Source organism: Candoia aspera, chromosome 14, assembly GCF_035149785.1.
Source record: "Candoia aspera isolate rCanAsp1 chromosome 14, rCanAsp1.hap2, whole genome shotgun sequence".
Lineage (NCBI taxonomy): Eukaryota > Metazoa > Chordata > Lepidosauria > Squamata > Boidae > Candoia > Candoia aspera.
Window position 1 is genome coordinate 3,421,722 of NC_086166.1, and position 143,836 is coordinate 3,565,557.

At 45.3% G+C, this 143,836-nt stretch overlaps 3 protein-coding genes across 3 annotated transcripts; 1 reads left to right on the top strand and 2 right to left on the bottom strand.

The window, feature by feature from the left end:
- Positions 1-293: 293 nt before the first annotated feature.
- AMZ1 (archaelysin family metallopeptidase 1) lies at positions 294-7,183 on the top strand. Its single transcript, XM_063314740.1, has 6 exons — positions 294-713; positions 1,424-1,591; positions 2,498-2,626; positions 3,968-4,134; positions 5,339-5,515; positions 6,454-7,183. Exons 1-6 carry the CDS (start codon positions 410-412, stop codon positions 7,021-7,023), a joined length of 1,515 nt encoding a protein of 504 aa, XP_063170810.1. The 5' UTR covers positions 294-409; the 3' UTR covers positions 7,024-7,183.
- Positions 7,184-18,254: 11,071 nt separating this feature from the next.
- On the bottom strand, positions 18,255-34,217 carry GNA12 (G protein subunit alpha 12). Its single transcript, XM_063314580.1, has 4 exons — positions 33,773-34,217; positions 28,944-29,159; positions 20,824-20,874; positions 18,255-20,136 (listed from the first exon to the last, which is right to left on the bottom strand). Exons 1-4 carry the CDS (start codon positions 34,133-34,135, stop codon positions 19,567-19,569), a joined length of 1,200 nt encoding a protein of 399 aa, XP_063170650.1. The 5' UTR covers positions 34,136-34,217; the 3' UTR covers positions 18,255-19,566.
- A 19,253-nt stretch (positions 34,218-53,470) lies between these two features.
- CARD11 (caspase recruitment domain family member 11) lies at positions 53,471-101,790 on the bottom strand. The gene is made up of 24 exons (XM_063314804.1): positions 101,440-101,790; positions 90,795-91,009; positions 89,664-89,801; positions 88,567-88,892; positions 87,555-87,734; positions 84,043-84,195; positions 81,752-81,877; positions 80,618-80,812; positions 79,470-79,649; positions 78,842-78,893; positions 77,134-77,246; positions 74,190-74,290; positions 71,378-71,427; positions 70,086-70,197; positions 68,540-68,741; positions 67,566-67,692; positions 65,141-65,381; positions 64,489-64,576; positions 64,079-64,174; positions 63,521-63,653; positions 61,914-62,093; positions 58,807-58,931; positions 56,840-56,955; positions 53,471-53,724 (listed from the first exon to the last, which is right to left on the bottom strand). Exons 2-24 carry the CDS (start codon positions 90,991-90,993, stop codon positions 53,520-53,522), a joined length of 3,438 nt encoding a protein of 1,145 aa, XP_063170874.1. The 5' UTR covers positions 90,994-91,009; positions 101,440-101,790; the 3' UTR covers positions 53,471-53,519.
- Between the last annotated feature and the right edge of the window lie 42,046 nt (positions 101,791-143,836).

Consider the following 143,836-nt stretch of genomic DNA (forward strand, 5'->3'; position numbering starts at 1 on the left):
AGAAGCCTTTCAGTGAAAGAATCAAGCATGAGAAGTTCTTCCTTTTCTGATCTTTCATGGAGTGTGCATGAAATACAAAGCAGACATAACTCTCCTATAGCTCGTTTCATGACGTATCCATAATCCAGATATATGCATAGTTCTTGAACTATGAGGATAAGGAACACACGTTTGCCCCATCAACGGGCCCTTGGATCACACTTACATAAAAAAGGTTCAGGAGAAACTGTTTAATTATTTCTGAACCCTTGACCAGTCCCCTGAAAAGTGTGAGATTTCCAGGCAGGGTTTAACAGAGTGGAGAACCCCTTTACGACCTTTGCCAAGAGCAAAGTGTGGGTAATACGATTAACCACAGCTCCTCTCCTTGCAGAAGGCGACTCCTTCCAACCACGGTTGGTTGTCAGCAATGTTGCAGTGCAGACATGCTCAGGAATTCAGCTTTGGGCCCCGGGCACTGAAGGATGCTCTGATTTCAACAGATCCTGCCCTGCAGGAGCTCTATGCTACAGCCTTCTCTAGCACCGAGCAGCTCTTCCTGTCGGAAGCATACAACCCTCGCCGGACCCTTTTCTGCAGCCTGTTCATCAGGACGGCCTTTGACTGGCTCCTCAGCCACCCCGATGCCCCTGAGGACTTTGAAACCTTCTACTACGCTTTGCTGAAGAAAAAGCAACGATTCTGCCGCAAGCACATTTACTTGCAACCCATAGGTAACTTGTCTGTTGGATTTGGGGGTGGGTGGGTGGACTGTGTCACAGAGCAAGGAGGGTGCCTGCCTGCCTTCTCTTGCAACAGCACTTCCCTTAGGACAGCACTTAGCAAGGAGACTCAATTCCTGGCGTTCCCTAAGGGTCAGAGCCAACAGGATGCCCTCACCTGCTGTAAATCTCCACCAGAGCCAATAAAATCTCTGGTATTGGACAAGCAGCCCCATCCGTATCTTCCCACATCAATTTTCTCATATTGCTTAGACTGCTGCAGTGTTTCTCAACCCTGGCCACTTTAAGAGGTGTGGACTTCACTCCCAGAATTCCCCAGACAGCTGCGGAATCCTGGTAGTTGAAGTCCACACCTCTTAAAGTGGCCAAGGTTGAGAAACACTGGACTACTATGTAGTCAATGTCTGAGATGTCGCCGTACGGCTCTCTAAACCCAAGGAAATTGGCTTGTTTCATTGTGCAGGCGAATTCTTTTAATTATTGGAAAGCAGCTCTTAAAAAAACTATCCACTTCCCCCCACAGAAAAGTGAGGGGTTCCTGGATGAGATCAAGACTCCTTAAATGGCTACAATACTGTGTAGACCCACCAAATTTTCCCCACTTTCTTGTGCGTCTCCATCAACAGGAAAGCGTGACCCCCCCCCCCCCAAGTCAACATGTGAAAATCCATGAAAATGTCACTTGGTGCTTCTGTTCACAGACTTAAGTGAAGGCCCCGTTGGAATTTCTCTCCTGGATTCTCTCCGGAGCTGCGTTGAGTCTTTCTTCCTGGGCCTCCGAGTTAAGTGCCTCCCTTCGATCCCCATCTCTTCCATCCACTGCTGTTACCGTCACAACCAGGATTCAGACAGAGCGCAACTTCACACAGGCAAGGCGACGACCGGACAACCTGGGATGGTGGTGGTGGGGTCACTCGGAACTTGAATTCCTCCTTACGCTCAACTCCTTTCAGAAGGATACCCCTCTTTTCCACACACGAAGGGCAAAGGAGCGGGAGTGAAGCATCCTGCTCTGTAGAAGAGCACCGGCGGCCCAAAGATTGTATCAACAAGCAGATGAACAACTGCTCAATTTTTTTCCTTTTTGCACATTTTCATCTTTGAGTCATCACGAAAGGTGTTAAACTGGGCTGGGGACAAGGCAGGGGCACTCCCGACAGGCCTCCAAAAAGACAAAGGCTTTCTAGATGGGTCTTGAGATACGTATCCTGTCCAGGACGCAGGGAAAAATTGCAATGTATATCTGAACAGGAGCATTAAAGAGGCACAGCATGTAACAAGGGTAGCCACACCAGCTGGGGGATTGTACAGTGTACTGTGATCCCTCTCCACTCTTCTTCGGGTCCGTCGTGTTGGGTGGGGTCAACCTGTGAGTAACGTAGGATTACAGTTGGGACGCTTTAGCAGAAGGAGCGGTTCCAAGGTGTCTGAACTCGGCTTTGATGTTAGTTGGCTGTTGTTGGGGCTGGGAGAACGGGGATGGGTGTAAGCTACGGTCTGGTGCAACGGACGGACTCTTTTCGTGCCATGGTTGCTTGTGTTATGGAACTGAGCTGGGAGGCCTGCAACTTTCGTTTGCTAGAACGTCTGTTGATTCATTTTGAAGGAGCTGCCATTTGGATGAAGCCACCTTTTGTCTGAAGCATCTAAGAGCAGGGCGGGCTGTACTTCGTGTTGGGAAAAGAGCAAGCGCACGACATCCAATGCTACTCCAAGGCGGCCAGAGAGAAGCAGGTTTCAGGCGTAATTCCATTCTGCCCTTTTTGCTCCTTTAGATGGCATCCTGACCTTTCTGAAGAACAACAAGCCAATGGATGCTCTCTGTGTCCTGGGCCTCACCCTTGCTGACCTCTACCCACGTGAGACGTGGAGCTTCACCTTTGGCAAATTCTTGCCAGGCCAAGGTTTGCTTTACATCCTGTCTTCTACTGGGCGTGGGGATGGATTCTGTCTCCCAAAGTTTAGCCCACCTCGTACAAATTGCGCTGTTGGGAATGACGCTTCTGAGATACAGAGGAACACTCAGAAGTTACATTACCACCACGCCTGTTGATGAGATATAAAGAGCTTCAGAACATTGTTTTCTACCTCAGCTTTCACAGAATGTGGTCATTAGGACCTCATTAGGCACTGAAATTCCAAAGTGTTCTTAACATTACAAGTGCTGGGCTGGAGATCCCTGTAGAAAAGGTAGTATAGATTAGAGAATATGGCTGGTGGGCCATCTCAGTTCTCCACCTGAGACTTTGGAGGACCGGGGTCGGCCATAGCAAGTCTTTGGGCCACAGAAATCTGTTAAAGGAGACAAAACAGAAGGCCCGGACATCTTTCCAACAGTAGCACCAGCCACACTTTCATCCTGAAACAACCACTATTCCACCAATTCAAGAGCCTTCAAGTGGTCTCGCTTTCTTCTCTTCCAAACCTGTTTCCCCAGGAGCTCATTCATAATACATGCCATCCATTTTTGTTCTAAACCGCTAAAATAAAGGCCTTGTGACTCGATTGGCTTCCATTATCCTGTCACTTCTCTCCATCGTTCACTCTCTCACTGCCAAGGCTCCTTCTGCAGAGAATGTTAACTGAATGGTGAAGCCAGATCCAAAAAAAGAGTGGACAAATGAGTCCCTCTCCCCCAAATATTTTTTAATAGTATTATTCAAACCAACAATCAGTTCTAATCTTTGCATCCAGAAATCTTGGCAGTTCTTCTGCTACGGAGTAATTCTGTAATTTCCATTAACCTACAGTGTAGTAGGGATGCCACTGAGGCTTAACTAGACAGGCCCTATTCCACCCCCTTTTTTATATTGGGCATGGATTATGCTGGCAGAAACGAAAGACGAAAAATAAGAAAAATATACAATTTTAAATGTTTATCTAGCCTTAGTCAAGACTTGATTCTGCTTTTTTACATTGCCTGATCCTTCTTTGTTTCTACTTCGTATTTATTCCTTGACTGTAAGCGGAAACGTCCTTGAAGGGGCAAGCTGGAAATCTTATCAATGACACCAGTGTTAATCCACTGTGATAATCTTTAATTCTACTGTGCATGGAATTACCGTGTAGCTCATCTTATAAAACGTATCATACTGCTGGAAATGGATTTAAAAGTTCCAAGGACAAAATTTTAAAACCAACGATTCAACCTTGCCCAGGAAGACAACCTTGATCGTGTGTATAGGAGGTGGGACACCTGTGGAAATGGGACCAACCTTTCTCACCCTGGTTTCCTCTCTCCATAGAAGTGGGTGTGTGTAGCTTTGCCAGATTTTCCAGCGACTTCCCCCAGGTGGGTTGCACCACTTTAAATCCATCTCCACGGCGACAGGAAGCTCACGATGAAGAAGCGGAACTAGCCAGAAAGCAGACGTTGTTGTTCAACATGCTGGAAATGCTTCAGTGCTGCAAGGTGAGACGCACACGGTCCAGTGTCGGTACCGAGATGGTAAGAGACATGCTTTTTTGCACAATCCTCATGCTTCCAGTCGAATATATCTCAGGAATGGGACCTGCTGGAATAACTTTCTGAGGTTGGGAGCCATTTTTAGGCTAGGCAGCATGGGACAAAGGACTACTTTGAGAAGGTACCTCCAAGGCGGAGCAAGTGTACTTAGAAAGCCAGTGAACACACCGATCTTAAGGCTGCTCAGAATTAGTCAACAAGTCAATAGCTGTAGGAGGTTCTGCAGCCACTTCTCACCCTTTGATAATGTATTTGCACAACACTGAATTAAGGTTAATTATTTAGAAAGCTTATTTACAAGACACAGCACTGGCCTCTCGGACTAGTGCAAACAAAAGCAGCTGTTTGCAGAGGTAATATTAACCTAGGAATCTCTACAGGCAGAGCAAACAATGACCAATCCGTCTGAAATGAATTTCCCATTCAGCAGCCTGAATTTATCTGCCAAAGGCCTCCGGCTTGTGTCTTGCATAACCAGTTTTGTGAGGGCAATCTAGTTTCAGCTGAAACCTGTATGAAGGAAGTTCTTGCACGGCACCCCACATGCTCTCTGAGCATTTTGTATACCCAGGCCTCCCACTGCAATTTTAACTACTGTTAACTCTCACCCTGAGATGAGTTGCATTTATTTAGAAAAGGTACAGGACACCTACTTCCTTAGTGCAGTAACTCTTTTAAGCTTCAAGGGCATTTTGCAATGAAAGTTTGGGGAGCGAGGGGAACGGTACGGCCACATGGCACTTCCTGGACTGTATGGCAGTGGAATATTATTGTAGGAGTAATTTGTTTAAACACCGCCGCATGTTAAAAATAAAAGTTCGTGCAGGAAGGCAAGGTAACAATGACAGGAAGATTTTTGCATAGGCATGCTAATATTCCATACGTAGGCAATTTCTGAGTTTGGGATGGGCGAAACGTACAAAATCCATGACTGCCATTCCATGCTTTTCTGCACAGTGGGATCAGCTCATCAAAACACCCAAATGGGAGGATGTGAAGGTTCAGAAAAGTAAAGATATGGGATAGAACATTTTTTGTTTAACACAGCATCACCAGTGACAGGAAGACAGAACAAAACAAAGGAAAAATGGACCAGGTGGGAAAGAGTTGCAAGTTCAACTTTATTTATTCTTAGTTTTTCATATAAAAGGTCACATGCCACGAGATATGTCATCTGATTGGCCTGGGGAATTGCCGCTGGCTCCAGTGCATCATGCAAGGCGCCCTGAGCCTGGACGAGGTCCTGCTGCGCCCGCTCGAACCCTGCCCAATCTGTCTTCGGAAGCTGCAGTACGTTGTGGGCTTCAAGCTCATCGAGCGCTACAGGGTAAGCAGCTGGAGACGGTGCGGTCCTCCTCCTCTAGGCAAAGCCTGGCTCCTTGCTGAGGCACTCAAGAACCCTCACCAGAGGAGCTGAGACCCAAACAGCAGAAACAAGGGAACCCTGGGGTGTGTTACCAGGGGACAGGGATGCCTCATAATTCCCAACATTTTGTTACTAGGCCCAGCCTGTCCATCTGCAACACGTCTTCTGTTCCAACCAAATTGGGCACTCAATCGAGACTGGAAGAACTGACTTTTGGGTGGAGGGAAACGCCCAGAGCAACTAGCAAAAGTTCCTTGCCTCCTGCTTGCAGTCTACGACAGCAACGCAGGAGGGAAAAGGAATTCAGGGAGTGGAAGAAGGTGGGAAGAAAGCTAATCTATAGTTCAGCCAGCTGTGATCCAAACTGTTCAGGTAGCACCACAGGATGGACTTTGGCTATGTAACGTTCAGAGCAGTTCGTAGGATTACAGCCCTGTCTGCAGCTTGGCTTAGAGATTGTGCTGTTTGAGGTCTCAAGTCACCCACCGCTGCTGAATGTTTTCCTTTGGGCTTAGAACGGAAGTTTCTGGCTTGATTAGCAGTCTGGATTAAGTTACCAGCAAGCGGTACCTTCCAACTCCATACTTTGGTTGCTTCAAGTTGGAAATTCCTGCATTACGTAATGAATGCCTGGAACTTCCTACTCAACTATCTGACTTTTTTCAGGCTGTGAGAATTTAGCATGTCCACAGATGCTTTGAGAATTACCTTTATAGCTGTTCAGCCCAGAGAGTTTTTCAAAGGATAAAGGTGGTTAAATTGCTGACTTTTTCGGCCTCTCCAAAATTGGGCGTACGTTATGTAGAGGGTGCAGAGAACTTGATGATTAGCGCAATGCTGTGGAATGACAACAGAAAGATCCACCTTTGTTTGTTTGTTCGGGGGGGATTTGGGTACAGAAGCTCTACACCTGGATGCAAACTATTTCATCTACCTGGTTCAGCCAAGAGTGTACAGACCTCTCTGTGTCAGAGGACACTTGGCCACACAGTGCAGATTCTGGGATGGGTTGTGAGAATGATTCCGAGGCAGTGACCTCCCTCTCGGAGCCCTTGACCCCAGACACCTGCAGCCAAGGGGTGTCCGCGTTGCAGGATCTCAACCTTGACGAGCAGCCGACTTCTCTGGCCAGCGTTCCAGACCAAGAACAATTGGGCAGCACCCCCAAGCCCCTGGACATAGTCAAGGAGTACAAACTGTGGCTTGAGATGTGCATTGCAGCTCTTGAAAAGGAGGTGCCGGAAGAGGAAATCCAGCAACTGGACCGGACTGTGGATGCTCTGACACGATGGGAGATGTTCACAGGACGGCTGCCCAACACGCGGAAAGACTTACCTTTCACCAGTGACAGCCCTGGGCTGAGGAAAGTTCTCGGAGACAAATTCTCCTCTTTAAGAAGGAAACTTAGCTCCAGAAAACTGGCAAGAGCAGAATCCTCCCCTCATCGCTGGAGGTGGGAAGAAAGCTAGCTTCCTGAGACATTTGCCCGCTTTTAAAAAACGATGGATGAAGTGTGGGTTTTGTTAGTCTTGTTTCTCCTATTATGCCTCTTGTCTTTTCAACTGCAAATTCTTATTGTTTTGTCAGAGAAAATAACTTCCCAAGGGCAATAAAGTCACTTTCTTTGGATGAGGTCTGCCCCTATCCTTCCTCTGGTAGTTCCTGGAAAAAGAGCCCCTCTTTAATCTACAGGGGGAGGATATCTCTCGTAGAGATCTAGGTGTAGCCATGGGTCTAGTTTAAATTATTATGATTTGCAGGTCAGGATAAGATCCCTATCAAAAACGGTGAACAGCCACCGTGGAAGACACAAGTGCGAACAACGCTGCAGAAGACAGCTTTACATGTTTATGTAATCATCCTGCGAGTTATATAATACCTGATTTTTGAAAGCGTCCATTCAGGTGATGAACACACTCCATGTTGCATAGCATTCTCAGTCTGAGAAACAGGACAGTAGAGAAGCCCCTTTATTCTGCTCTCCTCTGCCAGTTTGCATCAGATTTTCTACCTGTGATCACTCCTCCTAACAAATACAAATTGTTACCGAGACCATGCCGCCCCCAGCCTGAACTTCTGTGGGATAGGAGAGAGATCTGGGAAAAGGTGGGACGTTATTAGGCGCATTCATCTAGCCTTTTGCTTAATCCTTGGGGGTCAAAGACCTGGTTTGAAAAGCAGACCTCCCTCTTCTCTCATGATGAAGCTTTTAATTTTATATATCAGTTTTAGGATTCCAGGTCTAAAAGGGACCTTCTCTCCCATCTCCCCACTTCGTAATAAGTGAGCCTGAAGTAGAGGATGCGAGCTTGAAACCGGTTCAGGCCCACCTGAGAAGAACACTGTTCTAAGGCCCCCGCTATGAAGTGCAGAATTGGAAACTTCTGTAGAGGGTGACGTAAAACAGTGATCTGGGGAAGCCAAGTTCCTCAATTTTGATTTTTCCACCTGAAGACTTCATGATTAAAACAGCCACGTACACGGCAGCTCTCACAGACTATGTAACAATCCATGAGACTTACACGGGCAAAGGGTGAAAATAAGGAATAAGCATAGCTTGAAAAAGGTGAACAGAATCAGTTATTGGCTGGAAACACCTGCGGCCTCCCTTCTCTCAACCCGGCGTACCCTTTGTGAAAAAGCAGGCAGTAAGACCGGCTTAGCCCTATAGCTGCTCCCAGCTGATTCAATATGGTTTTAATTCCTTTTGTGACAGACCATAAAACACACATTACGCATTCCTGTTTGCCGGTTAAAGAAAAACGGCAAGCCTGTGTACCATTTGGCGGCCACAGAGGATCAAGGCAGGCAGGAGAGAGAGGAGCATTTTAGAAATAAACACTTTGATTAGATTAAAACCACCACCACCACCACCACCACCAGCAACACAGAAGCCAACATTGAGCCTGCGTCTCCCCCGTCAGCTCGCAAAAGGGTCTGCAGCACAAGAGGTTGCTATAGCAACCGTTGTGCAAGGGAAGAGACTCTATCTGGCCCCTCTCTGAAAAACAGCTGCTGGGCCCGGGCTCCTGCTCACGCACAGGTACGCGCCCCATGCTCTCCCGTAGTTTAATTTGGCACGGGGCTGAAAACGCCTCTTGCGCAGGAGAAGCCAAATGCATCCGCTCTTCTCCGCGGCAAACGCCGGCTCTAGCAGGCGGCACAGCAAAAGCACGTAGGATATGCCTGGCCTGGCCCACAGGCTGAATGGGGCAGACGAGGTCAGGGCCAGGAGCCTCAATCCTTCTTCCCAGAGCTCATTATCCCACCAGGAAAGAACCAGCACCTTGCCGCCTGAGAGGCTAGCTTTTGGAGAGCGCTCCCAAGCGTACCAAGAGCGACACAGGCTCCCAGTCACCTCCAACGTCGACCATCAAAAGAGCCAGAAAGAATGACAACAAATATGCCCTCCCTATAATCAAAGCCAAAATATAAGCTTAGAGCCACCCCAGTCTCTTCATTTCTAAAACCTATGAAGTCTTCCAGCTTCTACGACCCAGTTCAACGAGGCTTCAGGTGGGCAGACAAATGCAACTTCGAAGCGTGCTTTTCTCTAGACACTCAACCCCAATCGTGAGGAACGACGCTACTAAAACAGTGCCGGGCCAAGTTTCAATGCAGTATCAGAGCCCTAAGAGAATATATAAGGGATTCCAGCAGCCGAGGTTAGAATTGCCGAGGAATCGAGCAGCCGCACTGTAGCCACCGAACTGAGACACAATTTGCCGATATTGATGAGATATCTGGGAGCAGATGGTAGGCTGAAACATAATAAAAATAAACACAGAAAAGTCCCAGGCAAATTACCTGTAGCCACAAGGGATCTCTAAAACAAAGGTAAGAGTTGTGATGGGAATTTATGTACCCGTGGGCCAGCAGAGAAAGGGGAGGGAAATCTAGTTGCCCCCCCCCATGCTTCGCTCTAACTCCAGATGAAGAAATAGACTTGGTTTGCAGAGCCATGGTTTAACCGAGTTATTGAATAAACCAATGTTGCTGAGATTACATAACTAATCAGGCATGAAACCAAACCAATCTGGGAACAGTTTGGTAGGAATGAAACACATAATTTTGTCAATATTCACTGTTTTTTATTGGGACATTTCTCAGCATGATGTCTTCCAGATATGTTGGTCTAGAACGCCACAGTCCAGCATACTCAATAAACCAGGGTTGATGGGAACAATACTCTGGTACATTTGGAATGCACCATACTGGGGCTTTGCTTCTTTCACTAACAAGCACAGCTGTTTCACCATCCACACCACTACAATTCACAGAGGTTGTCTGTTAAGGGGAATGCTTGTAAAGCTCTGAGCTACAGCGTATGAAAACTCTCAAAGACTAAAGAAGGGCTGCTGTTGGGAAGCGTTAGTGCTGTATTCTTGTTTATCTGAATGTTAAGAAAAAAAGCTCACAGCAATGCAGACTTCTAAGACAAACACAAATATTTCACAGCTGACTAGAATACAAAGGACCACCATAAATGCAGACCTGTGTAATACATTCTCAAACAGGATAAATGTGAAAGCAAGACGCCAGCCCTCCAAACACGGAATGGAATCAAAGGCGTACCCTGCCAGGGAATTACAGGTATAGAAATTACACCTGTATTACGATGGGTCTGTGTAAAGGAAGAACAGGACAATAACTAGAAAAAAAAGGAAGGCAATAGCAGGCATATCGATTATATTACAGCCTTCTGATTCTCAATGATTCGCCTTGCAAAGTCAGTCAGTTGGAAGGGAAGCAGAAGCAAACCAAAACTCGCAGAAATCCCATCTTTGCCGCTGTCGTGCACAATGAGGGTTTCCTGTTCTTTAAGAAACTGCTTCCACTTCAAGTTCACGAGTTGAACAAATAGCTGAGATATTTCAAGGAAGGACAACCAGGTTTAATCATATCAAACTCCAGGCTTCGTTATATGGGGGTGGAGGAACAGAGGAGCATTTGAATTCTCTCACCTGCCCTCTGCTTTGGAGAGAATAACAAACTGGGTGTACAGAAATCTTCATCGTTAACCAACAGAACAGGAAAGAGGGATTAGGCCTTTCAAACTAAGCTGGGACCTTTATTCAGAATCTATCCAGTTATCACAGCATTGCTCAGGCAGAGTTCACAAGCAATTTTATAAGTTGCTTCCAAGCAAGAATGGTTTGATTAGGAAGCTCTGGCATAAATCTGTTCGGGTGAAAGCTGACCAAAGAACACAGCAGCATCAAGCCCGACTCGGTTGGGTAGAAATCCCACTGGGATGTCAGGAAGTTGGCTATTTTTAAAGATTCTTAACCAAAGGAAAGAAGTACCTTGCGTTAATCCATCCGGGTCACCCAGCCTCGCCAGACTTTCGGACAGATATAGGAGGAATGTGAACGCTGACAGATTTTATCAAATCCGTATTTTACTTGTAGACAAGCAGCACACTGCAAGGTATAAGGCATCAAAAAATTTCAGTGACCATGGAAGCAGACAAGAGGTTGCCAAAACCAAGAACCCCGCTTTTTCAACAGTTGTAAGAAATAATCTCCTGCTGCTTTTATGTTACTCTTCTATTATGTATTGTTGTCTGACGTCTATTGCCTGTAGATTATTCTAATGCAGTGTTTCTCAACCTCCGCGAATTTAAGCTGGGCGGACTTCAACTCCCAGAATTTGGGAGCTGAAATCTGCCCAGCTTAAACTTGTGGAGGTTGAGAACCACTGTTCCAACACGTTGGCCTCTGGCTGCAAATAAAGGATTGCTCGCTTCTCTTGAAGCATTCCATCGAAAGAATAGCAAAAGGGAACAATGTGTGCTGGCTAGGGGATTCTGGGTGTTTAAGTCCACACATCTTAAAGTTGCCAAAGTTGAGAAACACTGCAGCAGACCAATGTTTCTCAACCTTGGCACATTCCAGGTGTGTGGACTTCAACATCCAGAATTCTCATCAGTGGCTCTGTGGCACTCTGGGATTTGAAGTCCACACATCTAGAAATTGCCCTGGTTGAGGAACACTGCACTAGATGGTGCTCATCCTTCACACAGCATTCTTGTTCTTTTATTACAACCACAATTAGGTAAGGGAAGAGAGAGGAGGCGGCCCTCCAGATTCACATCTCCCCCATCTGTTCAACCCATTAATATACAGATTTACACATTACACGGCATATGAAACTCATATTCATTCTGCAGACAGATGGCCGCGATGTGTTCAGGCAGGGAGACAGACTAAAAGAGCTGTTTTTGTTTCACCACGTGACTATCTCTATGCCTTTTTTTTTTTTTTTACACTGTTAATTGCTTTAGACGGAAAGGCAGAATAGAAATTATGCCCAGCCAATTTAGAATTGTTCTAAGTTTTCTTTCACAAAAGTTCCATCAGCACAGAAAGGAAGAGAGAGGCACAATCTGCCAGATACAGTGTTTGAGTCAAAGGCATGGCTAGTGTACAGAAAAGGGCTGGGGTGAGCGACCTGCGCTTTCCCATTTGCCGCCTTTAAAGTTGTCGAAAGCCTAGAAGAGAAAGACACTTCAGAAGGAAAGGGGCACAAATGGAGGTCACGCTGCGCATCCAATAATCGAAAATGACTTAACAGGTATCATCAGTGGAGTCCAGCTGTGGTCCTAAGTACTGAAGCATGAAATGCCTCCAATTTGAGAGGATTCTGGGCTGCAGCGTCAGCTACTGAAACGCTGGAAGACAGAGTTGGACAAGAGACAAGTTCTTCAATACCTCTGCTCTCTTTTTTGTAGATTTCTGGAACTGGCTAACATGAATATATTATTGCCATACATAATCTATCTTTAATCTTATTAGGCTATGGGCAACGGCATTTTCCTAATGTTTCATTTATTTTCATTGAAAATACAAACCACGCTCAAATCATTTTCCCGTTCAAGTCAATAAAAGCATAATTATAGTTACCATGGCTCAATTCTTCGGCAAAGGATCATTACCTTGTCATTGGGCTGCAGCTTGAGCACCTCAGTGACGCCATGAGCTAAACCGTGAAGGGCCACCCAAGACGGGAAGGTCATGACAGAGAGGTCAGACTAAATGCGATCCCTGGGGAAGGTAATAGCCACCCACCCCAGTATTCTTGCCGTGAAAACTACTCACTTGAGGGAATGATATTAAAGGCAAAACTGAAATACGTTGGCCACCTAATGAGAAGACAGAACACCCTGGAGAAGATGCTGATGCTGGGGAGAGTGGAAGGCAAAAGGAAGAGGGGCCGACCAAGGGCAAGGTGGATGGATGATATTCTAGAGGGGACGGACCCGTCCCTGGGGGAGCTGGGGGTGTTGACGACCGACAGGAAGCTCTGGCGTGGGCTGGTCCATGAAGTTACGAAGAGTCAGAAGCGACTGAATGAATAAACAACAAGAGACATCACACTGACAACAAAGATCCGCATAGTTAAAGCAATGGTGTTCCCCATAGTGACATATGGCTGTGAGAGCTGGACCGCAGGGAAGGCTGAGTGAAGGAAGGTAGATGCTCTGGAACTGTGGTGTTGGAGGAAAATTCTGAGAGTGCCTTGGACTGCAAGAAGATCAAACCAGTCCATACTCCAGGAAATAAAGCCAGACTGCCCACTGGAGGGAATGATATTAAAGGCAAAACTGAAATACTTTGGCCACATCATGAGAAGACAGGACACCCTGGAGAAGGTGCTGATGCTAGGGAGAGTGGAAGGCAAAAGGAAGAGGGGCCGACCAAGGGCAAGATGGATGGATGATATTCTAGAGGTGACGGACCCGTCCCTGGGGGAGCTGACGACCGACAGGAAGCTCTGGCGTGGGCTGGTCCACGAAGTCACAAAGAGTCAGAAGCGGCTGAACGAATAAACAACAGCAACAAAAACTGCTCAATTGCAAATGTTCACAGGGACCACTTAATCTGCAAAGGTAGACCACTTTTTCTTATTGAGTCTGTGCTAGTCCATCTTTCCTTAAAAATGATGGAGGTTGCATAACAGCTGTCTATCCTTAGGCAGCACCTCAAACCCACTCTGGATATGGTTCTCTTTTAAATGGCATCTTCTAAAATAAAATAGTATTTGATGAAAATAGAGGATTTTGTACAACAGATGTAATGATGGGTATATTAAATAAAATCTGCAGCACCTGTGCATTTTTAAGAGAGGCCACTCATTACTGCCCCACATGTCACAACTGCTGCTCCCCAACAGCATTTAAATTGTTTGGCAGAGTCTAAAGCACAGTAATAACAAATCACGTTTTAATGCATTTACAAAATTAGTATATACAAAGCAGCAAATTCAAAACTAAGCAGTACATTTTTACACCACAGTATTTTAATAACACACTTTCATGAAAAGACAATTATCATCATAAAAGAGGCCACAAAAGATCACAGATGCCCTTTTTAACATGTAAAAAAGATAACCATTTAAAAGCATATACAATTCCAGATTGCTACAGCTGTTATGGTACATCTATCTCAACTTGATGACCACAAAATATAGACTATGTTGAACTTAGGCCCATGCCTTTAACCCGTGCCTTTCCTACCCCAAATATTCATTCAAGCTCTTAAGATACAGGCTGCTGCATAGGATACTGTTTGAGGCTGAAGAGTCAGGAAGTTCTCCCTTTGGTCTAGGTTTCTCCAAAGTGGTCAATATTGACTCCAAGGGTCGGTGGGACTATCCAAGGGGTCAATGTTACTATGATAGTCATAGTACCATCAGTTAAAGTAGCACTTATTAAATTATTTTCATATAATAAACATTTGGGGGTCGATGAACAATCTGAAACTTCATGAAGGGGTCGATGAGCTGAAGAGCTTGGGGAGACCTGCCTTAGACCTTGCTTTATAACCTCTGGTAAGTTAGCTCTTTTGTCTGCAATACAGGTGCGATGTTGACCCACCTTACATATTTTCAGCATGCTGAAACACCTTGAATGTTTGAAACATACAACGTGCATGCTAACCCGTATGCTACAAGATGCATGTGCCGTCTTTAAGGGCAAGAAGGCACTTTCAGAACGATTGATTAGCTATTATACAAGGTGGCGTACGAAACTCATCTAGCTGGACATACCTCGCTTACTTAAACTACCAGAGAAGTGCTCTTAGTTCCAGGCAGACCCAGGGAGGGCAACTCATCTTTGCCTCAAGTTCAAATCCCGCAACACCTCAAAAAAAGGCCTTAGACTACTTATGCTCAGGGATGCCTTTGGAGAGAGGCAGAAGTAGCACGGATGAAGCCATGTCAGGACTGTATTCTTAATACTGCAGATTGCAGTTGAGCCACAGTCAGCTAGCAAGGCAGGGCTGGCTTCGTTTATTTTGTGCACACAAGTAGTATTTTATGCGGAGAAACAAACTGTGATTTCCCCCCACCACCACCACGGAATGCAAAGCGCTGTTTGCTTTTGCTCTTAGAAGCCCCAAAGCCTGCTCTTAATTACAACATTTCATTTGGTTTCGGTGACATATATTAATATACCATATATTTCAGATTAGTTCTCCCCGACTGGCCAGCACAGCTCCCAACTTCCAAAGAGCATCCAGATCAGATCTTGATAGGCAAGTGGGATTCCACTATTATAGACAAAGTACTGTAAAAGGCCATTCTATTTTTCTTTTGTTGCTGTTCAGAGTCTAAGCTTGGCTTAGACAAGGAATATTATACAATAAGGGAGCACTTCTGATTGTTCTAAAAAGGACATCTTGAAGCAAAGCTGCAAGCTACCTTTAAGGTATGTAGGGCCATAGTGGTTAAGAATGCCCTTGGGCCTGCTTCTAAAAGAAGGCACTACACTAACTTTCAGGAAGTTTATTAGATCTACCATATAGCCAAGATCTTTTACACTACATAGGGGAAAGCTTGAATTTGCGTGTTCCCATTATAAATAAAAAGGCCAGCTGAATAAAAGATTTATAATAAGAGGCTAGCTTTTGGAGAGCCTCTCCAAACTAAGAAGCAATCAAACCCTTCCTCTAAAGATAGTCATCAGAACACATAAACTCAAGGCATTTTGTTTCAACATACACAGGCGGTCAGTGTCTAAGCAGCAGTCCTGGAAAACCTATTTAGAAACTAGATCTTTCCCTCCTCCGCATTTCCCTCTTCCAACAGTAGAATTCTGGCTCATCCCCAGGAAGCTAACCATGGAGGTCAGTGTATGGGAGAATGTGTGTGTGTTTAAACTGGACTATAGCAATTTTCAAGCAAGCTACAGCAAAATACGGGCAGTGAGTCAAGCCTTAGCTAACTAGTCAGCCTGTGGTCGGGTGTTTCTTTAATGCAGGGAGAAGAATTACCATACTGGTAAAATAGCAAAACCATGTGAGGGCAATTCATTCAGTACCATTTTAGATGGAAAATACATTTTTGTCAGGAGACCAGAGAAACCAGGTAAGATTTGTACGTTCTGCCTGACTAGGTATAGATGCACAAAACTCTATTCCTGCTTCCTTTATTTCAGAGAGCATACCTGTTACATTGGAAACCCTGCAGTCAGTTCCAACAATATGCTTGCTGTTGGCTGACATAATAAATACCAACCCTGAAACCAGCCTTCCTGCAGCTTCTGTTCCATGGGGGGGGGGGGGGGGAGGGGACCACACCTCCTCATGATTTCTGAAAAGTTTATATTAAACAAATTTTAATGTAAAATCTACTCGGTGTGTATGCGTCTACGTATGTGCAGACAGACACTGAATTTCCTCTCGGTTCTTGGCCAAGACGATCAAATACACAGAATTATACGCCTTACAGAGACTTCTTTGGACAAAGGACAAACTGTGCGACTCACTAAAGGCTATTTAACTGGTACAAAACATGCAAAGCATAAATTCAAAGTCGATTGTCCTACGTAGGACCCATTTCCTGGCTAGTCAGGATGATTACAATCAAGTACTCTGTCTACAAAAATTTTTTCCCCCTTTCTCCCTAACTGTACTTAGAAGAGAACAATCTGGGGAGGGGTGGGGGCAGTTAGATTAAAAATATTGTGGCTCTGGCAGGAGAAAGTGCAGAGGCAATGCTTAGGTAGCTAAGGATCATATAATATTACTGCACTGGACTGCAAAAAAAAAAAAAAAGTCAATCCTAACAATACACAGTAATGTGTACCAGGGTTTCTTAACCAAGGCTCTGTGGAACCCTGAGGTTCTGCGAGAGGTCACTAGGGGTTCCCTGGGAAATCACGATTTATTTTAAAAATTGTTTCAAGTCCAGGCAACTTTCCATTGAAGAGGTCAGTTTCATTCTTTATGTTTAGCTTAAGAACACTGTTGATGCATATCTACAGGCCTACCCATGAAACGAGTATCATAATTTTGTGACTTCTGGCCTCTATTTGAGCCTGAATGTGCAGGGGTTCCTTCCCCGAGCCTGAAAAATATTTCAAGGGTTCCTCCAGGGTCAAAAGGTTGAGAAAGGCTGTACACTGTCAAGTATGATTAGAAGATGTGCTTACATTATATATGCAACTGCTGATTTTTAGCACTGACTAGCAAGGATATTTACTGTTAAATATATCTACCCAAGACTGACTGGGTATACAAATAATGTGGCAGCCACAAAAAATGAGTTTAGATATTAAACATCAATTACAGTCCTAAAGAGGATGATTAGGGCCGTGGGAATAATTGTACAATGGTATGGTGAAGGAATAAAAATCTTAACCACATCCTAAAAACAATATAAACTGACTGCTAGATCCGCTGGGTGGATCAGATTCAATTTAAGTTATATCTGGCTATCAAAACCTGCTATAACCAAATTTGTTTCCCTCAGCAAGGGGCTCCATCCTACCACAAGAAGTCTGTTATGTAGTATCAAAGAAACCTATAGCAATATATTACATTCTGCAAGCCGTATTTCTAGAATAGAAAAAGAATAAAACAAGTCTGAGAAATACAATGTATTAGCACCTTATTCTTTAAAAACACTTTTAGGATGCAACTGGTAGCAGTGTTCAGGGTTTAGTCACTTGTAAAGCAGTTTGTGCTCCTTTCTGAGACATTTTTAGAAGTCAAGTTACTGGATAGACGAAGTTTCATCTACACAGAAACTACTGGCAAAGCAGAAATGAGCTAAAATATATACATATGTGCCATTATGTTATTTCTGAACTTCTCAGAGTTTAGGCCCTTTACCATGGCAAGACTATTCTTCAAGAAAAGTATCAAAAGTCCCTGGGCAACTTTAGGATTTCCAAAGGAAGGATAAATACAGCATTGGCTCTAATTATAAAATAAGGTCCAACTGACCATCAAACTTAAGATGCCTTTTCCTTTTCACCAGACAACCATTTTACAGCTTACAAAATTCAGATTCTTGGCAAATGGCAACATCTTATTTAGAAATGGTAAAACAACTGGTTCCAGACGTCACGAGGCATCAACAGGTACACTCGTAAAAGGAAGGCAGCCCCCCAAAGCTGAAGTCTGTGACTTTTAATGGATTCTATCTTCTTTTACGTCAGACCTGGAAACAAATGTTGCCCTAGTTTCTGAGAAACAACTCGATTTTGCACAAAACATACTGCAGAGATGGAAAGGGTGGCATTTAGAATGTGGCACACCACACAAAAACATCCCTGTGTAAATTGGAGTAGTCCACACATGGGGGGAAATTCCTCTACCTGGAAGTCACGAAAGATTTTGAGACTGGTTATTACTCCTAGAGGATTGCCTTGCATTTGATTGTCCCAAAAGGGCACACAACATTCAGATAGTAAGATATAGGAAAGACTAAGCCCTTTGTTTTATTACAAAATCTGGTACCAAAGTCACAGTAAAGATTTCTTACGTTGAAGATTATCCCTGAATAATGGTTATAGAATGGATAAGGCAGGACTTAGTTTGATTAATACATACCTCAGAGTAGACAAAGTGTGAACTGTGTACACAAAAGAAAGGCACCCATAGTTAAATATAGCATTTTAGAATGAAAAAATAAGCTCACATCAATGTTATTCACAGCCTCCCGAAAGTTCACACATATTCTATTCTAGCCTTAAACAGGCAAGTTACACGTGACAGTTTATGTTTTTTTAAATGCATTATGACATACAATGGTAAATTCCTATATAATTAAGAATAAACTCAAAGCAAGATCTTTTAACCCAAACTCAGTGCCTCTGAAACACTGATTTTTAAGAGCAAATCTCTGTAGTAGTGTGGGCAGTTGCTACTTGCCAAGACCTGTCTAAAAATTGTATTAACTTCCATATTAGTGACAGGAAACCCTGTCACACTGAGGGATTTTTTTTTAATATAAATCTAATAAGAAAACAAAGTTAAAGATGTTTTACTAAAGCACTAGGTGTGTATATTCGTTGTCCTGAAACTGTGTTACTGCTGAAGCTATGTCCCAACATGCAGTAACAATCTCGTGCAAAGCATGTTCTACCAACCCAAGCTTTAGATATTTGCTGTTTTGATGTGTCTTGCTAAAAAAAAATGTTTTGCTTGTATGACCACCTAAATTCAGTTTACAATTCTGGATTTCTACATAAGGAAAGCCGAAGAGAAATTCCTTAAACAAGAGCGAAGATAACCAGTTGGCAAACACAATCCAAAGGTCTGTGTGTGCACCTGGCCTATATACTGATCTTGGAATTATGACAACATATTACACGTACTCTCTAAAAAGAACCATCAGCGAAGAAATGAAATATATTACTGAGTCCGTTATTTCAGCACCCAAAACTAGTGAGGCTGACAGGTATGGTAGCCAGCACATTCTGGCATTGTTGCAGGACAAAATTAATTCACACAGAGACCTTAGTTACATTTCCCCCAAAAGGTTGGGCCTCTCTTTTCAAAAGCCAAGAAGAAATAGCATTCAGGGTTCAGAAAATAATGTGTCTGCAACAGCGACTTTTTCAGTTGTGGTTAATTCTTCTGCTTCTGGGTCTTCTGCCCAGGCTTCCTCATCCAAGGAACAGCCTGGATCTTCAGAAAAAAGATGCACTGCAAAACCCATAGTGGTAACAGCTGGGCCTACAACTGGTTAGGTTTCCATAAAGAGAAATCCATTTTCATTCACTGCAACATTATATCCTTAAGGTTCTCCTGAAGGATGGTATCCTTCACCGCGTGGAAGACAAAGCGGATGTTCTCAGTGTCGATGGCGGTTGTGAAATGATGGAAAAGGGGCTTGCTGCGATTTCGCCTCTTTCTATCAAAGCACTGTACCAGGTAACGCTGGACATCTTCCAGACGGTGAGGATCACCTCTGAAGTCTGAGAAATACTTCTTAATGCTGACATTCTTGACCTTCTCCACCAGGAGGTCCATTTTATTAAGAAATAAAATGATAGAGACGTTAAAAAAGAGCTTGTTGTTGACGATGGTCTCAAAGATATTCATGGATTCAACTAGTCTGTTTGTGCGTCTGTCCTCCATGAGAACCTGGTCGTATTCGCTTGAGGAAACCATAAATAGTATGGACGTTATCCCATCAAAACACTGAAACCATTTTTGGCGCTGAGACCTCTGTCCACCCACATCCACCATTTTGAACGGAATCTTCTTAATAATGAAGTCATGCTCCACAATCCCTTTGGTGGCTTTTCTAGCTAGCAAGATGTCTTGCTTACTGGGAAAATAGTTCTGCAAAAAAAAGACACAGGCAAGTAGGAAAATGATCATGCTTCAAAAGGGGACAGTTAGGTCCACTGAAGTAGTGGCTAGATGGACTGTGGTGGAATGAAGAGGCTGGAACTGAAGCTGGGAAGAATAAACTAGAAGCCAATCTCGCACAGGCTGTTCAGCTGCCAAGGGTGGGTGTGTGCCTGCGGTAACAGCTCACTTTATCTCAGGTTATTTCCACCATTTTAACTTGGTTGCTTGAACTGATTGTCAGCAAATACAATCTGAAGAGTGAATTTCAATAACTTACAAGCCTTCACAGCATCATCTCTGTAACCTTTGAAGTCATATGTCACACTTTCAACATATAAAATCCAGAGTTCCTGGTAAACTAAGTTTCACTGATGCTTCAATTGGCAAAGTCTCACTGCTACTACATAAAGGTAGATTTTGTTTGAACAATGGATGCACTCATGTTTTTTAACAGTGGGCACAAAAAATACCTTTTCCCAAAGAAAGAATTGTATTGTAGAGCTCCTATATTATGAGAAATGATTATTCTGCCTTAAAAGAGATATTATTTACTAAATCTACATGTTCAAACATCCAGTCCTATGATTTTGGGGAACATTTTTCAATGCTATTACTTCTCTTAACTTATCTATGATCTGAATGTATGACAGAAAACACACGAAAAGTAAATCTCACCAACTGGCCAATCCGATCCAGATTATCCAGGAAATATTTTACTGATTCACCCTGTTGAGAGAGAAGAGTATAGTTATTTATGTTTTATATCCTGCCGACTTCAACAAATTCTGAGCAGCGGCTGAAAGTTATGTTTAAAGCCCCTAGATTAAAATATCCCATGGTTAAAACACGCTGAAGACTCAGTGCCCAATGTTCATCAGAAAACCCAAGTTTTCACCACATCAAGATTTTACTGCACCTTGAATTGTACTTGGAAACATACTGGCAACCAACCTAACGTCCAAAATATCCCCTGCTGAAATGGTTCTCACCTGCCAGCATGCAAGCTGCTGCATTCTGTACCAACCAAAGTGTTGAAGTTTTCAGGTAAACTTAAAGCAGCCCTGGAGAGTTTTAGAATAATCCAGTTCTAAGGTAAAGAAACAGCTGTTTTGCAAAGCGGGAGGCCTTGGTTGACAGTAAGAAATGGAAACTACAGTACAAGTGCATTGACTTAAGGAGGTGATCAAGTGTATCATCACAGAACTCACGATACTGCTTCAGAACCAGATCCACGGTCTGGAAAACCAAACTGTGAAAATATATTTACACTGCTTTGCCTTGCCTTGCAATGACCTCTTTATGGAACAGTTTGTAAGCCAAGCCAAGCTAGAGCTATACGCCACTTTGGTGGAGGAGGGAAAAAAAAAAAAGGTTTGCCTTTGTGCCCTTACCACAATCCATAGGTTTTTGTGTGATAATACAACGGCTCATTCATCTCCTCAGTACCTGGGCAGGGATTTTTTTTGCTTACGGAGTGAAACGACACAATACAGAAGTGAATGGCTCTAACTGTTTATCCTGATCGCTTACAACAGTGTTCCTCAACTTTAGCAACTTTAAGCCGGGTTCCCCAATGCTGGCTGGGAAATTCTGGGAGTTGAAGTCCAAACAGCTTAAAGTTGCCAAGGGTGAGGAACACTGGCTTACAAGATTAAGCAACCTTCATGTGCTTTCCAGTTAAGGGCTTAAGACCCACTGAAACCCCAAACTATTTTCAGGCCTTCTCTGTGGTAACCCCACAGAAGGAACACTGCCCCCTTGGAGACTACATATGGTCCCTACCCTTCTTGCGTTTCACAAGCAAGTAAAACATATTCCAATTTAAGATGTAGTTGCTTGTGAGTGGCCCTCATAGGAATTTTCTTTTTCTTGCTATATTACCATATTATTGGGTTTTTTGCCTTTGTGTTTCTCTTCTTGTTGTTTACCGAGAAGGGTTGGGGTCGGTCAGAAACACTGCCAAATGAATGAATGAACAAACAGATCTTCTTTCTTCCAAAAACGCCCCACAGAGAGATACTTTTCAGATCCGTCTGAAGCAAATGTATTGGAGTAAGAATGGAAAAGATCTACCAAAACGTGCTGCTTAAGACGGTGAGTGATGTCAATACGTACTCATCACATAATCCTCATAGGCACATGCAGGGGCTGAGAGCCAAGACTGATAGCATCTAAGGCTGTGCAGGCTGGCCTTTGGTTATAGAGACCAGCATTTATGGCGATTACACAAAAGAGCCAGACCTATGAGCAACCTTAACTCATAAATAGAGTCCAAGAATTCAACAAGATTAGATCACAACTCTTACACATTTCAGATCTTAAATGGGCATGATTCACCTAGTTCTCTTATCGGATTTGACTGGAACCAAGCTGTTGTTGTTGTTGCTAGTTGCCGTCGAGTCGTTTACGACTCATCGGGACCGTAGTCATGGTATGGAACTGAAGTGCAGTTCCTGGCAATTCTTAAACCCTCCACACCACCCTAAAGACAACCATGACTTCAGTTCATTAACAAACTCTCTGTTGACCTTGAGTTGGTGGGGGAAAACGCAGTTCTTGCTGTAAGCAAGTAACAGCAAAGGGAAATCGTACTTTGTTCCGGTTTAGCCATTCAAGCTGTGTTATTCCACCTGAAACAATTAAACAGCTCTGCCTTCAAAGCAAGTTTGCTTCACTGTATGCTCGGTGATTCTTGGTTCATCACTGTTTTTCTTTTTAGCTAAAGAGTTAACGTAACAATATGGATGATTCATTTTCACATTATATTTCTCTTCTGCAGTGCTATATATCCTCTGAGTCAGTCTTGCCAACTGGGACAACGTAGGAGGTGCTGTTCCCATTGTGGAACAGCAGCAGTGAGTCACTGCACATCTGGGAATCGGAAGCTCCAGAACTGTGAGCTACAGCCCTGAAATAAACCAGGTCCCACATTTGAGCGTTATTCCAGCATTTTATCTTGTTCTCTGTTTATTTCCAACCGATAACTGTGGAGCTTCTTATGGCTTTAGTCTTAAAAAGAGCGCTTGCATCATTTACAGCGATAAGTATAAAATACAAACATTTCATGCTTGTTCACCTTCCTAATAAAATCAGACTGATTTAATAAAACATGGAGGAAGCAACCATAAAAGGATACTCCATTTTGGCATATTCTTCATGAGAGTATTAAGAAACAAAAAAGTACTCACTAGAGCAGTGTTTCTCAATCATGGCATCTGGAAGATGTGTGGACTTCAGCTCCCAGAATTCCCCCAGCCAGCAGGCTGGCTGGGGGAATTCTGGGAGCTGAAGTCCACACATCTTCCAGCTGCCGAGGTTGAGAAACACTGAACTAGAGTGTCAAGCACTGAAAACAAATAAGTTTTTAATATATACTAGCTGCCCAGATAGCTATGCTACATAACTATTCCAGAGCAAAATCATAACCACCATGAATGTAGGGACCTACAGATAGTTCTGAACAAGCAGTTTCCTGGCTATAAATAGTGCAGATCTCACTATAACCTAAAATTAGAATTATCAGTGCACAGGCTCCATGCTTTCTGAATGGACGCACACACCCCTTTTGAAAGATGGATTCCGAGTCCAAATGCTCAATGTTATCTCTGCCCAGAGTGCTTTGAACGCACCCCAGATGATCAAGTTTTTTCGCTAAACTATTATATGCATTAGAAGTCCATCTCAAGAAATGGCGGAAGTACAGGTTTAGGCTTATTTTTACTATGTATATGTACAAGATTTATAAAAGGCTAAAGGGCCAGGTTGGTTAATAATGTGGCATTACAGATCTGGAAGTCAGGTGGATATAAAGTAGCTAGGGCTGTAAGACCATCATTTATTATCATAAACCAATGTTAATTCCTGACAAATCTGTCAATGATTTTCCTTTATAAACCACATTACATATTCCATATGTAACTAAAGAGTAAGTTCTAAAATTAAGGAACTTATGAATCATTAAGTAAATCGTATCGGATTCCATCCAAACCCAAATAGTTAACAAAATACGTGTTAAATGACTCCTCTGACTTTAGGTCCTATACACTCTAACATAGATTAGGATATTTCTGTACAGGAAATGAAGAAGACAAATTTGATATTATAAAAAGAAAAGAAATAATTATATTGTTAAAGTGTACGTTGCCAAAGAATTGTTTCTAATCTGCAGCACAGCTGAAAAACAGCAATTAAACAGAGATCTAAAAAATGACCAAGTAAACATTGTCATTGCTATCAAGCTCAGTTCCACCTTTTTTCTGAATGTTTTACTACAAATGTCAGTTACATTCATTCACAGGTAGATGAACGAACAAGTGAAAACGCCTTGGAGGCGTAGGTAGTATTAACTTACCGCATTTTTAAAATTCGTTCTTTAGACGCTTACATGGCTGCCTTTCTTACATAAGAGACTCCTAGGTGGCTCACCATCATATTTAATAAAAACAGAATGAAACCAAACAACCAGCCAACACCACGTGTCTCAAACACAGCACCGCAACATCACATAGCGTCATTCTGCTCTTAGATTTGCCATTTATGGACAGGAGCTACTAGAGTCAGTGGGATGTAATGGAAACAAACTGGGACTGGCTGAAGCTAAGAGAACAAGCTCCTTTCAGGCCCCTGGTAACACTGACGATGGCAAAAGAGTTGTTTTTCAAAATAAGGTCCTCGTATGTGTTTCAGCTAAGCCATATAATCTCTCTGAAAAAGATGCTGACCTGCTGACAGTACCCTCACACAGGGTTAGCACAGGAATCCAAATTCAAACTGCAAAGCCCGTGACCTCAGAAGGCAGTGAGTTTCCACCTAGTTCTCCATACTGGAGGGTTCCCTAAATGTCAACGGTCTGTACTAAAGATAACAGCAAAACCCCAGGATACCTAATTTAAAGAGCCTCAGATTTTGCCTCCATTACACAGCAGGCCAACCCCATTTTATCAGCCCCGATGCAATGCTTCCCATCAACTCCTGGATCTTGTCAATGTGTTCACAGCCTAGCTATACGTAGAGGCAATTGCTGCAATGCTGATATTTGGTATGCTTTACTCAGAGGAGCAATCTCCCCTATTTCAACTAAAATATGAATTTTTAGGCTTTTTAATTTGCAGTTGCAGTTAGATAGGAAACAGTTACGTGGTGAAACCGCTGACCTATAGATGTTTTTTGCCGGTTCTTCAGTGAAAGCTCATATCCTGTGACAGCCTTTCTCAACCTTTTGACCCTGGAGGAACCTCTGAAATATTTTCCAGGCCTCAGGGAACCCCTGCCCATTCAGGCTCAAAGATAGGCCAGAAATTACAAAATGATTATATTTGTTTCATGGGTAGGCCTGTATAGATGCATGAACAGTGTTCTTAAACTAAAGAATGAAATGTACCTCTTTGATGGGGAGTTGCCCGAATTTGAAATCATTTGTTAAATAAATCGTGATCTCCCAGGGAACCCCTAGGGACCTCTCGCGGAACCCGAGGGTGCCTCGGAACCCTGCTTGGGAAACCCTGTCCTGTGAAGACATGGAAGCACTACGCAAGCCAGAGGGGGAAACCGAGAAACATCTGGAAGGACAGAGTGGCATAGCACTTCTGTACCGCTGCCAAGAAAACTACGTCGACATGGCTATGAAAACACCAGAAGTTGAGCTGAACTCGATGGAGGCTTTACTTTCACAAAGCCCCGAGTAGTCCTCTTGTTTACAAATTGATTTAGGATCCAACCAAACTCCTTTAGGACCTTGATTAGATTTCACGCTTACGTTTTCCCAAGGAGGTAATAAGGATTTTGACTCCAGTGCAATGTTCTGCTCACAGATTTGAAGGCTCTACTGTTTTGTGGTGTAGTCCTCGCAGCAGAAAAGCATGCCCCTTCTTCTCAAGACCCTTCAGGCAACGATGCAAGCCGTACATCCTTTAAAAAGGGTCAGAACATCGGCGTTTGTGGCTTCGGCTGTGCTAAAGTGCCACTGAACAAGGGTCCAAAGTCCTGGGATTTCACCACAAAACGTATTGCGTAAGGCCACTGCTTTCTCACCAGAAGTTTCCTAACTTTATTTGCCTGACTTAAATGAATAACGGAGCTCAGTCAAGAAACCTCTTTCGGTGATGCAGCCGGGCAATCTACTCTCTCAGGACACATCCCTACGGTTTGTTCAGGGCAGGCGCCAAATGAAGCACAAATCAGCCACAGTCCGAATCACAGAAATCAAAGGAAGGAAAGACGACGTTTGAAAGGTGTTGGTAAATTGCGCCTCAAAGCAATGCTTTCAAGAGAACACCTAGTGGATATTACTCAAAGCTTTTTTTTTTTTTTTTTGGAAGATACACATTAAAGTAAATAGCCAAGTGAGTTACAAAGCCGCTTCACAGAGGTTTTCTTTAAACACAGGTATAAACCACAGGAAAAATGAAAATCTTCTTTTTCTTAAGGAAGAACAGCGTAAGCGAAAGAATGGCGGATTCATCAGAGCAACCCTTTCGGGTATGCAATATGCCACTGCAGACATATTTTATACAGGTTTTTTTTTAATGAACAAAGCTACAGAATTACAGTGGACTAAACTGCCAGCCCAGAAGTCCTCCCTAGTTTGTCAAGCAGATAACCTATGAAAAAGTTTAGCAACTGAAGACTTAACACCACGGAAAATGTGCAGATATTGGCTTTTGGGGGATTTCCACATCTGCTGCTTCTGTCTGAATGTTCAAGGATTTCTCTCCTAATCTTGAAGCTACACATATGTCAACAATATACTCCCCAAATTAATGATGAGCTATTTTGAAGCAACTTTCAATCTTTCATAGAAGGCATTGCCAAAGACACTTAAAGCTGGGTTTCTTTCAAGTCTAACCAATTTAAAAGTGGCAGAACTGTGTTCACATGATGTTTTTATTTTCTTGCATGGCAAGGAAGTGGTCCAATTTACCTGAAACAATTCTGTGAGAGCTTGCTACAGGTTAAAAAATAAAAACAAAGGAGGCATTAACAATGCCATATGAATTTCTCTGTTAAAACGAAGTCAGATCTGGAATCAGTTCAAAGTCCATGTTGAAATTCCCACATTTGCTACTTAATAGACAATTTTATCGGCAGGAAGCCAACCCTAGTTTTCCCAAGGCTTTCAGCATTTAATAATCTGAAAGTAGTAAGGTAATCCTTAAATCAAAAGGAGTCTAGCAGCACATTTTCAGACAAATAAATGCTATGCTTTCATGAACCGTTTCTTTCCTCCTTAAAGTCCTACATCTGTTTAATCGCTCTAATGAAGTGAGCTGCATTCACAATAGTGCTTGTCTTTTAATAAAATTTGTTAATCTAAAAAGTGTTACCAGACTCCTCTTGATTTTTGGCTACTATAAACTAACACAGCTCCCTTCTCACAAGGTAATCCTTTTTAAACTAATAAGGAGATTGTACATGGGGATGTTTTAAAAGAATCTATTTCAATACAGCACACTACATATTTCATCTGGCTTGACGTTTCTATTCACTGTGTGCATCTAAATATAGAAAATGGAAGTTTAAAATAGGAAAGCAAATGGTTTTATATTGGTTCTGCTGATAGGAGCATTTGTGATACAATACATTGTAGTTACCACACCCACTAAAAGAAGTGCCATTAAAATGTATTAAATATTGGCACCAACACAACACAGGAAATTTCCAGATTTGCAAATCAATCCACAAAAGTTATCTATGCATATTTAATTACTTGTAGTCTCCAGTCTTTTATATTTTTCTCCCTATTTTGTAACTTTTTTTGTTGATCCTCATAAATATTCTCCAGTTCTGAATAGTTCTTGTTGAATTCAGGCAGTTTCTGAACTATATTAATTGTTATAATGCCTTGCTAAAAATCACTCATTAGATTAAAATTCCCACCAAGTTATAAAGGTCACTGGCTAACGGTCATTTGTCAAGTCTAATCCTTCTCACAGAAATGCAGTGTCAATAACACGAGGAAGGTGTAGGAAGGGGTATGTAATTCATACATACCCCTTCAAACTCTATAGAGGAAAGGCAGGAGACAATTTTATTTTAAAAACAAACAACTAACAGAACAAAACGAACAAAAAGAAATGTCAGTTGCCTGGTCGTTTGAATGCTCAGCATTATGGTACTGGCAGCAACCTGCAGTATTTGTCTACCATCAGAGATTTGTGAACGGAATCGGATTACAATTCTGGATAAATAGGTAAGGATCCTGGCAGATTCTGCTACTTGCGCTAATATCTTTTCTTCCCATTACTCACAGAGCTGACCCCGACAAATTGCTGTTCTTCGTATTTCTGAACAGATCTACGAAATGGCTAGCTCACAATGATTACAGGAACAAACACCAAGATTTTCTTGTTGGACTAAGCTTTGTCTACACATCCTAGCATTTTCTTTGCCAGACAGGACAAAAAAGGAAGGCAGGCAGGCAGGCAGGCAGGCAAAGCTAATTTTTTTTAACCACCTTGGTACTGACCCAACATAGTGTTGACAAACTCATAAGCACAATGTCTAAACCTCAAAATAAAATATTGTACTGTAAATTTGGTGGGGGTATTTATAAAAATAATAAAGGCGGGATAAAAATTAAACAAACAAAAAACAAATAAATTTAATCACACTAAGTGGGGAAGGCGTAAGAGATGCATCTCTAGAATTTGTTTGAAGTTACTATTACTTACTCCAGAAAACGGTCCTTCTACAGCTTGCTTGGATAGTGAGCAGTTAGTTATTTTAGGAGACCACTTTAAATGGAAGAAGCATTTAGAAATCTGTGGGGAGACTCGCTTTTGGCTCAGTTGACTCACCAGCTGATATTCACTTCGACGGCTGAAAGCTTCCTTGATCCCAGAATCCTTCCACAGGCCGGTCAGAGCTGGTACATACAACTGGAACACCGAGGGCTCAATGAACATCCCAGCTTTATTTTCAAAGGCCATCAGAAACATCCCATGCTTCTCATTTTCCGCATACTGCCAAGGAATGCCAAGTTTGTCCCGTGCATCGACTAAAACCCGGCAGCCCTAAAGAAACAAACAGTGAAACACACTTCGATGGTCAAACAGAATGGTTTGGTTCAAAGATAGGCTGTGTGTTACTGGACTATGCAAAAAACACTCTACAAAGCCAGGATTTATTAGGCGGCCGATAAATTTAAATAAATAAATGGCAACCCTTTTATTTTATCCTACGATCATAAGCAAGGCTTGTGCACATGTACACGGCAGGAAGATTCAGGGATTCACATGTATAATGCTCTATCTTTCCAATCTTTAATTATGCCCTAATTTATCCTACAATATTTTTCATTGGTCGGTATGTCCAAACGTAGTATATTAAAGTTTATTTTTGAAAGGGGAATGGCATCCCCACTCAGGTTGGAAGAAGACAAGATAAGCTGTAATGCTGTGCTCAGGGACAGGAGGCAGGCCTACACAGTACTATTTGCTTAATCTCAATTTTCAGCCATCTTTAACAAGCAATATTATTCCCTATACCGTACTATAATAATAGTTATATAATGATTTTTTACAGCATTTTTGGAGAAGAAGGTACGTCTGTTGAAAACACCAAGCCAGTACTGCCCTGTTTTTGCATTTTATAACAGTATAGTATTTTTAGGATCTTTTATCACCACTTCCCAACTATCACCATACAATCAAGGAGTATATTCAGGTACTGTCACAATTTGGATAAGGAAAACCAAGTTTGCAATACAACAGGAAAAGGACACTCTTCCATATATTAAGGCTAGTCTTTTGAACTGTATGGAAGACCTGAAACATGTGCTAGAGAAAGGCTATCAGTTTAAATCTATTAAAGTAACTATTAAAAAGTGGGTTCTTCTAGCACAGCCTGTTTAATATAATCAATGAACTTCAATGAATGCTTACTGTATTGTCCAGCATATTCTTTCATTAAAAAGAAAAAAAAACAAGTATCATCCTTTTAGTACAATTATTAAAGCATACAATCTGAAGGGAAATTTTAAAAACTTAGCTATGTATTTATTTTGCTGTGCAGTAATGCATGCTTGTAGGAGTGGGTACAAGCAAGGATATTCAGCAAGAGCATTGTTTGAAAATTAAGACTTTACTCCCCTGTATCCTTATTTGAAAACAGATTTCACTGAACTAAGTCCAGCTGATTTCCAGATGAATGTACAATTAGGTACATTAAGTGTCCAAAAACTCTATAGAAAGAACAGAAAGGGTTTATCGTACAAAAGGTTCTTCATCTGATGGAAAATTAATACTTAGGAGACTTGGATGCTAGAATAATATGAACAATCTCTAATGAATAAAGAAGGTTGGTAATTTAAATTTAAAACATCCCATCCACTTATATTTAAGTTATGATTTTACTTGCACAGGCCTTTAAATCTCCTTCCCTAACACCCTTGCTAAACACACACACACACAAATGTAAGTGGTTTTCTGAGTCATAATCAAGAGAAAGCATGTATTTTTAGAAGTATAAAAAAAAAGTGACATTTTCTTTAATATTAATAGATATCTTACGGCAGGAATAGGAACCATTAGAAAATCATTAAGGACATAATACAAAGTTCCACTTTCTTTATATACATTTTCAATTCCTCATAAAACCTGTATCACAGTCATATGATGCTTATTTTTAAAAAAGGAGGGAAATCAAAGGTTTTGCTAGGATGGCCTAACTGCTTACTGCACAGCAGGTTTTACCTGGGGGCTGAATACTGGGAAAATACTGATGAGTGGCTTAAGGAGTTACAAAGTAAACCTCTAAATTTTAAGAGCAATTACAGAATAGATACTCAGTTTCATGAGTCCTTACATTAATGCACTTTTCAATCTACTGGTTGTCCTATCTTTCAGTACCGAGCGAAAATATTCTATCTTATTTCAATGAACTTTCACACGCTTCCCTTCCCTACCGCTTTCCAGACAGAGTGGGCTACCATTCCCCTGATTTTCCCCATCTATGATCGGTCTTTCAAACACGAATGGAAAAACATGCGTTTTATATGGCAAGCTCTTCCTCGCTCTACATTCCAAGACATTTTAGACAACTTTTAGGGCAAAATTCCATCCTTATTATTAAGCAGGGATGTGGTTTTCTTAAAGATAAAATTTCCCATTTGTTGCGGGCATCACCACCAGCACAGCAAGACTACTGTGGTGAAGAGGACAGAGTTAAGTTCCGCAACACCTGCAAGCAGCAGACCAGCAAGCTTATTGTTAGACAGACTTCTGTAAGAGGAAACCAGAGAAGGTTCCCTTCTATAAAAGCTCACATCAGAGCAACTTGCAAGGTTCAAGAAGGAGCACAGCAAAATCTTCCACAGCACAAACACACATTTTTTCTCCTTCTTAGGAAAAACAGTGGCTTACGCCAATAATCTAGAATGGGTCTGCAAGATGAAAGATCTGGATTCCTAGTGTTTAGAACAGGTTTTTGCCCCTCAGGCTGAAAAGCCACATCAGAAAACAAGTCTGTGCAACTAGCAGGGTGTGTATATCCTGCTCAGCTCCCTTTTTTAATTGCACGGTGCACATTAAGAAATAACGTTGGCAGGTATTGAATTATACATCCTCTGAACTCTAGAGACAGGGTGGTGGGCAGGAACACAGGAGCACCCTCAAACAGCCTACTTTCCTCCTGGGACTTTAATAAAAACATGGCTGTGTCCATACACTGAGATAACCCATCAGTCAGTTACCCATGGTTTACTGAATCAACCCAAAGGGTGTCGAAATCAAATTTTAGTTAGTATGTTATGCAAATCCAGCCCATAGTATTTTCAATATCTTGTAGCTGTTGCACTAAAAAAAGGCAATATGCCTTGGTATCCATGCCAATATTTTCCATACTGCTTTCTGCTTTCTTCCTCCCCCACCTTGCCGAACTGTGCAAGGATTACTTGGGTGGATATGAACCATTTACACTGACTACGGAGTAAAAGCAACGTAAAACTTGATCACTGACCTTCCAGATGCCCTTTCCAGCTACACCACCTTTCTAGCACCAATTCATACCAAAACAAGAGCCATTTCTAACAGCCACAACACTGGTCTCCCTACCTCTCAATCTTTTCCCCATACAGTTTCTCAGCTGTTTTTATTTTAAAGTACTTCAGATGCATGTCCTAATTAACAGTGATAATGGACTAACAGTTTCATTCACATCACTAAACTGGCTGCAGAGTGTAAGGTTAAAATAATAGCAGAACGAGGCAAACCGATAATAAAAATTCTAATGCGCAAAGGGCCTGGCCTACCATAATCACATTTTTCGAATCCATGTTGCTCTTTGACTTAAGAGCTGTTGTGTGTATTTGTAGCATGTTTTCCAAGACTTCTCACTGATGAGACTTTGCTAATCAAAGTAGGCAAACCACCAGAAAAAAGTGGAGACATTTTGAATGATATTCAGTCATCTCATACAGCCCACTAAAAATTGTTTGGATGATATTTAGAATTTTCTGCTAAGTGGCTGAAAACATTCATTCTGCAGATCAAGTACAGGCAACTGGGTGGCCTTCAGAGAATTGTGACTATGGTTCCCTTCAGTCCCAACTAGCTTTACAAACAGCTGTTTATCTAGAGTATTTTGCCTATGCAGGAAGCACTTCTCCAAGCCCACGTTCAGGCTGCCTTCCAGAACTGGTTGCAAAGACAAAACTGATTGGACCCAGATTCCAATATTCCTAGAAAAGGGCCACTGAATTTATGTATTTCTCATTAGATTCTTAGCCCACCTTTATTTCGTGCACTGCAAAGCAGTGCTCATAATGCTCCTGCCTCTTTGCCCACAACAACCCTGTGAGGTGGGATGGGCCGAGACAAAGGGCTTGGCCCAAGTCACCCAACGGGTTTCTATGCCTAAGGGAAGCCTGGGATTCACTCTCTCTTGGTTTCTAGTCCAGCTGCTTATTATCCGTTACACCAAACTGGCTCTCAAGGGAGTGCGTGTGGGGGGGAAATCCCTCTTTTGCAAGGGGGGAGTGCCCTACCCAACCCTGGATGTCTCTCTCAATGCACGGACAGGGGACCACCAGGAGATCTTACAGGAGATTCTGGGAAGTTGAAAAAACATCCTGGGAAGAAGGCAGTGACAGACAACAATGTTCCCCACCCCAACCACAATCCTGCGAGATGGGCTGTGCCAAGAGAGAGGGAAGGGCCCCAAATCACCTACCTTGTTCCCTTGCCTCAGGGAGGCCTGAAACTCAGGCTCTCCCTGTTTCTAGTCCAGCCGCTTCTGTTACACCGAACTGGCTCTCAAGGGGGCGAATGTAAGGGGGAAATCCCTTTCTCAAGGGGGAAAATACCTCCTGGGATAGGGGTGTTCATCCAAGCTTGGATGTCTCTGCTTAACAGGTGGACAGGGGACCACCTGGAGATCTTGCAGGCACAGTTGGGGAAAACATCCTGGGAAGGGGGCAGCGGCAGACCACCCCCCTGCCAGGCGGGCCGGGCCCAGGGATGGGGGCGGCCCTTATTCCCCCGCCTCAGGCAGGGCAGGACCTCGGGGCCCCCGGCCGGTCCCCAGCCCTTCCTGGGTGGCCCCGAAGGAGGCGGCGGGGGAAGGGGCGGGGCCGCCCGAGCGGGGGTGGGGAAAGGGGGCCACGCGGCGATCGGCGGCGGGCGCTCACCTTGAGGATGTTCTCGTAGATGGTGGCGCGGAACTCGAGCAGCGCCTTCTGGTCGAACTCGCGCCCGTGGATGATGCGCATCTGCTTGAGGAAGGTCGACTTGCCGCTCTCGCCGGCGCCCAGCAGCAGGATCTTCACCAGGCGGCGGACGGCGCGCCGCTCGCGGGCCAGCAGCGCGTCGATCTCGCGGCTCCGGCGCCGCGCCTCGCGCTCCAGGTCGCGCCGGCGGAGGGGCGGCGGCGGCGGCGGCGGGGGAAGGCCGCCCTCCTTGCCCGCCTCGCCCGGCCCGGCCGCCTCGGCCCGCGGGTCGCCGCCCGGCGCCGGCCAGAGGCAGCGGCCCAGGGTGCGCACCACCCCGGCCATGGCGGCCGCGGCGCTCCGCGAGGCCCTCAGACAGGCGCGGCGGGAAAGGCGCCGCCTCAGCCGCCGCTGCGTCCGGGGCGACCTTCCCCGTCCTCGCCTCACGCCCACCCGAACGGGGCGGGGCCGCCGCCGCCGCGGGCGCGGCCAGGCGTCGCTCGCGCCCGGGCGCGGCCTCTCATTGGCCCGCGCGGCGGGGAGGCGGGGCGCCGCCCGCCGAGGGGCGGGCCCGAGGCGCCGGCGGGCCAGTGGACGGCGAGGGGCGGGGAAAGGCTCGCCCCCGCGAGAGGGCGGCGGGGCGGGGCTTCCCCCGGGCGAGGGCGGAGCGGCAGCGGGGGCCGGCGCTGATTGGGCGGGAGGGGCGGGGCCCGCGACGTCAGCCGGATAACAAGGTTATGAATGGAGAAGGGGTCCTGGCCGGGTAGCGGCGCTCCTGGTGGACGGGATGTCGCGCCCGGCGTCCCCCCCCTGCGGCTGTTACGGGGTTTGGAGTCCAGCGCCTCTGGACCGCATCTAAAGCACGCGGGGTGTGGGGGGACCTTTTCCGGGTCCTGGCGTCTGGCTCCCATTTGCCGCCATCAGGAACTGGAGCTCCCATTGTTATTATTATTATTATTTATTCCGGTAACGAGTCGTGTGAACTGCAGTCCCCGTGGCCGATGGCCGGGGTTCCGGTGCAAAACGCTGCAGGGTCTGCCTGTGCTGCGGCTCCCTTCTAAAAATCTCTTGCAACCTGCCTTCTGCAGTCTTAGGGGTCTTTCGCCCCCTTGCAGCTGATTAGCGACCCCACAGATAGCCATTTAAATTTTGGAATAGCCCTTACCCTCCTCCCCTCGTCCAAACCAATGGCCTCTTTGCCCCTTTCTGCCTTCCCCCCTCTGGCGCCCGGCGCACCCAGAAGGCGAAAAATGGGGGCAAAGTACAGAAAACTCAGCCCGTTCTTCCCTTTCAGACTTTTATGTCGTGCCCACTATTTCCCAGAGAAAAAATTCTTTCTGGAAGCCTTTAACTGGCTCACCCACCAGATGTCACCAGATCTCCATCAAGGCAACAGGCTGAAGCCTTCTGGGGAGAAAACGTAACTTCAGCCGCAAACCCAAGAAATCCTGCTTATTGGGAATTGTTTTTTCTCCTCCTTTCGTGCTATTCTTGTTAATGGAGCTTTGGCCTAAGCCGTGGTTGGAAGGCATACTGGATAATAGTGGTGGATTAAGGAGGCCGGGTGGATTCTAGAGGTGCGTCTCATGTAGAAGACCCTCCAGATACTGATTCTTGGGTCGCCCTATTCTGGAGAGCAATGGAGAAGACTCTGGCTTGATTAGTACAATGTGCCACGGTGTTTAATTATGCTCATGATGTACAAACCGTAACAAGCTGGCAATCCATGGTAACCCAACCCCCAATACATCGCAGCTCAGAAAACCGACTGTTGCTGCATTGAAGGTTGAGCAAAAGTGGAGCGAAGCTGAAGCCCCCTTTATTTATTTATATGCTGCCCAACTCCCTGTGACTCTGGGCTGTTTACAAATGGTTCAAAACAGGAAAACAAAACAAAAAAGGACAAAATATGGATGGCAAAGATAAAAAAAGCCAAATGCAAATAAAGAAAAAGAAAGGGGGGACTTTAAGCACCCCTTACCAAAGGCCTGGCTGAAAAGCCAGGTCTTCAGGGCCCTTTGAAACACCGGTGGGGTGGGCTGTTGGTTTCTTATAGTTCTCATGAAAACAGGTCTGTGCGTTGAAAAGGGCAGTGAAGTTCCACCTCTGTACTCTTCCCAGCATTATTCAGCTTTCCCACCCACCAGGGTCCACAGGGTAGGCACAAAAATCTGAATGATGGAGCCTCACCTCACTGTGTAAAACCCGAGATTTGTAGGTTTCTTGATATGCTGGGGCTGTATCTGCAAAGCAGCCTAGTTCCTACAGAAGCCTATGTGGTTTGTAGCCTTTGTCTGTCTGTTTCCCTGGCAAAGAATCTATGTTTAATGCAGCGTTTCTCAACCTTGGCCACTTTTAAGATGTGTGGACTTCAACTCCCAGAACTCCCCAGCCAGCCATGTGTGAAATCTACACATCTTAAAGCGGCCAAGGTTGAGAAATCTAGTCTAACTGATAGAAGCCAAGGCTGACACATGTGAGATAGAAAAGTGACATGCTTTTTCCACACAAGGACCTCTTGTGGGATCCATGTTGGAAAAGGGGCTCTCTTGAGCTGCTAACCCTTACCTGCATACGCTGGCGGAGGGCGGGCCCTGGGAACCAATCCATTTCAGCACGGATTACCAGATTTCTGCTTAAATTCTCCCTTTATGCACCCCACTGCTAATTCAGGTCTGCAAGCCAAGATTCAGGCCAACAGGGACAGATAGTGGAGGTTCCACAAAGGGGGGAATAGCTGCAGCTTCCATTACTGATGCACTTTGCCTAATTCTAACCCTGTTTTTTCACAAGAAAGCAGACAAACCTAACATGATTCTTTTTTCTCTTTTTCTGTTTTGTTCTATCTGCAGAAGCAAAGAGGGGAAAAAAAAGGGGGGGGAGCAAAGAAAAAGAAATGCGTGTTTGGTGAAGTTAACATGTTTTTGGATCATGGTGTTCTTCGTATAACTGAGCCAGTCGAATCTCCTCCTTTTTTCCCCCTTCTTCTTCTTGAAGTGTGCATTTTTCAGAACCAAGAGGAGAAGACCTCTGATCAATATTAATATAATAAGAAAAAGATGGCTCAAAATATGCTTAGCTGTATGACAGACCACATTTCATGTTATTTCATAGCCGTGCTTGAGAGGGGGAGGGGAAAAAAAAAGAAGATAAATCACATCAGGCAATATGAAACTGCAGCATTTCGGGAAATCACTGCAGGGAATAAAACAGGGTTTCTGTCGCCCTTTTTCAGTACAAGAAAATTAAATTTTAAAAAACACCTTGGTTTTACTAATTGAAACACTGAAAGGGCTAACCAAAATAAGAAACCATACGATTAAACGTATTTAATGTTAATGCTTTTATCTCACTTTTCTGATTGATTAGGTGCCATCAAGTCCTTTTCGACTCCTAGCAACCACGTAGATGGATTTTCTTACTTTTCTGCTAGTAGCTAAAAGCACCCAGTGAGGTCCCAGGGCTCCTTAAATCTAAATAACGTATTGTAGAAGTTCTCGAGGAACAGCCTGGTGTGTGGCATTACAAGCTTGCACTAAAGCATGGGTTATTTTAACAATGCTCTCCTATACAAGCTATAGCTGAATTCACATGTCAAGCCTACACCCAACACATTGGAATATATGTGAATTCACACCAGGTTTGTAAACAAAGGGCTACGAAAACCCTCTGAGCACAGCTTTACGGATTGTGCTGTCCAAAACAGAGACCAGCCTCAGCACTCCACATTTTTTTTAAAAAAAACATTCCTTCACCTTTCAAATGCCAATTTCTCCTGTCTTCTATGCAGCCCTTCACTGTGCCAGGTCAAGCCAATCACTTCACCCTGCAGCGCTGAAGAGGATCCTGTGCAAGAATTTCTGTGGATTCCACTCATGTGCTGCAGGAAAACCTGTGCCCACGTTTCTCAAACATGCAGAAACAGATGTGGGCCACCAGCCAGCCATCTCAGCCAGTTATTCCAGCATTTCAAGGCATCTGATTTTGTATTAAAATAAGTCCCATCCAGGCCTGGCTTAAATCTTCTGCAAGGGGGCAGCACCATGGCTGATGTAATGGTGTGTGGGAATGACCTTGGGAGACTGGAAGAAGACAGGCTAGGCAACAGATAACAGGCAGCTGAGTCCGCAGAAGCAATGGGTGCGTGGCAAATGTCTCAGACCGGACCCTCGCTAGTTTCTTGGACTGTAAAGGCGAGGTTGGGGAGATGCACTTTCAGACTTGCAAGGTTCTGTTAATGTAACCTTACAATAAAGTCAGAGCTGGTATTTCTGGGCGTGCTTCTTGTCTGGACTACCTCGCAAGGCTGACAGTTGGACAGCGGGCACATCAGGCATAAACACGTAATTTTTCTTCAACCCCATCCCTTTCTCTTTCCTAAATTGACCTCTTCTTTCCTCTGTCTTACGGATTCTAGATTTTGCAATCACAGAGTCTAATTTTAGCTTACCAGGAAGCAACAGGAGGTGACATGTGGGACTGATGCCAGCTGTGGCACGTGTGATGTCACCTCTCTCCACCCTCAAACCCCCATGGTAACTGGGGAGGCGGCCTCCAGCAAAATCCTTCACAAGGCTGCAGATTGCGCATGCCAGGTTTCAAGAAAACGAGTGGAATTTCTGAATATCCTTCAGTTCTCACCGAGGTGGTACGAGTGATATATTCTGGAAATCTATGAATTAGTAACCCTGTTGTTGCTTGCTACACGCAGCTTGCTTGGTCAGTAAAGCTGATCTACAACCCCCACTATCCACAGATGGCACGGCAAGCAGTCTGTATAGAAGACCTTAGGGAGGGTTCCTTGGATCCATTAGACCCGCTTTTCTAATCTGTGTTTAAAAGATTTGGGGGGATTACCCAATCAAGTTTAAGCACATTTAGTTTACATGGATTGCCCTGGAGAAGACTTAAAACACACTGTTCATTTCCCCAATGGGACCAATGAGACTTTAACATGCTTAGCTCCCAGGTGAGACATCCATGGATTATGCTCAAGTTGCAGTCAGTTCTCCCCAGCCTGGCACTGTTCAAATTTATTCAAAGTTCAACGGCCTGGAAATTTGGGGAATTGGCTGTCTCACATATCTGGAAAGCAACAGATTGGGGAAAGCTGGCATAACCAATCTGAAGTTCTACACATTTGGGGTTTTTTTTCCTTCCCCCCACTTGCAATGTTAATGCTGATTTTCCACCATTCAATTAAAACACCGATATCCCTTATGCAATTTCCCAGCCTAAATCCAACTAATTGGCATGTCTGATGCTCAACGTCGTGCAAAGCTTTCCCACCTCTGCTAGGGCAAAGTCAGCCTATTTCCATTATTTGTTTGTACCAGGTGTGCTATATTTTATTTTCATTTCCTTGCACACATCCGTCTTGTCTTCCTCCCAGGCAGATCTATTATGAAGACTAAAATAAGTGTGCCAGGGCCCTTTTGTCAATTAACATTTACCCATGCCATAATTCCAGTTCCACCATCATTAGCATTCCAAGCCAGAATTGAGATAGCTTACTTTTCACAGAGTCTTCCACTACTCTCCAGATTAATAATTCCTGGGAGATGCTGAATGTATTTTTCAGGCTAATATATGGTTTTCCCATCACTGTTTTTAAAATAAGGCACATACCAGAGAACACATAGAAAATGAGAAGGGGACAGAGTTAGAACCTTAAATAGGAAGGTCTGAGGTCCCTGATACTTGAACCATGGATCTGAATTGTCATGACAGATTCAGGGTGAGGGCAAAGCCGTTTCTTCAGGTGTGTGTTCAACTTTGGAATGTAAGCTGTCTCTCTCCTTGGTGGTTGGCCAGGATGGTTATACAGAATCTTTCTGTAAAGAGGTAACATGCAGAGGGAATGCCAGGTGTGGACAACAAAAGATGGTGCCTTCATATCCTACTTGGGGGCTTCCTGGTGGCATCTCCATCACCATAGCTAGGCTAAATGGTTCTTCAGCTGAATACAGTAGGGGTCTTACGTTAACCGTATATACCTGGCACTCCCCAGATATGTTGGACCTCAAGTTCCAGAACTGCTAACCAAGCAAGGGTTTTGACCTTGGTAGCTAGGAATTCTGGGAAGGTAGCTGAACACATCTGGGCGCGCTGCTTAGCGATGGCTACCTTATGTCTTCATTACACCTCGGCTCTTGACAAGATGGGGTCCTGCTGCATAAACCTTGAGCTCTTCCATATCTTAATCCCAAAGAGCAAAATACAGGGTGATTATGTCAATGTGCATAAGTTTCCTTGGAATGCAGAATGTCTTCTCAGGACGCAGACCCTTGTTCCTTTCGGTGCAGGATTCCATGCTCTGTGGTGCATGTCTGAAATGCACCATGCCAGCATTGTACTTAATCCATAGCGGCAAAAACAAAGCGTTAGATCAAGTCCCAGCTCTTAAAACACAACACAGCAACTGTCCCACCACAATTAGGAAAAGTAAACGGCTGTAAAACATTTTAGATACTTCCACAAAATCTTATGCCCCTTACTTGCATTAGCAGCAACAAGTAAAATTTACCAGAAGCTACCATCGTACTATATAAGGGACTACGGACGCTCCCTTCTGCCCACACAGCGTTTAGCAAATACGAAGTACTCCTTTTTCTTCTGATTACAGAGAGCTCAAGGCTGTTTTGACAATAAATAGTTCCCTAGGCTTCTGGGAAAGAAGCAAGATTTCCTCAAACTGTGGACAAGGGTCATTGCTATGGCTCCTGCAGTTGAAAGTGGGCAGATGTTAGCTACTGCAGCAGCTTCATTTCCCAGGCAAATCTCCCAGTTGCTCCAGTTTGCCATAGCATACTCAGATTCTTTTGAACGTAAGTTGAAGGCCTGGTTTTGTGTCACTGAAGCTCCTCCACACACTTCTGCCTCTTGGGTTCGGGTGTTTGAAGAATGGAGAAGCTTCAGTGACACAAAACCAGGCCTTCAACTTACGTTCAAAAGGCTTTCAAGATTCTGTTATTACATCCTAGATCAACAGAGATCCAGTGTTTCTGCAGTGCCTGTTTCTTGACCTGGCTTACTTCGAAGGGTTGACAGATTTTGAGGACCAGGATCAACTTAAGATTTGGACTTTTTTCTGCTCTGCAGATTGGAACAGCTAACTGCTATGAGGTTTTCTGCAGGGTGTGGTCAGAAAAGTCAAAATGGCAGCAGATCAAGGCTTTGCCTGTTTTTATGTACAACATCCCGCAGACACTCCTGGGCTCGCCGAGCATGAACAGGGCACCATTTACTCTCATGGCAAACCAATATACAGGTAGTCGTTTAGCAACTGCCTTGTTTAGTGACTGTTCGCCATTATGGTGGTGATGAAAAAGTAACTTTGTGACCAGTCCTCACATTTACGACCTTTGGAAGTCTGTAAAGCAAAGGAAAGCTGAAGATTGTGAAATTGTGATGTCTCACTTAATGACTCCCTCGCTTAATGACCAAGTTGCTGGTCCCAATTGTGGTCATTAAATGAGGACGACATGTACTTATAAATGCTGTTTGTAGTTGCCGCTGTCGCGGCATCCCCTGGTCATGTGATCACCATTCAGGCACTCCATGACTGGCCTGCAGTTATGATGTTGCAGCAACCCACAGTCACATGACCACAATTTGTGACCTTCCCTGCCAGCTTCCCACAAGCAAAGTCAATGGGGAAGCCGGCAGGAAGTTGGAAGTTGCAGTCACGCAAGGTCCTCGCTTAACCATGGCAACCGGGACTGCTGGAACTGCTGTCACTAAGCAACGACGTCGTGCTTAATGACAGAATTGTGGATGTTAAGTGAGGACTACCTGTTCAACGGAAGTCAAGTCCCCCCGTGCGAACACAAGCCCAAAAAGCACAATTGCCTTTGCAAGAGCAGAGGTGCATGACTTTCACGCAGCCAAACCTTCACATCTTCTTTCCAGCCTACCCCCCGGATTTCCGTTCCTCAGGGCTTGCTTTATCGCTCCACGCCTGAGCAGCCTTGTTGTCTACTCGCAGTGTTATGCTGACAGCCTCCAGATCCCCACCGGCTTTCTAACAGCTGACACAAAAGCTGAGGGAACAATGCAGACTGTGCTGGCTGTCTGAGGGGCTTCCCTCCTCCTCCTCCCCCTGCGCCTGTCAAGGCAGAGGGATGAGTTGCAGAATAATGCAGGCCCTCAACCCAAGCTCAGTGCTTTAACTCAGCGTTTCGACGCTCCCAGCCCCATAAATCTGGGCAGAAAGTGCCGTCCAAGCAGTTTGCGAGCAACGGCCACCGAGCCTGATTGAATTACTGCGCGGGAAGGCAGACAGGATTCCCCCTGTGCAGGACCATTAGGAACACCAGCTAGAGCATGCTGGCTGGGGAATTCTGGGAGTTGAACTCCAGACCTCTTCAAGTTGCCAAGCTTGAGAAACACTGGGCAAGAGGATTTGTGGCTTTGAGATTTAATTTTAATTTATAGCCTGGAGCAGGGAAGAGGGGGAAGAGGAAGACTGAGGGCAATGGTGGATGTTTCAAGAAGGGGGGGAAGGAGGGCAAAGGGGGTCGTTCTAGCCCAAGGTCATATGGTGGCCAAGTTCCGGGCAGGAAGAGCCAAAAAAAGTGCCTGTTCCTTAAGGGGAGGCTCTCTTCAGGACCAGTTGCCCATTCTGTGGGTCAGACCGAGCACTTCCTACAGCCCAAACGTTGCCCCTTGCTTTTTCCTGAGTATTTTTCTTCCCCCTTCTCACAAAAAAGCCATTTCAAGTCATCGTCACCTGGTCAAAACTGCTGGACCTGAGGGTGCTATCACCATGCAACTGTGGATGGCGGAGGGAATGTTATTCACAGTTCTCTTTTAGCAGCCAAATCTGGTCGGCTGCAGGGGACTCAAAGGCAACCCCACTCGCATCTGGGGTGGGGGGAGCTGCCCCAGTTAGGGACCGGGCTTCGGCTCACCTTGAAAACGGTGCAATGCTGGTCAGATGGGAAGTTCAGTGGCGGACCCTGGCAGAAGCTCCAATGTGACATGGTTCAAACCTGTGCCCTAAACAATGGTTTGTTCAGCCAAGGTTTATAGAATGCATTTATTTGGGGTTTAGCGTGAATCATTTTTGAATGGTGAACACTTTGATGGCTGAAAGCGAGGAGGAACTGAGGAGCCTCATGACGATGGTGAAAGAAGACAGTGCAAAAGCTGGCTTGCAGTTCAACTTCAAAAAAAACAAGATTATGGCAACCAGCTTGATTGATAACTGGCAAATAGAGGGAGAAAATGTAGAAGCAGTGAAAGACTTTCTATTTCTAGGTGCAAAGATTACTGCAGATGCTGACTGCAGTCAGGAAATCAGAAGACGCCTAATCCTTGGGAGAAGAGCAATGACAAATCTCGATAAAATAGTTAAGAGCAGGGACATCACACTGACAACAAAGGTCCGCATAGTCAAAGCAATGGTGTTCCCTGTAGTAACATATGGCTGCGAGAGCTGGACCATAAGGAAGGCTGAGCGAAGGAAGATCGATGCTTTTGAACTGTGGTGTTGGAGAAAAATTCTGAGAGTGCCTTGGACTGCAGGAAGATCAAACCAGTCCATCCTCCAGGAAATAAAGCCAGACTGCTCACTGGAGGGAATGATATTAAAGGCAAAACTGAAATACTTTGGCCACCTAATGAGAAAACAGGACACCCTGGAGAAGATGCTGATGCTAGGGAGAGTGGAGGGCAAAAGGAAGAGGGGCCGACCAAGGGCAAGGTGGATGGATGACATTCTAGAGGTGATGGACTCGTCCCTGGGGGAGCTGGGGGTGGCGACGACCGACAGGAAGCTCTGGCGTGGGCTGGTCCGTGAAGCCACGAAGAGTCGGAAGCGACTGAACGACTAAACAACAACAAAGCGTGAACCATCTGGCGTGACATTGTTCGGTGTTTCAGTATCTGGACTGAAAGTCTACATGCAGAACACCAGTTCCCTCTTCCTAACCTTACAGTGAACAGAGGGAGAAAAAGTAACTTTGGAGGATGACGACATAAGTCAGAAGAAAGGAGGACTGGGAGGGAGTGGAACCTTTTGAAGACTGCAGGCCTATTATACTTTATCACTCTGACGTCAAGTCAGCCCAATTTTATGCACCAAAAATACTGATGTATTACGATTTGATCATTGAACGCAGCCTCCTGTTCTATCACCCGGTTTTCAAACTTGGACAGGAAATAGATCTTTCCTGGCATGGGGAAACAGAAGATGGGCTGACGAAGGACACGTTCCAGGAGGGTGAAGGAATATTTGCTGTTGTGTTCTCCAGTGGGAGACAGAAGTTGCAAAGGCCTTGCCAAGTCCTTGGGTGGCTGTGGACCCCACGTCCTCTCAGCCTCAGTTGCTACTCGGGGAAAGTCTGGGGTTTAATGTTACCCAAACCCATGTTTATGGAATAAACTACCGTTAGCTCAGCATTCTCCTTTTGGAAGAGAGGGATCTGGACCTCCTCCAGGCATCTGGCTTTTCAACCCCCCAACCCTAACCAAACAACACAAATGAGGGTTATACATACAGCAGGGACTTTCTCTGTGTTTGTGTGCAAAAGAAGAGGTGGAACACAGCTTGAATGGATCCAAAAGGTCAAGGAAAGCTGCAGGGCTGAGAGCATGCTGGCTGGGGAATTCTGGGAGTCGAAGTCCACATATCTTAAAGCGGCCACGGTTGGGAAACATTGGTCTAAGCATTTACCGCTTGAACATCACATATCAGAAAGTTCACAGCCACCAGTCATGAAGCATCCGGAAATCTGGGGATGCAGAACCATTTCTGAATGGGACAAGCATGTTGCAGTTTGAATGAGGACACCGTTGCCCCTAACAAGCTTCTAATTAATAATCCCTGTTGGCTAGACCAGTCCTTAAGTCTGTTATCTGCAACGGGCCCACCCTTGCTGAGATGTGGCTTTAACAAAGTTCTGACAGTAGAGGGAGCTAGGATTCTTCAAAACAAGGACCGTTTCTCACCATTTTCCATCCTGCTGCAATAAATGTACTGTGAGAAAAGGGTGCAGGGTGAAAAAATTGGGAGGAGGAGGGCGGAAAAAAAACCATGGCTGGTGTTCGAAACTAACTGCAATCAATTACAGGTCCTAATAGCAACAACAATAATAAGGAAGACGGGTGTCAATGCTAGATTAATGAAGGTATTTAAGGCTGTGGTCAATACCACTGAGTTGAGTTTTCACCCAGCTTTCGCAATCTGGATCTGGTCCTATCCATCATTCCCGAGGTGGGCATGGGACCAAGAGTGTGCACACACACATCCCCTTTGTGGTCTTTTGCCCCATCCGCTGCAAAGCTTGCTTCTGATGAAAGCAGGAAGTCTCTCTGTTCTCTTAGCCCTTCCATGACTTTTGGGGCAACCCAAGGACAAAAATAAAGAGGCCAGAATGAAGGAAACTTCGCCCAATGGTTTATGCAACTGCCTCTTGGTACTTAGTTCCAGATGGAGTCACTTAATAGCTTGCTCCCAGTTATTGACTTACAGCGAGCTGCCAAATACTCATTATGAGCATGCATTCCCAGACCACCTTAGTTAATAGCTATTGATATTCCTACCTCTTCTGTGTGTTCCCAGCTGTCCTCTAACTCAGCAATCCTATGCACACCGCCCTTCTTGCTGTGGCAGATTTAAAAGATGATGGACAGGCCAAGTGAAAACTATTCCAAAATTCCTCTCATTCTTTCTCCCCACACCCTTTTCTCCAAGGCATTTGGGGGCCCATTGGATAGGGCATGGGGGGGAGGCCTAGAGCACAGCTCGGCCAAATGAGCAGAGTTGGATTCCCCTGTTTTGGAATGAGAAACTTGACCCTTCAAAGAAAGCGGTTCCCTGTAAGGTACAGCGACCCTGTTTTCTTGGAAAAAATAAAGGATAGACCTGAAAAAGGGGCAGATCTGAAAGAGGTTCGTAAGGATTAAAAAAATTTAATGGTTTCTGTTTAAAACTTTGCTTTACCAAGGAAAATTCAAGAGCCAAGCCAAGAAAATAAATAATTAAACTAAAGAAATCTAAAGGACAGCTTTCTGAAATAAAGGACTGTCCTTTGTAATAAAGGACATCTGGTCTCTGTACTGTAAGGGGATTATCTCTGAAATGCAACATCGTGCGACCATGGAACCGAATGCTTACAAACAGGATCCTCAGGGGTGGTGTAGGGCGGGTCATCTTCACCAATCCTGAACTGAAATTCATCCACTACTCCAGTTTGATTATGTTCCTGGAATTAGGAAAGAAAATAGCATCATCTCATCCTTTACCACAAGCATCAAAATGTCGCGGGCTGAGTTCCTGCAAAAGTATGCAAATATAATTGAAAAATTAAATTGATTGACTAAGACTCAGACCAATAATTGACTAATATTTCATTCACTGAGTGACAGCTCTATTGGTCATCCAGTGCTCGGGCCAAGACACATAATCTACACTAAAACATTAAAATTCCATACCAAGGAAAGCTGGACTCTGTCTGGTTAAATTGTGCAAATTAAATATGGTCAATTACTTTTATAATCGTTCACTGGTTTGCACAATTTGCTTTGGTTCTGACCCAAGGAAAGGAGCAGCATTCTAGGAGAGCTCTGAAAATTATCTTCCGAATATTCAGGACTAGAAACTTGTGTGTTTGTGTGCCGGAGAGAAAGGGGGGTGGGGAGAGGAGGACCCATTTTGCTGTGCCTTCATAGCCCTCTAAATTATGGGCTGTGGATAGCTGCTGCTTAACAGAAGCCTCTTTTACATGGAGCAAGATGCTTCCCTCCTTGTTCCAAAGATCGTGACCCCCATTTGGCTGGTCTTCTCCATGGGGGAAGAAGCTGGCACACTGACGGTGGAGCAGAGGCATTTTGGATTGTGCTCTGCCATGCCGTGGAGTTTATTTTTGGAGGCTTACAAAGCAAATACTGGTAATAAACAGCGATGGGAAAATCAATGATAACAAATGAAGCACCAGCTAGGCTGTATTTTTGCGGACCATCTCATCGTTGCAGCTTTGATTAACGACACACAATCGGATCACGAGCAGAGCCCTCCGAGGGCTGGGGAAGCGCAGGTTCCTTTCAAGGAATCCATGCTGGCTGGGGGACCATAGAAATTCCCAAGGGCATCTGCGAGGTCAGCCGTAGAAGTTCACCAGATGACCCTAATAACGGGATCCATACTTTACCCTGAAGAGGTTGCTTAGTTCGTGCAATATGTCAGGCAATGTAACGTGGCTTCTTTGGGGGTGTGCAACCCTCCACAGCACGGAAGCCACATTTTATGGCCAGGCATAGTGTGTAAATCAGCCCCTTGTCTTTCATTCAATAAACCGCTCTTCGATAAGAGGCAGCTGAAGATGTCATGTCAATCCACACCATGGCTTGCTTGATGTGGGCAAGGTGCCCCATATAAACCCAGCCATTGGGGTTTCTAAGGTGGTGTTTTCTGCTTGGGTATCAATCCAGACCTGGGTATGAACTTGGCACTGTTTATGGTTTGTTCCACTATCCATGGCTTGGTGTGCCATGCAAATCCAGCCAAGTGGTTCCCAAGCATCCTCCATCACCCTCATCAGCAGCACCCAAACGGCATTTGCAGGATCATCATGGCTTCGCTTCCCTGTTGCTTCTACCAGATGCCCGTGGCCTGTGGCCCTCCTGATCTGCCTTCTTTCTCCATCTGGCTCACTTTACTTCCATTGACTCAGCTTGGACTCCAATTAGTCTTTGTGGATAGTGCTGTGATTTTTTTTTTTTAATCGTATGGCATAGCAGTTCGGTGTTCATGCTGCTTTTTCTTGCTGGGAAATCCTTGTGAGGTCCAGCAGCCAGATGTGTAGCCTATTTAGTCGTGACAAGTCACGTTGCCCAGGGTGCACCATGAGGAGGCTAGTCTACATTGCACGGAGACTGGGCGGAGAGAGAGTGATTGGCCCAAGGTCACCCAGCTGGCTTTCATGCCTCAGATGGGACTAGAACTCACAGACTCCTGGTTTCTAGCCCAGCACCTTAGCCACTAGGCCAAACTGGCTCTCTAGTGCTTTGATGAATATCACAAATAAACACCTTTTCTCCATGTTGCTCTAGGGCAGTGTTTCTCAACCTTGGGAACTTTAAGATGTGTGGACTTCAACTCCCAGAATTCTCCAGCCAGCCAAGTTGAAGTCCACACATTTTAAAGCGGAGTTGAAGTCCACACTTGGTACAGAAGGGATGACTGTAGGTGGGGGTCAAAAAAGTGAAGATCTGCAACTGTACAGTCCAAGCTCCACACTTTTTTTATGCTAAGTTAAAAAAATCAAGGAGGGTTTCAACCACATGATTGTGGCTACCAGGGCCCGTTGGAACAAGGCACATTTTTCTCCTCCTATCCCCACCCATTTGTACCTCCCCGATAGATTAGAGCAGTGTTTCTTAAACTTTTTTTTTTTCTCTCAGGAGTCCTTTCCACTTTTAAAAATTACGGGGGATCCCAAAAGAGCTTTTGTTGGTATGGGTTAGATTTATCAATATTTACCACATTAAAAATTAAAATGGATGTGCTCACTACTACCACCACTCCTCATGATTGTTTTATGGGATGTTAATATTGTATTTCAACAGAGTCTGGAAAATAATTTTGATTCCACGGAGCCCTGAGAGAGTCTCGGGGGACTCCTGGGGGTCCTCGGACCACGCTGAGAAACCTGGATTAGAGAAAGTCCCTTGCTCCCAAAGATACATGAAGGACCCATTGTGATACAGAAATCTTCTTCAAACTGTGCAGATTTGCCTTATCAACTCACTGAAGCCACAGCAGTACATCCAGAACTGCAAAAAAAAGGGGGGGGAGGGGGAAGACTCATGTTTCCTTCTGCTGACACAACACATAATATACTGTGGGGGAATAAGCATCTTTCTTGCAGAAAAGGTTAACATCCTTGTAAATTAAAAATAATAACATGAGCGCCTGGGGCCATCGACATGTTCAGCTGCCTGCCCTGATCCTAACCTCTACCTGCAATCATTCCAGCTTGCTTCAGAATCCCTATGTTTGTGTACGGGGGCTGCAACACCCAAGGGTGTCCTTCTGGGGTGGGGGGAAGAGGTAAAAAAGTCACAACCATTTGGCCACAGCCATGCAGTCGAAGCCACCTTTTTAACACATGCCAAGATGCCTGCAAAAAGGGGTGGGACTTGGAATCTATGGCTGTGGTGGACGTCTTGACTTCGTTGACCCCTCCCCATGGACCCCCGTGTCAAAAGCATTTGTAGGATCTGAAGTGCAGTGCTTGCTTCATGCTTGCCAGCATCCAATGTCCTTTCATTCACACCACAGCTGTGAATTTTGAAAACAACCTTGCAAATGAAGGATGGGGCTCCTATCCCCAGTTGCAGTTGGGTGGCCAAATCCCTAAAAAAAAGAAGAATTTCAAACCCTCCACTCTGTCACTGAGCAGCTATCGTGGTTTGGGGATGCATCCCTCTCTAAATGGCCTTCTGGAGATGCTAAATCTAAAAATGCTGCTAGCTGGAATGGCGAAAGCTGCTTGTGTGGCCAAGATCTTCCTCCAGAAATGAAGTTTGAGTGGAGGCCGGTTACCCAACCTTCTTAAACCAAAGGATCAATTCCTCTCCTTTCTCCAGACCAGTGTTTCTCAACCTTGGCAGCTTTAAAATGTGGGGACTTCAACTCCCGGAATTCCTTTAAGATGCGTGGACTTCAACTCCCAGAATTCCCCACAGGGTATTCTGGGAGTTGAAGTCCACGCATCTTAAAGCCACCAAGATTGAGAAACGCTGCTCCAGACACACATGTAGGTCCGCTTCAGATGTGGACATCAAGGAAAGTTCTGATAACTTTCCAAGCCTTTGCTAAGGGTGGAAAAGATTTTTGGGGCAGACACACCAGGCACAACTCACCCTTTGTTGAGCAGCAAGAGATCCCCATCACCGAATGGAGAATGAGCAGCTTCTCCCTTGAAGTTTGATGTAGGAGAGTTTCCCAGGTGGTCCTCCATTTAACCACGGCTTCGATAAAGGGACCCAGTGCTCAGCCGGTGGACAAGCTGAAAGTTGACTCGAAGCCTAAGCCGATTCCGTCAAAATATGGAAGAGTCAAGATTCCAAACGTTGCTTTAAAACACTGCTGACACAGGAGCCGTTGAGCGTTTTCTCTGAGGATTGCCATCCAATTAAAGGATTTAGCTGTCTTGATTAGGTTTTAAGTGTTTTGATTTTAACAGCTGATTGACTAAACTTGCTACTTAGATCAAGGTGATAATATGCTGCCTTCGAGGCAGTCAACTCCGTACCTTACCTCTGGATTCCGTCAATCTGGTGGGGTCCTTATCGCCCACCACTGACCCATCTTGAAGGCTTCCATCCATTCCCCCATGAACTGAGATGGTGTCTCCCTGCACATCGGCCTCTGTGCAGAGGCTGAAGAGCCGGACTAGCATGATTGACCTTTGGGGACCCCCCAGCAAATCTCACACGCCAAGGAAGCAGCTACCCAAGGGTTGTTCTTAAAAAGCAATTAAGTGTGAACGTGTGCGTGTTGGGGATGGGGGAACTCAAGAAATGACGTGATCTCAGAAAGAGAACTTGACAACACTTCCCCAGAAGTGACACTTGTGACAGATGTGCATGCAGGTGTGAGAGACAGGATGAGATACAGGTGGGTTCACACCTCCCGTCATCTCAAGCTACACTGTGCTTTGTTTAGTTCTGTCTTGGCAGTCCAAGAAATTTTGGCTTAACATGAACGGCGATCCCGGTGCCCAAGTCTCCTGTTGGCTCCCAGTTAATTTTGAAGAAAAGCAACGAACAGCATGCTGTTAGGGCTCACCGAAGATGGTTTGTGGGGTCTGACTTGGTCCAGAAGCTCTGGAATGGATATTTCGAATGGGCCCTTATCTTTACTCCTACAGTTAGATTTATTTGCCTTTTCTGGAGCTTTGATACCAGACAATAATGATTTGTGATGCTTCCCTACCCTCTTTTTCCTAATGATTTTGGCATGGCCCACTAGCTCATTATACTCAGTGATTACTCTCCCTGATGGATGGAACACATTCCAGCAGCTTAAGGTCCTGGTCAACACCCAAGAGAATCTGCCCAGAGAAGTATCTAAGAAGGCTATTGATGCATTCATGATCACCAGGGTTAATCTCCATCTTAACTCCCTGGGGAAGCCCTGCTCTCTCTTCCTCCCCCAAGCCTTCCACTCTCTGTTCTCTACTACAGCAAGTGAAATGTTGTAGTAGAGATGGGGGCATGAAGCTGATGGACAGGCCAGACCCCCATACGTTGGCTGAAAAAGAAAATCAAACACTGTGAAATAGCTGAAATCCTTACAGGCAACAAAATCCCGTCTGTGCCTTCTCTACTGCAAAACATTCAAACATAAAACATGGTTGGGGAAGGAAAACACTACTTCATTTCCTTGTTTTCATTCTCACAAGTGCCCAACCCCATCTGAAAATCCAAATGCCCCATTTACCTGTGATATTCTAATTTCGGCCTATCTTTTCCTTCTAAAATCCTGTTCTGGTTATCTTCTTCGTGCCCTGGAGTCAACTTTATCCCAAACAAGCCCCACGCCCCATATTTTGGCTGAACTTCTCACAGAAATTCTCCCCAACCCACAGCCGGTTGCGAGCAAGGAAGTGACAGGACAGATACAAGAGCATCTGCAATATTTGATAGATGCCCAAGGAGGGATAGAGAAAGAGAGAGACAATTATTTTCATGTGCTCATCAATGTCTTTATAGAAAAAAAGATGTCAAGTGACAAGGCAGTTTGCAATGGGTACGAGGAAAAATTTGCCACTTAATTGAAGATTTCAAAGTAGGGGGACCTGTTGTCACTGCCAACCCCAAAGCCTCGGGCAATCCACATTCTTCAAAGGGCTAGATATGAAAAATGCTCGGCCGCATCAGGCGAGGACACAATCTGCTGGCCCAGCTGTGCAACCTCTATTTATTTTCACCCCATGCTAGCCCCCATTGAGGCCCAGGGGCCCACAGAAAAGCATGGCAGCAGTGTTTGCTCTTTCCTGCTCCAGATGGCTAAGGACATAGCTACTCTGTGGACTTAAAGCTGATTGAACAGGAGAGCCTGGGCAAAATTAGTCAACTGTTTCCTGCAAACATGTTTAGTAGCACTGAAGAGAAGCTGCCCTCTTGGTAAACCTCTGAGATTGCTTGAGGAAACACTAACCTATTTGCACAGTTTCCACTTTCCATAGCCCTCAACGATTGCCCATCAGCAACCATTGCCCATCACCATTATCTTTCCATAGCCCTCAACCATTGCCCATCAGCAACCATTGCCCATCACCATTATCTTTCCATAGCCCTCAACTATTGCCCATCACCAACCATTGCCCATCACCATTATCTTTCCATAGCCCTCAACCATTGCCCATCAGCAACCATTGCCCATCACCATTATCTTTCCATAGCCCTCAACCATTGCCCATCACCAACCATTGCCCATCACCATTATCTTTCCATAGCCCTCAACCATTGCCCATCACCAACCATTGCCCATCACCATTATCTTTCCATAGCCCTCAACCATTGCCCATCACCAACCATTGCCCATCACCATTATCTTTCCATAGCCCTCAACCATTGCCCATCACCAGCCATTGCCCATCACCATTATCTTTCCATAGCCCTCAACCATTGCCCATCACCAGCCATTGCCCATCACCATTATCTGGCCCACTGCTTAGAGACAAGGTAGCCTCTCTGACTGCTGGGATTCCTGATAAGGTCGGATCACTTAAAGAGAGGGCAGGAATGGGATAGAGTGGGGGAAAGAGGCTGAGGTAAGAACTAGCCCACAACTAGCCCCAGGAAAAAAAATATGAATAGGAAGGGGAATAAAAGAAGAATATTTGCGCAACCCAAGTATTTTTTTTAGCAAACACTGCTATCCTACTGAAATTGCTGCTTAGTTCTGAACCCTGAAGCTGCAGAATATTCAAGAGAGCTGCATGTATGATCCTAAGGGATCATTCCTGATCCTAAGGGAACTGTACTGACATGCGCAATACGACGTGGAATAAAAAATAAATGGCTCCAGAAGGATAGAGTTAACTGTGGTTTTCAGTCCTGGTAGTCCAAACAAGAGCGTCTGGATTACTATCCTGCTTGTGGCCTCCTTTTATCTGGCCCAGCAGGGCTGTTCTTATGATCTCGAAGGGAAAATGGTTTTCCCCTTCCTAAGTTGCACCTGCTTCAAAGCGAACAGAAGACGCAAGACTCACTTTGCTCTTAAGCAGGCTGAGTTCTCTCTCGTGGCACACATTTTGGTGGATCTGAGGACAGTTGAACCCATATCTCCAAGAAGGGGCAATGAGGAAAGTTGATGCTTTCCCCGGCCACTGTCAAAAATGCCTCACCGTGACCCTCCCACCATCCATTTTCAGACCCCACAGTTCCAGGCTTACACTTCAAAACTTCTGCTCTTCCATGACGATTGTTCCAGAAATGGTGGATACTACAGCATTGGAGCCAAACTTCCTGGGAGAACAACCCAGTTCCATTGCCCAAAGTACCTGCTGGAAATGTCATTGTTCAACCCTTACCTCCTTCTTTTTTAAAAACATTCTCGCACACTCAACGTTCTACCCATGGCTGAGAATCTCAGACTTCTGATAAAGACAGAACAAAGGCTGCAGGCTTCACCGAAGGTTCTTCTCTCTCTCTCGGGTATTGCTTCGTTGAGTTGCCAGCAGGATCCCGTGTCACCAGCAGGATCTGCGATTCACAACTGCTCTTCATCAACCCAGATGGTTTTCTGCTGCTCTTCCCAAACTTTATCCTTGATGATCCGGAGGAGATCTTCGATGCTGCTCCATGAATCAGCCTCCAGCGAGGCATAAAGGCAGGGCAAGCCCTCCAGTTCTTTCTCGTTCTGACGACATGTCCGTAATAACTCATCCTCCACATCTGGTTTCGGAAGCAGCTTTCTACATTACACAAGAACCCCCCCCCCCAAAAAACAGCTGTTACCCATAGAAGTGCATGTGCGTACACATAAACAGACAGGTTTGGGCAACAAATCCCACCAACTTCTGTTGCCCAGCTGAACGATAAAGAACACCAACGACTGAGACAAAGTGCCTTAAATATACATTCAAAACGGAGCTAAAGTGGACTTGCCTGAGGATTATCTCCATAACACGTTTCCAGGTAGATGTTAAGAGAGACCACGTCTACATGACCTTGGGCTTCTGTCCTTAAATCCTTTATCCCAACCATGACCAAGCATAAATGTGTTGATATCCTTGCATCTGCCTTCTCATTCTTCTCTCCCTGTTCTTTTCCATTATCTACCTGGACTTCTAAGGTCCCCTGAGAGCAGAGATTCTGCCCATGGAACCCTTCCACCACCATGCGGGTTCCGCATGAATGGATAAAGAAGGGGCAATGCTCCATTTCCAAGGGAAAGTTTTCAAAGATGTGGAACAACTTGTCTTCTGAGGGTGTTTCTCCTTATATCCTGAAATTTAGATTTAGGCATAGTTTCTTTCCTTGTTTCATGCCCCATGCCTTCCTTCCTTCACTGACCATTTCTTACACCTTATCTTATAGATTTTGCTGAAGGTGCATTCCCCTGAAAGGGAGTAATGTGACGAGAATAGATGTAAATACATCCTTAGATTAAAAGGTTCAAGTTTAGAGAAAGGGGGGTTGAGCAGGTATGACTGAAATCAATGGGCCCAATTAGTTTCAAGTTCTTTATGTCTCATTAATTTCAGATATAATCACAGTGAACTTTCTCTGGGTCAGGAACAATAACTTTAACTCAGCGGGAGCCCCATGGAACGGATCAGCAATTCATTTCAGCCAAAGAAGTCTTAACCCGTTAATAGTATTTTCCTTAAAAAAATCTGCATTCTCTCCCAATGCCTTGTTACATCTGTATTTTCCAAAACACTTTCCTGAACACTAGTCAGTTGCATTCTATGAAAAACGTCGGCTGTTTTAACATGCAAACAATGCATGATGCACCATTGATTTTCAGTTTTTTGGCAGCTAGCATTGCACCTACAGCTAATAAACCAAATAAAATAACAGTAGCTGGATTTGATCAATCAAATGCTGTATTTCTGAACTGAACTGAAGTATAGCATTTCATGGTTTGCTAACACTCTGTGCCTGTGTTGCCAAAAGAAATGCAATATAACTAAACTTGTCCACCACGTATTGTTTATGGTTCTCCAGCATTTATTTACAGATAACTTAGAGATCCTTTCAATCTTCCGTGGGGTAGAGCATGACTGAGTAATAATTTGCTATTGATTTTCTATTATGTTTACACTTTGGCTGGTTTTCATTGTCATGTTCTGTAGACACTTCCATTTGTTTTCTGAAATTGGAGAGTTCAAGTCTCTTTCTAGTTATCCAGTTCATTGTTTTACAACATAAAATTTTATTACTGCTGACCATTTCGGAAAAAGTAATCCTACGTGGGGACACAGAAGATCCCGAATCACAGAAGCCAGTAAAGGGGGAAAAGAGGCATAAACGCCAACATCAAAATATGCCCCTAGATCTTGCCACTCGCTTACAAATCACTTCTGTTCAGTTCATGGGCAAAATGTCTGGTGGCCATCAAGTCCACCCCTTGCCCCGGGAAGAAATCCATATTGAAGCCTGCTTCACCTTCTTCATGAACATCTCCAGGGAAGGGAAGCCCAACACCTCTCTGCATTACTAGTTTGATCCGGTTTTCTAACAAAAAACATAACAAATGGAATCTAGCTTTTGTTTTTCTCAAACAGATTTTGTTCTCTCAAAGGTTTCTCGCTTGTAATTTTATTCACAACAGTCATAATGCAAATATCCCTCCACCGAGGCCCAACGGGTAGAAAAGGGATGGCTCGCATGTTTTGATTCTGAGTCATCCGGGCCACGGTTAACATCTGGAGGGCTGTGACCATCTGGCAGCCTTTTCTACCCTGGGCCTTCCAGATGTGTTTGTGATTATGGATCTGCAGGCCACAAGAGACACAAAAGGTCTCATTTCAAGAATTCCCAGAGACCTCCGTCTCTAACAATGAAAATGAAGCCAAAATTTGAAACAACTTTTCTGTTATCGTGAGCCCACCGAGAGCTGTAAGGGGAATGACACACACTGAGACACGCTCCCTGATTGAAGATGACGACACTACCCATTCAATTGTGTCTGGTTCTTGGGATTCTATGGACCAGTTCCCTGATGAAGCTCCCTTAAACTTCCTATTGCTTCCTTATTTCGCCAAGACTGAGGCAGACCACCAAAACATGTTCTGTACATGTTGGATAGGATTTGGGCCCCAGATGAAGCCTTGCTCCCAAGAAAGGTGGTTTGAGACAACAGCATCTAAACTAGGAGCTAAATATTGTGGGGGCAGTGTGAAAAGGGGGGAAAATAGCAAGTCGAAAGGAAGGGAAAAAGAAAAGGAAGGCGAGTAAAAGAAAAAAAAAGCATGCAGCGGGTACTTTGCAAAAATACTGATGGGTGTGTGGGAAGATACAGGAAAAACAGCCCCAACAGACAAAAAGGTATATATTGATATACCAAGGAAATCAGTTGGTGCTCATAATTTTATCTCTGTCTGTCTGTCTGTCTGTCTGTCTATCTATCAAACTTTATCACCCTCCCAAGGATAATAATTCATGGTGGATAATTGGATCCAAACGGTGGGCCTGATTCTAAATCGTCAATTGCACCGTGGGTGCTGGTAGTTCTGCCCTGTTCCCCAAATCCTCTATAACATCATTTTTTTTTCCAAAACAAGGAAGAAGCAACTTATGGACAAACAGCGACAGATGTGCAAATCCTAAAAAAAGAGAAGGGGCATCTCTGGGACGCGTGTGTCAAGGTAGTCAAGGTGGTGGCCTGCCTCTGCAAGATCAGCCCCCGCCCCGTTTTTTACCTGAGTTCATTTGGGCAGCTGCTGCAACCATCTTGACTTTTTTGACCTCCCCCTGCCAACATTCCTGCAAGAGGCGAGGCATCCCAATATTCATTTCCTTCCACTCGCCAGTCATTCTTTTAGGTCCAAACAACACAATGCCTGAACTTGTTCAACATACCTGAACTTCTTGATATTTTTTTCCAAGACTTTAATAAAGAGAACAATGGGATATATCTTGGCTTTGATTAAATCTTTTGTGCAGCTGACGCCAACTTCAAGCAGGCAGTGTTTGTTCTGTAAACACACAGACAGGAAGAGGACTTTGGTTAAGTACATCTGAGGATTTATAAGCACACAATCTCCAACAGGATCAAGTAAATTGGAACCCATTGATCGGGCATCTGATACGACCGCTTTTCATCAACAGCAGATTACGCCCTCCAGATTCTCAAGGTTTTTCTGTCCCTGGAAACCTTCACTCTTCCAGTCTTACTCTCAAACTGACTTCCCTCAACTCTCTTCGGCCAGCCCGAGAGCATCCCATGAGCTTTGTGGCTGGGGAAAATCTGAACCTGCATCTCTCTGTCCTTAGCCCAGCTCTGGTGTTAGTCCTGCGAGGTAGTCCAGACAAGAAGCACAACCAGGAGGACCAGCTCTACCTTTATCGCAAGTTTACATTAACAGAATATTGCTGGAGTCTGAAAGCCCTTCTCCGCTCCTTTACCTTTACTCTCCAGAAAACTAGGGAGGGTCCCTTCTGAAATGCTTCCCATGCCCACCCTCCTTCTGGGGGCTGAGAAACCTTTTGCATGATGGATGTCCAGTCCACAGCTTTTCCTCCCAAGGTCATTCCCACAGACCACTACATCTAAACATGCTGGACTAAATGAATTTGCTCCCCCCCAGCCCCACTCTCTTCTGCTTCCTCTTTATTTTCCACATCGGGTCCTCTCCCCTCAATTGTCTTTTTTTCCTTTAGAACAACATGGTAGCACTTTTTACAGATGCTTCTTGGCTATTTTGACAATATGACAAACCAAGTTATCTGTCCCCTAGAGGCACTGATTAATTCTAATATACTGGTAGTCCCTACTTGTGGATCATTCAATTTCTGAGTCTTTCCAGTTGCTGCAAAGGAGGCTGGCAGGATCCTGCTTGCTTGCTTGCTAATTTATTTATTTGCATGCCTACCTACCTACTGTAATGGTATGTGGGAAAGACCTTGAGAGATTGGGGAGGGGGGAAGAGATGCCACCTAGAGAACGGTCAGATAAGAGAGGGCGTAGCCTGCAGCTGCATAATGGGTAGAGAAAGAGGATCAGAAGGGACCCTCCCTAGTTTCTCGGGCTGTGAAGGAGACGATGGGAGATTTGCACTTTCAGACTTGCAAAATTCTGTTAATAATAAAGCAGAATTAGCTCATCTGGTCATGTTTCCTGTCTGGTGCACCTGGTACGACTGACACGTACCTACCTACTAGTCATTTACATTTCTCTGCATAGAAGCAAAGGGCTTAAAAATCCACAAAGGTGCAAACAGGATCATCATCACTGGAGATAAAATTTGGAGGGGGCCTGTGTCATTCCTTCATCATTTTGTGTTTGTTTGTTTGTTTGTCCCCCTCTATGGCTACAGGAGGAGGAGGAAAGAGGGAACAGGCATTCCCAGTTTTCTCCCTGGAATTTTTTCCCCACTCAGAATCAGGAAGGGAGGGCTATCTTTTGGGGAAGAAGAACGCCAGAATACCACATAGGAGACCAGGGGAAGTTAGTTTAAGCCCAAATAACCCTGGGATTGTTTGGGGCTAAAACTCCTACAGAGTTAGTTGTTGGGGTACCTTAACGTGTTTTGCTCATATGACACATTACCCAGCTCTCCACCCCACCCTAGCTAAGAGAACAGTAGCAGATAAGACTGTCTTAGCTCCTGATTTGGTGAAACAGACAGATCTCACAAGACTACGGAAACAAGGCCAGAGGTGGTCTCTGCTGTTGATGACAGAATAGGGGAGTACAGAATGTGGCCCATGATGATTTTCTGCACAAAGAAAAGGAAAAACAAAGTTGGAGGAAGGAATACTTTTCCCTTCAATTTTACGCCCACTGTGCATATCGTATTACATGGCAAAAAGATTGGAAAACTCGCCTTAGCAGCAACGGCTCCAATATTTGCTGGAAAAATACATTCGTAAGTGTGCGGATTCTTTTCTCGCGAATAGATTATTGTTTCTGTCAAGCGCCTCCTGAAGAACTCTTCCTTGGTTATAATATCTGGGAAAGAAGGAGCCGAAAGGTTAGAGGGAGAGCTGGAATCGTGCGGAATGCCTTTGGGCGGTCAGGGCAAAGAGCCGTCCACCTGAATGGACCCTCCAGGATTAATACGAGTAAAGGAGATCTTGCAAACCGGGTTAATTTTAGGGAGTCCCACAGGGAGCTGACATTTCTGAAGAATCTCAAAACTCTCGTCCCCGGAGCATTAGGGAGCAAAAACTCTATGGCACCAGGTCCCTGAAACCGTGTTTTAAAATGTATTTGACCGGAAAAATATATAAAGTAAGGCATTCATGGAGTGAAGGAAATAAATCACAGACATAAGAGGACACAGACCACCGGAAGCCACAGACAGAGCAAAAAGGATGTTCTGATTGCTGACGTTGAGCGCTGCTAAGAGATCAAGGAACCAGACTGATGGTGCCTCCCTTCCATAGCTCTGCCATAGCTCATTGACAAGCACAGTCAATGCGGCGTGGTCATTAGCTGCACCAGAGCCAGTCGCTTATCAAAGCCATGTTTCAACTAGCCTTAGCGTGATTTGTCCATGTCTCCTGCGCAATATTCCAGTGCCTTTCTAGTCGCAAGTATTAAATTAGAACTGTTTTGAAACCAGGGAGCATCTGGGTCACCATCTTGCCTGATCCCTACCTGCAATAAGCCCCCTGCAACAACTGGGAGGGGGGGATAGGGAGGGGAGGCAGGCAGACAGGCAACAAGTGGAACAAATAGGATGCCATTCACAAAAGGAGAAGACTTAACAACTGTAGTCATTATCATCTTCAGATTTGTAAGCTTTCGCTAGCAGAGAACATCGCTGGCGGCGTGTTTATCCTCAAGCTAGTTAAATCTGGTGAACTGAAGCATGACCTATTCCAAGGAACAATGTGCGCAGCGACAGGTTGGGAGAATGGCCGACGTCTGCGTAATTGCTAGCCCGTGTTGCGGTGTCAAGATTCTCTGGGGAGACGGCGTTTCAACAAAAAAAGCGTGTAAGATCTTCAAGGGGCAGAATAAATGGATGTGCACACAAGACACAATCGCCCAAGAATTGGATCAGACCAAGGGGTCTTCTTCTCACCAGCAGGTCCTCTGGCAACAGGCAGACAGATTTCTCTGGGACATTTGGAAAGAAAAGAGGGACATAATGGCTGGTTCCTGTTGTTTGTTTGCTGCATTAGTATTTAGCTCCTTTCACAACATGGAGAGATAAACCCCCCTTTGCTGTCTTCCCTGGATCGGTCAGCAGCGCCAGTTTATTACTTAATCACGGTCACATGGAGTTCTATCCATGTTCGCCCTGAAGTCAGCCTCTCTGTGTTTGAGGATTGCAGTACATTTTGCAGGGGGAGGGAGAGAAATGCCATCAAACACAGCGGCCCCTATTTTCACAAAAGCAAAAGGACCGAAGAGGAGGAGGTGGTGCAGGGAAGACACGTGCAACCCGAGGATTCTGGAACTCAACCGGCTTTTTCAAGCCACCAGTCCGAATGTGCATTTTCTGGGTTAATACAGTTCTGATTACCGTACATGACTTTCTGAAGCTGAGTCAGTTCTCAGCTACGAAGAACATGCAGGCGATGCGCAGAGCTTAAAAGGAAACATATACTGGGGAGGGGAGAAATGGAACTCATTTAGGGAGCCATCTGCCAAATGTCAACGTGCATTTTCAGGCATCTTTAAAAAAAGTGATCCGGGACAGAAGAGATGTGTGGCTGAACACACAGGACACGCAAATGAAAGCAGTCCAACCTGATTCCTTCTCAGCATGGCATCGTTCCCTGCTCTTAATCTCACAAAGTTACAATGTCATAGTTTATGTTTTATTGATTCGTAATTGCCTGCTTAAATTATCATGGCGGGCTACCAGAGAGTGGCAGAAAAATATTTTCAAAATGAATAAATAAGACGCAGTGCAACCAGAGGTGAAAGAACTGGGTGGACGTTGTATTTAATTTTCACTCTTGTCATGCATCACAGAATAATCTAAAACCTGTTTACTGAGAAGTCAGCGCAAGTTAAGTGTTCGCAGGGCTGCCGTTCTCAAAGCAGAGTAACGGGAAATGCCAAATAGTGAAGCTCCCTCAAACTATTCCACATCAAGAATACATCAACACAGCACTTATCGGTAGCTGAAATGGGCATCAGAGTGGCACGCCATATTCACATACCGTACTTTTTTCAGGTCAAATCATCCAAAGCAATGGAACCATTTTAAAAACAAATATACTTAACTGTTTTCTGATCTATTTAGTGCCGCGTTTCCCTGTATGTTTTATGATTTCTCAGAATGCCCAAAGGCTTCCGACATAGACATCTGAAGGGAGCCTACTGTTTTATCCAAATCTGGAGTAGCGCCACGCAGTCGTGCCAAGATGGTAGCCGCAATCACATGACCAGAGTCCTGGTTCTTTTCACATGCGTTGTGCACGCAAAGCAGGAAAAAAGGAGTGGGGCTTCACTTATGTGGTTGAAGCCCCCATCTTGATGTTTTCTGAAGCCTCCCTGGAGATGCCCCAGCTCCAGGGCTCTGAAGGAACATTGCTGCAATTCAGTTAGAACAGTGTTTCTCAAACTTGGCAACTTTAAGAGGGGTGGGCTTCAACTCCCAGAATTCCCCAGCCAGCATGTGTGGACTTCAACTCCCAGAATTCCCCAGCCAGCATGTGTGGACTTCAACTCCCAGAATTCCCCAGCCAACATGCTGGCTGGGGAATTCTGGGGGTTGACGTCCTCACATCTTAAAGTTGCCAAGGTTGAGAAACATGGATCTAATTCGTCCTGTGAGTGTTCCGTAGGCACAATAATGCCCATCCATCCTGTCAACTCAAGATCAAATTTCACATTATACAGTTCTGAACAGTATAATATGAATTCTGGGGAATTCTGGGAGTTGAAGTCCACCCACCCTCAGGCTGCCAAGTTTGAGGAACACTGGCTAGCGTAAGACAGAATGACTTTAAACAAGGACTGTATGATTACCAGGTTTGCACAAGTTGAATTCCAGGGCTCCTCCAGAGTTGAGAAGCTTCTGAATCAAGGTCTTGGCGAGCATCGTGGGGCTGAACAGGACCGGGCGCCGGCAATCACAGTGGGTAGGTTTCACTAAGCTATACGGGATCAGGCTGAAGCTCTTGTTGATCTCAGTCATGGAATCAAACTCTAGGGGAAGAAGATTTACCCCACGGTAAACAATCCTAGAATGCGTGGGCAGCCCAGAGAAAGGCTGATTCCATCGCATGAACTTTTGATAACCAGGATGTCAGACGCTCCTTTGATGAATAATATCAGCCTGGTTAGAAAACCCACGTGACCACCTGCCCGAGATTAGGTAGAGGTTCTTCAAAGCATTCCAAACGTCTATTTTGGCCAAAGGCCATAAAATAAAACCTTGCGGGGATGATTCTTGATTCTGATTTATAACCAGGCCAGATTCAAGGCGTTAATTATCATGGGCAAAGTCAACAGTGTTGCAACCAAAGTGGGTCAAGGTTCCTCTGTGAAGACAGCCTTTTCCAGACCAAGAGAGAGGTAACTGGTGGGAATTAGAGCAGGGCCCTTTTGGTGGTGGTGCCTCAAAGGAGGTTGAGGTCTCACCTCCTCTTGAGTCCTTCTGGCGGGTGGTTAAGGCACTTAAACACTTAAGAATGGGATAGGTGGATTCTTCTGTTCCAGACAGGTAGCTGGGGAAAGATCACACGGGATCCCTGGCAAACTGCACATTCCCTGAGTTCCAGGGAGGCTCTCTCTCTTTCCCAAACCAACCCTGCCTTCCTTTAGAGAATTTATTGGGGCTGAGAAAGAAAAAGCAGCATTTCAAAGCATCACTACAGGTAGTCCTCGACTTAAGACCATTTGTTTGCGACTGTTTGAAGTTAGATGGCGCTGAAAATAGTGACTTGTGACTGGTCCTCGCACTTACGACCCTCACAGTGTCCCCATGATCACATGATCAAAATTCGGGCACTTGCCAACTGACATGTATTTATGACGGTTGCAGCATCCCAGGGTCATGGAATCGCCATTTGCGACCTCCCCAGCTGGCTTCCGACAAACAAAGTCAATGGGGGGGAGCTGGATGCACTTAATGACCACACAATTCATTTAACGACCACGTGATTCACTTAACAACTGTGACAAAAAGGTTGTAAAATCAGGTGCAGTCGCATGGTGCCTCACTTAACAACCGCATTGCTTAGCGACCAAAGTTACGGTCCCAAATGTGGTCACCATAAGTCGGGGACTACCTGTAACAAAGAACACTTAGATGCTTCACGGGCAGCCTCAACTGGAAAAGGGCCAGTTAGTCCTTCAGCTTTGCAATTTAAGAAAAAGAGTTTCAAACAACTCCTGGAGACCCCACTTTAAGGAACTCACTCATAAATGAGGTGCATTCACATACCTCGATTCTACATCCTAGTCCTTCATTATTTCGTGACATGAAACCTAAGTCAGGATGGTCCATGGGACTCTTGCTTCCCTGATCCTGCTCCCCTGTTAGGGACTCGACACTTCTGTGGATTTCCTCTTCCACAAAATGACCACATGCCTCTTTCATGTGCTCCCTCCACTCCATCCTGTCACTGTACCTTCAAATCTTTCAAGCAGGGCCTTCGTCACTGGATGCACTTCCGATCTGACCCGGGTGTCTTTTGAAGTGACGATGCGGACCCGTTCATTGCTGTTCATGCGCTTGTATTTGTTTTCGGACCTGCTGACAAACTGGAAGTGGATCCGGGCTTGGTCAAGAGGAGATTCAAGGCCAGACTGGACCTCTGCCCCCATCCTTACCCCAGTGGCCTCCCCTGCCTGGTCTAGGTCACACCACTTTGCCTTGGGTTGCTTTTGGATCAAGACCTTGCTGCTCCTCTCCACGGAGAGCCGGCTCCCCGGGGACAGCCTGCGCCCTGGTGGACCACAGCGAAAAGGAAATAGTTCATAGAGGATGACCACAAGCTGTTGGTGGTTGGATCCAAGGGAGAGACCTCAATTACCCCATCAGCCTGGCTGGGACCAGCAAACTTCGAATCCACCTCCACCACCACCACCACCTTTTCTCCCAACAACATGAGTTCCACTGAGCTGTATCAGAGAGACAGACCAACTCCTTTAATTTGGCTCTGTGACCCCCGACCTTTTTTTTTTACCTGCAAGATCTGGCCCAAAAGGAAACTGGCTCGGGAGAGGCGAGGGCTGCTTTTGGAGTCACTGGGGGATGTGAGTTCGTCTGGCTGCAGCATAGTCTAGTGCAGCAAGAGAGAGAGAAGAGGAAGAGGAAGAAGAGGAAGAAGGATTATATATGAAGGTCAGAATCCCATAAAGCAAAAGCGGATTTATGGGAAGTCTAAGTCTAAGAGGGGTCCAACATTCTTGGAGGACCTCAAGTTGGAGAAGGTTGAGTTGAGAGCAAAGTCAACCACCCATAATAACGTAAACCGAAGACCTCTTCTAGAAAGAATGGGAATTGCTCAAGAGGCAAAACTGCCCAAATTGCTCACAAAGGGATGGAAGAGGGATGGGTGAAGGGGACGACCATCCCAAGCCAGAGGAACCTTACCCGTGCCATCCCATAGCCACTGTCTGCTTCTTCTTTGCTTCCTTTGTTCATAAGTCGCTGGAGTTTTACTAAGAGCAGCTGCTGGGCTCTGTGAAGGAGAGTTGGGAAGGATCAGACGATGCCAAGGAATGCTCCCTGCCCAACCCCCCTCCGTTATGCCCCTTCTTGCTCCCTTTGGATGCCCAAGTGAAAGCTTGGGCTGAGCTCCAGGCAACTGTTTGATAAAGAAAGAAGAGCTAGCATCCCTACAGTGCCTTGGGATGGCCAATACTTTCCCAGATTTGAACCCTTGGAATACCTTAAGAGGTCTGCAAGGAACACCTTGCTGTCATGGAGGGGAGCTGGGCATCCACAGGGGGGCCCAGAAAGTGAAGGCGGCATCCACACCATGCCATTTCCCTTCCCCTTTCTCTACATGGGTCACCACTCCCAGAAAAAGGCTTAGCTTCAGCCTCGCCTCTCTCAGCTTCCAAGGAATGCCCCAGGGGGCCAGAGACAGACTCGCCAGGGCAGACAATCGCGGAGGCTGGTGTTTGGGTTTCGTAGCACACCAGCTTCCCGTGACGTTACATCGCGGCCGCCATCTTGGCATTTTAGGCCGTATCCCACGGACAGCCTTGGAGCTTCCCTGTGCCTGGGAGGGGGCGCTCACCTGCTATAATTGGGGACCGTCCCCGTTTCCTCATCTTTGTTGGTGACGGGGTGCACTCGGGCACAAAACCACTCACACTTCCCCTGGTACATGGTGTCAAGGACGTGCAGGATCTCGTCACACCGCACCGAAAGGGAGCAGCAGTCCAGGTGGCTGGAGATGCTCAGGTTCAGCCGGATGTAGAAGGAGTCCCCCGAGGTGATCAGCCCTTCCTCCATTTCCGAAAGCAGCTTCCGATAACCTGCGGCGGAAGGAACCCAACCACGATGGCTTCTGTGGAACGAGGAAACTGCCCTGGAGAGCCGAATTTCTCCATGAGCTTAACCATGGTTCATTCTAACTGTGGTCAGTCAAACAAGCCACAAGGATGTGTTTCTCATGCACCAGTGGGCCACTGCTTGACCCATGCTGTACTTTGTGGGATTCAGCTTAGCAGGTCATGCAAATCTAGCCATCGCCATCTGTAAACCACAGTTTATGGCTTAAGGCGTTAAGGCGGAAGGAAAAAAGGGAGGGAGGGAGGGAATGAGAAAAAGAGAGAGAGAGAGGAAGGAGGGAGGGAGGGAAGGGAATGAAAAGAGGGAGGGAGGGAGGGAGGGAGGGAAGGATGGAAGGAAGGAAGGAAGGAGGGAAGGAGGGAAGGAGGAAAGGAAAGGAAAGGAAAGGAAGGCAGGCCACACAGAAAATAGGCACCATGGCCCTTTTCTTTAGTAGTAATTGACAAGAACGTGCCACGCAGAAGGGCATGGGTGAAAATAAAAGAGCATCAACCTTTCAGATCCTCCATTTTTCACAGTGGATGATAAGAGGCTGCTTTGGTGGGGTTTGGGGGAGGCTCTTGCTCTGAAATGTAGCTCAATCGTTTTATAATTAGCTGTAATTGGCGCTCCACGTGATCTGGATCTTGCTTTCTGCTCCTGCCAAGGGTGGCATTCATTTTTATGTTTGAAAACATGAAAGACAGTTGGGGGGCAGTGGGGGAGGAAAAATCACATTTCCATTGAGCTACTCCGCTTTCTTCTTTTTCCTGACCTTTGAGCAAAGAGAGAGCAAGTACATGGGCTCTTTCGATGGAGTTTAAAACCAATTTTGGGAAGCGGGGGAATGGTATGATAAAGCATTGTTTGTCACAGGCCAGCGGTGATGATGGTCACATTCTGTGGATGGCAGAGGTCCTATCTGATTACGCCTTGGATTTATTTGAGGCAGGTCAAACCAGGAATGCAGAGGCCACAGAAATTAGGTCTCCACCAGCTGTAGCTGCCCCCTTTTGCACCTCCACCACCTTAAGAATCAAACTGGAAAGCACACAATTCCCACCCCAGACCTTATTGTGGTTCTATGCGCATCCACAGGAGATTTCATACAGAGGTGCTAAGATTGTGGACGGTCATGGTTTGGGGGTTTTTGCATTTTTCTTTGGATTCTCCTGACCTGAGACACCATCCCTGTTATACACTGCAGTCACACATCATACTAAGGCATGGTTTGGTTCACCACTGTTAGTGGAATAAGCCACGATGCTTTGAGAGTTCACCCACCAGAGTAATTTATACGACATTGCAAGGGCTGGGTTCAGAAAGCCTCTGGCAGCAGGGGCCGGTGTGAGAATCCAATCAAGTGTTGTGAAAGCTAACAGCAACAGCTTCAAAATGGAACACGTCCAGCGAATCTGACAGTCAGATGCATAATTCACAGCTTAATCTGTGTACAGAAAACACTAACACACTCCCAACTGGGCAAGATGAAGGAAGTGACATTCGTGCCCCATCTTTTCCACAACGGTGTCTCTAATGTGTTTTCGTAAGCACTCTGAACCGTTCCCGAACTGGCAAAGGGTAACATGAAGACTTGAACACACAGTTGTGTTGTAGGACTTTAACGACCTAATTCAGCATTTTTCAAATGGGACAACTTTGAGATGTGTGGACTTCGACTCCCAGAATTCACTGGCCAGCATGTGTGGACTTCAACTCCCAGAATTCACTAGCCAGCATGTGTGGACTTCAACTCCCAGAATTCACTAGCCAGCATGTGTGGACTTCAACTCCCAGAATTCCCCAGCCAGCACGCTGGCTGGGGAATTCTGGGAGTTGAAGTCCACACATCCTAAAGTTGCCAAGTTTGAAAAACACAGATCTAATTCATCCTGTGATTGTTCCATAGGCACAATAATGCCCATCCAGCCTGTCGACTCAACGTCAAATTTCACATTATACCATTCTGAACTAGGAGCATGGCTATCAGATGTAGAAGCAGTCCCTACTACCAAGCCTGCATCTCCAACTTTTATGTGTGATCAAGAGCGCATTATTTTTGAAAAAGGGGAGAGGTTGTTCTGGCCCGCAGAAATCAGTTCCCCCGTCCCTTCATCTGGCCCCCCACGCTAAAAACAAACAGGCATGCTTGTCAGAAGGCATCTTACCTTCATGGTTTGGCTTACAGTGCAGAGTAACTGGTCCACTACATCTCTGAACTGTCCAGTGAATTTCTTCCTTTGTACAAGTGTCCAGGGGAACACTCATATTTTCTCCTCTGATGCACCCCTCCACCTGGTGACAGGAACTCAGCTTTAGTCTCTTCCCAAGGCCATTCACTCCGCCTTACTAAATTGCACAGCTAATACTCATTTGGAACGCATGTCGCAGGCAAACGGTTGCTTTAGGTGCTTGAGGCCTGCGAAGGGGAGGTGATAAATGAAAGCAGGCTCCACTGGGGGAGAGCTACTGCAAACTGGGATCAACAAACGGGCCCAGGAAAGTGGGGAAACTTATGGCCACACCATAGGCAGCCCTTGACGTTCTCCCATGTGATCAGAGGTTCCCTCACCATTTTCAACCTTGGCCCTGTTGGTGTTTTTCTGTGAGGGTAGGACTGATTTCGCAGTCAGGAACTGTAAGCCAGGAGTGAGCAATCCACAGCCTCCTATAGTTCAAATCCCCCCCTCTTTTTTTTGCACCCAAGGAGGCCCCCAAGACTACGCCACTGAAATTTAGCATAAGCAACCCATCTGCACCCAGCCTGGTTGCCAGTAACAGCATAATGTGATTTGGTTCTATAGATCTGTTTTTGAAGGAAATAGAATGAGAAGGTGGCTGATGCCTCCATTAAGTACCTTTTTCAAAAGGTCTTTTAAAAAAAAAGTTGAAAATTCTGCCCCAGGCAATGTGGCCCTGGGTTGCTGCAAGGCATCGCATCTTAATATTCATGTACATCTTAATATTAATTTATTGTAAGCTGCCCAGAGTCCCCCATCGGGGGAGATGGGCGGTAATATACATTTAATAAATAAATTAAATAAATAAAAAGAAGAAGAGTTCATTCATTCATCCCTTCAAGGAAATGGGAAGGACCATCCTTAGGGATGTTTGCAGTGCCTGGAAAGTATGGAAGACTCACCAGAAGCAATTGGTACCCTTCCCGGAGACCAGCCTTCTCCGCTGGGGAGTTCAGCTTCACTGAGTGGACAAAGCTTCCTTTGACGTTCCCTCCCAGGAGAGTGATCTCTGAGCTCAGACTGTCCCCATTGACGACTATTTGCTGGACGGCATGGAAGGCGTTGTGGAGGCGTCCAACAGATGTCACAGAGGGGCGGAAGGGCCTATGTCAAGGAAAGAGGGACAAATTCTTCTTGGCTTCTCAGATCATCTGGAGTAAGGGCTGAGATTGGTGAGCGGGGAACCAGCAGTTCCCAGGCTAGACAGAACTGCTACATCAATGTATCTCAGATACCTCCCAGGGCCATCATGAGATTAGCCAAGTACTCATTAATTCAGAAGGGTAGGCCGGAAAAGTCAAGGGTTTGAACTCTGCAGCACAGTGATAGATGAAGGCTCTGACTTCTTTGCACTGCAATGAGCAATCGTCTGCTACGTTCACAACTTCATTGTTGACTGCAATGATGAGTCAAATCTAGCCAAGTTGTATCTGAGAGTCTTCTGCCAAAGTCAAGCGAAGGCTGACTAGGGAGTTAAATGAGATTTACTGTTGAGCCCTTTTGTGAATCCTGACCTGGGGAGCAAGGGCTGACAGTTTTCTTCCTACCCTGCCTGACTCAATCTCACCGAACGAGAAATCAAATCAAATCCTTATTGTGGTCGTAGACCAGCATTCACCGAACGAGAATTTGCTTGAAATTCAGAAATGCGGAACTGTTGCGCATGTAGGAGGTAGTGAGTCAGGGAGTCCACAGGGGATTAGAAAGATGTGGGACTGAGAACTACATCAGCAGTTGCTCTTTGGGACACCTCCAATCATAAGGTTGCTCCAGAAACAGCCGCAAGAGAAATTCAGGAGGAATTCTGGAGCAGCTGGAACTTGAGGTAGAAGAGCAAAAGAAAAGTTTGGCGAAATCACAAGTAGAGTTGGGCACAGTATTAACAGGGATTCAGACCCAGGACAAATACTGCAGGAAATGAAACAATGGTAACAGACTTCTGAAATACCTGGTGTGTACAAAAAGCTTTATGACCTTTCAAAATTTGGCCTGAAGACCAGCATCAGGAACTTGCAAATCATTACAGGTCTCTGCCCTCCAAGCCAGTGTTTCTCAACCTCAGCAAATTTAAGATGGGTGGACTTCAACTCCCAGAATTCCACAGCCCCTTAACTGGCTGGGGAATTCTGGGAGTTGAAGTCCACCCATCTTAAAGTTGCCAAGGCTGAGTAATCCTGCTCCAAGCTTTACTTCTGTCTATCTTCCTGATCTAACATCAGTTAATGAGAAGTGATTTATTCATTAGAAGAGTTAAAGAACATTTTTCCTGGACTCTACCACTGATGATCAGGAGGCGTACTGCATTCCCTTATGTGGCAGATGCATTCTACAAGTACCCCCCAGCAGTGGTATAATCCAAGAAAAAGGGACAACTCCAGTTTGCTGAGTATCTAAAGCAGCCTAGAAATAACATCAGTTGCCACCTCCAGCCAACCTTCTCTAAAATACCTTTCCAGGGAGAACTTCCTGAAAATGGAATTGACTTGTTCCAGGTCCAGCCCTTCAGAATGGTGGGAAGATGAAGAGGAAGGTAGTGAGGAGTACCTGTCAGGGACATCATCTGGAAAAGAAAGTGCCGAATAAACAAACAAACAAACAAACAAATAAAATGGATGGATATGGAGGAAGAGGTATCCTCGTTAAAGGCAGGAAAACAGGAGAAAAAAAAATGGATTGAAATGTAGACCTGACTCAAAGTATTGCCTGGATAGGTTGTCTTTGGGTTCAGAAAAAATGGTGAGGAGTGTTCCCAATCCAGCTTGTGTCCTGGTGACCTCCTCATGGACCCATCCATGTACTCTTCTGGATAGCAGCAAGCTCCTGGCTGACCTTGTCTGCCTTCAGAAGTTGAAAAACATTCTGGAAGAAAGCAATTGGCATACCACCTCCTTACTGTTGCCAAAAAGCCTACATTTGGAATATGTCCCAAATCACCAGGAATCAAGTTCCACATGAAGGAAACCGTTTTTTTTTTTTTTTTAAGGGAAATGGTTCGCTAATATCTTCTTCCAGGATGTGTTTTGGACTTCCTGGTCTTGTCTACAGCCCTAGATTTTCTGGTAACCTCCCATGCACCTGCTAAGTAAGTCCAACCCAACTTTGGTTTTTGTGACCCTAGGTTGTGGCCACCTGCTGTAGCATGGGAGTGGAATACAGAAAAGGGAAACTTAAGTATGGTTGCATGGCCCCTTCAGCAGGTAGCCATGACACTCAGAGTGCCAGAATGGTGATTCTCCAGTCCTGGCACTATCCAGGTGTCCGGTCTTGACCTCCCAAGCTTCTGGGAGCCTTCCCCTGCTCTTGTTTTCATGAGCAGAAGATCCCAGGTGCCTCCAGGTAAGGACAGCAGAATGGGGAAGTAGAAAAGGCAGAAGAGGCACCCCCCCAATAAGGGAAAAGCCATTTGCAAATCACTGCACATGATCTGTAACTGCAGGTTTGGAAACCATTATTATACTTGAACTACAGATGGGATAATCCTATCCTAGAGCACAAAGTTGTCAGACAGGTAACCTGCATCATGCCTGCTCAGTCCAGGTAGGAACTGTGGATGGACAATTTGCTATTCTTTCTAATGGGTCTTTATCTTTAAACCGGACTGGGACTGGACCACCTTTCAGAAGAGATTCTTCCTCCATAAAGTAAGTCTAAATAAGATTCAGAAGAACAACTGCATCCATCAGATGACGCCAGTCAGAACACTGGTCTTTAAAAAGAAGAGCATCCTCCGAGCCCCTTACCTTCTAATTCCAGAGCATCGCAGCCAAAGCTGTCGTCTTCTTCAGTCAAGCTGGAATGAAGGAATACACATTGATCTCTCTCTCTTGTTTGCACATCTTAATATTCATCAGCAGGTAGCCCAAATCTTGGGAGTCAGAACATCTCTAATGCAGGAGGTTGCCAGAGGTGGCCACGAAAGAGTGAGCAGGTGCCAAGAGAGACAGACGGGTAGGTGAAGTGAAGGAGACAAGATTGGAACAGGAGCCACCAAGAGAGGGACACAACAGAGCAACAAAATGTTTCCTAAGAGAAGGAGACATCAGGCCCTGGGTGGGTGTCATGATGCTCTCCAAAAGAGAAGATCTGGCTGTTCTTATCACTTCCAGCTCTTGCCTTCGAAACATCACGGTTTGCTGCACAGATGGCCCTAATATAACTGTGGAGCTATGTTGTTGTTGCTGCTGTTGTTGTTGTTATTCAAAATGACAAGGGTTTTCAGGTGACTGGAACAGTAGAATTCCATCAATCACTTTACTAAATGCAAGGAAACCTGCCCGGACAATTTCTTCCCCATTCCCACCTCTATGCCTCTGCCACAAGGGGGGTCCTTTGGCTAATGTTAGCACCTGCACTATATTCTCTAGCATGACAAGAGAAGACTGGCCACCACCCTTTGAAGGCAGCAGAAAAATGAAGTTACCTCCTGAGCTACAGCTTCCTTCATGTAGTGGAGGGCCGAACTACATGTTACACACAGCGCTCCCAATTTTTGAAATGAAAAGAAGCTTCTAGAGGCTATGACTGGAAGGGGAGGAGCAGCCAAGGAGAAAGAATGCGTATCAATCTTTTCAGGGTCATTTTTTGCACTCAGAGTTGCTCCTGCAGGGATCATAACTTCCCAAAGTGAAAATGGATCTTCCTTCTGCTGTAGGTGTTGGGGATATATACCCATGCATTCAGTACCCTCCTCCAGTCACAGCCACCTAAGACTGGCTGCTTTTCATTTCAAAACTTCAGATGAACATTACCTGTGTCTGTGAGGAAGGTCTAATTCAGCTCTTAGAGTGTCCCAGTAAATCATATTGAGGAATGCTTAACAGAGGCATGAGAACATTGAATTAATGATGATGCTTGTCTTGGAACATGGTATACCATCAGTAGAATCACATAATAAATGATTTCCCCTGTAGCATGATCAGGGGAAGGCAGTTTCAATCGCGTATTTTCACTTGGGATGGGGAAAATTAAAACTTATAATCCCTGCACACATTTGCCAGCACACCACTGTTACATACTGTCTGGAATGGGTCAGGCACGGAAAAGCTCTCCCGTATCACTCTCCTGGTTATAAAACTCGACATAAGATACTTGTGATTGAATTCTCTAATTTTTTTTTTAAAGCAAGTTTAACAGTAGCTGTGGGGATCTTAAATTGGCTCAAGCTAATGGAACTGAGAAAGGCTGTAATTGTCTTCACTGCCTTCAGGATGGAGTGGAGAAATGACACAGCATCTGGGCGTGGGAGTTTGGTTGGGGAAAAGATCCAGGGAAATAGGGTTAAACATTTGTCTGCCTGGGGGATAAATTGGGGTTGTTTATGTGTGTAACGCAGCATGGAACTTGGGGCCCATCGATTTTAGAGAGGACCTTGGAAAGAGAAGACGATTAAAAAGTAGAATGACGGCAGATGGAGAAGAAATTGCACAAGGATTGAGGTAAGTAAAGAAAGATGGGAGAACCCCCCTACATAGTGGTAACCCAAGAGAACCCCTACCAAGTGTCCCACCCTTTTTTGGTAGGTACCAATATGCCCTCAGCATTTATTTTTCTTTCCTTCCCTGAAATGAGCTATATAGGGCCCCAGCAATTATATTAGGCTACAGATGCCCAGCGCAAACCTGCTTATTAATTTAGGGCCAAGCCAAAACGTCTTCCTTTTCCCCAAACACACTAATCCATTCTCACTCTGATTATCTCGGAGGGAGAGATGGAATGTCAACTTTTTTCCTTGGAGGGGGTCAGAACGATGGGAGTTGTGTTCTTCTGGATTGCCACCAACTGCCATCCTTCCCCAGATGTCCATTGAGAAGAAGGTTAGGGCGGTGATCTTCTTAAACAGTGGGTGGGTGGTGGGAAAGGAAGACCACTGCACAGCAGAAAGAACTATTGTCCCCAAGGCTGGCCGATGAGATCTGAACACCCACACAAATGCCAGGATGGTGCCCCACCTTTGGCATCTTCTATGTCCATAAGCCAACCAGTGATAAGGTTATATCCACCACTGGATTTGAAGGCCACTGGGTAGCTTTATATTTATTTATTGCATTTTATTTATTTATATAACTTTATATTAGTTATATAAACTTATATAACTTTATATTTATTTATTGCGTTTTATAGTAATTGTGACATGTCTGGTTTTATGAGATTTTAACCTTTACGATCGTAGTTTGATTTTATTGTAAACTGCCCAGAGTCCCTCTCTTGGGGGAGATGGGCAGTAATTATATTCAAATAATAACTAACTAACTAACTAACTAACTAACTTAGAGGTTGTCAAAGCCCACCTACATAGGACTTTCCTCTCACCTCTTCCTGTCCTCTCCCAGCAAGGGATGCTTGAGATGGTTACTTCATTAAGGGCACGTCCATCTCTGCTCATCAAGAAGCACCATTATTCCTCCCAGTTGTTGCCACCGTGAAACTGCATTCAGTGTGACCACTTTTCTAGACCCTGATCTAATTGGGCTCCCCCAGCAGCTTTGTCTTCTTCCAAGTTCCCTGGCTCACATAAGCCCTTCCTTTTTCCCCCGTTAGCCAAGCAGCATTTACCTGGAGTGAGGGACATCCTTGTTACGTCGGACGATAGAGTCATTCCCTGGAGGCTCCGGGGTAGTGGACATAATGCTGGCGCAGCGATATCTCAGGGTTTGCTGGGTTTCAGAAGGGAAGGTCAAGAAATGAGAGAGAGAGAACTCATCAACGGTGCAACCACGCAAACATCTACTTGGAACTGAGGCTGGGGGCTTCATGCCCAGAGACTGAAGAACCAACTCTTCCTTGAAGGCTCAACTTGTGGGCACCATCTCCTTCAGCCCAGCTGTAGATGATGCCAAGCTCTGTGAGTTTTCCACCCCAGTGGAAAACGTGCTTGTTTGTGAACACATCAGTGCTTCTGCCTCTCCTAAGCTTCAACGCTTCGTTCTGGGGTTCCAATGTTAGGGTTTTCACTCACAGTTCTTTAATTCTATTCGGAATCAGGAACAGAATTTAGGGTGGCAGTTATAATGAAAAGCAGCTAGCAAATTTTATAAGGGAAGTAGGAAATAAATCACACTGAGCGAAAGGGCGTGCGTGAATGTGTAGATGGATGTATGGAGGATTGTGGATGCATAAATGCATTCTAAATAGATCTGGAAGAGGCCAAAACATAGAGAGATAGCCATTTCCACTGCAACCAAGTTGTGCGTGCTTTGCACATTAGGCTGAGCTGAATATTTCAACAGCTTCCAATTTTGATTCTTTCCCAGCATTAACGGCAGGCTTGTGATACCGTCTCTGTTACGTGGAATATGGCAGTCTGTTCATCTCAGAGCAGTGATTTACATAACTAATGGGTGGTTTTTCCCTTCCTTCTTCTCCCCAACGGCTTCAGTTTATTTATCTATCTATTAGTCACATTTATAAGGCTGCTCATCTCAGCCCAAGGTGACTCTGGGCGGCGTACAACCATTCACGCCATTAAATCAGTTTTTCAGGTTCGCCCTGGAACATGGGGGAGATTATTTTAATTTATATTTATTTAATAGGATCCCAAGGTCCTGTTTTCTACAAGGGAGGCAGCTTTATAGCAGCACAGAGTAAGAGAAACAAACAGACAAGGCTGTCAAACAGGAAAAGAAACAGAACAAGTCTATCAAAACAATTTGATCAACAGCTACATACACCAAGAAAGCATCACAGGAAAATCAATGAGAAAATACAAAAGCAAATGTGAAGCATGTACAGTTAAAAGCTTTCTGAAAAGAAATATATTAAGGCAATAGTGGGATCCTTGGGGGGCGCTGAGTGGCAGTCCAACCTGCAGGCATTGAGTTGAGCCGATTCACAGAAAAAGCCTTATTTTAGGATTCATAGCCGAGTTATGAATTATTCTAGGATTCATAACTCAACTCATAGTGTGAGTTACGAATATCTAGTTAGTTGATACTAGAATCCATGGTTGAGCTAGTTCACAGAAATACTGATACTAGAATTGGACCGATACTTTGGGGAGCGATCTCAGCTTCCCTCCTGCTGTTGGGACCAATCTTTCGGTCTGCAAGCATGGATATGCACGGGTGAGCTTCTGCAGAAAGACTGAGCTGTGTGTCCTGAGGGGTGCAAACGAAGTATGTCTTTTCTGCAGCCGAAGTGGACTCTCCAATAGCATTGGTGGCACTTACAAGAAGAGCTCACTGGCATTTCTCTCGGTCCAGAAAGCTGATATAAACCAGGCTCAGCTTTGCAGCTATGTCCCAAGTTGAGAAGGTTGACTTAAAAATAATGGATGTTAGGGAACACTAGAAAGAGGGAAAGGATATACATAGGGTTGTTGGGGGGGAAAAAGCATATTTTGAAGGTAGCCACCTAGTTTAGTGTTTTTCAACCTTGGCAACTTTAAGATGGGTGGACTTCAACTCCCAGAATTCCCCAGCCAGCATAGCTGGCTGGGGAATTCTGGGAGTTGAAGTCCACCCATCTTAAAGTTGCCAAGGTTGAGAAACACTGCTCTAGACCAGGACATCCATAAGCAAGGGGTCAACAGTCCCTACCCTGCAATTGAAGCCCTGCCTAACTTTGGGTGGGGCTTTGATTTGGAGCCATAACTGCCATCTTGAAGTTTTTGACCCCACTCCCTGAAGATACCCCTATGGTGGATTTCTCAGCAGCACCAATTCAGAGCAGAAATCCAGGTGGCTTCAGGTCATTGTCATAACCAAGTGAAAGGGAGTTCATTTCACTGCTGGAAGGCACTGCTTAGTGCAGCCTTCTGTCAAAGGTGTCTTTTATTCTTCACCTGGCCTTTTTTTTTTTATTAACACTCTTTTTCTACACTTAACTGCCCCCGCTGGGCTTGTAACGACATCCTTCTGCAATGGAACGTCTATTATAAGAGATGATGGGAATATATTCCTGTAGGGAAGAAACAGATCAGCTGTTTTCAGCTAGAACCCTGGCTTCCCAGCAGCCTCCTTTTCTGATGCAGCTTCGGCTTTTGGATACAGAAGGCTTAGACAATTGTAAAGAGTCTAAAATGGTTTTCTTTAAAAAAAAAAAGTCCAACTTTTGCAATTCAGCAAGATAACAAAGCCTTTCCCGTTTTCTCTCCTCCCAAACCATAGTTTAAAGAGAGAAATAAAACCGGGAAAGATTGCTGAAACATCTTTGGGTAAATGCAAGTTAGCGATTGGATAGGTGATAGTAACTGGGTGTGTGTGTATGTATGTGTGTTAAACAGAACAGACCAGGCCCGCAGCTAGGGTCTGTGTCACCTGGGGCAAACATGGATTCCGCGCCCATTTTGGTGCCCCCCCCCCCAGTGCTCATTTTGGCCCGCCTGCCCCCCACCCCCAGTTGCAGCCCTGGAGCAGACTAATAACATTCATGCAGGAAAAAAAACATATGAAAGAATTTAGGTTGCAGGGTGGAGAAACCTTCCATTTTGCAGCCAACGGAACAGAGGAAAAAAAAAACCCATAACTGTATGGACAGGTCAGGCTTTCAAACTCCTTACAATTTTGCTAACTTCGCAGCTGCCCACCGATTTGTTGATGGACATGGGGTGAGAAGAAGCTTCCGTGTGGCTGTGGCTGGCATCATTCTTGTCTTCCTCGTGGCCTTGAACTGCTGGGTCAACAAACAACAAATGTGGATATAGTCAAAGAGAAACAGGAGCAACCAAGTTGCTGGCCTTCAGTTATGCCCTGCACATCATTTTGTGCAAACAAGATTTCTAATACATTCTTCTAATTTGCTTTATAATTGTGCCCTGTACCCCTGCTTTGTTGATTTTTTCCTAGTACATAATCAAGGAAATCTCTCCTGATTTCTTATCCACCTCTTTTTTTTTTTAATTCAAAGACTCAGGATTTGAGGCACAGCTGAGCAGAAAGATACAAGTCCTCCTGGAATTCACAGAAAATGAAACCCTCTTTTCGAAAGTTATCTCTTGTGCTCTTTAGACCTGCTGCATTCTCCTCCTATAAGCCTTTAATCTGGTTATCAGCAACCTCTTTCAGGCACTAAAAAAATGGTTGATATCTTGTGAGATTCCTGGGAACTCAGCCAAGATTGTAAGATCCCACAAAGGTTGAATATTAATTTTTATTTAACTTTTATGGATTCTCTTGCTCTCCATGGGCACCTTGTTGTCCAGTATCACCCCCAACCAATCATCAGCTTGAATTGTAAAGAAACGTTCGCTTAATAGTTTCTCTGTGTTGGAAAAGACTCCTGAGATACTGTGGACAGCTAAGAAAACAGAGGAATCATTGAACAAATCAACCCAGAATTCTCACTCAGGGCACAAATGACCAGGTTCAAAGAATCACACTTCAGACACATTACGCGAAGACCCAGCTCCCTTGAGAAGTCCATAATGCTGGGGAAGGTGGAAGGAAAGAGAAGAAAAGGGTGACCAGCAGCCAGGGGGAGGGACTCAGTTGTAGTGGCGATGGGGGCACCACTGGGAGACCTGAAGGACCAGGTTGGGGAGAGATTATCTTGGGGAAAACTTATCTATATGGTTGCTAAGAGTCGACAATGACTTGCTGGCACATAATCAGACAGTCAGTCAATCAATCAATCAATCCTGGATTTATGTGCACAAATGGACACGCCTCTTTTTCTAACGCTACGCTGATTTCTCTTTACCCCACTGTGTGCCAAGATGGAGTAGACCTAGTTTAGGGTAGTGGTTAAGGGGCTCCAGGAAGTTGTGAGTTCCAGTCCTGCCTTAGGCATGAGACCTGGCTGGGTGATTTGGGGCCAGTCCCATTCTCTCTCAGCCCAACCCACCTCACAGGGTGGTTGTTGTAGGGAAAAGAGGAGACAGGAGCATTAAGGATGTATGCCACCTTGAGTTGACAAAACATAAAAAAATCTAACAAATAAATAAATCTGTCCCTTCCTCTGCAGAGCTATGGTCTGGTCCAGGGACTCAGGACAGCTGCTTCGATCATCATACTGGTCTGAAAGGGAACATTCCAGCTAGAGGAATAGAAAAAAAATACTGCCCCAATCACCTGTCCATTTCAAGCGCTGCTTAAAAGTGTTTGCTATCAGGAAGAGGAGGGGAAGAAAAGAAATATTTTTTTTAATCTCTTGGGGACAGTTTTATTTGCCTGGAAGCTGTTAGTTTGGAACACATGAAGCAGCTTAAACGTTAAGGAGACATCTGAACAGCCGGCAACGGCAAGAACATGAGTTTTTGTTCCACTGACCTTGAACATCGGATGCCTTATTCATACTGATGGGGGATTTTGTTCTTGGCTGCTGAAAGAGAGCAGAAATCATGCTGAGTTTGGCCTAGGCCTTCACATTCCCCACAGAACAGACATCTCCCATGCTTCCCCCATGGTAAGCAGTGACTTTGCACCTCTGAAACTGAAGCATCAGTGGTCTAATTATAACACCACTCCAGTGCTTTGGAAAAGTAGTTGCAGCGTTACGAATTTAAGAAGAAAACACCAAGGAAACGTCAGCTAGGAGGGACATTGGTGGTAGAGTTTACAAAACTCTTCAGGGGACATCCAAGGGCTGCACGAAATCTGACTAAGGACCACAAGCAGTCCTGGAGCTACAAGTTAGGCAGTCCACCCTGCTTCATACAGATGAAATTTGAAGTTGTCCTGTTAGGACGACTGACAAAAGAAAGGACTTGCATGAGAACATTGAGCCTGGCTGGGCCAGAACAAAGTCCTGCCTAAGTAGAGTTGGAAGGGGGCACCAGGATCACGCAGCCCAACCCTCTGCAGTGAGTAGGAGAACCATTTGAACCATCCATGAGAGTTGGCTGTTTAAACCTTTCAGAGGTTGTCCTCCAGCAACTGAGCCTCATGTGGATTGTACCTGGAAGCCCTTAATATTTAATCTTCTTCTGAACTGGGGTGGATCCAAAGGAAAGAATTTGCTGTCTTCCGGGGACTCTTCAGAAGTTGAGGAATCATCTGCTTCCTGGCCATTTGTTTTGGGTCTGGGAGTTTCTAGCATCTGAGAAATCACAGTGAGTGGCAAGTTCCGTGGTAAACTCTGGAAGCATACAAGAGGATGGGTTTTAAAGACCTGCAAGTTCCACGTGGCCTTCATTGAATTCATCTAGGACACCGATCAGGAACTGAGCCTTAAGGTGGACCTTCTCAAGCTTCCCTGGACCTCTTCTGACTTTGTGAGTTTTGTTCTGCTGAATCTGGTTCTACACAGTCCATCTTCTCCATTATGTTGTGAGCACTTCCTACTTCCAATATCCTCTTGCAGAATTTCTCAACCTTGGCAAATTTTAAGATGTGTGGACTTCAACTCCCAAATTCCCAACTAGCATGCTGGCTGAGGAATTCCGGGAGTTGAAGTCCACACATCTTAAAGTGGCCAAGCTGAGGAACACTGTCCTATGGTAATGAGACTCTAGGTAATTGAAATAAAACATCTGCCCATTACTTCTCTCTCCATTCTTCTCTCCATCCCCTGCTCCAAGCTTCTCAAAGCAAAAACTCATTATCTTAGCAAAGCACCATTCTGCTTCTCCAAATGCTTCTTACCTCTTGTACCCATATTCCGGTTTCACATTTGGTCCATCTCACGGCCAATTGATCAAGCAGGGCCACAGCAGCTGCTGATGTTCTAAAACAAGTCTCTTCCCATCCCGGCCTCCCAACAACTCTTTTACTAAAGAGCGTGGAATAAAAGGAAAACCCATTTCTTCCTCCAGATGAAACAGTGATATCTCACCCCATCTACTCTGTCTGCTTGATGCCTCTTCCTGTCCCCTCAAAATCACCACTGACTCAGCAGCCATACTTCCAGGAAATGGGGGCCAGGCGGCCACTGGACACTGCACTGCCCCATCCAGTGCATTAACTGCCAGTTGGCCCACCAGCCCATCTCAAGGAAGGTCTGACGGCTGCTTTATCTCCAGAGGGCCCGTCGGACAAAGCCGCAGCTCCAGTGAGCCTGCTTGGGACACACCAGTCACCAGCAGCTGCCCAGGATGAGGGAACTACCTGGTCGTAACCGTTGTCCTTCGAGAGGCGCCTGAGTTTGCATTCCAGGTTGATGATGCTGGTTTCCTTCCGGACCATTTCGATCCGCAGATCGTTGTTTTTTTCCTCCAGTTCCCGAATCTGCTTCCGGTGCTTGTCCTTCTCGATCAGGCATTGGGAATACTGTATTTGGGCCTCGTCACGTGAATGGAATGCCTACGAAGGTCAAAAAACATTCCAAGGGCTCAACCTCACGGAAAAGCGGCTGAGGGACTCTTAACTCTGTGAAGATCGTCATTTCCTTCAGATGGGAATTCTCTCCGCCCAAAAAAGGGGATGAGCCAGCAACCCAGCTTGGCTGGACTTGGCAGAACTCCCCAAACCTACACACTGAATTCGTGGTCTGCCTCCTTAGCAGAAGAGAGACCTTCCATGAATAGGGAAGTAGCTGAGTTGCATCTTCTCCAGCCAGTGAGCCAAGAAGAGATCTGATCCAACTGCAGCTCTTCTCACAAATCCAGAGCCACGAGAGCTGGATTCATATACAGGTAGTCCTCGACTTAATGACCATTCGTTTAGTGACCATTCAAAGTTATGACGGCGCTGAAAAATGTGACTTGCGACCAGTCCTCGCACTTACGACCGTCGCAGCATCCCTGGGGTCACGCAATCAAAATTCGAGTGCTTGGCGACTGGCATGCATTTACAACAGCTGCAGCATCCGGGGATCACATGGTTGTCATTAGCGACCTTCCCAGCCAGCTTACGACAAGCAAAATCAATGGGTGAAGCTGGATTCACTTAACAACCACATGATTCACTTAATGTCCACGTGATTTGCTTAATATCCACATGATTTGCTTAACGGCCATGGCAAAAAAGGTGGTTACATCGGGCTTGACTCACTTAATGACTGCATCGCTTAGCAACCAACGTTCCAGTCCCAATTGTGGTCGTAAGTTGAGGAGTACCCGTACTTGCTAAGATATGGTTTGCTCATCCACGGCATATTAAATAAACTGCAACTGACTAAACCATCAACCATAATTTGTAATCAACGGGAGTCCCACCACCCACATCTTCCCCCTCCCCAGCATCTGCTACCAGAGGGCTGGCCCTGCTGTGGCCCCAGCCCCCCCTTGTCTTTTCAGGCACCTGATCTCTCTCCTTCTCCACCTCCTCCAGCTGTATCATGACCGTGTTCATGCGGTGCTTGTACATCTCACAGTCTTTCCCCAGAGTCGAGCATTTTAACTCCAATTCTTGTTTCTCCTCAAGATACTGAAAGGGAATAAGCAAAGATGCCTGTCCGTCAAGGCCGTCAGCCAAGACCCCACCGTTCCGAAGCTCAGAGCTCCGCCCTGCAAGCCGCCCCTTCACCCTGGCTGCTTGCAAAAGGGGCGGGGGGGTCGTAAGATGTCGCCTGGGATCTACGGGCGTGAAACCTTGCTGCAAAGCGTCCTACATCCTTGGTTGGAGACACTGCTCCTGTGGGAACATCCATGGGGCAGGAAGGCGAGGCACTCAGAACCATGGATGGCATGTACGGACTTCGTCTTCCTGCCCCATGGATGTAGGTCTCTTCCTCTAGGTGTGTCCTCTGTGGGGGGGGGCAGAATGAGAATGAATGACCCCGCAACGCATCGATCATTGATCAGAAATGACAACTTAGAACTATTATTGCATATGGAAAAACTGAGCATTTTGCTTCAAGATGGCTAATGAAAAGCGAGCTTTAGGGTTGCCAAGGTGCCTGGCCTTCCGTCCTTCCCTTCCCTTCCTTTCCTTTCCCCCCTCCCCCACTTCCCTTCCCTTCCCTTCCTCCCTTTCTCCTTCCTTCCTTCCTTTCTCCTTCCTTCCTTCCCTTTCTTCCTCCCTCCCTCCCTCCCTCCCTCCTTCCCTCCCTCTCTCTTTTTAAAGAGGTGAATTACAAAAAAAATTACAGCCCCAACAGAAAAAAAGGTAGGGGTTATTCAGGGAAGAAAAAAAGCCTAGATATAGTTTATACCTGGGTCTTAAAACTTGCCAAGATTCAGAGGCGTTACATATATACCCACCAGACCGATCCAAAGAGAATATTCATAAAAAGTTTTCTTCCGAAAGAATCTTGAGGTTAAAATAAAAGCCCAATGATATCGTTGAAAATCTGGTAGTCTGAAACTACATCATTGCCAAGGATATTCAAGGAGCTTTACCCTCCCATAAATATTTTCTCATTAACTTATCTGTCTGTGTAAAGTATCTAGTAGGGATTAACACGGGAATCCCTCTTAAAATATACATTAATCTCAATATAATATTCTATTTTATAATATTCATCTTTCCCCCAAGACTTGAATGGGAGTTTTAGCCATCAAGTTATATCTACCGAAATTGCATCAATACATTTGGACCTACATAATTTAGCACAGTGTGATATATTTTGACAAAGATACCAACCCAGGTGTTTTGTACAGTCTGTAGAAGTTATAAATCCTAATCTTTTACACTAATCTATAGATATAAAGGGAGCAAATTAGACTTCTTCTGGTTGATGGTATAACCAGAGTACAAACCATATTGCTGGGGGGCTTAAGTGAGGACAGGAGGAAGTTGGCCATCACCACTTGCCTGCATCTTCTCATTGGTCCTTCCAACCCACTTCCTAATTTCCTTCCAGTTCATTCCATCACTAGACTGTTTTTCCAGGTGGAGCATTCTTCAAAAAAAAAAGCTCTTTCAGGATGAATTTGCTTCCCAAGCAAAGATGCTTACAAAGGTAGCATTTGTACCAACACATAGTCCAGTAGACTGGGACACTTATTTCCTACTGGGTAAAACAGGATTAATTGTTTTACTACCTCCTGATGCAACCTACCGAAGTAGGAGATATAGGAAAATGGAAGTCCCATGCATCTGAAAAAAAAAGGGATGCAAAGGAAGATGCTCAGGGATATTCAGGACACAAGGGAGAGACTTAAAGCATCTTGCCATCAAGCCCTCCTGAACATTGGCTCACCCCTGCTCATACAGGTCAGACAGCTCGTCTCAACTATATTTCCAAACAGAGAGTATGACCAGTAAGTACGGTATTGGAGGTAGCGTTCCCCAAAAAAGTGGGGGTGAGGGGTCTCTTGTTTCTGAACTCCTTCAAAATCACCAACAATATTATAGCACTCTGCTTTCCACAAGCTGGTCCCTTCTAAATAGGTTGGTCCAACTCCCACAACTTCCACCTTTATGGGAACTGAGGTCCACCACTGTGGAAAGACATGAAGTTGGTTCATACCGCTACGCAGTATGATGACATCTGTGCAACGAAACAAGTCAAGCAATGCCAAAATAAGTCAAGCAATGCCTATCAAAGGAGCATCCAGACAAGCAGACTGAGAACCTGAATCAGGTAGATCTAGAACAAGCTTGAACTTCTGGCCTCATTCCTTCTACCTCCTTGGTTTCTATTTTACCTTATCCCTGAGGTCTTCTGCATGACGGATCTCTTCCTGGAGATTAAAGATCCTGTTGACCAACTCCTGGCGGTCCTCAAGAGCTTCTTTGCGGTCATGTTCTAGGATATCCAAAATGGCTTTGTCGGAATCTGGCAAGCTAGGCTTCCCAGCCTGTAGTAAGGAAGTAGAAATAGGTAGAGATTGGGTGGGGAGGGGAAACAGTGGTGTGGACAGAGAAAAGATGAAGATTTTCTTATTTTAGATGTCCTTAGTATAATAAATGACGAAAAGAAACGGGGTACCAATATTACAGGCAAACGTTTTACACAGAAGTTTTCCATTGCTTTCTTTGCCGCATCCGAAGTATATAAACTTGGAAGGGACTAACAAGGTAACAAAATTAGGTCCAGTTAATCTGCATTTTTTTCTTTGCTTTCCAGGAAATTTCTGAATCATAGACTCCCCCCACGTGTTTGGTCTACCAAATGCTTCCTTTTGGACCCAGAATGTGAGGACCGGTCGCAAGTCACTTTTCCCAGTGCTGCCGAAACTTTGAACAGTCACTAAATGAATGGTCGTAAGTCGAGGACTACCTGTATTACAGGCAGGCAAGAGGACTATCAGTCAACTGCCAGGACCACAAGCTACAGTAAGAAGCATGTCCTGGTGGGATTCCTGCCTGGAGCTTGGTTTGGGAGCTCAGCTGGAGTGCTCAAAAAGCAACACTGCTTTTTGAATGAATGAGCAGAGCAGAGCTTGGACATTGGCCTGGAGATTGGTGGCGACTAGAAAAGGAGCCTCTATGGCAGAGCCTCATCCCAATCACTGCAAGAACTTTTAGAAGGAAGCAAAGGTTGCATGCCACTTTACAAACCTTGAGACTTGTGTTTGCTTCAGGGGCTGAGTATTAAAGACGTATTTACGTGGCTACATCAGCTTCCAAGGCCTAGAAAGGTGGAGCTAACCCAGAGCAACAACCCATTATCGGGGAAGGCGTGTGCCACAATAAAGCACCGTGTACAGATCTGCCATGCCGTGGTGTGTCCAGTCCTTGGAAAGCAAAGGACCTGCAAAGTTCACCAAACACGGCTACTGTTGGAAGTCCTGGCAAATCCAGCATGCCTTATTAGCATGTGAATTAGCATGTAAATTGAGTTGTCCCACAATGCAACTCTGAGGAAGCTGTTTGTTGTCACTCCCACATCCTCTCTCTCTCTTCCTCCTTCTTCTACCAGGAGCGAGCACAGGATGTGTGCTGCTCTCCTCCATTCTGGGCACCATGTGGTGGGCCTGGAATTCCCCTTTCTTCCACGCAGCCCTTGGCAGCAAAAAGGCTGAGGGTTTAGGGCAAACTAAGTATTTAGAAAGAAAAGAAGAGCAAAGGAACTTCATCTTTTCCACCAAGATGGATGTAACAGAAGCAACAATAAAGTCAGTAAAACTCTTTTTTACTTATCTTAACCTAATCTGTCTAAGCGTGTGGTTCTTTATGCTTGGGACATAACCTGTGTTTCTCTGATGTGCTCACTGAAGCTATTTTTAAAGATAATATTCTTTTTCTGTGCAGCTTACAAGCTCTGCTCCATTTCAGTGGTTCTGGCAGGCCGCTAAATGGCTTCAACTACATTGTAAAAAAGTTGAACAGCCTGTTGGATCTGCCAGAAAGGCTTGGAGAAGTATTTCTCAGTGGGTAAAGCGATCCACTTGGTATGCATGCCAGGTGCCCAAGGCCAAGAGGTTCTCTTGCTCTCCACGCCATTCATTTGCCCGCTTGGAATATCTGATCCACTCCAGGAGCTGTCCTTAAGTGGGCGCTCTCTAGCCAAAGGCCCCATGAGCTAGAAATTCTTTGCATTGAATCCAATGCATCTGGTGAGCAGCTGGCTCCAGAAGAACTGACCCACAGCAACCTATCCGATGTTTAAATACGAAGGCGGGACTTATTCCCAAGGAAACCTATAAAGCTGCAACATCACATCCTTTATGGCACTCATGGGCGACCTTCTACGTCTGGCTCCAATTAACTCCTGCTCTGTTTTCAGCTGCTTTATATCCAACCTGTGATTAAACTCAAGTTAGTCATGCTGATTAACACCCTCCATCTTCCAAATTATTATTTTCAACGCATCTCCTGGGAGGACTGGCAGCTGGCAGAAGGGAGAACAAAAAGCCTTGTTGGTGACAATGTGGCAGAAAGTGCCCGCCACTGAACTCCTGTGCCCTCGGATCGGCAGGAGGCGTGTCTCCATCTCAGCAGGGTTCAGAAAGTCTGCCCTTGACTGCCTGTTTTCCTGAGCAAGAATCCAACGATTCCAGCACAGCAAGGCAATCGTTCTGGTCTCCTTCTGTCCCTGTCCAACTTTCCAATTCTTGCAAAACTCTACACCGATGTCAACTGTAGCTCGCAAGCAGCAGAGTTTAAGTAATGACGATCCAAGGCAACCACCATTGCCAGGTTAAGTAAGGCTGGCTGGCTGGCTGGCTGGCTGGCTGGCTGGCTGGCTCATTCATTCATTCATTCATTCATTCATTCGGCTGCTCTTCTAGCCTGCTGAAATCAAAAGACTCGGAGGGGCTTACAATGCATGAAAAACGTTAAAACCAACAACAATAATAAACCCACTCTTCTCAAGATGGATGCTAGCAATACTTAACCATGACTGAAGACTCAGTGAAATAAAAGTTATTTTCTATATGCCATGAAGGATAAGCTTTTCCAGACCTTGGGGGCTGGGAGTTCCAAAGTGCGGGGGCCACCACAGAGGATGCCCCCCGTCCAAAACAAGGCATACCTCCTCAGATAGATCAGTCTTTAACCATGATTTTCAGACTTTCAACCTTTGGGGAAATTTCTGCACTCATTGCCTGCCAAGGAATCTCCCTTTTCAACAGATGTTCTGCAAAGCAGTAAAGAGCTGTAATTTTAGGTTGCATGAAACATCTATTCATCCTGATGGGTGCATCGGCTGTCCCTTGTATGCTAAGAATGGACTAAACAATAGAGAACAATCCAGGCTTCTACAATTTCAAATGCTCCAGATGCACCCAAGTATAGCTCCACGTGGAACATGAAGCATTTCTCTACAGTTGAACATAACTGGATGGGATTAAGTCCGTTGTAGTGAACCATTTAAGGCCAACATGTACATGTGGAACAGGCTGCCAAGGGCTGGCCTATGGACACAATGACTGGCACAACCAATCACCAAATATCCCTTTAGGAAAAGGTACCTTCCCAAGCCCCTCAAAGGGGCTGCTGGGAAAACGACTTGCATACCAAGGGAAATGGGTCGAAAAATGTGCGTAAGTAGCACACCGGTATTCAAACCAGATAGATTAGGAAAAGATGCATAGAAATGAGTGCATGGTTTTTGGATGGATGAAACTGCAAACTGATACAGAAGAAGGATGGAATAAACTTACGATTGGAAAAATGAGAAATCAAGTAGAAGTGATGTATTTGCCCATCCTAGGTTGCAAAGATGTATCCTAGCTAATCAGATATTAGCCAGAAAAAAAAAATTGTTCACCTGGATTATAGACTGCAGCTCCTGCATTTTGGTCTTTAGCATTTCGTTCTCGCGCTCAAGTTCCAGAACTTGTTCCTTCTTCGGTCGGTTTTCGATATCATTTTTGAGCTTCAGAGACTGGTTCCTCTCCAGTTTGCATTCTTCCTCCACTTTATTCAACCTGTGTTTCAGCTTGTCAATCTAAGTCAGCCCCATAGAGAGCAAAGATAAACAAACAGGCATCAATCACCAAGTACGCCCTGTCTTCAAAATGAATCCTTGCTCCATATGGTGCCATAAACAGCCTAGATTCCATCTGCTGAGATGGTCTCCGAATCTAATCCCCCAAGCAAACCCAATGCACTTATGAAGGACTCTGGTTAATTTTCTATAAGACATATTGCAGAGACAGAAATAATGACTCCAGCAACAGATCTGTTAGCCGAGAACAAGTGGGAGAGACAACAGAGTCAATTTAAAGCCACTTCAGACATTACTCAACAGCTCTGAAGAATTCAGGAGTGATCACAAAGCATGCTATTAATAGCTCAATGAACTAGCTTTTCATCATATGGTTACCCAGGCCAGACTTCCACAATCGGGTATACTCCAGAACCACTGAGCTGACAATGCTCAGAATTCCCAGAAGCTGAAATCCAACCCTTTCTGGAGGTCTGTAAGCTGCAAAAAACTCTAGTGTGTGGTCTAGGACAGCCTATTCCATTCAGTGGCTGTTGAATGCTAATTCCCAGGATCTCTAACCCTTGGTTATGCTGGCTTGGGGTTGCGTAAGATCTGGAGAGCCACAGGTTTCCTGCTAGTGCCTCAGGTAAACGATGCCCCCAAATATTGCCTGTCAACCACCCCACTCAACCACGCCATGCTAACTCATAGAGTGGTGTGTTGGTTTGGGGTTTAGTGTGAGGTGTGAATCTAGCCAATGGTGGCTTGTTAAATGTGTACCAGAGACGGCTGATGAAACGATGGCTTGATGCAACAGGGGAACACGACGCTCTCAGGCATCTCCGCTCACCTCCAGCTGAAGGTCTCGGCTTCTCATCACCGCCATGTTCTTCTCTTCGCTGAGCTGGGCGTACCTCATTGCCAGGTTGTAGTTTTCGTCCTTCACCTTGACAAGCTCGTCGTTGTAGTTGTTCCTCTCTTCCTTCATTTTGTGGTACCTCTCCTGGAACGTCAGCAGCTCAATCTTGTTGAGCTTCAGCTGCTTCCTCTCGTCCTCCATCTGGCGAGATTTGGCTAAGAGCTCGCAGCGCTGGGCGTCCTTCGTTTTGACCTGCTGCTGCAGCTTTATGATCTCGTTCATCAGAAAGTGAGTGAGCCCCTCATGTCCCTCTTCTACTAAAGTAAAAACGGAGACAGAAACCGCCCGCACGTGAGGAACCACAGTGGGTCAACAGAGGCGAGCAGCAGAAAGCGCTGAGTTGGCAAAGATGGAGCTAAACTCCCTGGTCCAGAAGAGTGAAGACTGACAGACCTAGAAGAACCCGGACTGAGAAAGGCTAAGCCTGAGAAAGACCCCTGACTGAAACCAGTTTGATCTTCTTTTTGATATGACATGTCAGAAACTTGTAACCTACTCTTCTACAAGTAGTCCTCGCTTAACGACCACAATGGGGACTGGAATCTTGGTTGTTAAGTGAAACAGTCATCAAGCGAATCCAACCCTATTTTACGACTTTTTCTGCAGCAGTCATTAAGTAAATCGCCATGGTCGTTAAGTGAACCATGTGGTTGTTAAGTGAATCACATGGTTCCCCATTGATTTTGCTTGCAAGAAGCCAGCCAGGAAGGTCGAAAATGGCGATCACGTGACCACGGGACGCTGTGACAGTCGTAAATGCGAACCAGTTCCCTGGTGCCCCAATCATGAACACGTGACCGTGGGGCTACTGTGACGGTTGTGAACGTGAGCACCGGTTGTAAGTCATTTTTTTCAGCACCGTTGTAAGTCTGAACATCACTAAACAAATGGTCATTAAATGAGGACTACCTGTAATTCTCTTCCTGAGCACTGCTCCAAACAAGAAAGAACCAAGTAAGTTTATAAAGGCCTCCCCCTGGATTGATTGTACTGAACAACAGAATCCCATAAAAATGCATCCAACTTACCAACAATAGTGGAGAAACGTCGTGTGGGTTCCTTCCCCGTCACTAATTTGTAGAGTTCGGGATAGTAAAATTCAAGGCTTTCTAAGAAAACCACATAGCCCCTTTCTCCTTTCGTATGAAGGATGTCCAGCAAACGACCTATAGCAGACCCAAGCATTTACCCTGGTTACTAAAACAGAGAATTTCAATTTGAAACCGAAATTGCAAGTGGGGTAGGGAAGCACAAAAGTGACACATGGCGAGTGATTGTAGCTGTGTGAAAAAAAGAAAAATTGAAATGCAGGCTGGGAAATCACCTTTTCCACGACCGACCAAAACAGCTCACAAGAATATGCCGGTTTTTTCACTCTCCAGAACATCAGGCAAGACGGTACAAGCCTGATACATAACATTTAGTAGAACTGATGCTTTGTATATAAACTTTCCTCAATTCAATACCATTTGTTTAAACACCAGATTGATATGCTGCCCCTTTGTTAAAAATTAACATTCAGGGTAGCTTACCGTCTCAAAGAGACTGGAATAAAATAAAAGCAAGTGTAATAAAACATGAATATCAGCTAATTAACCTTTCAAGATTTAGCTAAAGAGAAAGTATCTCCAAGCAAGGCTGGCACAGCAGTATGAAACTCTTACTCAGTGTAGACCAGTCTCCCCAACTTTATTTCTTCTCCAGCCTGGTTAAGAGTACAACTTTATAAATTCTACTCCCAATATTTCTGGAGAGAGCCAGTTTGGGATAGTGGTTAAAGGCACCAGGCTAGAAACTAGGCGGCCATGAGTTCTAGTCCTTCCCATGGCATGGGAGCCAACTGGGTGACTTTGGGCCAGTCCCCCTCTCACAGCCCTAGGAAGGAGGCCATGGCAAACCACTTCTGAAAATCCTTGCCAAGAAAAGTTTTCAATGTACTTGACATAAACTGTATTTTTGAAGACTGCTCTTTCCTTTTCAAATTGCACAGACTTTCAGACCTCGTTCTCATATGATCAGGGGGATCCTTCCCCAAAGATCTTTAATAATCAAAAGCTCCCAGCCTCACACAATCAGAAGTTCAACCTTTCTTGCGGAGCACCACATTAGGGACTGTCGTAATGCCTGATTGGGTGCAGCTACACCTCCTTAAGTCTTACCAGCTCGGTTGATTTTGGAGAGGAGCATTGGGGAGTTGAGGACCTCATCCTCATCTTGCTCATCAATAACTTTGCACTGACGCAAATAAGGGGTCAGCTTGGCAGGATTGATGTAACGGGTCAGCATGTGACGATTGCATTCAACGTTCTCCCACAGAGCTTCCTCTTCATCCTTCAGGGTTTCAAGACATTCATCCATTTTTCCACGCTTCTCCCTGAAAGAAGATGTTGAGGAAAGGAGGAACAGTTTTGATTCAGAAAGATTCCCCATCTTGTCCATAAGATGGCTTATGGGAAGGGAATTTACCAAGAGTAACTTGCACTGAATTTATTAATCTTTTCCACGTCTCCCCCTCATCTGGGAACAATGCATTGTTTATTGTGCAATTGCTCAAAAGAGGGGATTTTCACACACCATGCTGATTATGGAAACTAAATTGTCCAAAATGTTTCTGTCCAGTCCTTTGGCAGCTGCCTAACACCAAAAAGGGCACAATTTTCACTAAGTTCTCTTTAGCAAGATTTAGCAACTGAACTATTTCCCATTTAAAACTAATATACCCCATGTATGCTATAGCAAAGAATTTCTTCACCAACATCCTTCCTATGATCCGACAAGAAGATGGGTCTTTTCCCTGATAATAAAGAAGCTTGCAGCTGGCTAGTTACATCACATTCTCCTGAAACTCTCTCAGGTTTGGAACAATCAGTATAGTTCATTCACATTAGAAATGGTTCTGCTTCGCATTACTAGCGACAATTGACGCTATGCCCCACAATACGTGGCTAGAAAATTTAGGGCCATGTAAGAACAACAAGTTAGACTTTGACAGGATGATCTGCTACTGTAATGGTATGTGGGAAAGACCTTGGGAGACGGGCGAAGAGGTGCTGCCTAGGGAATGGTCAGATAAGAGAGGGCAGAGCCTGCAGCTGCATAATGGTCAGATAAAGAGGATCAGAAGGGACCCTCCTCCCTAGCTTCTTGGGCTGTAAAGGAGATGGGGGGAGAGATGTACTTTCAGACCTGCAAGATTCTTGTAATGGTATGTGGGAAAGACCCTGGGAGATGGAGTAAAGAGATGCTGCCAAGGGAACGGTCAGATAAGAGAGGGATTAGCCGGCAGCTGTATAGTGGGCAGGGTAAGAGGCCGTAAAGGAGACAGCAGGAGATTTGTCCTTTCAGACTTGCAAGATTCTGTCAGTGTAGCCTTACAATAAAGTAGAAGTAGCTCATCTGGTTGTGTTTCCTGTTTGGTCCACCTGGGAAGACTGACAGCACCAAGAAAGGACAATGTCAGCAGGGAAATGAGAGAAGCTGAGCTACTTAGACTTTACTTCTCAGGCTCATGGTATATGGCATAGTAAACTCTGTGTATTTCACTTCTCCAGCCTGGCCCTTCCCAGACGACAGGGAGACGATGCCTCCTAGGCAGAGTAGCCAGCGGCCAGCTGCAACCCCAACAAATTTGAAAGCTGCCAGATGAAGGAAGGCTGTTGTGCAAAAATGCTTGGGGCTGAACCTTGGAGGCCCAGGAACTCAGCAAAGAATGACTGGCATCTTGGGACTTTGCAGTTTTATTACAGCCTCAACTTCCATGGATTCTACGCCCCTTCATGAGATGCCCTGATGCTTTACCTCAAGGCAAAGACCCATCTCCTTCCAAAGTTCAACACCCACATTCTCTTTCCTTTTGAAAAATAAAAAAGCACCGTTTGAATGTTTTTTCCCCTTTGAAAAACTATTTTAGGCTGCACTTAAGGATGGTAATTCATTAACTTTTGAGTACTGGTTTTTCAACTATGATCTGAAGTGCACTTCCTAGAGATTGCATCTCTTTTCTCAAAATTGCACTGCCAAACAGCAGCAAAATGCCCATTTTTCAGAAACAGCTCCTTTTGCTTTTTTCACTTAACGAAGGAAAAAGTCTAGCCTACATTGCAGGATGGTTACAAAGACAAGCTAGGAAACAAATGATGCAGGATCCCTTGGAATAACATGGTGAATGTTCAGATGACTGGTGTGCAAAGCCAGGAGCTTGATGCCACACAAGCCATGATAGCTTGGAGAGGGCCACTCCAGGTCTGTTGAGTAAGCTTGTCTTAGCTCAGGAAGGATGGCTCCCCAGCAATGCAACCTACAGCAAGCTGCCCCATTTGTCTTCCAATTCTGCACCCACAGAGAAGCGGGAGCAACAGCAAGAGGGAAGGAATTGCTTTGCAGAGCTCAGCAAACACCAAGCTAAGATCAGATCTTCCTCTCAAATTATCTCTCACGGTCAATTCTTTCTGGCGTTGCTCTGACAGTTGGGCGTATATGCAGATTCATGAACTCTCCTAGAAATCGAAGGGGCCAGGGACAACGCTGGCTTGCAACAAGCAGTGTCTGCATTTACACAGGGGATGAGAAGGAGCCATGGAGATAAGTGACTGGGTGGAAAGACGATCACTGAGGGCCAGGCAAAATATACTCACTGTTGATGCAGCTGTGGCCTTAAGCATTTGGAGGGGCTGCTAAGCAGCCTCTTCCCAGCTTTGCAGTTGCGACAAATAAATGAAACATAACACAGGGCAATCATATCTGGAACCAACACCCAATCTAGCAGATAAACCACCCCACCTTCAGCTGGTCATCTCACAGAATCCATCATGTTTCTTTGCAAATTATTAACAGCTACTTTTTCCCAAGACTGCTTCCCTACCTGACTCAGCTGTTTTATTTGGATCGATGCCACAGCAAGGATCTCAGTATTAGCGTCTCTGTTGTACTAGCCACAAACACGGGTTAACACACAACAGCGCTGCAAAGCCAGCCATCTGTTGTTTATTCAGCAAACCATGGCTTAAAAAAAAAATTACGGCACATTTGTTGCTTCAGAGGAAGCATATGATAAAGGGAATAGGCTAGAATTATGGAAGGTTTTGCATTAATAGGCAGTTGAAAGTTGGCTGCTGAAAGCTGTAGGCAACATATGATGGAAATAATGTGTGCATGAGGTTGAATGATGGCTTAGCAGAGTCCTACACTGAGCAGGGAGTAAGATGAGAATGTGCAATGTCTCTTTGATGGTTTAACATATTCATGGATAAATGTAAAAGAAATGTTGTGATGCCAGATTGGGGATGTGAATGGGAGTGTTCTTCTGTATGTAACGATGCTGTGTTTTTGGTTGAGAACTTGAATATTCTGCAGTGAATGTATGGTGCAAATAAGGAGAACGGCTCTGAAAATTAATATTCTTATGCCCAAGGAAAATAGAATGAATGAATATTACACATAAATGTAGAAAAACTGATGCAGGGAGATGAGTTTGCACATATTTGTGGACTGTTTACTAAAGACTGGGAATTGTGCAAGTGCAAGAAGGAAGATGATAGGTAGCGTGTGGTCAACCTTTTTGGCTGAGAACTTGAATGGAAGGAATAATGTTTGTCGGAAGAAGCTCATATAGTTATGGGTAAGAGCATGCATAATAGTCAGAGTTAGTAAGTCAGGAGAAACATTAATAGTTGAACACTGTGGAATGGGTGACTTAAAAATGTATATGGGCAAACCAGAAGAGATTAGGCTCAGTGGGTGCTGAATGAATTTATCTATTTTATTTATATTTCGAATTTCGCCACCGCCCATCTCACTCAAAGAGCGACTCTGGGCGGTTTACAATAAATGTTTGATGAATGTTGATGAAATACAACAGTGAATGACCAGTACAAAAAAAGGGAGTTGAGAAGTTTTGGTCTTACCGAAGGAATGAATGAGGATCGGACTATAAAACAAATATGTGAAGGAAGAGCGAATGGGTGAAGAGGAAGAAGAAGGTGGAGCAAATCTTGGTTGGACAGGTTGACGACATCCTCAAAAAGAGGGCGAGGAGAGTGAACAGAAAGCAATATATAAAGCTACACATGCCCATGTTGAGAGCAAGGATGGTCTGGAAGAATGGAAAGATATTGTCAGCCCAAAAGGCAGACCAGGCTAAGAAACCAATGCCATGTAGGTCAGGACTGCTGTTATTGTAACAGCTATAGTACAGAATCTTGCAAGCCTGAAGGAGCTTCCCCCTTTTATCTTCATGTGAACCAGGGAGTGGGTTGTCTCAGCTCTTTTCTCAAGTTGCTTTCTTGGTCTGGGCTCACATCCCTCTTATCCAACCATTGCCTTGGTAGCAGGACTTCCTCCTGTCCTTCAAGGCCATTCCCAATGCCCTCTACAGATATGGAGAGGTATAATGAATGGTCTTAGTGTAAATTAGAGTAGCTATGTTTCCTTCTCAATCTGATGCCTTTAATTTCTTTGGCTCACCATTCCTCTGCTTTGCAAAATATTGCTTGGCCCCAAAGGGAACAGTGTGATGTGCATGCATGTAACTCCAACAAACGGTAGCTTGGTGTGATGTATGATCCAAGCCAAATTACTCTTTTGAGCTCTTCCCATGCTGAAGACTAAGAATTAATGTCTTTAACTTTTTCTGCAAGGAAGTTCCATATAAATCATGGGCCATTCTCTCTTGGTTTTTGCCCAGTTCTTGAGTGTGCAAACCATGCACATGGACTGTCCCCAGCTCAGAGCTGAATACCCCAACCCCATATAAAAGAGGCTTAGCCAGGTCACTGGTCTCTCAAATCCCCGAAATCTGCTCTGCAAAATGGGAATCGGAACACTGATCTACCGTACAAGATCGTTATTAGGCACTTTGAGATAAGAAACCCAAGTATTTGGGAAGCCAACACGGTTCTTTGGGGTTTGAAGGAAAGCGTAGTCCTACTGTTCCTCCTAATTCAGTCTGAGCATCTTCGTTCTTGCCTGTCTCCATTTCTCTCCCTCATTCTATTTCTGTTTTGCAAAGAAGCCGTCTCCACCTTACCCAAGACCACGACTTTTTAAATAGCTGCAACGTACCTGGGTTTTATCACACTTGTTCTCGCAGTCTCTGATTTGAGTGCCACTTAAGGTATGACACGACACTGTCTGGAGTGCTGGAATGTCATGGAAACCTCCTGGCACCGTTTTCCCAACGCAGATGTGAAGTCACCCACGTGGGCTGACTAGGAACAAAGTGTAGGATTTACCTGCACCTGGTTTAAAATGTTCAGTTGGCTGCAGCGGCAAAGGGTTCACTCCTCTGCCATTCCTTCCTCCTCTCCCCAACATGATTATTATACAAAGTAAAATCTTGATTTTGCAAGAAAGCTCAGTCAGTTTCCATCCTGCATGTAACTGGAAGTGCTCCATTCCACCCAGGGGAATGAAACTGTACTCACATTTCTCCCGAGTCACTTACTGGCTGTGCCAAATGCATACACACTGTTTGCATTACTGACTTGATTTCTGCCTGAAGAAATCACCTTGCACCCGGGAAGGTGCATCTGGTCTCAAGCAGGCAAAGAATGGGAACAGGTCTCTAAGTAGCAGACTCAGTCCCTGAAATTTAATTTTGAGAATTTCGATGCATCCGGTATACAGTATCATTATTATTGTTTGGGGACTGTGGGGAGGCACATCCTAAGAGCCAAAGTACAGCACTAGGCAGTTTTCAAGATTTATTTAGATGTGTTGCTAGGGAAAAAATACTCAGGCAGACAGGCCTACCTCAAGGGTTACGGGCACCTCTGAGAATATGCTTAGCCCCAGTTTCTGTAACTAGAAGCCATCTCGGATCCCTCTATGGTAAAATCCATTTCTGGTTTTCCTTTAAATCAGAGGTGTCAGATGTTTTCGGGACCCAGGGCCACGCACTTGGTCTTTAAGAGGTGTGCAGAGGTGCAGGGACACTGTTCCTAAAAGACAATGTTTCTCAACCTTGGCAACTTGTAGAGGGGCGGACTTCAACTCCCAGCATTCCCCAAAAGAATGCTGGGAGTTGAAGTCCACCCCTCTTCAGGTTGTCAAGGTTGAGAAACACTGCTAAAAGATGTCATCATGAGCCAGTGTGAAAGTGAAGTTAAAGCTGATTAAAATTAAATTAATCTTCCCTGATATCTCTCTGCTTCTTTGGGAATGGCCAGATCTCCAGCGTTTTGAAACCCAACACGGCTCAAAGGTGGGACCAGGAGGATCCACCGAAGGGATCACAAAAGTCAAGATGGCGCATCTCGATCCTGCAAGATGACTGCAAGATCAAAGCCACACCTCTTCTGGCATGCTGTATTATGTAAAAAGGGATGGGGCTTTGACTGTGTGGCCATGGATGCCACCTTGATGTTTCTGACTCCCTCACAGAGCTTTTCGGTAAAGGCTTAGCCACCTTGGAAGCAGGTCCTAGTGGCGGGCCACTCTTGAAAAGCCTTGGGACCAACCACGTTAGAAACGTTACGTTCCAGAAAAATCAGGAGGGGAGAGAAAACTATGCAAGCTTTTAGATTTGGGAGCAGAGTTACACACCCGAAGCCTTTGTGAAAGCCTTAGGAAGGTAGGCCTGTTTTCTAAAGTGGCTGAGCCAGAGCAACACAACAGTGATACTCAAGGCTGCCTTGAGCCACAACCCAACGCCAGTATTCCATGAAGACTTATTTTGCCCCCACCACAAAATGCCGGTAAAATAGAACCACATGAACCCCAACACTGAAACCCAACAATTGCATTGCCCAGTCTGCCAGCGAGGTGCAAAAGGAAAGGACTTGATATTGCACCAAAACAATCACATTCAACAGCATCTGCAGCTGTCAGGAGGTTTACGCAAAGACTGACACAGACTGATGATCTCCCTGGAGATCTTCTTAGCTAGATCTTAGTGGAGGCCTTCATACGATCACCTCCATTCCTAACCAATGAGAACCAGTGAGAAAATTTCTGGCTTATTAACAAGGAGGGTGAAATCATTCATAACTCTGGTCTAGAGTCTCCACAAGCTCCTCCTTCACAGGAAGCTGGCCCTCGTAGCAAAAGCAGACTGAGAAAGCGAGAAAAATGTCAGGAAATGATGCCACAAGTTTATTTAATGCAGACTTCAACAAAAAAGAGAGAGAATGAAAGGAAGGGAGGTTTGGGCAGCCACCCCAACCCTGGATATCTGTACTCTGCCACAAGGAAGCAAGGGGACTGCCGTGCAAGTTGCAAGTCACCCACAGGTGAAGTTCTGGCTTCCTACTGTGTGTCTGAATGCAGCCATTCACAAGGAACTGGATCTTCACCTTCCCCAGTTTTCAATGCCTCTGAAGGGGAGTAGAAGAATGTCTTTCTGCAGGATCAGGAAGACACAGGATCCATCCCAGCCAGAGCTGGTCCCAGTGTTGGACCAACTGAGTCTGTTGCCTCGGTTGGTGGGTTTCACAGGTGGGAACAAGATGTTGGACGCGAGAGCAGGATGTCCCTGGTCTGCCTGCATCCCCTAAGTGGGAGGGCTGGGGCTGGCAAAACCAGAAGCAAAGGGCCTGTGGCTACTTATGGGAGTAGCAATGCACAGTTGCTAATCCTTTCTCCCATGAGAAATGAGCAACTTTTCGCGGGGGAAATGCCACGCATAGTGCTTGAATCATGGAGTTTGCAGCACTTGGTTTTCTTTGCTATTGAGAGCTCCAAGTTGTGGCAATAAAACGATCTGATCAAAGCTGTCTCTTTTATTGGGCATCTTTTGGTCCAATTTTCAGTCGGGGTAGGGCCCAACACCAACTTCATGTGCTCTCTTCGGAGACAACAGTGCATGGTGAACCAACTGTAATGCTGAAGACAGATTCAGTCGAGAACCTAGTTGGCTTTTGGACAGCGGATGGGAGCAAGCCCTAATGGTTTCAACACGCGAACCCTGTGCAATGGAATTCAAGGTGGATTCCCAGAGCTGAACAGCTGAATTATGCCCATTTTGACCTGCTCAGACAACTTGTTAAGTGCCTGAAAAACAATGGGGGGGGGGGAAGTGCAAAGCAAATTTCTATTGTGGACCTCAGCTATCAAAATCCAGTGGGCAACAGAAGGACAAATGGACCAAAAAAGATTTGCCAGCCGTACAACTTGTCCAGAGGAGAACTAGCACAGATGGGTGCTTAAAAGCCACCCTTTCTGGGAAAAGGAAATAAAAAGAATAGAGGAAACTGGGTGAAAGATTTGATTGAAAGAGGCAGAAGGATCGGGGCGGGGGGGAGAGGAAGTCAAAATCCAGTTGGTGCTTCCTCAAACTGCTGTCTCTTTCAGATGTACTGTTATGTCCCTTGAAAGCCCATACTTCCATCTGTTTATTCAATTTTATTTGCATCCCCCTTCAAATCCGGGATATCCCAGGATAGATAATAACAAACCTTTATAAATTGAAATGAAAGTTAGGGTTGCATTTGGCCAGTCTTTTTCTATTACATTACCTTACTTTTCAATTCAATTAATTACATTTTAAATGAAGTTAAAATTACATTACATTAGATTTTAATTTAATAATTTACATCAACAACCATGTATTCATGTGTCATGCACCTCATGTGCACAGACATCCAGAACAAGACACAATGACACTGTGGGGTAATGTCATCACACACGTTGCATAACTTGCATTAGCACAATGACATCAGTGATGCATGTGACATCACCTCCCGTCCCTTGCAAGAACCCATGTTTGATGCTTCTGAGTAAGCCCATATGGGAGCAGGGGGAAAAAATTACAGGAATGGGAAGTTGGGTCTGGGACAACTACAGTGTGAGAAAGCACAACCAGGCACAGAAATAGAGGGAAGTAAGATTTCAGGACAGATCTGAAATATTTTCAAATATTTTCAAGATTCGAATTAGCTCAGGGCATGCAAATTAAACCGATGGGATGATAATGTTAATAATTTACTGCGGAAATTGACTGCATCTATTTAAAGGGATTTCAGAAGTTGCCAACCAGGAGATGAAAGGCTTTAATCTACACACGCACAACAATACATACAACGTTCATGTTCTCATACAAAATGATGAGGGCAACGTGGGAATTATGCTGATGGAGGAAAGTGTATAGAGGACATTTTGAAACCCACACAGTCTCTTGGCACTCCAGGTGCTGGTAGGTTTTCAATGTCTTTTCTTCAAAACAACAACAACAAAATAGATGTCTATGTATGGAAGCCAGGCTCCAGAATTAATTTCCCTTATCATCCCCAGAGTCTTTCTACCAAACCCAGAGACGGCGAGCTTGTGCTTCACAGTGTTCTTACAGGAGGGCCCGCAGAGATTAGGTGCAGGGATTTCTCAGCTTATTTACCTGGGAAATCCCGAAATTAAAACCCTGAGAACACGACACAGTCTAAACTATGTAAATGTAGCAGAAAGGCAAACAAAACCAGTGGAGGTACACGCCAAAACCCTGTAATATTCCTGCAAAGCAAAGCACAGCAAAGCAAAGCAAAAACAATCATGTCCACCTCCCAGCGGACTGGGAGCTGGGTGGATCTGCATCGAAGCAGGTTAACGTCTGTTATGGACTCTGTGGATGGTTCCTGAAGTTCCTGAAGGAACATGGAACACCGATTCCTGCAACTAACAGGCCACATATAGCTTCCATATCAGCTTTGTGCAGCAGAAACAAACTTTGTGGCCTTCTGATGCACTCTGGGCAACTCCATCTGGCAAAGACAGATAGCCCAACCTGGAGAACTACATCCACATGTATCCCAGGTCTGGTCTGGGGTCCTGCAGCTCTTTTGGGACTCAGCAGAGCCAAGGGGTAAAGTCAAGAACGAGTCAGGAGGCAAGTAAAGTCCTCATGGGGCCATCTAATCAGCTCACAAGCAGGAGTCAGGCTAAGATTCAGAACTAGAAAGCTTTCTCATGTGCAGAAAATCAAGGCTTCCTTCGGAATTCTGTAAGTTGCAGTTCCAGGTCAGCAACACACCAGTTTGAGGAAATTCATCTCATGAACCTTGGGGATGGTGTCCCTCCATCTTTCTTGCAGAGATTAACACCCTGGGGTCCCCAAGGCCTGCAGGGAACCCCCAAACCTCTTAAGTGCCATCTCCAGCAAAGCTTCTTCAAAAGTCGTGGCCGAAATGCATTTTTTCAAGCAACTGAAGGAAAAATCAGTGAAGCACAGGAACAGCAAACCTATTAACTGCGTTGAAGAAAAAGAACTGAATTTGGATTTAGATTTAATCCAAAGTGAAAAAGGCAGCATGTTTTGACCTGGTCCTGCCTAATTCCTTGTCCTGGATCCGACTCTTCAGAAGGAGACCCTCTGTCTGCATTTAGAAACCAAGTGTGGTGGCCAACTTAACAAAGATTGCACACCCCAGCGTCTCTGCCAACAAAGATACCCTTGTCTGTGGCCATGACTACTCACCACATGGACCAGCTCCATGGAGAGCAATGGATCCCCAGCCTAGTGAGACAGAGAAGGGGCCGAGCCTGCAAGATCATGCATCAATAAGATCTCTCCAACTTCCACAAGGAACTCTGAAAGACTTTCCATCTTGCTGAGGCTGTCTACCAAAGAGCAGGGTTTGAGACTTTGATTCCCATTTCCCCCAGCAAACATGACCAAGGTCCAAGAATTACGGGGTTGGTAATTCAAAATCTCTGGACAGCACCAGTGGTCACGCCACCCTGGTCATGTTACCCCACGGTCACATCACCCTGACCTCTTCACCAAGAAACGAAGCGGGAGAGAAGATCAAAAGTTTTCCTCAGGATTTCTCTTCGTTGGGGAAAAGCCACTCAAGAAATCCAATGACTCAGGGACCCTACCTTTGAACCTCGCTGGGAGCCTGGGAATTGCTGTGTCCCGTAGGCCCGGGACCACCAGCTTCTGCTTGCGCAGCGGTTGAAGACCTCACCTCCACCAGCCGCTCGACGGATTTCTTTACCTCCCCTGCGAGCGTTGCCAACCTCTGGTCTTCCTCCTGCTTTGTGGGTACCCCTCCAAGGCACAGGCCACTGTAGGGCAAAGCAGCATGATTCCGGAAACACCCGCCTACCCCTTGCTATCCTTTGCAGACCTGGGGCCTATTTTTAGCAGGAAGGGAAGGCCCAGGCCTGCCTCACTTCCCTTTCTCTTAGGCTCAGAGACAGCCGACAGCAGCTTTCAGCACAGTTCCTTCTGCAAAAGGAGAAGCAGAAAGGAAGTGCTGTGTGGGAGTCCTTCACAATGCGCACCTCTGAGGGTGAAAGAACAAAGGGGGACATCCAACCCATGCAAATGGGTTGCGTGTTCAGAAGAGGACCATCTCAACCTAAATGGAGAAACTTGGGGGAGCGGGTTCAAGACTGCAGATGAGGTTGCCAAGCTAGCTTGAATCCACCTGGTCTTTGAGACCCTTCCGTTGGGAAGATCTCCTTTCTCTTGACCCAAGATGAAAGGGCTCTGACGCCCATTTGCAGGTCGTCTGGTAACGACCAATTGAGCAACAAGTTGGGACAGCAGACACTTCAGTGGGGAGAGGGAATTGGGTCATTTGATTGTTGTCTTTTGCTGTTTACACTGGAAAAAGAAGGTTCAAGAGCTGTTTGTACAAGTCTTAGGTGGACATTAAGGAGCATATCTAACACTGTCATTGAGCATTGGGTCAACTTCAGAATTATGGCCTCTCCTAAAAGTTGATCCCAGATTGGTCTCTAGTTAGTTGCAAAACAGACTCATCCTATCGTCCAGAATGAGAAGTTTCCAAGCGTATATCTGTCCTGACTTAGAGCAAAAAACCACACTGAGACAGGGACTTGGTCTCTAGTGTTTATTATCAGGTCTAGTAGACAGAAAATCCTGCCAAACTGAAGGAGCATGGGAAACCCACACAGGTAAACCCAAAACTCAAGGCGGGTCTGCTCTGAGTTTCTTCAAAGGGAGATTCAAAGCCTCTAAACTATGCATGCGTTTTCCCCCCTGGATAGGGCCCCCCTCCTGCTCACCATCCATACTCATGACAATATCTGATGCTAACCAAAGCCAGAGCAAAAATTCTGCACAAGAAATTTCTGTTCAGTGTTTTATTATTTTGCATATCACTTTGGGTTTGTTCATCGTGAAAAAAAAGGAGGCGTATCAGATGTTAGCAAGAGGCCCCCACCTTGGCTGACAATCTCTCAAAGTCTGATTCAACTTCTGAGATTTCGCTGGATATCACCTACATCTCCTAGTAAAGGTAAAGGTAAAGGTAAAGGTTTCCCTTGGCATTAAGTCCAGTCGTGTCCGACTCTAGGGGTTAGGGTCTCCTAGCATCTCTCTATAATCACGAGGACTAGAAAACTGACTCTTTTTCTTTCCAATGATAAAAGGTTCTCAGTAAGCCGAATGTTGTGTTTGCAATCCAATTCCATAATTCTATTTGGAATACCAATATGCTTCAAATCCGCGGAGACGACTGATCAATATTGATCTCTTGTGTGCAATACGTACAGGGAGACCTTGTTTAGTGACAGTCTTGTTTAGCAACTGTTCGCAGTGACGACGGTGACTAATCCTCACATTGACAACCTTTGTAGGTCGGTAAAGCAAAGGAAAACTGAAGGAAGATCGTAAGTGCTATTGTGGTTTCACTTAGCGACTGCTTTGCTTAACAGCCAAGTGGCCAATCCCAATTGTGGTCACTAAATGAGGACAACCTATATTGTAGAAAGAACACACTCACGCTGTTGCTGCTTTCCAGAACTGGGGAAAAAAAAAAAGAATACTGCACAGAAATGGGTGGGATTTCTGACCCGCCATTTTTCATGCCATTTCATCTTTCCTGTGGAAAGTCTTATAGTCAAGCATTGTCTCCACTGCTGAGTCAGCAGGCTGAGCGCAAAGTTGTAAAAATTTATTCTAAATGGGTCCAATGATTTTATTTTCCAATCGTAAATATGGAATTTAATTAGCAGCTTGCTGCTAATGAAATTAGCCCAGCAGACAAGATGGGTAGAGACACAGCGGTTTCGAGCATAAAACAACATGAATGGGGGGGAAAAAAATAAAAGGCCTTCTGCGACACCAACCCAATTAAGTCTTTTGGGAACCCAGCAAGGAAGCCCTCCTTGATGTTCTAACGAGGTCTGATCCATTGGTTGCTGGGCCACTTCTCAATTTCTCCACTTATTTCTTTCCCAGGCGAAATGGTGAGCGGGGGATTTGGTGGCTGAACCCCATCCATGTGACTTCCTTGACATTTGCTCAGAATCAGCTGCGCAGTTGAAAGGGGCCACAGAGGCCATCAAGCCCAACCTTCTGCTCAGCGCCCATGAAGAGTAATCCCAACAAAGCCATCTGCAGCCAATGGCCCTTGCTGGAAACACATCTGAGACAGAAACTCGCCACTTCCCGCTGAAGCTGGTTTCACCACCAAACTGCTCTTATGTTAAAGCTTCTCCTCCCTGCCAGAATCCGCCTCCTGGTAATTTAAGACGATTTGTCTATGTCTTGCACTCCATGGCCGTCTTCTGCGTGACGGTCCTTAGCATGGGGGAAGAGTGCTAACATACCTCTTCTGAGGCTAAAGATTTCTATTCCATTAATCTGTCTTCTTCCCACCCTCCCCGCTTTGACACCATCTCTCATCTTCCAGGTTGTCCTGTCACCAGCTCCCCAGGATTTCTCAAAGGGTTCCCAGACCATCCGTAAATTCTTCCAGGGCCCTACAATGCACTTAACAGGCTCTGGAAAACAGAATCATTCAAAGTGAGCAGGCATCATCTGACCAAGTTTCTACTCATTTTGGGCTTCAATGCTGCCCTTAATCCTATGCTTAGTTCCTGACAGGTGGAACAGGCTGTTGGGGAACATGGAACCCACACAGGACTTGCAAAGTTTTTACCTGCTGGCATTTCCTGGCTTCGCTGCTTCTCCCTTATTCGCTTAGTCCTCTAAGTGACATACTACATCTGAATCAACAAAGATTAAACTGCAAATCAAACAATTCAGTGAAGAATTAAGGTAAAACAAAACAAAACTGAGCAACGGCCCAAGGGTGGGGAAAAAAAAAAACAGGCCACAATAATCTTGCAAGGTGAGATAAAATAAATCCATCTGCCGCTGTCAGGAGAGAGCCTAAATTAACTGGGAAGCATGCTATTAAAAATGATGGGGGACAGTTTGAGTAGAGGAAAGTGTATTTGAAGACAGCTTAGCAAGACATCAGTGCAAGGGACAGGCTGGTAAAAGCTGGGTTAAACAGAACTGATTTAATCAGAGGATGGAGAATAAGAAGGGAGAAGAAATTCTCTGTCAGAGAACTCGTAAATAGCTTGGTTTAACGTGAATCTAACATGTTATGCTTGAGGGCTCGAATGCTTTATGAGCCCAGCCAGTTGTGAATTAGCCAATACAGTCCTCACTTAACAACCATTCATTTAGTGACAGTTCAGACTTACAACTGGTCCTCACACTTAGAACTGTTGCAGTATCCCTGCGATCACATGATCACGATTTAGGCGCTTGGTTCGCATTTATGACCGTCACAGAGTCCCGTGGTCACGAAACTGCCATTTTTGACCTTCCCGGTCAGCTTCTGGCAAGCAAAATCAGTGGGGAACCACGTGATTCACTTAACGACCATGTGGTTCACTTAACGCTCATGGTGATTTGCTTAATGGCCACCGCAAAAAAGGTAGCGAAATCGGGTCAGATTTGCTTAATGAGCACTTTGCTTAACAACCAAAATTCCAGTCCCAATTGTGACTGTTAAGCGAGGGCTACCTGTAAACCATGATTAATGCAATGTAGAAAGCAGCATCTTTTTTCACTGAAACAGGATGCTGGATTTATGCTGGGGGTGAATCAACATCTAGTTTGTTGCCATCCAGTCCATGCAGAAATCTGTTGTTTCCGATTTTTCTACCCCTTGGTGGTTGCTATAGCTAGTTCAACTGATAGGCTGCATTTCTGCCCCTCCTTGTGCCTGACTCCACTTCTCAGCCGCCTAGAGATGGGCCCTCTCTGTGTTTCCAGTCCTGTTGATTAGTTTCTCCCTCTGTATCTGCACTCTCGCCTTTCGTTCTTGACAAACAACACCGGAGCTTTGTGTCAAAGGAGAAAGGGGTTTTTGAATGGGACTTTATGGACCAAGTCTTTAGGTTGACCTCACGACAATACAATGGCCATCTTGCTGTCTGGAGGCAGTCCTTTCAAAAACAGCTATTTACAGCGCCCACATCTTTGCCATCTTTTGACAATGCTTTGTATAGTTATCCTTTGCAACAAAAAGCCCATCAAACCTTCCGAGTCCAGCCACACCAAGCGAGCCACTTTTCCCTGGAGTGATTCAGGAAAGCAGGCTGGATGCTTTTCAGGTTTGTCAGCTAGAGGCTTACAGTCCCGGACTGACATTTTTGATAAGGTTTCGTCAACCTCTGATGCCCTCTTGTTTCGGCTCAGCAGATTCACCGCGCAGCAGATAGCCAAGAGCGTCTGTTGGACTGGATTGTGAGTCATTCGTAATCGTAAGTTTGCTCTTTGATCACAACCTTTCCCAATCTGGCGCCTTTCTGGGGATCGCAACTCCCAGTGCTCCTGGCCCCTCCATCACTGGCCAGTGGCCATGACGACTAAGGATTCCGGGAGCATCTGAGGGATGCCAGGATGGGGAGAGAATTTCACAGTAAATAACCAGAATTTCCAATTGCTGTTTGCATCCGTGTCTTAGGTGTACTTCATCCCATTGTCCGCACTGCTTCTAGGTTTCTGAAGTCAGTGCCTATCCAGGCTGCAAACATCTGAGCAACCACTAGAGGGCATCAAGGAATACACCTTTTCTGTGCGTGTGCTGCCCTCTGCTGGTCCCTTTGAGCATTGCAGCCCAGAGATTAAGTCATCCTAAGGGAAACAGGCTCTCCTTGTGGGTTTTCTCCCACTTCTTCCTCCTTATTGCTTTCCCCACTTATTACTCCCCTGCAAGGGTTAAACAGGGTCCTGATTTACCTTTCTATAGCCACAATCTGGTTTTGCCCAGCCTCACAGAAATCTGGTAAACAAAGAAAGAAACCAAGGCATGCAGGAGCTGCAGAAAAACAACAGGTAAGAGCAGAGGATATTTTGAAACTCAGCTGGCACTCTTTCCTCAAATTGTAATGGAAAGGAGTGAAGCTGAAATAAAATAAGAAAATAAAATAAGAAAATAAGAAAATAAAATAAAATAAAATAAAATAAAATAAGAAAACAGGAAAAGATTCTGGCACTTGAAGCAGACAGTTTCTTTTTTAATATACAACTAGTTGGCTTCCTGCCATCAGTACCAATTATACACTTCGGAGGGCAGCCCATTAAACTTCCAAAAGCTTGCTAACAAACTGAAAACAGAAAGGCTTCCCCCCCTTGCCCCAAATGTTCACCTCTATTAACATTATTGACCTGAGATGAAAGGAGGGAAGGGGTGGGGGGAAGAGGCTGAATGCAGAGATGGAGACTTGGAAACTTACTATAGGTATATTGCAGAATATCTACAGCGAGTCTCCTAAGCAGACCTTTAAATCTGAGCTTAAAAAGGAAGAGAAAAAGGCTAAGAGAAGAATCCAGAAGCAGGGGAGCTGGGGCATTCTAATGAATCCTAATTAGAGGTCAATGCCAGATTTCCAAGTCATTAAAAAGAAAATAGAATCCAGGAGGCAATGAGTTCTAGTCCTGCCTTAGGCACAAAAGCCGGCTGGGTGACCTTGGGCCAGTCCCTCTCTCTCAGCCCACCCCACCTCACAGGGTTGTGGTGGTGGGGGAAATAGGAGGAGGAACGAGTATGAGGTACGTTCCCCGCCTTGAGTTATTTGTAAAAATAATAAAGGCGGGATAAAAAAAATTCTAAAAAATCTAACCTTAAAAAAAAGCATACAGCTGGGAATTACACAACTTGTTTATGTGGTCGGAAGACAGGAGCAGATTGTCCATCATGATGAAGGGCTTAGACTTGGCAGGAACTGGGAACAGGTAAGGGATGGAGAAGAATTGGGTAGGTTGATTGGAGTACCGTGGGGAAGCCATAGGTAGGTCACCATCTTAAGCCCTATCTTGCATTTCCTTTAAATATTATTCCACTTTGTCAATATGATTATTCCCTGTGTGCTGAAGAATTTCCCGCTGGCCAAGGCAGAAAGAAATCAATCTGGGCCAAGAAGACCTCTCTGGGTAATACATCTAGCCTTTTCCACCCTGAACCCCGGTGAAAATGATGATGATGATGATGATGATGATGATGATGAAGAAGAAGAAGAAGAAGAAGAAGAAGAAGAAGAAGAAGAAGAAGAAGAAGAAGAAGAAGAAGAAGAAGAAGAAGAAGAAGATGATACCCAGTCCCAGTGACTCTGGGTGAAAAAGGACACCTCAGTCCCTGCAAAAAAATCTGGATAGTGGGCATTGCAAGGCCTGGAGACAGCACAGTACTGTAGAAGAGAAAGAACTGGAAAAAAACCACAAAATACAAAGCCCTGCAAACAGAATTAGGACAACTGTGGCAAAAGGAAGCAAAGGTAGTACCCACAGACATAGGCGCCTTGGGTGCAATCCCAAAACATCTGGAGCACCACCTGAACACCATCGGCATTGACAAAATCACCACCAGTCCATTGCAAAAGGCAGCTTTACTTGGAACAGCTCAAATCCCACGAGATCCCTTTAATATTATTAAACAACTACATCCTTGGGGAGGACTCGATTGGGCGGGCAAAAATGCCAAATCCAGCCTCAACATCTGGCTGATGGTGTAACCCACAATAATAATTTGCTGCCCAGCTCCTGGTGCCTGGGAAGTACACCTCAGTCCTAATCAGAGCTTCTTCAGTTAAAAGATATGGCATTGGTTGTAATCCTCAAAATCTCCTCCCTCCTCCCAGCCCTGCCACCAGATGGTTCAGGCTCCCATGTGCTTTTAGCGCACGAAAACTCTATTATTTTCGGAATCCTTCCCTGTTTACTTCATCTCCCAGCCCTACCTCTATTCTTTCACTGGTCTCTTCCTCAAAATTGGGCCAGGAACGCACTTTATCTCTCTCAAACCCCCCCCCCCCATCATGTGCATATTATCATTATGACAGAAAAGCCGGCCAACTGTTCTAAATCTCTGCTGCTGAAAGTAATTAAATGGATCTGTCACTACAAGATATTTATGCAACCTCCAACTCTTTTTCCTCTTCTGCTATTATTATCATTATTATTACATCAATATCCTACTTCGCTTGTACAGAATCTCACTAGTATCTTTCACTCAGCTAAAAAACCAACATGCCAAACCAAAACTTCCACCAATAATGCCATTTTATCCTGTTTCCCCAGAGCGGACAACTCCCCCATGTTCCTGACCCACTTTGGCCACTAGCTGCCTGGGAACCCCGACAGGTGTGGCCCAACTCATCTGCTGGGCCCCTGGTCTGGAAAGACTATGTGCTAAAAACATCAACACCAACATCATTTTTAGTGAGGAAGAACCCCCAGAGAAGCACTCTTAAAAGGCCCTTGCTCTTGTTTGAAAATTGAGCATGTCCAAACTGGTCAGCCCTCTGAGGTAGGCCAGGTTATGGAACAGACACCAGCAGGACTTCTAGAATTCTACTTTTTTTTGTTATAGGGTATAATAACAGAATTGTGAAAGCCCAACAGATTTTCCTTCTGCCCCCTCTTATACCGAATAGAATCAAGGTGGTTGTTGGCCTTGTGGGGTAAACCAGACAGGAATCACAACCAGATGAGTGAATTCTACTTTATTGTAAAGCAAGACAGAATCTTGCAAGCCTGAAAGTACAATTCTACCCCCGCATCTCCTTTACAGCCCAAGAAACTGGGGAGGGTCCCTTCTGAGCCTCTTGCCCCACCCACTATCCAGCTGCAGGCTCTGCCCTCTCTTATCTGACTGTTCCCTTGGCAGCATCTCTTTACGCCATCTCCCAAGGTCTTTCCCACATACCATTACAAGAATCTTGCAAATCTGAAAGTACAATTCTCCCCGCCACCTTTACAGTCTGAGAAGTTAGGGAGGTCCCTTCTGAGCCTCTTTCTCCACCCATTATGCAGCTGTGGGCTCTGCCCTCTCTTATTGACCGTTCCCTAGGCAGCGTCTCTTCGCCCCGTCTCCCAAGGTCTTTCCCACATGCCATTACAGTGGTGCTATGTTGAATCTCTTTCTCACACCCTCTCCTTTCCCAAAACAGTTGTTGTTTATTCCCTTGTAACAATTCTTGCATACCAAGGTGATCTCAGAGTACAAAACTGAACTCTGCTGGGTCTTTGAACTCTTTTGGAAATCCCCTCCCTAGCCCGCTCTCCCACCCCCGGAAAATAACTGCTCTTTGAAAGAGAGTGACGCTGAGCTGCATACAGTGGTCCCTGATCCCTCTCTAAGGGTGACATGGTCATGTGAATGCAGGAGGACTTGGAAACGTTGTTCAAACAGCTCTGCCTCCGAGCTCATCAGACAAAGGAAGCGTCCCTGAGCAGATGCCGAGAGGAAGTCATAAGCATGAACAAAGAGTGTATTATCTTCTCCCTGGGCTAGTCCACTTTGATTGCATCCTTAAAAACCCAACCCCAGATAAAAAGAACATTCTGGGTTCACAAGGCTCCCTGGCTAGGATTGCACAACATGCTAGAACTGGCTAGCAGGGAGTCAAGGCCAGCGTGTTATGGGAATCCCGCCCTTGGCTTAGAACAGTGTTTTTCAACCTTGGGAACTTCAAGAAGGGTGGACGTCAACTCCCAGAATTCCCCAGCCAGCATGCTAGGAGTTGAAGTCTACACATCTTAAAGCGTGCCAGCTGGGGAATTCTGGGAGTTGACGTCCACACCTCTTAAAGTTGCCAAGGTTGAGAAACACTGGCTTAGAATAATAGTAAGCTATTCCACGATTTACACAGCTGGGCACAGGACAGCACCAACACAGCCATGATCTTTCCCAAACCTGGCTTGAGAGTTTAGCATGTGGTGTCAACCCAGTCCCCCCACCCTAAATTGGCCTCCTGAGCTGAGTTCTAACACACTGCTAGGCACGATGGCTCAGCATGTTGTCTGAATGCAGACCATACCCATTTTTACCCTGGGTAGCAAAAAGAGGAAGAAAAGGAGAGGAAGCAGGTGGGCCTCTGATCACAGGCAGGAGGAAAGGCTGCGCGTGCCTGAGCGGAAGCCGGCTGTCGATTATGCAGCCACCCTAGCTAGTGAGAGCAGATACCGTGGGAAGGAAAAAGAAGCAAGGTTATGAATCAGTAACAGAGAGAAAAAAATGACAACAACAGCTTATTTATAAGCTCAGACGGATGTCACACGTCTTTTCCCGAAACAGATCCGCGGGCAGGACAAAACCAGCCGCATCCCAACGTTGCACGTAACAGCTGCTTTGTCCAGATCCAGGCTCACACCAGCAGCACTATTTTGGATGCGTACAGTGAAGGTTTAATGGGGCAAACCCTCCGGGGCCAGACCCCACTGTTTTCTGGGCACCCCACTCCTTCCATCCTCTTTTCACAGCCCCTCCCACTCTGTCAAGGAGGAACAGAGGAGCGCACAACACTTTTAAGAGCATGTATCGACTGCAGTCCCCTTTGTGATGTCTGTGGGAAAGACTGTGGGAGACTGGGCAAAGAGACGCTGCTTAGGGAACAGTCAGTTAAGAGAGGGCTTAGCCCACAGCTGCATAATGGAAGGAGAAAGAGGCTCAGGGCGAACCCTCCCTAGTTTCTTGGGCTGTAAAGGAGACATGGGGGGGGGGGAGAGGAGGATTATACTTTCAGACTTGCAAGATTCTGTCAATGTAGCTTTACAATAAAGTAGAATTAACTCGCCTGGCTGTGTTTCCTGACTGGTCTACCTGGGAAGGCTGACACCTTTGAGTCCTGAGCAGCTTCCTCCCCCTGCGTTCCCCAATTTCCAGGATGAGGAGAATGAGGTTTAAGGGGGAAGAAGGAACTGGGGATCAGGATTACTGGCCCTAAACCCAGTCTGGCCAACATACTAAGAACACCCCCTGGGCGACCGGCAGAGAAAACCACAGAGAGCCATGAATAAAATGAACCCACTCAGAGATTTCTGCAGGTAGAAGGACTGATCTGTTGGGGTTTCCCCTCCGTCTCCCTTCAGCGGCTGGCACTTGCTACTTGGCTTGAATCTCCTCTGATCTGGTGGCCCCACAGCGCCTAGAATGATAGCTAGCCACACTGGCTAGGAATTGGGGAACTCTAAGCTCAAAGCTCTGGACTGGAGGGAGGACACCATTGGGAGTGGGGGCGGTGAGGGTTTGAGCCAGTGTTTCTCAACCTTGGCAGCTTTAAGATGGGTGGACTTCAACTCCCAGAATTCCCCAGCCAGCCATGGCTGGCTGGGGAATTCTGGGAGTTGAAGCCCACCCATTTTAAAGCTGCCAAGGTTGAGAAACACTGGTTTGAGCCATTCCAGGAGCCTTTTCCTTGTCTGTATTAGAAGCTGTTGACCCCCAGGCCGAGGGAAGCCTTGGCCCCCCACTTTCACGCTGGCGGATTTTGCTGGGAGGGGGAGATTTCTAAGACAGAAGCAAGGGAGGCCGCTGGTCACCAGGAGGGTGCCTTTGAGAGGCTGGGGACTGGCACTCCCATCATCCCCAACGCTGGGGGCTGGGGAAAAGGGGGGCGTTAGGAGTCTCCCGCCTGCAGGGTGCCAGGTTGGCTGTCCAAAGGCTGAGTGCTTCCAGATGTGCTCTTGCCCGGGCTCCTCCGGCTGGCCCGGACCCAGCCTCCACTGCCAGGCGGGCTGAGGTGGATGGGGGTCGGAGTCCCTCCCGCGAGGCGGGGGCCGAGCCCGGCTCCTTCCTTCCTTCGCAAAGCGACGGGCGGCCGGGCGGGCGTCTTACCTGGCGGGCTGGGCGCTGTCCCGCTCCGCTGCTCCGGCTGCTGCGAGGAGACGCCCGCCGCTCTTCTCCGGGCAGGGGCGGCCGCGGGAGGCTGGACAGGGCGGGGAGGCGACCCGACGGAGAGAAGCCGCCCCCCTCGGAAGCCGCCCGGGGCGCGGGCTGGCCGGCGGGCGCTCCGCTTGGCGCCGTCTTCCCAGCCGCGTCGGGGTCCGTCGCCCGGCGGGCAGGCGGCGCTTGCGCTTCGGGGGCCCCGGCCGGGCCCTTCTGGATGGCCTCTGGGGAGCCCGCGCCCCTCTCCCGCCTGCTTGCGGGGCTGGGGCCAAGCGCGCGGGGCGGCGAGGCTTCCCCCTGCCCGAGACGGGGGCGGCCGGCCTCTTCTTTCCTCCGGCGACGGCAGGTCGCCCTCGGAGGGGAAAAGGAGAGGCCGGACCGGCTTTTCAGCGCCCCCTCCTCCCTTCGTCCCTGCAGGCAAGCAAACCAGCTGGGCTTCCGCGGGGGAGGAACCTGGTTGTGGTGTGGAGGCAGTCGCGGCCTCGCAGTTCGTCTCCCTGAGGTACCTTTCCACAGCCCCTTCAACCGCCTCCACCAGTTGCCCTGGAGAAGTCCTGGCCTCATGATCCGGAACAGCCTCTCCCAACCTTAGCCGTTCTAAGAGGTGTGCACTTCAACTCCCAGAATTCCCCAGCCAGCTATGCTGGCTGGGGAATTCTGGGAGTTGAAGTGCACACCTCTTAGAGGGGCTAAGGTTGAGAAACACCATCTAGAAAAGTGTGGGACTGCCTCAAATGAGTGGGAAGCAAAAATTGGGGCCAACATCCAACCTCCTTTGAGTCTGAAAGGCCCTGAAAGCCTTCCATTTCTAGACTGCTGCAATTGTATAACTCGGTGGAGTACAGAAATAAAACCTCCACAAGGCTACAATTGTAGGATAAAATAGGATATCTGTGGTAAAATTTCTGGATTTTGATTTTGATTTTTGGCTGGTTTGGGGATTTACCCAACAGGCTGGACCTTTCCATGCCTCAGTGAAGTCTGCATCTTTTGCATCGCCTGGCCTTCCTCAGCCAGCTAGGCTCCCGTGGGGGACCACAACTTCCATCGTTCCTCAGGTGCATGGCCGTTCAGACGAGGCCCCATTCCATCTCCTGCCTAGCTTCTGCATCATCCTAAGCCATGGTTTGTTTATAGCACGGCTGGGCACATCGTACCGAGTCGCAAACTAGGGTTTGCGAAGACAGGCTGAGTTCCAAACATGGTGGCTTTTGCACTGGTTTGGGTGGATTGCAGTTAGATGCTCAGTGTTCCTGCTTCTTTGAAGGACAACCTGCCCCTCAGGATGCGGGGGGGGGGCTATTAGGACACTCCCCTCCAATGCTGGGCAGAGAATCCTTGCTTGAGGCCATGGTGGGTGAGGTGGACAAGGATCAGGGAAGCGGCTGGGTGACCGCGGCTCCAGGAAGCTGGAAACTTCCTATTCCCGTTCCAATCTTTGATTATCTCTTTGCCTCTTTCCCAGGACACCCGTCCTCCAATCAGTGCAAGGAACATCCCTCACTCCGAGAATGCACCATTTTAACCACGGAATCATCCCAGAACCCCCTCAGGACCAGAAATACATTTCGCAAGCTATTGATGGGGGAAGGAATCGCTTACGTTGCCTCTGCCTGCTGCTGCTCTTCTCGTCTGCCCCTGTAAGTGAGCACAGACCGTTCCCACCACTTGACAGCCAGCAGGGTCAGCAGTAAGACACTGGCCTCCTCTTTGGTAGGAGTGGCACCTTCTCCAGATGGTTGGAGTTCATTATCCATGGGACTAAAATTCCAACATTCTCCCTGATTAACTTACTCAGGCCCATCAGCCTGTTCAGCCTGGATAAGGAGCTGGATCTGGGGTGGTCACCTCCAAAACGTTTCTGCCCATCCTGACAGGTCATCCAGAGAAAGTCTACTCAAGGTTTCATCCTCTTAGAGGGTGATGGTTGGAATCACAATCCTAGACTGGTGGAGTTGAGAAGACCATCTCCTAGTCCAACCCTCTGCATTGCAAAGGGAAATCAATTAAATGTCCTTGAGAAGTCATGGACCAGGCCTTCTCTGTGGCAGCCCCCATGCTTTGGAACTCCTTCCCTCCGGAAGAAGGCCTGGCCCCCTCGTTCCTGACCTTTCAAGGCTAGGAAAACCACATTATTCAGGCAGGCTTTTGAAACATAATGGACCAGAAACCCATTATGGACTTTTTGCGTAAAAATGGAAAGAATGAACTTGTGATTTACGGTTTTGATGATTGGACAGGATAGATTATAGAAATAATAGGGTGGTGATGTAACTTTAGAGAGAGAGGTTAAGGTATGATTGTACTTATATGCTGTGAAGAATATCAGAAGCTACTTCTCTGTACCTTTATATCTTTCTCTTTTTTATTTTCCTCTATTTCTTTCCTTATTGCACTTTTAGCTTTTTCTGTTATTTCTTTTTCTTTTTCTCTGTTCTAACGTAGTCTGTATTAGTTCTTATTATTGATCTTAAAACTTGTAATAATACACACATTATGCATTTATGTGTGTGTGTTTGTGTGTGTAAACATAGTAGACTAGACTCTCATTAATTTTATAATATTTGGAGCGGCGTATTTTACAGCGCATTGGGCGGAATGTATGATGTTTTATTGCATGAACTGTCTGGAATCTGGTGATACACATGCTATAAAAATATTGTTAATAAATAAATCGGTGGCTTTGGGACCAATGCTTTTTTCTGGGACATTCACCTTGCCACAAGGAAGGAGCCGCATTCAGCCCTCGACTCAGGGTTGGACTCTGACCTCCATCAGCCTCAGCCTTCCTGGCAGTGCAGGCTGGGTCCGGGAGAGTACTGAATGGCATCTGAAATACCGCTTTTCGTGATCTCTTGAGAGTTGTGGTTTAAAATCCAATTGAACTTCTGGCCCGTCTGTAAATTCATGAGCAGAAGAAATACAAGCACAAAGTGTTTATTTATTTATGGGGTTTATAAACTGCCTCAATCTCAGGGATTCTAAATGGTCTACAATAGTGACACATGCGCCAGCATTTACTAACCCCATGTTCCAATCCAGAAATTGAATTTAAATATCTTTTTGCTGACTAGTCTGGATGATACATTAGAAGAAAAATACAGCGTACAAGAATGTAATGTGTGAACGTGAGCAGCATCGCGGCTCCATGCGTTGTCTGAATCAGGCTTGTGTATTATTTGAGAACACCCCACCAGGATTGATTGTAGCTTCCCATTAACTCTCTCATCCAATGGCAAATCAAAGCAGCGCTGCAGATTATTTTTAGTCTGGGTTCACACATTGTAGTCAGCCACTATGCAGTCATTCATCCTTGGCTTAGAAGGCTTTGTGGACTCAACCGTTGGGCTTTGGAAAAGCATCGTTTTGCGTGATGTGTGAACTGAGCTACTGTGGTTTATCTGACAAACCAGGGTTAAAATGGCATACAGGAAGTCCTTCCTTAACAACCACAACTGGGACTGGAATTTCAGCTGCTAAGCGAAGCGGACATTAAGTGAATCTGACCCGATTTTACGACCTTTTCTGCAGCAGTCGTTAAGCAAATCAGTGTGGGCATTAAGCAAATCGTGTGGTCGTTAAGTGAATCACTCAGTTCCCCATTGATTTTACTTACCAGAAGCTGGCTGGGAAGGTCGAAAATGGCGATCACGTGACCATGGGACGTTGTGACAGTCATAAATGCAAACCAGTTGCCAAGAGACCAAATCATGATCATGTGACTGCAGGGACATGGCGACGGTCGTAAGTGTGAGGAAGAAGTGTAAATTGGTTTTCCCGGCACAGTCATATGTCTGAACCATCACTAAATGAATGGTCATTAAGCGAGGACTACTTGTAGGTGCTGTCCTGTGGGCTACTTTGAGATTGGCACTTAGAATCAAACCTTTGTGGCAGCAGGAATGATGAGCAAAGAACATCAGAACTGCAGAATTTGCACCAACATCAGCCAGCAAGTGTTCATCCTGAGCAACTCCCATTTTATTGCAATTTTTTTATTGCAAAGTCCATTCCTCAGCCAGCTGAAATCCACTCTTCATTTTATAAAAAATGGAGTAAATATCACATCACGTATTCCCAAATCTATTTATTTGAAATATTTATATTCTGACACTCCCCCACCCCCAAGAGTTAATGCAGCTAGCCACAAAGACGATAAATTTACAGTTTGCAAATTGAACGAAAATACGAAAGCCCTAAAAACTTAGCCTGCTGTGTAAATTAAAGAGAACAGAAACAGACAGACAGTGTTTTGGGTCCTGAAATTCAAGGACATGTATTTTTCCATCAGCTTTGTAACCTTTTTCAAATACAATCTGGGTTTTAAGAAAAGAAGGAAAGGGTGTTACATTTGCAGATGACAGGTATGACGTTAGCATGTTTAATTCCATGATGATTTCTTGCTTATAAATTATTTATATATCTCCTTTCTGTATTCCACCGTTCTTTTTCATTTTGGGGAGAAACGGACATAAGCTTTCCTTATTTCTGGGTAGAATCTCGGGGTGCCCATAAATACGGCCCATATTTCAATAATAATTAAATCCAGGGATTCAACTGGATGAGGCTGCTACTTATTAACCCATAAATGTCAAACACAGGGCTGGGTTTTCTGAAGCCAGAGCAGAGAGGGTGAAAGATCTATGCATGTCAACTGGTGGCCATGAAATTAAATGATACTGTATGAACAGCGCCTCCCTCTTCCCAGATCTCCTTGTGCAACGATGTGGGCCGGTTTTCAAGGATTTTAGCTGTAAATGGGGGAAAGGTGGCAGGACGGAGGGGAAAGGTCAAGCCTGGAAGGACAAATACGAAGATCCTGTTGGTTCAGATTAGGATTTGCACAATCGACTGGACCAGTCACTGTCTCTGAGGCCGAACAAGGGGTCCTGGATGTTGATCTCAGGTTCTAAATTACGCTTTAGGGAAGTTCTGTCGCCTCTCCATGGCTATTTAAAATTCCTTAAGTTACTTTCCCCGGCACTGTCAGCCTTGTGAGGTAGTCTAGACAGGAAGCACGCCCAGGAGTACTAGCTCTAACTTTACTGTAAGATTTTGTTGTTGTTTATTCATTCAGTCGCTTCCAACTCTTTGTGACTTCATGGACCAGCCCATGCCAGAGCTTCCTGTCGGTCGTCAGCTCCCCCAGGGATGAGTCCGTCACCTCTAGAATGTCATCCATCCATCTTGCCCTTGGTCGGCCCCTCTTCCTTTTGCCTTCCACTCTCCCTAGCATCAGCATCTTCTCCAGGGTGTCCTGTCTTCTCATTATGTGGCCAAAGTACTTCAGTTTTGCCTTTAATATCATTCCCTCCAGTGAGCAGTCTGGCTTTATTTCCTGGAGGATGGACTGGTTTGATCTCCTTGCAGTCCGAGGCACTCTCAGAATTTTCCTCCAACACCACAGTTCAAAAGCATCCATCTTCCTTCTGTCAGCCTTCCTTATGGTCCAGCTCTCGCAGCCATATGTTACTACGGGGAACACCATTGCTTTAACTATGCAGACCATTGTTGTCAGTGTGATGTCCCTGCTCTTAACTATTTTATCGAGATTTGTCATTGCTCTTCTCCCAAGGATTAAGCGACTTCTGATTTCCTGACTGCAGTCAGCGTCTGCAGTAATCTTTGCGCCTAGAAATACGAAGTCTTTCACTGCCTCTACATTTTCTCCCTCTATTTGCCAGTTATCAATCAAGCTGGTTGCCATAATCTTGGTTTTTTTGAGGTTTAGCTGCAAGCCAGCTTTTGCACTTTCTTCTTTCACCTTCATCATAAGGCTCCTCAGTTCCTCTTCGCTTTCAGCCATCAAAGTGGTATCATCTGCATATCTGAGATTGTTAATGTTTCTTCCAGTGATTTTAACTCCAGCCTTGGATTCCTCAAGCCCAGCTTGTCGCATGATGTGTTCTGCGTACAAGTTGAATAGGTAGGGTGAGAGTGTACAGCCCTGCCGTACTCCTTCCCCAATCTTAAACCAGTCCGTTGTTCCATGGTCTGTTCTTACTGTTGCTACTTGGTCATTATACAGATTCCTCAAGAGGCAGACAAGATGACTTGTAAGGTTGTAAGGTTACATTGTAAGGTTACATTAACAGAATCTTGCAAGTCTGAAAGTACATCTCCCCCCACCTTCACTTTACAGTCCAAGAAACTTGGGATGGTCCCTTCTGAGATGTTTTCCACATCCCCATTCTTTCTGTGGGCTCAGCTGCCTCTTGTCTGAACGTTGCCTAGTCTGCAGCTCTTCCTCCTGTCTCCCAGGGTCATTCCCAGGTACCATTATCGGCATTGACATTAGCTGCGTTCAGTGCCCTTCCTTCAAAGCCTACATCCCCCTGTAGATTGCCATTGCATATGCTCAGATGAAACCATCAAAAGGGGGATGTGTGGCATGCGTGAAGTCCCCTGAATGTGTGAATGTGGCATGTGTGAATTGTGCATGAATGTGTGACTGAAGCCCTGTGTGTGACGGAAGGCATGTGTGAATGTGTGGCTGAAGCCCTGTGGCATATGAACAGGGATGGGGCTTTGACCACACGGTTGTGGCCACCAACTTGACCCCCTCTGTGGATGCCCTTGGAAGCAGATATCAGTGCAAGCTAGATCTCAGCCCCATGGAACCAGCTGCAAGTGTGATGAATGATGGCTGTATTTGCAGGATCCATTGAACTAAAGTCTAACAGAGACCAGGAAGCACCCCAGGTAAACTTGGTTAGTATTAATGTGGTTAATTTTTTGAGGCTAAGCATGTTGTGAACCTAGCCCATGTGTCTGTGCGTTATGCAGACCTAGAAAATGGGTTAGTTCAGTAACCAGGTTAAGCAGATGACCCCAAAGCAGCTTATGTCTTGAAGTCATATATCATGTTGAATGACAGTGAAGTTTTCCTTTCGTTTTATGCCAATGTAAACTCAGCTTCAAGGTTAAGGCTATTGTTCTATTGTTTGTAGATAATATTTCAGCAATCTGTATGAAGTTAGTAATCTGGGGGTACTAAACTTGGTTTATCGGTAGACTGTTTGATAGACCATGGCAAGAGAAATCATGGCTTACTACAATGATTAAAGATCAACAGGGTTTATAAGAGTAGGCGCAATGTACTAATAACGTCAGGTGGAGTTGAAGCAGCTTAAATTCATATTATTAATACACATAAAATAAATGGTCTCCCTCCAAACTTCCGTGAACAGGAACCCTTGTTTTTAATTGCGTTTTTTCTGTTTTTGCAATTTGATTCTCTTGGTTTCTGTCCCCTCCGCAACATATATTAAAGAAAACTGAATGCAGACATACGCACCAATGTTTACATGCATGCAAATATTCTTGCAAGGTTTTTCTTTGTTAAAAAGCAACATTCATAAGCTGAGGCAGAATCATGATGGGATAAAAATGCGTTTGGACCAAAAGATGCATATAATGTAGAGCACCAGATAAATTGGGCGGATCCAGGAAACGGGAGAGCTAGAAAAACGGCACCGTGAAGCAAAAGCAACATATCCAGCGATTGGAGCAAAATGAAGCTAATTTCTTCCTCGTGCTATCGTGAGAAACGCTGGGTTTACTGCACAGAAAGGAAGACTTGGAAATGTTCCTGCCTGGCAGGTCTCTTAAAAGAGGAAAGATAAGAGCAGCGGGCTGTTTTTTTCCAAGGCAAAAAAAAAAAAAAATCAGCAAGCTTGGGAGGAAAGGTTGTCAGCGAAGACAGCTGAGCTGCACGGACAAAAAGCTCCATTCTCCAATAAGCCCCAGAGTAATGTGCAATTATTATTACCGTTGTTATTATTCTCTGTTATTGCATGGCTTCCTCCGGGTGAGAAGCCTCATCTCAGCGCCTAGAGATGAGGGCGGAAGAGAAGTGTGGAAAGACAGAGAGGAAAAAAAGAAAGATTTGCAAGCAGCTTGTTAACAAGGAACGAGAGGGAGAAGAAAGACCGAAGAGCTGTGGGCAGTGACTTTTCCCTTCTTGAGCCTAGCGCGAAGTGACAGCTGTGTCTCGGAGCAAAGGCGCCAGCGTTCCGAGGGATGGCAATGTGTGATCACACTTCTCCAGAGGGTACTTCCCCCCCCCATCTCTTTCAGATCTTTCCCCCCTTTTTTTGCAGAGTCGAAACGTGCCACGTTGCCTTCCGCTTTTATGGCTGCTAGAGGTTGTCTTAACTTGCCCCATTTTGACTCGCTGATGGGAAGCATCCAGAACCTTGAAAGTGGCCGTAGGTTTACTGGCCCGTTTTGGAGGCAAACGAACGAGTGGGATGGCCATTTTGGCTTAGCCCAAGTTGGCCGAATCGGGGCCTTTGCCAGGATAGCTCATTTGGGTTTGTAGAACCTCAGAAAGGGAGATTTTAAGTCACGAAGGCCGAAGTGCTCGTGCTAAGAGGACTTAGAGGTGAGTGTGGGCAGCTGATGGAGGAGGACCGATCTGGACCAGGGTTGGATGGCCAGTGGCCTTTGGATGCTCTAAGGACAGTCCTGGGCACCAGTGCTGATGCCCATGTGGGAATGGCTCGACAGTCTCTGAACCAGGTGCTCCTGCCTTGTTCCCGTTACAAGGACTCTCGGATCAGCCTCATCTACCCCATCCTGAAGAACTTTCCAGACAGAGAGCACAATTTTTATTGGTCGCTGTCTTGTCTGATAAGATCTCAAATTTGTCCTTCCAGGTTGCCAATTCATTGCTTCTCTTTGTTCTATTTGCCTTCCTTCTAGCTAAAGATTTTGACTTTCCTCTATTTATTTGTACTTTATGTTACTCTTCTTTAGCATTATTGCACCGTTTTTCTTTGTTTTTATTCTCTACTGTACATCTTTATACTTACTGTACTTCTTGTAGACTGATAAACACACACTACACATATACTGTACCCAGGTAGTCCTTGTTTAACAACCATTTGTTTAGTGATGGTTCGGACTTACAGCGGTGCTGAAAAAACTGACTTATGACCATTCCTTGCACTTAAACCGTTGCAACGTCCTGTGCTCGTGTAATCACCATTTTTGACCTTTTCAGCCAGCTTTCGGCAAGCAAAATCAATGAGGAATCGTGTGATTCGCTTAACGACCATGTGGTTTGCTTAACGACTGCCACAAAAGAGGTCATAAAATAGGTCAGATTCACTTAATGACTGCTTCACTTAGCAACCAAAATTCCAGTCCCAGTTGTGGTCATTAAGCAAGGACTACCTGTATATACACAATCTACATATATATATATTCACACTGAAGTTTTTATTTTGCTGTTTTCTGGCCTTATGGCTGAACTAAATGATTCCTTTTGATATCCAGTGGTCTTCCAAAGGTTGGGTATAAATCAAACCAGTCAATGAATCAAATAATGCACTCCCAGTTCGGTCTATTCATTACACTAAGCCATGGTTAGCATAACAAGATTTGTTGCCTTCACACTTCGCATGATCTTCAAGCCTGGCTTCCAGCCACAAGTGCCACTATGCCAAAACCAGACAAATACTTGCCACTGAACAAAGTGGAATATATTTTTGAGTAAAAGTTTGCAGGGTTGTACAGCTGCAAATCCCCAGAGACCCCAGGCAATTGGTAGTGAATGTTTTAAAATTAATGTGGTGCCTAGGAAAGCAATAACGGAAGGGAGAAGAGGCTGAAATATTTGAGACATCGAAGATGAACCCAGATTCGCTCTGCCAGGTGTCCCAGCCGTACGGTGGAGTCAAGCCAATCTTCACGGAATGAAGCTACAGCGATCATTTTTTGCCCCCTGTTACATTTATTTGTTCTGGAGTTTATATTTCAAACACGGCATTTGCATCACTTCTTGTTCTTTTTTTCTTTTGCCGGTGTGGCTTTATGCAAATGTTTTTATCGTCATTCTGGAACAGAAAGGGAGTCACAAGCCAAAACAAATACACTTGCTAATTAAGTGCAGTTTTTTGGAAGGAACAGGACGAGAGCCGGTGTTGCAGAAACCAGGCAGTAGAAAATAGAATTGATTCTTGCTGGCATACCCTTGGAAGTCAGAAGGGGATGAGATGTCAGTGAATTGATTCTTTTTGACAGCAGCCAGATCTTTCATTTGACCCTCTGAAAAGTAGATGTTTTGGGGGCTCGCAAACCCCAGTTGCTTCAACCCCCTTTGGGTTGTTAAAGCAGAAGCAGCAGAGAAGTTGCAACCTCATCACAGGAAAGACCGGTTTGGCCAGAACTAATTAATTCGATCATAAGGCCAATAAAAGCACAGAGGGACCGATAAGGAGAGAGAGAATCCAGATGGGAGCTAGCAAGCTAGCAAGCTTAACTAGTTTGGAAACGCAAGCAGAGGCCACGTTTTTGCCGATCTTAAAAAAATAAAAATAAAGAAGCTGTCAGCTCAGTCTAAACAAAAAAATAACCTACTCCATGTGTGCTTCTTCAATTAAAGGAATTAATTTTCTGCTTATGAGCTGGATGTTATAAACGTTTATTACTATAGCTGTCCAATGAATCATCTGTCATCCATCTGCATGTGAGCCAGAAGTGTTTCAGGCCCTGCATGAGGAATGCAAAGTTTGGTGTAGTGGTTTAAGGCGCCAGGCTAGAAATCAGAAGATGGTGGGTTCTAGTTCTGCTTTAGGCATGAAGCCAACTGGGTGACCTTGGGCCAGTCTCTCTCTCTCTTAGACTTAGGAAGAAGGCAATGGCCAACCGCTTCCAAAATCTTGCCAAGAAAACTGCAGGGACTGGTCCATGTAGGTCATCAGGAGTCAAAGGCAATGTCAGAGTCAGTCTGATCTCGTGGGGACGGTGCTGGACCAGGACCAGGAGCAGGGAGACCTGAGTTCTAGTCCTGCCTTGGCTACCTAACCAGCTGGGTGACCTTGGACCGGTCCCTCACCCACCCATCAACCCAACGTTGCAGCTCACAAAGGGGAGAAGGAAGATGACAAAAACTCCACCTTGGAGAATTCCCGGAAAGTAAAATGGCTGGCAGGCAGTCAGACAGGAAGAAGGAAGGAGGGAGGGAGGAGAAAAGGAAGGAAGGAAGGAAAGATGGAAGGAAGGTGGAAGGAGGGAGGGAGGGAGGCGGAAGGAGGGAGGGAGGAGAAAAGGAAGGAAGGAAGGAAAGATGGAAGGAAGGTGGAAGGAGGGAGGGAGGGAGGCGGAAGGAGGGAGGGAGGAGAAAAGGAAGGAGGGAGGGAGGTAGAAGGCAGGCAGGCAGGCAGGCAGGCAAGCCGTTGTGAACCTTCTGCGCAGAGATGTACGTGTGTTATGAACCAACCCAGTTGTCACCACTTCTTTTCGGGGAAGGCATGCAATAAAACAAAGAGCAACCAACAACACCTCTTCTACCTCCACTGGGGAGAACACAAGAACCTGCCCCTTCTCTTTATTCCAACCGTTAACCATTTTGGAGAGCAAGCAAAAGAGACCGCCGCGAAAATCACACCTCCAGATTGGGAAAAAAGCCATTAAAAAGCCCTGATTTAAACCTGTCATAAAAGTGAAAAGTGCCCAAGCTGTATTGAGGATTTCTCGACATGGGGAGATAGCAAAATATCCATTTCGAGGCATCATCATTCATGTTTCCAAGGCGTGGGTGAACTCATACTGTTCCATCCAGCCGTAATAAATATTTCTGTGCTGGCAACAGTTTCATTTCCTCGGGACCTTCCAGCCTGGCGCTTGGTCCTTTGGGCAGGGGGAGGGAGGAGATTCTCTTTCCTGTGGCCTGGGCTTTCAGGTGGGCTCCTGCCAGTCCAAAATGGCGGCAGCTTTGGGTCAAGATGCCCTAAGAAGGCGAGCCTTGGATAAGGCTAAGAAGTTGGCTAAACCACAGTGGAGGTTGGAGCGGGGAGGGAAACGGAGGCACGGGCACCCTTTTTAGGTCTTCCCTTTTGCAGACGTGCCCTAAGGATCTCTTGGGGTGCCTGTTCATCTGACCCAGGGAGTTAGACAGGGTATTCTACTCTTGACACGCGTGGGCTGTTCTTTCTATGGAAAGTCTAGGTACATTTTGCTTTGTTGGGATGCTTTTAAATAAGCGGGTTTCTTTTGCCATGCCACAGTGTGGTTAAGAGTCACCAAGCTCACCTCCCTTTCCCCTTAAGCAAACAACCAACCAGACAAGAAGGTTTCTGGAGAAGGGACCTCATTCATTAAAGCCAAGGCTTTGTATGTGTGGAGGCTCCAGGCCAGCCTTTCTCCACCTTTTGACCCTGGAGGAACCCTTGAAATATGGGCCTCGGGGAATCCCTGCCCATTCAGCCTCAAATAGAGGCCAGAAGTTACAAAATTAGTACATTTGTTTCATGGGTAGGCCGGTAGATATGCGTTATTGTATTCTTAAACTGAAAATTAAGAATGAAACGTACCTCTTTAATGGGAAGTTGCCCAAATTTGAAATATTTTTTAAAATTAATTGTGATCTCCCAGGGAACCCCTAGTGGCCTCTTGTGGAACCTGAGGGTGCCAGGGAACCCTGGTGGAGAAACCTGCTCTAGACCAATGTTTCTCAACCTTAGCAACTTTAAGATGAGTGGACTTCAACTCCCAGAATTCCCGTGGCTGGCTGGGGAATTCTGAGAGTTGAAGTCCACATATCTTAAAGTTACCAAGGTTGAGAAACACTGCTGTAGACTCAAGAGTTTCATCTTTAGCATCCAGGTAGAAAATCTGTTGGATGCCGCGGAGATCTGCCCCGGCAGATTCACACAATAGGCAAATCTAAAATGTGGCTTGCTTGCTTATGTAAACTGAGGTTTATGACTTAGCGCAGTGGGAGAATCCACCCCATTGTAACGTATTCAGTCAACTGTAGTTAAGCTTGTTCAGTTTCTGGCTTCAGCGCTGCCTGTGGAGCAGCTCTTCCTGGGTGTAGATGAAGCAGTGGTTTAACAGTCTGGAAATCTCACCCCCCCACTTTTTCCCCTCCCCATGCAAAGATGCCACCCTCCTGTGCTCGAGTGCTGTCATCCCTTTTACAGAATCCACCACAGCACATTTTGCTGGTGCGCTGCAAGCCTGATGAATAATTAACGCTAAACTCGAACTTGTCAGAAATAAATGAACGGAGCCTGTTTTGGCAATGCAGCATCCTTGATTTATTTTTCATCGCCTTCACTTAGAGGACTTGCTAATTCACAGCAGCCAGCCTGCCTCGGTCTCTGAGTCACTCAATGCAAACAGGTAGAAGTTCTACGGGGCCCTCCTAGGGCTTTGCGGTGGAGGAGGAGGGCAGGGGACCGAGAAGGCCGTCTTAGTACCGGGGCGCATACAAAACGTCTCTCTCTGAGTCCTTAAAGGAGCTGTGTCTTTTTCCAGGCTGGTACAACTGTATATAAATTGTGATGCCTGTCGTGATCGGCTTTATTCACACAATGCGCTGAATGCAAATGTCATTTGGATGGTTTGGCCCACACAGATGGGATTAACGTATCAGTATTTATGGCTTAACACATTGTGCAAAGCCAGCCAATTGTAAATGGTAAATGGTAAAGCGCTCTGTGGCTTGCGACACTGTGAGCCCAACTGCATTCTCTGTGTCAGCCGGCGCCTTGATCCAATCTCAGCTTGGCCCCAAACTGATTTTCCAGCCTCACTGTACCCATCCACGATATGGGAATATTATCCGTTGACGTTGCAAAGCCGTGGTAAGAAACGCAGGCCGTTTGTCAAGTCCTTTCCAAGCTGTGCCCTAAAGACTCCAGGTCTGTTTTGACGGAGGACGCCTTCGCCTTCTTTCCTTCAGCCGATCGTGGGAGGAGAGCAGCTGCTGCTTCTAATGCGTTTGTTCTGCAAATTGTATTTGCCCGTTTGCTGCTCTGTGGCCTGCGATTGCGGGATGCTTTGCAGCTCTCTTTGGTGAGGCAGCTGTGCTAAGCCTCAGGAGAAGATAAAGATGGCGACCGCCCTTGCCAAAGACATTAAACATGTTGTCACGAAGGACAAAAAGCAGAATTTTTCTATTTTATTTTTGTACGAATCAGAACTCTGTCCTATTAAAATCCCAAGTCAAATTTCCCATTACTTTTACTATGTGACTTGGAGGAGGAACAGCATCGCCGCAATCCGGCTTGGCAACGTGGCATTAAAAAGCCCATTTGAATAAAACATGTAGCTGCATGTCATGCTGCGAAGTGCTTTGGAAAGAAAGTTACTGTCCTAGAATAGGGCTTGCACATATTTTATTCATTCCACAGATTTTTGCTCCCTCTTTTATTCAGTGACTGGACTTCACACATCACACAGGAGGGTTTATCAAGAACCCCAAACCGTCCAACCCTTGGTGGATTGGCCTTCTGCTAAGCCAGAACAAACTACAGGCTTGTATTCATGCAGCTATTTTGATTGTTAGGGCAGTCACGTTAGCATCTGATTGGGTTAGCTGTGGGCCACTTATATTTCAAAGGATTCTTTAATAAGCGATAACTTGAGGTTATTCGGGGGTGCTACCGTTTGATAGCGTTTGAAGCAAGCATCGCTCCAGGAAAGACGGCTTACTTGATATGCGACATTTTCTAGATGTCATGCTTGGTATCGCCTGATAAGAGAAGGATCCGGGGACCGAAGATGGGGAAGAAATCTTGGCCCATCCCAGAAGACCATCCTGGGCTCACGTTGTGCATGTTGACCCAGAAATAAATCCATTGGATCCAACAGGAGCTGCTTTCAGGAAGCCATGCTGTGTCCCTGCAGAGCCTTTGAACGTCCTCCGGCCTCTGGGATCAGAGTCTCTGCAGGAATCCTTTGGAGAAGAACCTACGTTCTGGAGCACCTCTGCTTGCCTGCAAATATGGCTGCCATGCGTAGTGAATTCATGCCAGATCAGATTAGGAGACAATCGTTGCTGGAAAGCTGGGGCTGTTTGATATGCAACTGAGCACTGAAGCTGTTATATTACTTTTCAGGAAACATATTTTCAGTGTCCCTGGTTTCATCACTCTGCAGCTTGTTCATTTTTCCCCCCTTCCCCTCTCTTCAAAATTTGCCATACTGAGTTTTAAGCCCTCGATAAATAATGCAAGCCAAACATTTAACTAAGGCGCAGCTGTACGCACACAGACACAGTGGTTTTAAACTCAGGGAGCTCATTAGGACCAGATCTCTAATGCAAAATCAAGGAAACAGAAGCGTTGTCAGATCACTTCCTCCCCACTCTGAAGTATTTTTCAAAATGACATGGCTTGCAGCTCCAACACTGACAGTCCCCATCACTTGGTTTCGTACCAGTGATTAGTGAGCTACATTCATTAATGGAACTTCTTTGGGTTGAGAACCGAGATGCCCCCAATTATAGAAACTAGATCTTTAAAAGTAGGAAAATGATACCGAAGGAGCCATCTTAGAAGATGACCTTCAGTGATGAAATATTTGGACTTGCAAATCCTACAAGGTTCAGTCTGGTAAAATCTATCAATTAAAAAAAAAAAAAGCACCATAAACTGGGTTAATGCAACACAATGCCATAGTAGGATTTGCTTGGTTTTGGCGTGGTGTGGTATATGAATCCTACCCATTATGGCTACTTGAAGATTTTATCTATTTTTATTTATTTTATTTTATTTATTTTATTTTTATCCCACCTTTATTATTTTTATAAATAACTCAAGGCAGCGAACATACCAAATTCTCCTTCCTCCTCCTGTTTTCCCCACAACAACAACCCTGTGAGGTGAGTTGGGCTACTTTTGCTAAGCATCCCTGACAGATGCCCTCCCAGGCTCTATTTAAGCCCTGCCAGTAAAGGAGGTTCCATCAACCTGTGGGGCATCAGCTCTCACCTTTAAGAAACTGAAATCTACTTTCTTGTAATTTAAACTCATAATTTCTCATCTAGAACAATTCTCCACCATGCTAACAGGTTAATGCTACTTTACTCTCCCCCTTTAGTGATTCAGCTGATTTGGTGATGGCTTGGATGCTACATTTGATTGGGTGAATGCCTGTAAATAGAAGTTAGTATTACCCATGTAATTTTTAGGCAGGGATACAAAAGTTGTTTCCCATTGCCCCCTTCTGTTCCCCCCCCCCCCAAATTCCCAGTCCAATCTACAGCCTGGCATTTTCTCATGGCCTCCCATGCAAATATTAAACCAGAGCTGACCTAGATGAGGTCAATCAGCTGCTGCTACCTGATGTAAATTAACAGGGAGATGGCATCAAAGACTGAGGAGCTGGATTAGGGGCGAAGGCTGGGCTGTACCTGGTTAGAATGGGAAGACCCCAAAATCTTTCCTTCTCTCTCCCCCCCTCTCTCTTTCCATCCAGCCCAGTTTACCTAACAGGGCTGCTCTGAGGCTAAAAGGTAAATTCCTTGCATATACCTTCCTTATAAGCCTCTAGTCCAGGGTTTCTCAACCAGGGTTCTGTGGCACCCTCGGGTTCCATGAGAGGTCCCTAAGGGTTCCCTGGGAGATCACGATTTATTTAAAAAATTATTTCAAATTCGGGCGACTTCCCATTGAAGAGGTAAGTTTCATTCTTTAGTTTTAGTTTAAGAACACTGTTAGTGCATGTAGACAGGCCTACCCATGAAATGAATATAATAATTTGGTAACTTCTGGCCTCTATTTGAGCCTGAATGTGCAGGGGTTCCCTCAGGCCTGAAAAATATTTCAAAGGTTCCTCCAGGGTGAAAAAGTTGAAAAAGGCTGCTCTAGTCCATGAAAGTGAATGCTTTAGCTATAATCCTCTGTCGTGCTGTGTTCCTTGGGAACGTTCAGTTTGCACAGGAGCCAGGATGCTTAAACGTTTTCAGGCGCCAGGTGGTTTGGAGAATTCATGGCCCTTGGAGGTTCATAACAAGAGAATCACTTCAGTCTCTCTCCTGTACCAGGCTGGATAAATATTAGCTTTGTGAACTGGAATAAAAGGGCCTATTGTGTAAAAGAATGGCAAGTTACGGCTGATAAGGTGAGGAGGGTGAAAATCAATTCCTATTTACATTCAGATTAGGTCATCGTTTCCTCTTGGATCAGCCTGGATGAGCAGGAAGGAAGGTAGCATCTTTTGGCTAAAATGTCCAGCCTTTCCATTCAGATGTACCTTTCATTCTCTGCAGGGCTGGCTGTAGTTTTAAATTTTAGCAAGCAGAACACACAATGAAAGCAAGCTGGCCAGACATGGTCCCCTATCACTGTCCCCAATGCCCTACTGGTGAACTGTGGGCTGTTTCTCTCTCTGTTGGGTTCACACCACACTCTATACTGCCATGTGGTTTGGTTGTGTAAATCTAAGCTTTCTGGCTTGTTAAGCGTAAGTGGTGGCTAAGCATGTTGGATGGTGAGCCATTGACTTACTGGTTTGTTTATTCCCAGTATTTGGATGATAAAAACTAGCTGGCTCCCCTCGCCCCCAGCCCCAAAACAACTACCCAACATAACAGACATCCTGTGGGTTTCATAGTCTTCCTACTTCTGGAGAAAAAAATGGAAAAAGAAATGGATTGCATAGTGATGCCTAAAATCAGGAGGAGTCCGGTAGCACCTTTTCAGACTAATACATGTTATTTGCAGCTTATGCCTTTCCATAAAATGTGTTAGTCTCAGGAAGTGCTACCAGACTCCTCCTGATTTTTGGCTAAATGGACTGACATTGCTCTCTCCCTACCATGTCTACAATGGCCCCTGGTTGCCTATGTCTTGTGTCACACGTCTGTTAAATCATGGTTTGTTGAATAAGCCATGGTGGCTGGGTATACACATCATGCTGAGCCATGAATCATGTTTTATGACCCCAAATGGCTGAGTTCATGCAGGGTGCAGAAACAAAACCTAAGAGCTACAAGAGTGATGCCTGTGTCCAAGTCCTCCTGGGGCAAGATCTGGGTAGACCAATTCTTGGGAAAACACAAAGCCCGTCTCCAAAGTCCAGTGATGGTTGCAGATTCCACCCCTTCAATGTCCCCCTGTTTTGTGTGGTCCTTGCATGCCTGCGACGTTCAGCAAACTTTTTTCAATGTTCCTTTTAGGATTCAAAACCTTTCCCATTTTTCTCTTTGGAAAGCATCCTAGTATGTTTTAAGAGTTAAACTTGGTCTCTGTTGAAGAATTGTATTCAGTTTGGACTGAAGGGGGGCCTATAAATCAAGTATAATAATAATAATTACTACTACTTCTACAGCATTGTTATTTAAGTTATTAATATGTTCACTTCATATTGTTACTCTCCAGGCTTTAAAAATACCCTGGTTACAGTGATTCAGGACTCAACCACACTTATTTAAGCAAAGTAATTTTGGCTTTTAATATTGCATGTTGTGTCTAGCAATTTGTGGAGCTGACGCTGTTAGGAGGAAACTTGCTTGAGAATCCTTCTTCCCCTTCTTAAATCTCCCCTTTCATTTCAGCTGGGGTTCCAGGCATGTTCCTTCAAACTGGGCTGGCCTATTTCCCATTTCTCTGGTCTAAGATACCCCTGGTAGCTTCTACAGACCTCTTGAGATGGCACCAGCAGGGCAGTGAAACCCAAACTTGGAGGACCTGGAGTTCTTCCAAAAAACCCTTTGCTTTTTCCCTAGGTCCTCTATGTCATAGCTTATTTTTTAAATACATTGGTGAGCCTGATTTTTTTTGTGCCAAAATTTGTGAGTGTTTTCATTTTAATGACACGGTCTCAGCTGTAGAGGTTTACCAGAAGTGAAGGAAACCAGGAGAGGAGGAGGAGGAAGAAGGTGGAGACTTTCTGGAAGTCTTTGGTCCTGATTGATCCCAGCACTCTTCCAACCTGCCTTAGTTCAGCTGCTAATTTTTTTCATCCTTGCACCACAGGCGAATACATCTTGGAGATGAGGAGGAAGTTGACACCACGTAAATCCACCAAGAGCAGACTCCTCCACAGCCGCACGCAGGCCATCCTAATATGCCGCCTTCCGAAACCGATCTTTGTAAAAGGCCTTTGAATATTTCAGGAGGTCCATCCACAATGTTTTAAGGTCTTTAAATTAGAAGAAATAACCAGATAACAAATAAAAACCAGTGCGGGCTGAAGAGAAATAAGTCACTGTTAGGGGTGGATTAATAGTTCATTTCCACTTCTCCAGCAAGATTGTTCTCTGGAGACCAAGAAATTCATCTTCAAGCGAATCCAAAATGCAGGGAGTGGTGTTCCTGCTACACGCCTACAAGACCTCAGTTGTTTTGGATTCCTCCGGCACCGCCCCCATCCCTGATCTTCTTGTGCAAACATTCATAGAGAGAATATGAAACATTAAATATCAGTAAATAGGCCAGTGTCCCTGCAAGTGCTTCATCTAATTCTGAAAGGGGTATGAAGATAGGGATGAAGGGATGCTTAGCTTGAAATACTTAAATATTGGTATTTACTTCCTTCCATCCATCCATCCATCCATCCAAAGCAGCACCATGACGGTGTTTGAACTGGATTGTTTATTTATTTGTTTATCAAATCTATATGGCCGCCCATCTCATGAGAGTGACTCTGGGTGGCGTACAACAATGCGATAAAATAGTAAATGTATATACCTAAAACCATTATATAATAATAATTTTAAAAGCATTAACAACTCTAAGAACAGAACTAAAACAGAAAACAAGATTATAGGTGAAGGGATGTTAATAATGGAGCCACCTCACTAGTTCCCAGGGCCTGCTGGCATAACCAGGTCTTAAAAGACCTACGAAAGCTCAGGAGTGATGAGGCTGACCTCATCTCTGGGGGGAGAAGGCTCCACAGTGCGGGCACCACAGCAGAAATGGCCCGCTGCCTAGGACCTGCCAAATGAAGCTCCCTAGTCCAGGGTTCCTCAACCATGGCAACTCTAAGCTGTATGGACTTCATCTCCCAGAATTCCCCAGCCAGTTGCAACTGGCTGGGGAATTCTGGGAGATGAAGTCCATACAGCTTAGAGTTGCCAAGGTTGAGGAACCCTGCCCTAGACAAGAGAATCCATAACATATCCACTATGCTGGATCTAGTGAGAGGGGCAGATGAAATCAGGGAGAGGCTTAGATTAGTTTTTGGGATTTGGAAAGGGGAGGTGAAGACCATTTTGGCCTAGCTGACATACTAACTTCCTGGAGTAATCATCTAGAAAGAAACCTGGTGGGGAATCATGGCGTTGACCACTTTGACTCCCTTTACATTGGTCTGATTGCACGTAAGCAGAAAACCAGCGTTGGCTGTTTGCGCCTCATGGTGTGAAGTCCATTAGCCAGGATGAGTGCGCGAACTCGCAGACTTGCAATAGATGTGAATGGTTCCAGAAGGGCTGTTAGAAGACTGCAGTCAGTTGGTTCGCAGGTTTCCAAGTATTCCCGGAGTTGATGTTCCGACATCTTTGTTGTCATTGTTTATTTAACAGCCTCTTTGCTTTAGCACTCTGCGCAGGGAAAAATGCTGCAATTGAGCTTTTCTTTTAGAAATCAGTGCAGGGACACTGCCCTCTTAGTCAGCAGCCCAACAGTGCCATCTAACGGGCTCTGGGATGGTGTAGGAGACACGCCTATCAATCATGTTCACTCAGGCAGATGTGTGGACACGGAGAGGAAATGCTTTTCCCCCACTCCTTTCAAAAATTTATCCCAGGGCTTAGCTTTTCGTTAATCATCCCCAAAGTCCGATGTGGAACGGTTCCTGAGCAACTCCTTAAAACATTCCATAAATGAACGTGTTGAGCTTGATGATGAGATTAGAGCCATGAATGGTTATAACTGAAGGCTGAATGAGTTGCTCCCAAAACTTTGGATACTGAAATACATCTGCAGGACGTGGTCAAAAAAGTCAAGGGGGAGCTGCGGCGGTGCAACATGCGCGAACACGCACAAAACAAGCGGAGCTTCAAACCTACCAGCATGGCCACCATCTTGACTTTATGTCCATATCCTGCAGACACCCCTTGATTGGCATCTGCTAGATTGCCAGATGTCTAGCTACTGACACATTTTGTGCTAAATTGCCAAGGCAGCCCCATTCTGTTTGGGGTGATCCCAGTTACATCTTTCATATTTATTATCGAGCTATTTGCATAGGATAACTCCATTTAGTCAGTATTCCCTGTTTAGCAATGCAGGGCCATTCTTAAGGTAGGTGTATGCCCTAAAGACAAAGTCATAATGAAATATACGCATGCTGAAACTATAGAATTATGCTAACGTCTGTAGAATAAGTCTTAGGAAGTACAAGAGAAAATAATAATTACTTTACTAAAAGGGAAAAAAAAATCCAGTTCTCATAAAAGCATGCACTAATGCACTTAGCTGTCAAACAAAATGGTTCTTTAAAATGACAGAGGATTCCAGAGCACTATAAAGATGTAAGATGTATAAAATACCGATAACATTTATTTTAAGCAGCATGTTTCATACTGATGACCCTATCCGGTTTTCTAAGGGCAGAAGAAGATCTAATACAGCCATACTATGGCAAATGTATTAAGCCATAATGTAGCTTGGTTTGGGTTTCATTAGATGTGTGAACTCGGGCACAGTGTCTTATGTAGGGCTGAAACAAGCCATGGTTTCATGTGATTCATGGACCAAACCAGTGAATCAAAATGCATGAAGGTCATCGCCAGCTGGATGTCGGTGGAAAGCCACGGCGGGAGTGTCTTGGGTCCCAATTCAAGGAAGAATTTAGTGAAAGATTATTGTTAGCTAACTGGGCCCAAAAAATATAACGGAATGTGGAACACCAAACTCTAAATGCAAGTTTATGCTAAAAGGGTTGTTGTATACAATAGGAAAATAACTGTGCCTTAGATCCTAAAAGATAGACCAGATGCTCCTTGCTTAATCTCATGTAGTAGGATAGACTCCGCTGTAACCTTGGATTAAGAACCCGGACAGGGAGCCTCATGCCTTGGGTCCCCCATCTAGCTTCAATCTTATCACTGTGTGCATTGATGAAGACCTCCTTCCTCTTTAGAAAAATCATTCAGGTCTTCAAATTAAGTGAAAGAGTTCATTCCCAGATTGATAAAGGTTCTGAAGACCATTATGTGGTTCTGAAGGGCTTTAGGTAAACTTCTCCTTTATCAGCAAACAGACTTGCCTACTTGCTGCATCATCACAGGAAGCCTGTTAGAAAATCAGAACATCTCCACCCTAAAGACCCAGGGAAATTGGTTCCAAATGGGAAACTTTCTGGAATTCTTGGAACCCCATCCCTTTCATCTCAATCAATCCCAGGAATTTTGCTAATGCCTTATTACCAGCCAGCAGCATTGGCATCCTCTCTACGAAGACTCAACTGCAGCCTACGTGGGCTGTCCTGATCTTCTTCAGAGCATAAACAAGAATGAAAATGTCCCTTCTTGCAATACTTTAGACTCATCTTCTGCTGTGCATTGCATGAGAAAGTTGTCATTTTCCTGATTCTGGGGATATGTGTGCCTTAACATCTCTCCCTTCAGTGAGGAGAGAAACCAAATTAAACATGGTGCCCAAATGCTTCATTTTAGAGAAAAGCTATCTCCACTGCAGGTGTGGGTAATTAAGAGGAATGAGTCAGTATCATGTCTGCAGATGTAACCTTTCCACCTTCTGGAGGTAGAAACTTCTGGAGGTGTAAACTTCTCTATGAATATGTACAACTGCCAATTTCTGCCAATATGTATTTTGGCAGCAGCTGCATTTAACACAAATACTCCAAATAAAATCAATATTTTTCCTCTCTCTAGACTCCAACGGAGCTTTTCCCAAACTCAGAAGTGCGGGAAACAACCTTCATGTATTGCAACGTGTTGAAAACTGGATGGGAGGGTTCTCCCCTTTCTCCCCTACCCCTGTCCCATTTCTTACCATGGGATGAATAATTTACCAGCGATATCCCCATCTTGAGCAGAGGAAGGAAGAAGAACAGGAAGGGAAGGGAGGCCTTGGTAATATTTCTTGGCTTTGGAAATGAACCTGCTTCATTTAGGTCTTCTGTTCTTGGCTGATTCCATATGTAACCTTGGGAGAAGGGAATCTGGCAAGTTGCAGACAGACGCTCACAAGGCACAGATGCAATTTCCTTGTTAGTACGTTTGCCAAGGCGAAGTATTCAGCAACAGAAATCTCATGTTTTACTGATACACAGAAGGTGCTGAGATCCAAAATGACTAGTCTCTCTCAATTTGGGGTAAAAAATAAATGGCATGGGTGATCAAGAGGAAGCAAAGCTGGGAGGGTGGCACTAAAGGGAGAGGAAATATGTGAGATGGAGAATTTTGCTACCAGCAGTGAAGCGGATGGAGAATGAAGATGGAGTAAGCTCTGAAGCTGTCCACAAGGCAGGGCGCCCCCATGTTGTGTTGTGACCAACAACCCAAAGTGGGTAAAAAAGAAAGGCGGTGAGATAGAAGAACGCTGCCAGTTACTTGGAGAAAGAGAGACAGAGAGAGAACATTTCTAATGTCCACAGACCTAGAAGGAATAAGATCATCTAGTTTGTTATAATGAAGAAGGTCAAGGGTTAAATTTGGACTGGGTGACATGAGTTGAACTCTTTTGTACCTATGTAATTTACTGAATAGGCAAATCACTGTCATTCAGTTGGGATGATGGTAGAGGTGCTATATAGCTATGGTAGGGATCACAGGCCTATTCACCCAATATGCTAAACCACAACTTATTTAAACATAGTTGATTAAACCACAGAGGCTAGGATCAAATGAAACACTAAGCCTTAATGCAGTTTTTCACTTTACCCAACTTGTTTTGACCTCCAGCTTGTAACAGCTGTAATCAACAGGGTCAAGGGTCATGGATAATGAGAATAAAAGCTCAAAGAATCTGCAGGGAATGCTCATTAGCTACTAGAAGAACATACGTAGGGCTCTCAGGTTACTGTGAAGCCAGGTGAAGGAGGCTGCAGAAAATGGAATTTAGCTGTGCCATGTATTGTCCGAAACAGTAATTAGATTCCCTTTCTAATATTTGTTTCACACCAAAGATCCCCAGATCACTGGTTACCTGCTTTATTAATCCCACTTGATTAAAGAAAGATGAGATTCTTCCCACCATGTAGGATGGACAGTGAATTGTCTTATTGTCATTGACTGCCCACCCTATCAGAGCCTAAGGTGAGAAATGATTTTCAGCAGAGGAACCCAATGGTGTAGATAAAGTGATGTTTCAGCATCCCAAGCCACTGAGCAATTACATGCATTCTTGGGACTTAACTTGAATATTACAGCTAAATTGTAGGAAAACTGCTTTCAGCGAGAAAAAAGGTAACTTCCAGAACCTTGTTAGCCTGAACAAAGAAAGGCCATGTCATTCCAGTTGCCAGCAGAGAAAAGATATTGAGCATTGCTATTAATACTGGAAGAGCTTTCAAGAAGAACTTTAGAGGAATCAGATGAAACAACTCTTTGGTCCATCTTTCCACTCAAGTCAATGTCTCCAGGCCACTTTCCAAGTAGGGCAGGAAGTCAAGTGTCCCTCTGCAACAACTGCCATTTTGTGGCTTTTTTCTTTCTCTCAGTGTAATTGTGACACGTGGTCTTCTTCACCAAGAGCCATGAGTAGACAGTTCTTGTCTATTCTACTTGTACAGGTTTGTCTAATTCTCTTAGAAAGCAGAGTTTTAGAGATCGGAGGAAAAGCCCCCTTCCTACTGAGCCACACTAGCCAGGGGTGTCTGGGTGGGAGTCAGATAAGTCAGGATGGTACCCAAGACCATGCGATCAAAGTCCCACTCCTATTTTATATGCATTATATGTGCAGTCCTTGTAAAAAGCGGGAGGAGCTTTGACCACATGGTCAATGGCCATCATCTTGACTTTTTTGGAACCCCCTCATGGATGCCAGCTGACCCTACACGATGGAGGAAAGATTTGTTTAAGGCAAATGTAGAATATTTGGGAAACAGGCCCAAAACTGCAGACATTGCACTGAGGTGGAAACATTTTTTTTAAATGTCATATATATCAGAAACAGAACCTGAAAGATTTACCAACCAGGGGCTTTGAAAGGGGTTTTAATTTGTGTCAAACAAAATAAATCCCATAATCACTTAGATGTTTTTTCCCCCCCTTCTAATGCAATACAAGGAAAAGAAACTTTCTTGGCATGACAAGACTCAGAAAACATCACCCACTATCTCAATAAATAAATTCATAGACGTTTCTCGCATTTGTTAAGGCAATGCCAGGTATATCTGATTCATTCAGGATAGAATTGCACCATCTGTTCAGGCTGGAACCTGTTCTGTTGCATTGTGTAACCGCCACATGACAACCAGCTCCCACCACACATTTAATACTTTTGGTCTCCTACATTCTGGCAAAAATCTGAGCTTTTTACAAAGCTCTTAAGGGCGGTAGCCTTAAATGAAAATTTCCTCCAGCGGTTGACTTGGGGGCAGTAAAGCTAATCTTTTTCTTGGCTAGGTGGGTAGAAGATGCACCTTCTCAGTCCTGTCAGGGGACGTAAGGGATGGGAGGAATCCTACCCATTTCCATTTGCAAAAGTCGTTCTGGCATTTATTTATTTATTTGCTTTATTTTCATACCGCAGCACCGCTGGGGGATTCCTAGAGGTGCAGAGAATAAGAATGGCCTAAGAAATGTCTAATCAAATTACATTTTTATTAAGGTCGTAGACCAGCATAAAGAAATGTCTAAAATTTGAGGTTTGTTATCTTTCTTGGGGGAAGAGTCATAGCATGCAGATAGGCATTCGGGCTGGAAAAGGGCCCTGCTTTACATCCTGGAGAATTGCTACAAGTCCAGAGGTTAGTCCCCAGATGTTTTAGAATGCAACTCCCCGCATCAATTGCTTTTGGCTAGGGGTGGATGGAATTGATCCTAAATACACGAACGGTGCTAAATTCCCTGCCCTGCCGAGTCAAATTAATACTGAGATAGCTGAGACCTGTCTTTCCCAACCCATAGCAGATTCCAGGTGTGTGGACTTCAACTCCAGAATTCTCATCAATGGCCCTGTTGGTTGTGGAATTCTGGGAGTTGAAGTCCGCACACCTGGAATCTGCTGCCGTTGAGAAACTCCGGCCTAGATGCACCAAAATTTTAAGGCCATACAAGACCGTTAGCTCTGTGCCCAGGTTTGGGGCCCCGAGTGTGTGCGGGGACCCACTTCTTGGTTATATTAGTGATTTGGGTTTATTGTTTCTCAGCTGCTTTGTACTTTATCTCTAGTTGTGTTTGTAATAGTTTTTTATTTTATGCTCATTCTGTTCACTGCCCAGAGTCCCTCGCCGAGATGGGCGGCCGTATAAATTGGATAAATAAGTAATTAAGTAAGACAGCTTCCAGCAAGTCTCATTTAAAGCATGAGTTGGGCTGGTCTTCTGATTTGACAAACTTCTTCTTTGCTCCCTTCAACTGCCCACTTAGCCAAGTGCGGAGACCAAGAGGACATCCCCCACAAGCAGCAGCATCTATCCCAGTCTTTCTCAAGCTTCTGACCCTGGAGGAACCCTTGAAATATTTTTCAGGCCTCGGGGAACCGCTGCCCATTCAGGCTCAAAGATAGGCCAGAGGTTACAAAATGATTATATTTGTTTCATGGGTAGGCCTGTAGAGGTGCATTAACGGTGTTCTTAAACTAAACGTAAATAATGAAACTTAACTCTTTAATGTGAAGTTGCCTGAATTTGAAATAATTTTTTAAGTAAATTGTGATCTCCTAGGGAACTCCTAGGGACCTCTCGCGGAACCTGAGGGTGCCACAGAACCCCGGTGGAGGAACCCTGATCTGTTCAAAGAGATCTGGAGTTAATTCCTCTGATGCTGCCTTCTCAAGGCAGCCCTTCAACTTCCTGGATATTTAATCGAAACGTTCCCCTCCATCATTACCCCATAACAAATAGATCAAGTTAATCTTCCATTTTCAACCAGCACTCCATCATTATGTGCTGTTAACTGCGGCAGCCTTAAAACCCCGACTGCGACATATCTTGACAAAATAACAGCTGTTCTGTTTTATGCTTTGGATTGGATCTTGGTGGTGGTGGGGTGTTCTTTCTTTCTTTCTTTCTTTCTTTCTTTCTTTCTTTCTTTCTTTCTTTCTTTCTTTCTTTTTGGCCTCTTTCTTTTTATTATCTTTTACCCAGTTTTCTGGCATTCCAGTATTTGTGATTATTTTGGCAGGTGTGATATTTAGGAAGGGTTGGTTAGAAAAAGAAGGAGCAGAGCAATCTTTATTTCTTGCAAGGCTTTCTTTCCCTGTGTCTTCTTACCCTTTTTCCAACAGATGATCAAATGCCCTAGGGGGGAAGCTGAGAAGCCAATAAGCAATTTATTTATGGCAGGAACAGAAGGAGCTACTGAGAAGAATGAGACAAGCACGCTTTCAAGAGGAGATGGGAAGAGGTGGGATGCTGGAGATCAATATGCCTACTGCCAACCTGTTCCCCAGAGGCTCTCATTTTTGGCCTGAGCAGCCAGGCAAGCCTTCAACCCATGTAGCTTTTCAGCACAAAGATGGCGTGACCGAGCGCGCTGCAATCTGATCCGTTCTTTTGGAGACTTATTTCTAGCCTTAATATCCTCCTTTTCTTTCCCAAAATCTCGGGAGAGAAGAAACGTGGTGCCAACCCCCACCCGCTTACATGCCAAGACAAGTCCATCCTTGCCCAAGCCTTTAATGTAAACTAATTTATGTTCCTTTATTCATCTTCCTGCTGATGCCAGCATTATCATTTTAACTGGGGCTACAGTTCAGGGTTGAATTTGCATCACATTAACTTGGGTCATTGGCCCCCTTGACCACTGTGAATGGCCAAAAGTCAGCTGCAAACTCTATAAAGCAAATGAGCAACCTGTGGGGTGAAGTCAAGGCCGTTTAGAGAGTTTTATTGCAAAGGCTAATTGGAAGCTACTGCCATTGTAACCTAGGGGTTAGGAATCTCTCCAGCCCATTCTGTCTAGATCTCAAGAGTCTCCCCAGGATTGGTCATATTCCCATTATTGGTATTGGCTCTGGAACACTACCATTCTTTACTCTGTCCCTCAAGAGAAGAAGCTGAGGGCAGAAACCTGGCAGGAACTGGGGACAGAGAATGCCAGGTGGCAGACACAGGTGGAGATGTACATAGGATGGTTCTGGAGAGCACAGAATAAGGGTGGTAATCATATCCATGGAGGGTGAGCTGCAGCATAGGTGCAATGGTATGTGGGAAAGACCTTGGGAGACAGGGCAAAGAGACACCGCCAAGGGAATGGTCAGATAAGAGAGGGCAGAGCCCGCAGCTGGATAGTGGGAGGGGGGGCAAAGGCCCAGAATGGACCCTCCCTAGTTTCTTGGGCTGTAAAGGAGATGGGGGTAGATTTGTACTTTCAGACTTGCAAGAATCTGTCAATGTAGCTTTACAATAAAGTAGAATTAGCTCATCTGGTTGTGTTTCCTGTCTGGTCTACCTGGTAAGGCTGACATGAGGTTTTGGAATATGGAGGAAAATTTGGTGTTCTTCCTAGGATTTCTCCTCCAGAGGCAAACAGGACCTTCAAAGCAGAGTGATTTCAAACAAGATCACAGCAGCAGAAGAAAGGGTTGAATTCTGTTCTCCAGCTGCTGCTCTTTGCATTAATAAACCACATGCATACTAAATTAAATACATTTGCTTTAATATCTCATCCAGCCAAAGGCTGAAATCAAATATTGCAATAAGTTAAGGTTTGTTCAACTCTGCTTTGTTGAACAAACTGTCATGGACTGGATTTGCTTAGCAAGCTAACCATAAATTGAAGCTCACACACCACAGTGGCAAAGTTCACATATCACGCTAAGCCAAAATGAGGCTTGTGTGCTGTGCTTTATCTCCTAGCATCCAAGAGTTACCAAACCCTTTCAGAAAGAAGTCAGAACAGAGTGTTTCCAGAAAAGGGTGTTGTCTGTTGCAGGCAACTGGCTCAAGACTTATGATTATTTCATGATTTTAATCCAAAGCAGCCCGTAGTGCGAGGGAGTTCTCCGGAAGGTATTTTCACACCAAAATCAGTTTGGGGAGAGAGGGGCTAGAGGGAGGATCCAATCAACCCATGACCTTGGTTCTGTCATGTAGGATGGAAAGTTCGCCTGGAAGTCAATTTAAATCCCTTCATGGGGGGAGAGGGGGAAATGGCTGAGTTTCCCTGGTGATTGGGAGCAAGCTATTAGCATGTCCAGCACAACAAATAAAAACAAGAAGTGAATAGCCCCAACAGAATCTGCATGTGTAGATGGGTAATCATGCCTTGCAAGTAGTACCAGCCTTTCGAAGTAGTCCAGACGGGAAACCAAAACCTTGAGTATTAATGGTACCTTTATTGTAAGCATAGAGAAACAGAACCTTGCAAGTCTGAAAGCTTATCTCTCCCCTCTTGCCTTTACTTTCCAGGGAACTAGGGAGGGTCCCTTGTGAGATGCTTCCCATGCCCCTTTTCCTTCTGGGGGCTGAGACACCCCTTCTCTGACCGCTGCCCTGGCTGCGACTCTTCCTCCTGTTTCCCAAGGTTATCCTAACCACGCATTACAAGTGGTGACTGTATGCAAGAAGCAAACTTAGTATGATCAACCTATAGCATTCTATTCCCATACATGGGACATTGGGCTCATCCGAGGGCTTGGTGGTGCATGTGCCTGGCCTGGGCTTCCCCCACTTACAAGGAATCAGGTCCTCCAGTGCAGCTCAATGGGAAAGAGATCACCCATAAAAAGACTTCTCGTTGACATGTGGCTGTAATCTTGGGATCGGTAGAACTGGATGGGAATCTTTTTGTGCAGCGCAAAGCCTTCTCAACACTCTCCTTTTTGTTAAGCACCCAGCAGGGTGTGAGGGAGCCATCTGGGGCACATTGCCTACAGTTAAGACCTTTCATCCAAGGAGTGGTACTTTGTTGGCTACCATGCTGGCTGGGGAATTCTGGGAGTGGAAGTCCACCCATCTTAAAGTTGCTGAGCTTGAGAAACCCTGGTTTAGAGGGTTTTGTTTCCCTGACTTAATGCACAGCCTCATCAGATAATAACTAGGAGGAAGAAGGAAGGGCAAGAAATGCCATTTTTCTCCTCTAGCGGTTTTTCAGTTAAAATTGGAAATTTGTACAGCCTGTTTAAGCCTTTTTTAGAGTGCTGTGAGAAGCATGCTCCGTTTCTTTCTCCTCACTCAAGCTCTTCTCTGCTCTGACTAGCAGCTTGTGATTCAAAGGACTTGGGTCTGAGAAGGATTTCCAGGGAGGTAGCTGCATCTACCCAACCTTGATTGATTTTGGAAAGACTAAGGTTAGTCCTAAGTCTAAAGTTAAGAGCCAGTATGGTGTCGTGGTGAAGGCACCAAGCTAGAAACTGGGAGCCCGTGAGTTCTAGTCCCGCCTTTGGCACAAAGCCAGCTGGGTGACCTTGGGCCAGTCACTTTCTCTCAGCCCTAGGAAGGAGGCAATGGCAAGCCACTTCTGAAAAACCTTGCCAAGAAAACTGCAGGGACTTGTAGTCTCTGAGAATCAGACACGATTGAACAGGAGAAAAAATTCAAAACGAGGACACGACAGAGCCACAGGCCTCCATATTATGCACCGTAAGCAGGGCCCCCGCACCCTCTATTCCTTCCTGCTTCCCCACCATTGGGCCTTCATCCTGTACAGATGCTTGCTGCTTTGCAGGCATGCCTGGGAGAGCACATTAATGAAATGTTTCAAACATTTTATCCATGATCAAAATGTTAATGATTTAATTAGCAAGCTTTGCAAGCGGAAGGGGGGGGGAATTCATTACCACGAAGGGAAGCTGGGCTTTTTGGCATTCATCTCTTCCCTTTTTCTTGTGGGAAAGACCACCAGGTTATCTAGAAGGACCCAGTTCTCCCTGCACTCCAACTCTCTCGTAGGCCACAGCCTCTGCAGATCTGTGTTGTGATGAGTTAGACCAGTTTGCAGAACAGTGTCAAAAAAAGGAGGTCATTCTGCAGGGTCAAAAATTTATTTTTCTTTTCTTGTACGGAGAAAACCATTTCAGTCGTGCTTGGTCCATTAGTCTTCAAATTGAGCAGAAAAGCCTGATGCTTTTTTTTTTTCTTTTTTTCTTTTTCCAAAAGATTTGCCAAAAGTGACTCATTTTTAACATCTCTCTCTCTCTCTCCCCCTCCTTCCCCCCCATCCCCTCCTTCTTCCTGTAGCTAGTCCTCCCTCCTGGACCTTTTCAGAGTTTTTTCATGGCACAGTTCTGTTACACTCTTTGGAAAAGCAAGGATTTCTCTCTTCTTCCCTCCACCCTAGTTGTCTTCACTGAATAATTAGCATTGGGACATGCTTCCTTATTTCTGTGTTCTCTGAGCATTGTCCCCTTTCTCCCCTGTGGATTAGTCTTGTTCTAGGAAATTCACAGCCCAGTCACTTGTGGTGTCTGACTCACCACCCCCTGATTGTTCATTTCCTGCTTTTTCTCTCCTCCCAACCTCCAGACAAGACAGACTATTTTCTTCCTCGGAAGATGGCGTAACCCAAC

Bases quoted from the DNA above. Each gene is read 5' to 3' on its own strand.
- AMZ1 (XM_063314740.1), top strand. From the start codon at position 410: ATGTTGCAGTGCAGACATGCTCAGGAATTCAGCTTTGGGCCCCGGGCA. The intron at 2,627-3,967 runs GTTTGCTTTACA...CTCTCTCCATAG, and splicing joins CAAATTCTTGCCAGGCCAAG to AAGTGGGTGTGTGTAGCTTT. The intron at 5,516-6,453 runs GTAAGCAGCTGG...ATTTGGGTACAG, and splicing joins AGCTCATCGAGCGCTACAGG to AAGCTCTACACCTGGATGCA.
- GNA12 (XM_063314580.1), bottom strand. From the start codon at position 34,135: ATGGCCGGGGTGGTGCGCACCCTGGGCCGCTGCCTCTGGCCGGCGCCG. The intron at 29,160-33,772 runs GTGAGCGCCCGC...TTGTTTCTTTAG, and splicing joins TCTACGAGAACATCCTCAAG to GGCTGCCGGGTTTTAGTCGA. The intron at 20,875-28,943 runs GTGAGTCAACTG...CTCTCTCAACAG, and splicing joins GTCGAAGTGAATATCAGCTG to GGTGAATCAGTAAAATATTT.
- CARD11 (XM_063314804.1), bottom strand. From the start codon at position 90,993: ATGGATGAATGTCTTGAAACCCTGAAGGATGAAGAGGAAGCTCTGTGG. The intron at 74,291-77,133 runs GTAAGGAGTTTG...TCTGAAACCCAG, and splicing joins GCTGCGAAGTTAGCAAAATT to CAAACCCTGAGATATCGCTG. The intron at 70,198-71,377 runs GTAAGGGGCTCG...TTTCTTTTCCAG, and splicing joins CGATGCTCTGGAATTAGAAG to ATGATGTCCCTGACAGGTAC.